This window comes from Phyllostomus hastatus, unplaced genomic scaffold (genome assembly GCF_019186645.2).
Source record: "Phyllostomus hastatus isolate PE091 unplaced genomic scaffold, TTU_PhHast_1.1 phas_scaffold_46, whole genome shotgun sequence".
Lineage (NCBI taxonomy): Eukaryota > Metazoa > Chordata > Mammalia > Chiroptera > Phyllostomidae > Phyllostomus > Phyllostomus hastatus.
In genome coordinates, this window is record NW_025334032.1 from 26,548,517 (window position 1) to 26,692,695 (window position 144,179).

The following is a 144,179-nucleotide window of genomic DNA, read 5'->3' on the forward strand; positions in this document are numbered from 1 at the left end:
GGTTCCCCTTTCTCAACATCCTCACCAGCACTTGTTGTTTGTTGATTTATTGATGACAGCCATTCTGACAGGCGTGAGGTGACATCTCTTTGTGGTTTTAACTTACATTTCTCTTATGAATAGTGATGTTAGGCATCTTTTCATATGTCTATTGGCTATCTGTACGTCCTCTTTGAAGAAGTGTCTATTCAGGTCCTTTGCCCATTTTGTAATTGAATTGTATGGTTTTTTTTTTTTTTGGTGTTGAGTTTTATAAGTTCTTTATGAATTTTGGATAGTAACCCTTTATCAGATGTATTGGCAAGTATGTTCTCCCATTCTGTAGGTTGTCTTTTTATTTTATTGATGGTTTCCTTTGCTGTGCAAAATTTTAGTTTGATGTACTAAATCCCACTTCTGAGAGTATATCTGAAGAAACCCAAAACACTAGTTTGAAAGAACTTAAGCACCCCTATGTTCATTGCAGCTGAAGTGTCCATCAGGAGATGAAAGGATCAAACAACTATGGGACATTTGCACAGTGGAATACTACTCAACAGTGAAAAAAAATAAAATTTTACCCGTTGTGACAGTGTGGATATAGACCTGAAGAACATTAGGCTAAGTAAAATAAGCCAGTCAGAGAAAGGCAGATACCATACGATTTCACTCCTATGTAGAATCTAATGAACAAACCTAACTAACAAGCAAAATAGCGACAGCCGTAGATAGAGAACAGAATGACAGCTCTGGAGAGTAGGGGTTAGAGGAGGTGGGATTGAGCAGAATAGAAGAAGGACTGATGGACGTGGACAATAGCGTGGTGACTGCAGGAGGGTAGAAGGCATAAGGGTCATAAATGGTAATGGAAAAAATAAAATTAAATAATTAAAAATAAACATTAAAAAATGGGCCAAGACCTTCACAGACACTTCACCAAAGAGATATGCAGATGGCAAATAAGCATATGAAATGATGTTCCACATCAGATGTCATCAGGGAAATGCAAATTAAAACAACAATGAGATGCCACTACAAACCTGTTAGATGGCCAAAATATGGATCACTGACAACATAAAATGCTGATGAGAATGCAAAATGAAGACAGTTTGGCACTTCATTACAAAACAAATCATGGCCTTACCATATTCCCTGCAATCACCCTCCCTGGTATTTATCCAAAGGAACTGAAGACTTATGTCCACACAAAAATCCACACGTGTCTCTTTATAGCAGCTTATTCATGATTGCCTAAACTTGGAAGCAATCGTGTTCCTCAACAGGTGAATGGAGAAGTAAACGGTGGCACACCCAGACAGGGGGTCGTAAATCAGTGCGTCACTTTGGGGAGCGACCTTGACAATGGGGGAGGCTATGCATGTGGCAGGCAGGACACCCATCTGTACTTTCCTTTTAAGTTTTCTATGAAATTTAAGCTATTCTAAAAAAAAACCTTAATAAAAAAAAAGAGGAGGAGGGGTTGCACAAGAAAGAATGGAAAAATATTCAATGTTAGCAATAAGCATAAGATAAAAGTGCCAGAATTGCTGTGTTAAATACTAAGCTAGCAGTAGGCATGAGAAAGCTTGATGCATATATTTATGTCAGATAATATATTGATATCAGATAATACAGACTTCAAGATAGAGTATTACAGGGGAAATAGGGCATTTCATAATGATAAGTATGTTAATTTTAGGAAGATATACCAATCATAAATATATATATGGCTAATAATAAAGTTTTAAAATGTATAATGTGAATATTAACTAAAGTAAAAGAAATAATTTAAAAATCTGTACATTTATTTAAAAATTTTAACACCCTTCTCTCAAGTGTACTTCATATATTCACCAATACAGATCATATCCTAGGCTATAAAACAAGTTTCGATGTAACAAGTTTTGAATATTTCAATATAGCTAAAAGACTGAAATTTTACAGACAATATCCTGTAATCGCAATGCAATTAAATTACAGATTAGTAACAATAAAGGCCACAGAATAAATCACAGGAAATAATACAAATTAGTTACCTAATGATAATGAAAAGGTAAAAATGTATAATAAATGGGATTATGAAAAGAGAAAACTTCATATCATTAAATGGATATATTTGAAAATGTAGGTCTGATATCAATGATTCATAAGTACAGCTAGAAGAAAAGCAAAGTAAATATAAAGTAATTAGAAATGAGGAAGTAATAAAGATGGAGCAGATATCTGTGAAATAGAACACAAAATTATAATAGAGAAAATTATAAATTTGAAAGTTGTTTCTTTGAAAGTTCTAACAGAATTAATATATCCTGAGGTAGACAGATAGAGAGACCAATACTGTATTAGCAATGAAATACGATGTATCAGAAAGATGTATAGATATTAAATTTACTACAGGAATATTATAAACAATTTTATGCCACTCAATTTAAAAACTCAGACAAAAATGGATAAATTACTTAAAATTTTAAAATGACACTTCCAGCCAAGATGGAGGTGTAGGTAGATACAATTTGTGTCCTTGCACACTCAAAAGAAGGAAAACAACAAATTTAAAAACAAAAAGTAGCCAGAACTGCCAGAAAATCGAACAGTGTGGGAGTCCGACAACGAAGGAGTTAAAGAAGAAATATTCATCCAGACCAGTAAGGAGTAGCAGAGATGGGCAACCACAGCAGACTTAAACATAAATTTAACAAGCATGGTGCAAGACTCCTACACTAAAAGCCACAAAATACAGCTGAATAAAATTAAATAGACTTATCTAAGTGGAGAAATATACACATTCATACATGGGAAAGGCAATCATTCAAAGATGTCAGTTCTTACCAAATTCATGTATAGGTTCGATGACATCCTGTTTAATATTGTTTAACCAAGCATCTTCCAGAGTTATTAAACACAAAAATCCACTTTACTTGAAGCAAATATTGACACCTCCAAGAAAACTAGTTTGAGAATTGCATTAATATGAAAATCACTGATGTAGTTTCATAAGAAGAGTTTCAAAATAGAGGAAAAATAGAATTAAAGAGACCCAAGATGACTTTGCCAGTTTCAAAAATTCACTTACATTTAGATTTACACTATCACGTTTTGTTTGTTTGCTTTTGCTAGTCCTGTCTAACTTGAGGGAAAATTCAGTATCTTCACTCTAAATACTATATTTTCTATGAAACTATAAATCCCAAAAAGGCGGATGTGTACCTGTTTTATTTGCCTTTACATTAGCCAGTATCAGTCACAGTAACTGTATGGTGGATGCTTAACTAATTTCTTCATCTTTCACCCATTTATTTCTCAAATATTTAATGTGTGCTCACCATGTGTCAGGTGCTGTTTTGGGTCCTGAGGATATAGCACGAAGCAAAACAAATCCCCGGCTTTCATTGACCTTAAAGTCAACATTTGTAAAGAATGAGTGAAAGAGAAAAATACCTCCTAGTAAAGATGCTAATACATATTTATAATTTCACGTTTTCCGTGCATATCATTTCCTTGGAGTTTCCTTGCAAGGATGCAGTGGAAGCAGAGCAAAGTCATAGTTCTATGGATTTTGCAGAGAAGGAAAGTGAAGATCAAAGAGACAGTGGACGGCAATGATAAAGCAAGGACATACCTCTTGGTCTCCAGAGGGGAAATCTCACTTCCATTATTCTTCCTTTAAAATGGGCCAGAGAAAAGATGAAAATAGACAAGCCCCACAACTTAGGATTTATTAAACCTGCCTCCCCCTTTTCCCAAACACAGAATAAATGGGTGTTTTAAGCAGGAGCTTTAGGGTCCCACAGCAGCCGCCGTGGCTGGTCCGGGGATGCTGTCTCGTTAAAAGGAGAAAGAAGCATGGCTGTTTTGACAGAAGTTTTCTCCTGTGGCCTCCAGAGGATCGGACATTCCTCATGCACTGTTATTTATTTATCATGTCTTAGACACTGGCCTCAGTAGCACAAGCAGGAAAACGCAGGGTCCCTTTCCCTAGGGAAGGCCAAAGCTGATGAGACAATAATTAAAAACCACCTCAACAGCTGACACTTGGGCCTCCCAGAAAAGCGGCACGAGGGTAGTGGAAACAAAGGCAAGTTTCTTCTTATGAAATTAAAACAAACGTTGTCAATACAGGAGGAGCGTGTGCAAATGAGAGTAAGGGACTTGAAGGGGGCACGGAGGACAAGTAGCGTAATGCCAGTTAGAAATGCAGAGACTCCACTGAACAGCCGGTCTGACGTGAGCGCTGCATAACCGCAGACGTGCTGGGAGATGAGCCCATCAGAGGAGGGGGCGCTGGAAAAAGACTTCTGCTTTTAAACTCCACCGCTTGAGGGAGAGACAAAATTCTGAGAAGTTTCTAATGGCTCACCTCCACCCTCCCCCACAAAATGACAAAGGTAAAGGGAGCAGGAAGATGCATTATTTAATTTTAAAAACCACAATAAACAATGTTGAAACCAAAAGGACACACTTCCATTTCCCCACGAAGCAAGAAGAGCAGAAAGGGAGGCTGTGCTGTAATAAAGATGCGTTAAGATAAGCCAAAAATAGCTCAAGACTCAATTGTTGGCATCCTTAGACAAAAGTATCGTTTTTCTCCAGAGAAGTATTTGATTCCGATCTGTGAGGACTCGTATGGACACAGTCCTAACTACTGCGTTGGGGCTGGGGGCGCAGAGAATGGCAGGGCTTCGGCTGCTCTTCTCAGCCCTCGAGTCTACCTCCGCCCCTTCAGCGCCCAGGAGGCTAAGCTTCCCTTTTGCTGATGCCCAGTGTGAGGCGCCATCGTCCACGTCGATGTCATCCATGGAGACCTCTGGATGCAGGTGAGTGCTGCTGAGCTAATTTCAAAATATCTTTCTGTGGCTGTTTGTCCTCCTTTGCTAGCTACGAAGAGAAATTCCCAGAATAGAGGAAACCTTCACTAAAATCACGTTTCCTTGGGTTGTATTTCTTTCTAAGGCATTAAATGTGTTGTCTGAAAATTTTTTTAGCATTGTTAGCATCGTTTTAGATAAAGAGAAGAAGAAAAATGGCCAAGTTCATAAAAGGTTTGGATAAAGTAGCAAATGGAAAAAGAATTCCTTGAGCTTACTACTTTCTTCATAGCGCTGGCCTTAAACATCTCCTGTCTACAGTTTGTAGGGGAGAGGAACTGGGGGAGAGGATTTGAAACCCAACTGAGTGTAAAGATGTCCTTCAGCTACACAGGTCAAGCAAGAAGGACTCCTTGGAGAAATTCCCACCTTGGCAGCCCCAGGATTCTATTGCTGATCACAGAAGCGCAAACCAGGGGCATTGAAGACACAGCTGGTGCTGGGGCATGGCCAGCAGACCCACAGGGCCTGACTTCAGGGTCTTGAAAATCACGCTACCTTCCCAAATGCTTCTCTAATCTCTTCTCTTGCCTTAAATTCCATCATGAGAACTTTTACTCTTTGGCTTACGGGTTTTACCATTTTGATGAAGTTTCTGTGGAATGTGAAGTTTCCTGGGGGGTCAGAGTGTAAGGCTTTATATAAGAACAGGGATCAGTTGGTCAGTTCCATTTATAATATCAATAGCTTATTTGACCAAGAAGTGAAAGCGTGGAGAGAGCATATAACATCAGACATTACAGACACAGGTAAAAGCAAAATAGAACTGAGAGCAAATATTGAAATGATTTTTAAATCCATGTTATTACATACAGCTAGATCAGAGTGAAATGCTTATTGATGCTGTGATTTTTATCTAGTTCATACTTTGAGTTAGAAACCTTGGTGAAGTCTGGAGATGAGCAAATGACGCCTCTTATTTTTTTCAGAAAAAGAAGATAAATTTCAGCAAATAATAGACAACCGAACACTGCAGTGAATAAGCTGATTCGTTTTTTACAGCTTTAGGGAGATATAATTCACAAAACACATAATTCACCCATGTAAAGTGCACAATTCAATGACTCTTGGTATACTTATAAAGGCATGCAGCCATCAGCACAGTACATTTGGTAAGATTTTCATTGCCCCCTCCCCCCACAAAAACCCCCATGCCGTATCACCGAGCTTCAGTCACACCACCTCCCCGCAGCCCACAGCCCCAGGCAGCCACTGATCTATCCTCTGTCCCTGTAGCTATTCCTGTTCTGGACGTTTCATAGAAATGGCTTTAAACTGATTATTACTGCTCATCCTTTCATTTTTCAAGGAACAAATCCTGCCTAAACATACTGACTTCTTTGTTCATTAAATTACTATAATCTCCCTTAAAAATGTTTTGTACAAGATAGATGTAAATCTCAATATATCACTTTTCTCAGGGGAAAAAAGAAAACCTTTGTAATACCCCATCAACCAAAAAATGAGTAAGCATAAGGAACTCAAAAAAATGGACAAGTAATAGTATAAAATACGTCAACAAGTTACACATACTTAACAGGCATTAAATTGCTTATAATATACAGGATCCAGAACAAATAATGCCTTTTTTTACTACAAAATCTTTTATGACAACATCATAAGCATATAATTCTGTAACATAACAATATCACACTCAAGCATACCATATGCCATTTTGGGTGAAATGTTCACATTAAAACTATCAATTATTACACCCATATTAATATTACCCTACCTACCACACTCCAGGAGGCCTTACTTCTGCCAGGCCCTGCAAATGCCTAAAACAATATTTAAAAAGATATGTAATGAAAAACACATTATTATTCATAAGTTTGGGTCCAAAAGTCCATTTCATAATATCAACACTGATAAAGAAGGGGTAACAGAGAAGGAAACAAGGAAAATGTCTACTCTCTCATCTTAACAAAAGGAGGGGTAGACACCACAATGGAAAAAAGATAGTTTCAACATGTTTTATAAAACCGTAAAGCCCTTCTGACTTAAACAGTAAATATGTGGTCTAGATTACATAGAGGGGAAAAAGTAAAAAAAAAGTTATTTTTTTAAGATTTTATTTATTTTTAGAGAGGGAAGGAAGGGAGATAGAGAGAGAGAGTTAGAGAGAGAGAGAGAAACATCAATGTGCGGTTGCTGGGGGTTATGGCCTGCAACCCAGGCATGTACCCTGGCTGGGAATCGAACCTGGGACACTTTGGTTCCCAGCCTGCACTCAATCCACTGAGCTACACCAGCCAGGCAAGAAAGTTATCTTAAAAGAAAACTTCTTAAAGTTATAGAAAGATAGAGACATGAAGGAAGTGTAACAGAACATCCCCATCTTCTCTTCCCAGCTCACTTCACATTGTTCAGGCCTCATTTTAGACTTCCCTTCCTTCCCCAGGAGTGCCTAGCCGCAGCCTAGAATTGATCTCAAGATTGAGATAAATCTCCTGAAACTGGACTTCCACATCTCTCGGCTTCCACATTATTAACATTAATCTCATGTATAATTACTTGTTTAACTGCCCTCTCTCCTGCTCATAGATGTATTATATGCAATAGGCATCTTATAAACACACGTTAAATTATTGAATTCCTGGATGCATGTTTGATTATCAGTACAGAACGAGCCAGCAAGATTGCAGAAGTACAAAAATGTCAATGCATCCATTATGTGGAATGTATGAGACTCTTTTAAAGTCATGTTCTTTTGTGAACATTTGTTGCCATGGACAATGCTCCCGGCACCTCATCAGAATTGCCTTCACCACCCAGATTTCTATCAACATTCTGTTTAGGGTGACGTAGGTGTTCTCTAAGATGTTTGAGGCTTTTTGTACAGCTCTCCTCTTTTCTTCCAAAGCTCTCGCTAGAATTGCCCTTAAAGGTCTGTTCACAGCAGTGTAGGCTCTTTCTAACTTGCACTTCAAACCTCTTTCAGCATCCATGCACCTATTACCCAGCTCCAAAGCTGCTTTTATAGTTTTAGGTATTTGTTACAGAAACTCACTGCTCCTGGTACCAGTTCCCATTTCAGTACATTTGGGATGCCATAACAAAGAGATTGGGTGGCTTAAAAACAAACATTTATTTCTCACAATTATGGGGCTGGGAAGTTCAAGATCAAAGTGCCAGTGCATTAGGTGTATGGCGTGAGTCCATTTTCTGGTTCATAGATGGCCATCCTCTTGCTGTGTCCTCACAGGGCTGAAGGGCAAGGGGACTCTCTGGAATCATTTGCATGAAGGAACTAATTCCATTCAGAATGGCTTCATTTTCATGGCCCGATTACCTCTCTAAGACCCCACCTCCTTATTCCACGATAGGGAGGTTTCAACATAGACACTGGCCCGGACGCAGACACAGTGCATGGCACTGCTCCTGTCCTCGTAGCGTGATTCGGAAATGCTGACGACAGCAAGTGCTGGGGAAGAAGCAGAGGAACTGGAACTGATCTGTTGTTGTTAGGCAAGCAAATTCCCTTAGGAAAAGGGAATGCAGGAAGTTAATCAGATATTTAATATGCTCATCAACCCCACTCACAATCCCAAGAAAAATAAGAATTTATGTCCACACAAAACCCCTACATAAAAGTTTATAGTAATTGCCCCAAACTAGAAACAACCAAAATATCTATCAACTTGTGAATGGATACACGATCTGCGGCACATTCATACAATAGGGTATTACAATAGATTAATACCCAGCAATTTCATGTGGAATATTGTAAGTGAAGAAGGTCACACTCAAAAGTTTATATACTGCAGTGATATTGCAATCTGAAAAAGGCAAAATAAAAGGGACAGAAAAAAGATCAGAGATTTTCTGAGACTTAGAATGTTTGAGGAAACTGACTAAAAAGTGGGCTAGAGGAATCATCTGGGATGGTAAAATATTCTATATATGAAATATGGTGGTCGTTACTCTACTATGCATTCATTTAATTCATAGAAGTGTACACCTGAAAAAAATAAATAATTGGCCCTGGCTGGTGTGGTTCAGTGGACTGAGTGCCGGCCTGCCTATGAACCAAAGGGTTGCTGGTTTGATTCTCAGTTAGGGCACATGCCTGGGTTGTGGGCCCTGTCCCCAGTAATGGGTGCATGAGAAGCAACCACACATTGATGTTTGTCTCCCATCCTTTTTCCCTCCCTTCCCCTCTCTAGAAATAAAGAAAGCCTTTTTAAAAACAAAAAAAAATTGTGTTAATAAACTATACAACAATGAACCTGTCTTTTAAAAAAAGAGTGGAGACAAAAATTGCACAGGCAGAATGTGTCTATTGCAACTATACTGAAACTCTATTTAGAAGCTCACTGAGATACATTAATATAAATCCATGAATTGGATGTGTAAACATCCAGTGATACATTAGTATACATTTAAGAAGCTCAATGAACTCCATGCAGATGAAATCAAAAAGAGTGTCACCAAGACACATTATAATCAAGCTTTCAAGGCCAAACATTCAAGTGAAAAAGGAGAGTATCTAAAAGGTTCAGTACAGCAAGAAAATATAAAAAAATTATGCATGTAATAAAAGACTATCACAATATAGGAAGCTGACATACAAGGTCTGTCCAGAAGGTATCCAGCCATAATATGGAAGAGACATTTATTACAGAAGACACAAGATACAAGAAACATTGTGCATAGAACAAGGATGCCTCAGTCCCCTTCAAAGCAGGCACCTTGGGACCTCACACAGTTCTCCCAATCGCCATCAGCTGCCCCATCATATTTTCCTGAATCTCACTGATGATCTGATATCTCTTCCCTTTCAAAGGTGATTTTAGTTTTGGGAAAAGCCATAAGTTGCAGGGCACCAAATCTGGGCTGTAGGAGGGCTGAGTCACGTGGGTGATCTGATGTTGTACCAAAAAAACTGCAGGAAACATGATGCATGAGTGGGCACATTGTTGTGAAGAAGCTGCCAGCCACCAGTTGCCCATAGCTGTGACCTCCTGAATCATACAAATAGTTTCTGTGCAGGAATATTCGAGCTTAATGCAAAATTTGATGCAGATCTATTTCTCTACTCGCTCCATCATTTTGAATGCAATGGCCACACAGTACACATGCTCACTCAACAGGTCTTACCACTCCCACTGACTAGCACAGTGAAGTCATCACTGTTCACACATGTGTATTCCAGTCTACTCTCCTTGGCTGCCAGGTTACACTGAAGTTGCACACACCATTCTCGTCATATTAACGATAGCTGGACTTTTTCTGGACAGATCTTGTACACTGTAACCTTGGATACACCTTGAAGACCTTGGGCTAAGCAATATAGGCCCATCATGAAGGACAAATATTGTATGATTCAGCTTGTATGAGGTAATCAGAGCAGCCAAGATCATGGAAAGAGCAAGCAGAATGAGGGCTGCCAGGGGCTCCAGGGAGTGGTCACTGGGGAGATGGTCAATGCGTATAGGGTCAGTTTGGAGAGGTGAAACGTTCTGGATATGGACAGTGATGATGTTTGCATGCAATATTGATGCATTTAATACCACTGAACTATACAACTAAAAATGATTAAGATGAAAGATATTGTTTTATTTAAATATCACATTTTTAAACAAAAAGAATGGGAAGAGAAAAATTGGCAATAACAAACACGGTGGACTTTTAAGAAAATATTACTGTGACACAAAGCAGAAACAAGAAAGTGACAACTCGGGTGGGAATGGGTTATTTATTTAATGCAGGAGAAATTCTGGCATGTTTGCATACTGATTAGAATGACCCAGCAGAGACGATGATACAGGACAAAGTGGGTGACACACAGCCATTTCTGTAATGACCCCTTGAGTAGGTTAGAGAGAGACTGACTCATTGCCAAGTGAAAGGGTTGGCCTTAGGTGCCAATAAAAATATTTCCCTCTAGTAAAGCCAAATAGTAATAGTAATATCTATAAAATATTAATAGCAGCTGTCACTGATGTAGCACCTAGTGGGTGGCAGGCACTATTCAAAGCACTTCATATATAGATACACATTGCCCTTACAACCACCATCTGAGATAGTTACAATTCCTATGTACCTTTTACAAATAAGAAACTGAGGTGCAGCAAAATGAAGCACCTCGCTCAGTTGTGCAGTTAGACAGCCTGGCCCCAGAGTCTGTTTACCAACAAGAAAACTGTATTGAAAATGTTGGTCAGAAAATTGAGGCTCAGAGGGATCCACAAACTTGCCCCAGGCCACACAGCTATTAAACGTGGAGCTAGGTATACTGGATCTCAGAGACGAAGCTCTTTCCTGCACCTCATGTTCCCTTACCACTGAGAACAGCCCTCGCCCAGGTCAAACCCTAGCACATCACACCTCTCCAGGCCATGGTTCTGACCGTGCAACGCTGACACCAGGGAGCCGGAATGCACACTCTCTCTGCCCCTTTCCACCCATGTGTGCTTAGAGAGGTTCCTCCCTGCGTCTCTGACTTCTTAGATAAAAAATGAAAATGCAAATTCTCACCTCCCATGGTTTGTGAGAAGTAATGACTTCTAGTGGTGTTCTGCACACAATAAGCACACAATGGCTAAGTTCATGACCATTTTTAACTTTTATGCCCCCCATTTCCAATGGCCATGGTTATCTAATCCATCTAATGCATGGTCAACACGAGCTTACTGAATTCTTAATAGCTCCAGAGTCTTGTGCTGGGATACAGAATATACAGAAGTGGATTAAACAGTACTATGTCAACATATGAATATATGTGGATAAACATATTTAAACAGAGACATCATTTCTAATTTGGCAAGGACCGTTTGAATCACAAACTCTAAGCTCTCTGCTTCCTGTTGTCTTAATGAACTTCCAATGTCTGACTGGACAAGTGAATCACAAGAGTTACAGCCAGGGTCGTACTTCCCACACTGCCTGCTACAAGCCCAGTCCATGGTAGGTACTTAATGAATGTTTGCTCATTAAAGAGACTTGAAAGTAGCATAATTAACAGTCATGAGAGATGGAACGATTTTCATGCTTCAGCTCCGAGCTGAGCATTACGAAGTACGCCATCCCTAAATCTACAGGTAATGCTAAGTCTACCTGGACGTTGGAGGTGCTGATGCCATAAGGAAATGGCAGACAGGGAGGGAGCCACTCATTCCTTCCAGAAATCTGCATGGCTGTGGGCTGTGAAAGATGCATCAGGAACCACTAAGAGCCTTTTCTTATTGACTGTTCACAGGCAACTGCTTGTCATCTGGCTTCTGACAAGAGAAGATAGTTTTCCAAAGTGGAATCATTTTCCTAGGTAAATGTATCTTGTCATCTACTGCACTTTGATGGAGCTGACATATTTAGTGTTGGATGCCTTCCATGTGAAGATTTATCATTTAATTATAACCATGAACACGGACTAAATCCCAGCTGCTTGGGGAAATTACCTACCTGAAATGCAGGATTCTCAATAAAAGACCAGGCACTTATTTCTGATCCACAGACTCAAGATTTTGATTCCCTCAAAGTGATAAATGATTCAGACTCCGAGAAAAGGAGAGGCCCTAACTGTGAGGTCTATACTATTTTCCAAATCAGAGAAGCACAGACACGAGCCACTCTGAAGGGCATTTGAGTGGTTGGCACAGAGAAGTGTTAACTCCTCCCTCCAAGTGGCTAGTGCAAGCCCCTCCACCTCTGGCAGCTGTGACCTAGAGCATCCCGGACCGTGTGTCTCTCAATGACGTGCGAGGAACCACGCTGCCTAATCCCTCTGTTAGGTGCAAGGAAACAGAGAATGTTGCTGCTGGGCTTTTCATTTTTTGATCTCATAGCCTCAAAACAGCATTAGAAGGATGGAGCTTTCAGGCAACCTATTTCATTAAGGAAATTAATTCAATTTTACAGAGACATCTGAGGCTGACACCATTTGTTGCTATGATGGCTCCCTAAGGTATGGATTCAAGCGTTGGAGGCAGCTTTGTGCATGGAAGCACTGAGTTCTGTTTTACAACGCAGAATTCTGAGTGGTGGTTTTCAACCCTGGCTATGCATTAGAATCATTTGGGAACTTTAAAAAAACATTAGAGTTTTGCTCCTTATGTTATAGATTCTGATATAATTGTTTTGGGATATACTCTTGGTACTGGTATGCCTGACAGGGGTGTACAAACTTTTGGCATCTCTGGGCCACTCTGGAAGAAGAAGAGTTGTCTTGGGCCACACATTAAATACACCAACACTAATGAAAACTGATGAGCAAATAAAAAACCAAAAAAGGTTTTAACTAAATTTACAATTTTGCGTTGGGCTGCATTCATAGCCATCCTGGCCCATGGGCTGAACACCCCTTTAAAGGCACCTAAGATGATTCATATGCACAGGCATGGCTGAAGATCACTGTCCAGCGTAAAATTCTCCAAGTCCATGGTGAGCTATCAGAAAGAAGAATCTTAAATAGCAGAATGTCTCTGGTAAAAACTGAGAAACGAAGGAACCAAGTCTTCTCCTTGGTTCCAACTCCATGTGGACATAATTACTGCAGTTCTAGCTTCTTCAGGCGACCCCAGATTTAGGGTGCAGTAACACCTTTCCTTCCTGTATCCTTTTATCCAGAAGGAAGCAGCGGCCTGCAGGCACTAACCTCTGGGCACCACCTGCTCATGTTGGGGCCTTTGTCCTTCCACTTCCTCAGATCACCTTTGTTTTAAGTGCTTGGAGAGACTTATATTTTACTGGTGGACTCTTCCTGCTATATCTCTCTTTAGAAAGTTCCTATTAAACACTATATTCCCCTCAAGTTAGTCACATTTCTCGGGTCCCCTTAAAATGTACCAATACTTGTTTCTATTTTATCTTGTATTTTGCCTTAATTTTTCCTAATCAAGCTTTCATCTCCATGAATCCAACCAATCTATTCTTCAAGTGGAATAAACTGTGAAATATAATCGATAATCTCAGACATCCTCTTACATGACTTCTCAGCTGCATTTGAGTTAATTATTCTCTTTTTGATAAGCATTTATCACTTGATTTATGGGGCTCCCCTCTTTCTACTGGCTTCTGTATCTTAGTCCCTTTTTCTGGATCCTCTTGACCTTCTGGAACTCTAAACAGAGTTGTAGTGGGGATGAGATCAGGTCTTGGTTCCACCAGAGGCACCGCCTGAGGCAGAGGGCTCGGGAGAAACATCCTCTTGTCTGCCAGTCTTTCCCCATTTTTTCTTATTGGCCAAACCCAGCGGCAGGTCACTCACCTGTGATCAGGGGCTAGATCTACTTGGAGCCAGGGAGGTCCAAGGAGTAGGTATGATATGGGGAATAGAACTGTGCATTTGTTTACTCCTAGGAATAATCAGCAGAGAGGGACAAATTGATGCAGAAGAAAGAGGACAAAGAGGAAAGGTTATTTGGTAGCAACTAAAAGTATCCACATCACTCTGAAACCTACTCTCTTCTATCTAGGTAAAGGGCGCCACTGTATACGTCATCACCCAGACATCAAATACACCCCACTTCAACAGCAAGCTCTATTGGTTGTATCTGATAACCTAGCTCCAATCCAAGCCCACCTCACTATCTCCTTGTTAGGCTTTACCCCATCAGCTGTGGCCAGACTACTCCGATGGCTTCTTATAAGGGCTCTGCTTTTGTTGTGTTTTCCTGCAATCACTTGCCTGCAGAGAAGCCAGAGTCTTCTTAACATTTAAACAGATCTTGTTACTCACGCCTTTGCTCAAACACTCAGCCTCAGGGCCATGGACCGTACTCATGCAGATTAGCATGTGTGGACAACGTAGAGACCTTACGATGAGTACAAATTCATTATCGAGGTCTCCAGAGCCAGGCAAGGTGGATGCAGACTGCCTTGGTCCCAGCCCCTGTCAGTCCACCCCTAGATCACCACACTACAGCCACACTGGTCTGGTCTTCCTTTTCTTGGACACGCCAGATTCATTTAAATCTCAGGGAGCTTGCATCTGCTGGTTCTGTAATCCAAATGTTCTTGGCCCACACCTATGCGTGTCTTCTTCTCATATTTTATTCAGGCCTCTGCTCAGAAGCTTTCCCCTCACAGCGGCCTCCCATGCCCACCTGTGGAAAAGATGGCCCTGGGCCCGAAGTTAGGCTCAGTTTAATTTTGTTTAGTGCCCTTGTTATAGCATTTATTTACCTGACAATCTATTGCATATTTAGAGAATATTGTCTTTTTTTCTCTACAGTGTTATAGCAAAATTTTTTTTGCCAAGATCTCTGCAATGACCGTGAGTAACATAAACAACATCAAACCCTCAGTAGCAGGTGGTCAATACATTTTTAAGTAAGTAAAAGAAAACATCAATGAATAAATGGTGAGGATTTGCTTTTGCCAGAGTTGGGAGTGCCCTTTGTGTAAACACCTAAGACTCTGCCAGCGAAGTTGTTTGCAACTACGACATGCATCTCAGAGTGTCAGAGTGCTGCTGAGTTCCATGTGGAAGCTGGAAGAGTGGTTTTCTGCCGAGCCCCATCTCACACATGGGCCTCAAAACAGAATTTATTTTGATCGGCGTCCTCGATGTTCCCCCAAACAGCTCCTCCAGGGCATAGCCCTCACCCCACACCCACACTATCAGTCTCACTGAGAAATTCTTCCATCCACCCCCTGCCCTCATTCAGGTCGCAGAGACCGGGACTCTGGCCAAGGGGCCAGGCAGAAGACAGTCACCATGCCAGCACGGAGTCACTCCTCTTGTTTCTCCCTGCGTTTCCTGAGCCTCCCAGTCAGATGCTTGTAGGCATGTTGCTACCAGTGGAGGGAAGCATTCTGGGCAGAGAGAAGAGGGCAGGCTTTCTAAGAAGGCAGCCTCTGATCCCCAGCATTGCCAGCCACACGATTCTGCACCAATCCAAAACATCTTACGAAATACGTTTACACTCATGCAAGTTACACTGAAGTATTTATGACAAAACGGTAGAACGCCCGAGGCCTGCTGTAAAATACCCCTGTGGAAATAGGGAGAAGAACGGGAGAGAAGAGATGAGATAAGATTGGCAGATAATTGTGATGCAGAAGCTCAGTGATGGCTACTGGAGTATGCCCACATGTCCTCTTTTCTACTATTTATGTTCACATCCTTCCGCACCTGAAAGAAACAGGCAGAAGAAAGACAGTGGAAGTCTAACACGAGCAGACTACCAAACACCTTGCAGCTTGGTTCGCAGTGGCGCTGTCTGGCATTATTTTCCCTCTAACACCCCCATCCCCCAGCAAGTACAGACTCCAGTTCAAAGACTAAGCCTTCTCTTTCCTCTGACAAGTGATGGATTCTCTTTGGCAGACAAGTTCTCATTTCTCAGTGAAACGGCACCAAAGGGTATCTAATCCATCTTTCTTGTTGTCCTCTTCAAAACAGAGCTTCTACGTGTTTCCCCACTCTTTCCAGACTCTTTCCGAGGAGATGTTTTTGGTGCTGAAACAGGGACTCCGAGTGGGAGTGGCGAATCTGGCCCACCCAAGAGTGACTTGTCAAAGGCCTTGCATGGGGGTCGTCTGTTCTGCCACCGCATTCTGATACCACATGCGTCAAGCCGAGGGCCACTGGCAGCAACACTGGCACACTGTGATGCTCACGGAAATTTCCACAGCAGCATGAACAGTTCAGTCTCATCACGCGAGGTCCTTGGTTTTACTGACCGGCTTTTACATGCAATTTGGAGACAAGGGACTTCTTTCTTAGTTGCAGCGCATAAGCCTCCCTGCTCCCTCCTCTTTGATACACTCTTCTAACTAGTGTGCTGTCACCTCTCTGGTCACCAGCCTCTCCCCGCCTCCCCCAGGCACAGCCCTATTAGGCTTAACTTTGGGTTGTCCAGAATTGGCTCTTTTCTACTTTCACCCAGGGTCTACCTCGTGTTCCTAATCAATTTATGGGTAAAAAAATCCAGGCAGCTAGGCTAGGTCATTTTTTGGCTGTCTCTTGCCAGAACACTTGTGCTGTTGCTAAAATTTCTTTTGGTCTTGACAATTAATAAACCAGTCCTTCCTTAAGTATCCTTTCTTCATGCTGATATTTCTGACCCAAAACAAGGAATAGCATTGCAATCAATACTGGAAAAAAAGAACTCAAGACTTCTTTGGACTCCAGGGTGGGCAGTGCTGAAGCAACCCCGTTCATCAGCAGCCAGCTTTGTGCCTTGGGAAATTCTTCACTAGGTCTGGGGCTCACAGACAGAAGGATGAAGGTTGTTAGCCACAGGAAAGCCTTCTGACGGAGGGACCATTACATTAACAAAGTAATTACCCCATGCTGGACCACACCGGGTTGGCCCGCGTCAGAGACGTGAGGTTCTTGGCACCTGTCTGCCTCACTCACATCACCTAGGTTTTCTTTCCTCCCTGCTCCTTATTACCTACGTTTCCACCAGGTGCCCAGGATTTCTACGCCACCCTAATTTTTTCCATACTTAAAAATTAATTTATTCTAAAATGTTATAGATTTTAACATTTGGTACTTCTCACAGGAGAATTTGAAAGAACCCTTAAAGAGTAGATGGTGGGATTTCAGTACTGAGGGTACTCTGGAAAGCTAGAATTTTCATTCTGGAAAACTCTCCCAGACTTTTCACACGTAGAAAAAGCAATAAAGGGGGAATCTTGGAGATCTGACTTGTAGTGTGTACTCTGGCAATCATCAGCTCAGTGACTGAGGGGAACGGACTCACCAGTGGGACCTCTGTGTCCACTCGCACAACGTGAGAAGGTGGGGCTCGAGCTGTAGCATCCCGCGCCTCCCACCACACCTGCACACGGGCACTGCGCCCCCCAGATGTGCCAGTGAACGAAGAGCGACTGCTGCCAGCCCTACCATTCTAGGGTGCTACCTAGCACGTTGAAAGCAATGATCTACTGATGTGTTTGTTTAGTCCCAGTATCAGCCTCTTGACCAATGTGCTAGCAAATTCCATTTGCTTGGTCGGAAATTTATGGAAGATAGGGTCACATTCTCTAGTAGTTCACATTCTTATAAAATACAGAGATATTCCAAGGAAACTTGAAGCAGGAAGAGGTAATCTGTGCTTCCTATAGAGAGTTGGCTCCAGATTTGTGTAGGGGACAGGGCAGGCTCGTAACAAACAGCACAGGTGAATTATAGATCGTAAGGTACCATGTAAAGTATAAAGTGATAGAGAATAGATAATATAAAGCAATAAAGAAGGGCCATGTCTACAGAGTAGCATCCATGGGATGGTTTTGAGGACTTTTTAAAAATCAAGCTGAGGGATTTCCCTTTTATGGGTAGTTTGCTGAGTTTTTATCATCAAAGCGTGTGATGGCAAGTAGGAAAGAGATACCATTTTATAAACTTGAGATTTAATCCCAGTTGCTGAAGGATCTGAGTCTCTGAGTGGTGACCTCACAAGCATTTTACTCTGTAGCTTTGCTCCTCTCCTAGATGAGACAGGGAGGCTAAAGGGCTGCAGAAGCCACAGAGAAGCCCTCAGTGAGCTCTCCTTCCCTGGAGAGCAGGTCTTTGGTACGGAGAACACTCTCGCACTCTCCAGGTGTACTTCGTGATGGCTGCTCCTCCCCTCACACTGATTTCTCTAGCACTACGAGAGGACCTTTCTTGGATCTCCACTTTAAGAAACGACTAGGTTTTTGGAGGTAAAACCCACAAATGTCTGGGGGCTCCCTTAAGACTGCAGTTCCCAGATTTTCTTGCTTTAAGAGTTCCTGTGAGATTTTGATTCCAGGAACTTCTGCTCTAGGTGAGCAGGTGCTACTTAGCTTGCCTCTCTCCTCAGATTTCACACTGGACATTTGTCCCTCAAATTCAGTTATCTGATGGCTCCAAGAAAATTCGATGATTTCTAGTGTGTTCAGTTTTTTTTTAATTGTTGTGAAAATGGGAGTGACACTTTCCAAAGCTCTTTACACATGGGGCCGGAAATCAGAGTCAGTACGTTACTGTTCATCTCTAACTTGGGAGGATGTGAACTTTAGAATCTGGTCTGTGGTGTATTTAGTTTGTCCTGCAAGCTTCTGTTACTCCTGGAATCAGAGACGCATGTACCCCTGGAGCAAATAAGGTGATTTCAGTTTAATTGAGAATAGGTTGAATGAAAGCATGACAAATAATATAAATGAATTGTTAACATTCACTAAGCAAAAAACCTTTTTCATGAACAAAGAGTTTTAATATAATATTTTTCTGGATAGAGCTGTTGAGAACATGGAATCATTTATCCCAGGTATTAAGTATCCATTATACACCAGGCTCGATGGGAGGTGCTGAGGGTACGGGGATGTGTAACATGGATGGACACGTTGCACACATGACTAGGAAAAGATGTACAATTATAGTATATTTAAAGGGTGATTGCAGGATAATCTTGCAGGCAAGGGAAAAAGCCTGAGGTAACCCTGGAGATAAGAGAAAATAAGAACAGAAAAGAAAGAATTCCAGGATGGATGGAACATAGAATTTGTTCAAGTCAGTCGCAGCAGGAAATAAATAGCACATATAAAAGGTATAACTGAAGATAATTTAAGGAAGGAGCCATTTGCAATGGTGTCAACAAGGTTAATAGAAACTATCAGGACTTAATAAAGCAGTTACTACCTTAAGTACTAGTAGTGGGATGGGGAGGAGGGGAGAGAGATGATTGTTGAAGAGGGTTGTTGGATGTGTCTGACCCTCAGCTGGGGAACGTAGCTTCTACCAGTTCTGGCTTGGCTTGAAGGTGAAGATGCAAAGCTGTAAACCTTTTGCCCTGTGATGTCCCATAGTTGCCTATCATTGGCTGGACCCAAACAGAGGTGAGAGATTTCAGGCAGTCCATAGCCTTTCTGAGCAAAAAACAAAAACCAAAGCAAACATACAAACAAAACCGTAGGAAAGAGAGAGTGAAACTGGTGGGGGCGAATGTGGTGGCAAGTTGAGATGGTGCAGGGTGGTGAGCTAATTGCGTCCCTCAGCATCCGTTCTTGCTCTTTGTCCAGAGAGTGACCCGTGTTCCTCAGGCAGCGGATCAAATCCCATCAGCCGTCTCATCCCTGAGTGACAGATATAATGTCAGTCAGCTTGCCATGGGAAGCCAAAAATATTAGCCCTCACTAATATGCTCTGGACTGTGTAAAAATGGGAAAAGTGGAGTTATTAAAATAGCAATAGCAATTCATTAAAGTAATATACGGGTACAGCAGCCTCTACTTCTATAGCTGCTTATAAGGACAAAATTGAAAATCTAAGTTTCCTTTTTCTGTCACTAATTTCATGATGAAATTTTTCACAAGGTGAAGTGAACCAAACCGTAATTTTCACAGCAGCTGGGTCCTCAGAGCTCCTAATTTTATTGGATTGTCGCAGTTTCTTATCGATTAGTATAATCGGTTAAGAGGCATCCAGGAGAATATGTAGCATTTCAGTCAAGTTTGTGATTTATCTAATTTTCTCTTAGTAATCTAGATGAATCGCCCTGCCAGTAAAGTGATTACCTTCCTATCTGTTGGTTAAACAGCATGAGGAGGCTCCAAAGGCCAGGAAGCAGCCCTGGTCTTCCAATTTAATCTGTACCCCCCCGTAGAAGCACTTCTTTCTTGGGCACTGGGGCCTCCCAGCCCACGGTACTCAAGCTACTGCAGAAGGGAATTGGAAACCCCTTATGTGTGGGTATAATAATGGGAGCAACCTCTTCTGCTGGCACCCCTTGTTTTTAGGGCCAGTTCACTCGGCCAATGAGTAGCATAACTACCTACACTGCATCTTAACAGAACACAACTCCAACCCTGGATCCTAATAGAAGTGAATAACTGCTTATGCCATGACAAAAACAGATCCAATGTCATCAATCTGCCACCATGTAGGTGGCTGCTTTTTCTAAGTGATAATGCCCTTTGGGGGCTTAGCGTTGGCTTCTGCTGTCAGCAGTTTGGTCACTCAGTCACGGTGCTAACTGGCCGTTGTGGGAACAACCTTAGGAAAGCAAAGTTTATGTTGTGGTGCTAAGGTTCGTCTCCGCCACTATCACCAGGGCCACTTTCAAAGTAGGTGCTTTGAACCAAAACTTGGGTGCTTAAGGGAAGAGGCTGACTGACATTTGTGTATCTCCACTGAGCGCTTTGGCGGGCATTCACAGGTATCTTCCTCTTCCGTTTCCGCTCTAAGAAACCCGACTACACACCTCTCCCCAGGTCTCCCAGATCATCAGTCCTTCATCCTTGCACTGAATCCCTGACCCCTGACGCTGTTAGCAACTGCTCGTCCGTCAGCACACATCTGCACTTCGGATAATATCTTCTTCAAAGAAAGGAGACAAACAGATTCTTCGGCTTGAAGTTCTTTATATTGGATTTCCTCTCGGCACTGTTTTTCAGAGCCAGCTGTCAGTAGGGCCTGAATGTACCAGCTACTAACTTCTAGCTGATACTAGTGTACTATCCGCCCCTGCCCGTAAGCCAGGCCCATGTACTTACTTCCTCTGTTCATTGATCACATGTGTGGGTTGAGGGAGAGGTGCCCACAGAAGGTATTAAGAAAATCTGATCCACCTGCTCATGCACTTTATTTGTAACTTTTGGACCCTCTTTGACTTGGTCTTGTACCTACTATTTCTATTTTCCACTTGAAACAGCTTTACCATTTGATTTTAGGATTCAGTATATTAGATAACGCCCAGTTTCTGAACAGCAGTTTCGGCTGCAAAGTTAGTAGGCATCTCACAGTGACATGTTTAGTCTTTACCAGGGTCTGGGAGTCATCTAGCATTTTCTAAGAAAAAGTATGTCTATAAGAACAAGAACTGTCTGACTCCAGAACCCTAGGAAGATTAACCAGAGACTCTTGAGTCAGCGCTGTATTCCACAGATGATGTTCAAGTCCACTGGGTCCACTGGATCATTAGACTTGAGTAGCAGGGGGCCTTGCAGAGCCTGCTCCTAATTCAGAGGCTCCTCTTTTTCCAAATATTGTGCAAAACAGGTAGACTTTCAGATTACCCAGGAAACTGGACAGCACAGTGCATCTAAATGTGGCATTTGTTGTCTCCCAGCATCCAGAGAGATCTCCCAAAATGTGTGCCTCATTGTACTGAATGGGAGGTCCAGAGGCAGACTTGTCTCCCACTTTAAAGGAAAGAGAAGGTTTTTTATATGTCTCCATCAGTGGGTCGTTAGAGAAATCACCAGTGTGGTGGGCCCTGCACTTTCTTTGAGTTTATCCCTCATATTCTGATATGAATGTGTCTTACTTAAGCATGTACAATAATGGCAAGAAATCACTAGGGCAATTTAGGAAAATCATCCTTACTATAATAAACCAGTGTGGCCTCCCAGGGGACATCAAGGATTTCAACCCCCTCTAGCCAACTGGCTGGAAGGCTGGTTCATCTCCGACCCTCAATATCGAAGCTGAATCGCAATCTTTGCCTCCTGAAGGCAAACGGCTTTTGATTATTCTCATTGATGTGGATGGGCATGAAAGCATTTGTTCCATCAATATCTGTCTTATCAAGTACTAGGAAGTGGGTTGATTTTCCATAGTCAATTCTATCTTCAGAATCACAATAGGCCTCACCTTGTGACTAACATTATAACAATTTATAGTCACTCTCAAAGGTACATCTAGGTCTTGTAAATGAGACAGAAAACACCTGCTCCTACATCTTGGGAGCCTTTGGTGGTGTCAGAAATCACTGCGTTACTCCCAGGAAAGGGATGGCATTTGGGGTTACTATTCTGGAGGGTGAAGATGCAGCACTTTCTAGGTTCCTGGGTTTCTATGCTTTGGCTTTATTCATCCAAAAGTACTGGGTGGCAAGGACTGCGTGTACTATGACTCAGAAGCCTGTTAGGGCGTACGTGTTAAGCTTGAACACTTTCCAGTGCCATTAGCTTACTTACATGTTAAAAGTTTTTTTAAAGGCACAAAGGAAAAGATTTTTCTGAGGTCAAGGTCCAAAAGAATGTTACATAACCATTGGAGTATTGTTGGACAAATAGATCAGATCGTCTGGAGAAATTCTCAGTGTTTCAGTTGGGAGGGAAAAGAATGAGGCATGAAATGTGAACACAAGCCGTTCACCAGCCATGGAGGTTTCCAAGGGTGCCTTTAAGCTTGTCTGGATTTTCAGCATAGTTAGAATTATTGTTCTTTTCCCAGACACTGACTCTTTCTGAAATTAGTAGTACAACAGATATTGTATTTGTCTTCGTACAGAATAAAATGGATCATCCCCCAGACGGTTGGAAGTATGAGAGTCTTGTCTGAGACCACGAACATGCATGCTTGTTTCAAAAAACATTAGAGACATGTGTGCGCCTGGAGAGTATTTGGAGGGGGCACATTTCTGCATCAGACGCTTCTACGCTGCTGCCCAAGACAAGTCTGGGCCATGCTTCCAACATTGTTTCATCAGAACTTGTCTGTAAGTGGTGTCCTCTGGAAGTCTACAGTAAATGTCAATCCAGGCTACTAATTGTATCTCTCTCTTTTTAAACTTTGTTTTTATGGACATAAAGCTTTTCTTTTAAATAAGATTGATTTAAGTGATCTAGATATACAAACATGCTTTACTCCTCTTACGACTTTTCCACTCTAACTGACATGATCTGGGCTCTTGAGAAGCCAGTAGGTTATTGTGTTTTCTAGGAAAATATAGAAAGGTGAAGTTTGAACATTCTCTCCAATGTTAAAGATGATGAGCTGTTACTAACTTACTCTTGGAACCCAACAGCAGGTCGCCTCTGAAAACGATGTTGAATGCTCGTTCTCTGTTAATAGTGACTGAGTACGCCCTAGACGACATCCATCAGAGGCTGCAGACACTATGTACCTTAAACACCATGGAGCTGTACACATTGGTGCCCCCTTTTCTTGTTTGCAGGGATAGAACAGTCACTGCAATCATCATTTTGCAATAAAGAAATTAAAAATGCTTTAGTGGAGACACAAAGAAAATGTGTAATTAAGGAAATTTTCCTGGAGGGAAAAATCATGTCCATTTTGGGGGCTGGAAAAGGCTCAATGGAGAAGATATAAGGTGGAGGAGTTATCCTGGGTATGGAAATGAGCCAAGGCAACACGTAGCAATTTCAGGAACCCGGAAAGCACTCTGGCTCGGCTGAAGATAAAACAAGCGTAAGTGGCAGAAGGGGAAGGAAGTTTGAAAAGGGGATGGCTATGATGGGTATGAGAGCTTCCCAGGAACTGAAATGTCAGCCTAATGAGTTCTTACTGCCATGGGAAGAAATAGGTTTTCCTTTTTCTTTGTTTGCTTTCTTTCAGAAAAAAAAATGTTGCAAAATATTGCAGCAGAAGAAAGGTCAGAGCTTAAACCCTGCTTGGTTGTATGATCTTGGAGAAGTACTTAATCTCTCTGAGCTTCACAGTCAGTAAATGGGGATGATAACACATCCAAGGGCGGTAGTACATTCATAAGGTTAAGAGGAGGAAATACCTGCTATAGCATCTAGTCTTTTATACACCTGTGCCTTGAGCCACGTGCTGAGGTAGGCTGAGGATCATGCTGACAAAGACTGATAACCAGGCTAAGGGGGTGTCATGCACAGTTACAAGCTACAACTCTCCTGGTAGAGTTTGTGGCCAGCAGTGCCACGCTCTGAGACCACTGGGCCTGGGGAGGGAAGCCACGGGACCCTTCAAAACACATTCTATTGGGCCATGGCCTATTTCGTCTACTTCCTATTTCATCTGTTCATTCTTTGGGGTGAAAATTATTTTATTACAGTTCATTGCAATCATTAAAATTATATACAAGTGTACAATTTCACAACTTTAAATAATATATGAAAATGTCCATTGCTTAAACCCATTTGGACTGTTAACAGGCTTTTACACCATATTCCCTACTCTCAACTCTCCCCCCCTACTCAAGGCCTGTGCATCTTCTGCGTCTTGGAAAAACACCTCGATCATAATGAATCATAACCATTATAATAATAGCTTGTTCTTGTGAGACACAGGCACACACACAGTTGTTTAATGAGCAAAACAACTCTATGTGGTATGTGTTATTTTTACCCTGATTTTACTGATGAGCAAACTTGGATAGAAGGGAATCAAGTAAGTTGCCAAAGCCTTACTGAGAGGCAGAACAGCAATGCACAGCTTCCATGCCAATCACATGCTTTACCTGCCCCCTTTAGCCCATGCTGCAGGGCATCAGATTTCGGGGGTCCCACCCTGACCCAGGGTCCTGCACACATCTCTGCTAGGGGTCTGTGCTCTAGGTTTTACATTTCCATCACAATGACACACCGACAGTCTCCTTACTTCAAATGTGTTGCAGTGAATTTGCCTCTCATAAGTTGAAATACTCTTTCTCTGAGCTATACCTTGCTTTGAAATTTTAAAAATTTGGAGTAAAAGTCTATATTTTCTCAGCAGCAGAATCCATCCTCTTCAGTTTCCTGCTCTTTCCCTCTGTCTGCACTGAGCCCCGGACAGGGTCTCTTTGCTTTGTGTCTGGATGCTGGGATGCGCCCCTTGGTGTGGAAGGCAAATTTGTTTAAATGCAGCCAACTTTTTTACTCCCTCAGCGAAGTGCGAATCTGGAGTCAGTCTAAATTGGTGAGGCTATTAGAAGGGTCTTTAAAGCCTGTGTGGGGAAATCGGAAGAAACTTGCAGCAGAGAAATCTGAGGAAAGATCAGAAGTGCCTAGTAAAAATTTTATTAAATTTTGATATAGATGTAAATAATTTTTGCCTTACCGTAAAAGTTTGTTCTTTCTTTCTGTCTGTCTATCTATCTATCTATCTATCTATCTATCTATCTATCTATCTATCTATCTGACTAATGTATTGTGAAGCTGGAAATTTTTCAGGTGAGGGAACACCCCAAGTTCAGGTTCAGTATAATATCAAGGTGGGCAAGGTCAAGAGCCAAGGCTACAGTACCAGTAGCCACCCACATCTGGGTACTTCTCCAACATCTTAATACTAGCTAACACTTATCTAAGGCTTACTATGAGCCAGGTACTATCTAAATATCAACTTACTCAATCTTTACAAGAGTGCTGTAAGTTAGATATTATTCCTGGCTTCCCTTCACAGAGGGAGAAGCTGAGGCACACAGAGGTTAAACCCTCGCTCACAGTCACACCGTTAGGCTGTGGCAGAGCTGGAATCTGAACCCTGCCTGACTCGTTTCAGACTATGCCACGATGCTGTAGTCCCACGACTTCTGAATTCTTACTTCTCCCTATATAACTTTATCTTTTCTCTACCTCAAAAATACAGTCTTGTGGAGTGCCTGCTTAGACTATTTATCAACAAGTGCCTTCTCTCTGAGCAAGACATAAGCCCCTCATAGCCATGTTCCTACCACAGGATTCTGACTCTGAGACAAACCTGATTTCACCAGGGACTGGAACCGGAGCTGAGAATGCAGGGTGAATGCTGCGAGCAGCAAAATTCCAGGAAAAGTTTGTCAGCTCCTGCTGTAAGATGCCCATGCTGCTCTGGCTCCCATCTTTCTGACTCCTTGTTTCAATAATGTCCTTGGATTTTGTGCAGCACCTGAGAGTCCTTCTAATCAATTTCCTTTATGATGAAGCCAGTTTGAGATGGTGATTTGGAAGCACGGGTCTTAACTAAGCCACTGGGCTTCCCAATAACACTCTTTTGTACACAGGCTGCCTGTCGAACAACCCTCTAATAACGAATACGGTTTTGCCAAATCACACACATACTATTATTCTTCCCTTAGGAAAGGGCAGGTGTACTCAAAAGTGGCTTTTGACACACAAAGTGGCTTTAGCTGTATTTCGCTTTTTTTGTATCAATTTTTTTCTTCCTATTTTATAGCTAGAAATTGTCTTTAGGCATTTCAACAGATATTTTGTAGGAAATAGAAATAAACTATTGAATCTAAACCTTATCCGGAAGCCACTTACTCTCCGCTCATACTGAAATTGCACTTACTGCCTTAACACATCACTGAGCAGACCCCTCTGAAAGCCCAGTGCTCCGGCTCCTCGGCGACAGTGCTGAGTGGGGGCACTTAGCAACAGCGGCAGTACCAGGGAAGCAAAGCAGAGCAGAGAAGAACATCATTTTCTTCTTCTTTTTTTTTGTTTTGATAGCAGAAAAACATGTTTACCCCATAATGTAAAATTTTCAGATGCATGTTTTAGTTCTATTTAAATATCAAACCAATCAGCTTATCAATCAATGCATATGTTTTAAAAACCAATTAGGTGCCTAGTGCTTGGCTAGGCTATTTTAGTATTTCCAGCTCTTTCGGTTTTATTTACTTTCCAACTCACCTTTGCCCATGCCTCACAATGACCATCAGTGTGGTGGTTGTCTTCACTTTGCATTATACCATGAGTGGTCAACAGAGAGAAATGCACAATGAGAATGGATTGACCACCACTAGTGCCCACACTTCTCACCCTGACTTGTGCTGCATTTTTTTTGCCTCTATGCCACATGTTGGTGCTATATCTAAAATTTATATGTATAATTGGTATTTTAATTTTTAACTTCAAAATTTGCTACATTATTTCCCTTATTTCTATCCCTGGGTTTCTAGATCTCCTTATAGGTGAACTTTATGAAGCCAGGAAACATTTATTGAACACAAACTGTGTGTGGTGTTTTTCTAGATCTAGGAATATAAAGACAAATTTTTTTTATCTAGGATTATCTTGTCACATAGTAGGTGTTCAGCAAATATTTGATTTATTAAATAAACAGATACATTTATGTGTGGAACCACTTGATTATTCACTGGATTTATTTCTTTTGAACAATATTTACCATTTTGTTGGTGTATTTTAGTCCACTCTCACAAATCTTAGTGGTGATGATAGCCACAGTGACTCTGATGTACAAAGTATGACAATATATGTGATGTTTTATTTGTATTATCACTATCCAGTCAGGAATCTTTAGGTGGGTAGGAATAAAGACTGATTCAAACTAACTTAAATAAAAGGGACTTGTATACAGCAAAAAAAAATGCTGTCAACTTTTTTTCTGGCCCTCTGAGCCTTCAAACTAGCTTGACCAAGAACAGACAAGCAAAGCTTCTTGTCCCATTACAAAATGGTTCTCAAGGGTGTCTTTTGCTCCCCAGGGGACATGTGGATATGTCTGGAGAAGTTTTTGTTTGTCCCATGATGCCCCTGATGATGGGGCAGGGGGGAGATCGTTACCGTCATCTGATGAGAAGACGTGAAGGATACTCTTCAATGCCCTACAATGCAGCGAACAGCACCTCCACCTCCAATGCCACTAAGTGCCAAGGCTGTGAGACGACTGGCGTGTCACCATGAAGGCAGTGCCGAGAGACGGTTAAGAGCACAGACTTTATAGCCACACAGACCTGGTCTTAAATTCTGGCTCTGCTGTTCACTAGCTCTATGCTAGTATAAAGTATTTTTGCTATTTGTGCCTCAATTTCCCTATCTACTAAATAGAACAGTAATGATCATTTTTGTATGAGTTTGTGGGGGGGAGATTAAATGATCTAATCAGTAAGTGCAAAACCCTTAACATTGTTTGAAGCACACAGTACTTGACAAGAAATCATGGATGTAATGCACTTTACCTGAGATACAGAGTTCTTTTCAAAGAAACTTTTCTAGGAAATGAACTCAAAAACAGAAAAAAAAAACTGAATGCAAAGGCACAGAAGTAGACACATTTACCAAGATTTCTTTTCCTAAGGCCACTGAAGCCCAACCACCAAGAGGCCTGCCAGACCCAGCTAAACGGATTCCCTCGTCTTTCTCTGTTTGTGTAGATCCCAGGGATGGCAAATTCAAGAGATTACAGGGGCCAGACAGGTAACTTACATGGCACAGGTGGCCCATTGTTGGCATTTTAAACATATAGGAATGTCTTCATTTCTATAAAGAAATATACTTCTCCCCTTTCTCTTGAATCATGTTGTTCTCTTTCTTATTTTATTTTATATTGTATTTTTTCCATCGCCATTTAGTCCCCTTCTATGTCCCTCCTCCCCACAATCACCACACTGTTACCCATGTCCATGAATCCTTTTTCCTTTTTGCTCAATTCTTCCACCCCCTAAACTACCACCTCCAGCTGTCAGCTGGCTCTCTACCTATGAGTCTGTCTCTATTTTGCTTGTTAATTCAGTTTATTCAGTAGATTCCACATATGAGTGAAATCAAATGGTATTTGTCTTTCTCCTACTGGCTTATTTCACTTAGCAGAATGTTCTCCAGGTCCATCCATACTGCTGCAAAGGATAAAATTTTCTTTTTTATGGCTGAGTAGAATTCTATCATGTAAATGTTCTATAGTTGTTTTATCCATTCATTAATTGATGGACATTTGGGCTGCTTCCATATCTTGGCAATTGTAAATAATGCTGCAATGAACATGAGGGTGTTTATGTTCTTTCCAATTAACATTTTCGGTTCATTCAGCTATGTTCCCAGAAGTGGGATCACTGGGTCAAAAGACAGATCCGTTTTTCATTTTTTGAGGTATCTTCATACTACTTTCCACAGTGGCTGCACCAGTCTGCACTCCCACCAAAAGTGCAAAAGGCCACCCCCTTTCTCCATATCCTCACCAGCACTTGTTTATTTGATTTGTTGGTGAGAGTATCATATTGTGGTTTTAGTTTGCATTTCTCTGATGATTAGTGATGTTGAGCATCTTTTCATGTATCAATTGGCCATCTCTATGTCCTCTTTGAAGAAGTGTCTATTCAGGTTTTTTGCCCATTTTTTAATTGGATTGTATGTTTTCTTGGTGTCGAGTTTTATAAGTTCTTTATAAAATTTTTTTTGGATATTAACTCCTTATCAAATGTATTGGTGAATATGTTCTCCCATTCACTGGGTTATTTTTTTAATTTTGTTATGGCTTCATTTGCCATGCAAAAACTTTCATGTTGTTCTCTTAATCTATTTTTTTCCTGCTGTTGACACAGACATGTATAGAGAAATAATTTATTACATTTATCCAGACAACAGCACAATAACAATGATATATGGCAGCTGACACTTGGCCTCGATGTTGTAAGGTAATTGCAGGGGTGTGCAAGCTGGAGAAGGCAGGCCTGGCCTTAAAATGGCAGGTACTACTCAAGTTCAGATGATTGTTGAAATGTGGGAAAAGAGGTCCAGTGGATGCCAAGTCTTTTTCACTTTTTGAAAAGAAGCCAGAATTCTAGATTTTTTATGTGAACTCTCTTGATATTTAAATATTGGTTTATATCATTGAAAAATTGCTTTGTGAATAAAACAAAACATGGTTGAGGACTGAGTTCAACCTAAGGGCAGTATGTCTACTGCCTCTAGACTAATAAAACAAGGCTTCTTTTTGTACCTTTTAATCTCATTACCATTACTCAAAATGCTCAGCAATGTCTAATGCATTATTCTCATTCAAAAATTCTTATTGAATATCTACTGTACACCTACTGCTGTTTTAAGTGCAATTAGTATAGAGGGTGCAAAGGCCCTGACTTAGCAGAACTGAAGAATAGAAGCAGGCCAGAGCACGGTGACTGAGGACCTTCAGTGGGGAAGAGCCTGGGGGTTTAGGTAAAAGTTTGGATTTTCCTTTCAGTAGATGGGAAGCCATTGGAGGGGTTTGAGCAGAGGAGTCACACGTGTTTATTAATATTTAAATAGGATTACTCTGACTTTTATTGAACATAGACAGTAGAGAGACAATAAATTTAGGGTTTTCTGACAGCAGTCAAGGCTGAATCTTGGTAGCAGTCAATTGTGGACACAGCTGAAACTGACTTTTCAACTCGACACCACCTTTCCCTAGCCCTCTCAGTTCTCTGTGGAAGATGGCCACCCTCGCACTTACAGATGCATCTTAAATATCCCCTGGCATTGTGTTCGTTCTTCTTCCTCTCCAGATGCTTCCAGATCCCATAGCTTTGCACCTGCTCTTCTAACGCTCTGCTTACACATCTGACTTTCAACTGTAACAAACTCTTCTTCCTAAGCTTATCTCCAGCATAGGAAGCTATCTCGCTTTACTCTTCTCTCCATTCCCTTGCTTATCCCTGGATTGGGGCACTGTCATCTTAAACACTGGCTCTCTCCTCCATGCTGCACTTGGTCTGGAAGAGGTTTCAGGGAAGTTCCTGTGTCCTGGATGATGTCTGTCTCTGGCTATCTCTTTTCCAGGGATCAAAAATCAAGCAGTCGTGTATCCCTTACTCTTTCAATCACTGCACCACCTCTGAAAGGAGCTCCTGCTCTCCCTTTAAAAGTTGTTCTTACTTCCTCTTTTTCTTCGTTTCATTAAGAGCACAGGTTCTGGAGACTGTCTATTGGGGTTCAAATGTTGGCTTTGCCACTTCCAGTTTGTGGGTCCCTAGGCAAATAACTCAACCTCTCTCAGTTCCCTTCTGTGTTAAATGGGGATGATATGACTCAACTCATAATGTTGTGAATAGTAAATGAGTTAATACATGCCAAGTACTTAGAACAGTGCCTGACACATACCAGTCTTTTAATAAATATGAGTCACTATTACTACTGTAACTTTCCCCTTACATTATTTACTTTTAAAAGTACATGTATATATACATATATAAAATGAATATACATAATGATCAATAAATCAGTTTGTAAAACTGAAAAGAATAGTATCAGTGGCTTGTGTGTATGTCACATGCCATTGAATCAGCTCCGACATCCAGCGACCCTATGCATGAGCAATGTCCACAATGTCCTGTCCTCAATAGGACAGGACAGAGACACTCATGTCTCTGGCTTCTTTTATGGAGCCAGACCATCTCAGATAGGCTCTTCCTCCTTTCCTGCTGCCTTCTCTTGCCCCAGCCATATCGTCTTTTTCAGAGAACCCTGTCTTCTCGTGATGTATCTGACAGAATGGCTGCCATTTTGTCATTTTTGCCTCCAGTGATGTTTTGGGCTTAATTTACTTTAGGACCCACTTGGTTGCCTTTCTGTTGGTCCAGGATGTCCACAGAGCTCTCCCCCAAACTCCATATTTCTAATGAATCATTTTTTCCCCTACCAACCTTCACTATCCAACTTTTGCATCTGTACATAGTAATTGGGAATACAAGGGTATGGATGATCTTAGTCTTGATCTCCAATGACACATTGCTCTTAATGATCTTTTCTTGTTCTTCCTTTACTGCCCCCCGCCAAGTTTCAGCCATCTCTCATTTTCTTGGCTAAAGTCTCCATTTGAATTGATGACTGGACAAAGTTAAGCAACATCTGGAACAATTTTAATGTCTTCATTGTTTGTATCAAAGTTGTATATTTCTTCTGTAGTCATGATTTTAATCTTCTTGAAGTTCAAATGTACTCCTGCTTTGACATTCTCTTCCTCCATTGTCATCGAAAGTCATTTCAAATCATTGCTCCTTTCTGCCAGTAAAGGTGGTATAATCAATCTGTGAGTCACAAGTTATTGATATTTCTTGTAACACTATTCCCTCCTTTCTCTCATCGGAGCCCAGTTATTTGTATATGTCCTATGTACAGATCAAATGAATAGGGAGATAAAATGCACCCCTGTCTGACACCTTAGCCTAAAGGACACCATTCTGTCTCTCCACATCCTGTCCTGATAGTGGCTTCCCGTCCACAATACAGGCCGTTCAAAATCAAGTACCTTACAGAGGTTAAAATTCACTGAATAAAATCACCATTAGCAAAATGTTACTTGGATAGCTTTTTTAAAACAGGCGGAAAAGCAAAGGATTCTAATTTAAATGAATGGAAGTTCTATTTCACAAGACTGGCAGAATATGTGCGTATCTCAGGAATTTTAAGCAGGAAGAGGCAACCTCCCATAAATTTTTCCTTACTATATTCAAACCTGACCCATTTTAGACAATGAGGTCCCTCGTGGGGCATGAACAGAAAGGAGGTGGGAAGCAGAGTGGAAAGGAGGTTGGGTACTGCTGTCTTTTTCCTTTGTCTTGAGAAAAAATAATGGCCTCAAGAAATCAGGCTTAGTTTCCTTTTAACGAGAAAGGTGTGGAGGGAAGGAGCAAAGGCATGAAAGAAAGACAGCTAGAAGGACAAGGAATAGGCTGGATCATTTAAAAACCTTAGAGTGGGTTTTGTCATTGGCATTTATTTATGATTTCCTTCCTTTAGGAAATTCAGTGGGTGGAAATCTAACATAACAGATACAAGGCAATCCTTACTTTTGTATAGAAATCAAGACAAAGTTGCTTTAAAGACAAAAGTTTCTTAAAAGAGGACTCAACTGCAGTAAAATCAGTTTGCAAACAGCTTATTAGAACCATCCTTTAGAGTGCCCATAACACTATCAGCTGATTTCTCAAAAGAAATCTTGCAGGCAAGAAGGGGCTGGAAAGAAGTATTCCAAGTCATGAAAAGCAAGGACCTACATCCAAGACTACTCAATCCAGCAAAGCTATCATTTAGAATGGAAGGGCAGATAAAGTGCTTCCCAGATAAGGTCAAGTTAAAGGAGTTCATCATCACCAAGCCCTTATTATACACAATGTTAAAGGGACTTATCTAAGAAAAAGAAGATAAAAAACTATGAACAGTAAAATGACAACAAACTCACAACTATCAACAAATAAACCTAAAAAACAGAAAAACAATGAAAACAAAAAACAAAAACTAAGCAAACAGTTACAACAGGAACAGAATCAGAGAAATGGACATCACATGGAGGGTTTCCAGTGGGGAGGGGGAGGTATAAGGGAGAAAAGGTCCAGGGAAGAAGAATAGTGGGTAGGCATAAAGTTGATGGGGAGAGGTCAAAAATGGTATAGGAAACAGAATTCAAAGAACTTACAGATAAAACCCATGGGCATGAACTAAGGGGAGGTAATGCTGGAGGGTTGGGGGCTGCAGGGCAGAGGAGGAATAAAGGGGGGAAATTGGGAAAACTGTAGTAGCATAATCAGTAAAATATACTTAAAAAAGAACCATCCTTTAGTTATATGTTAATTTATTTACATTGTCATTTTATTAATGATAAGTAGAACCTTTGAGATCCCTGTTAAAGTCTTGAATCTTTATCTTTAATTTCTGAAGGAACAATGATAAAGAGATTGAGGAAAACAGATGATGGCAGCATTAGAAGAGACTTTGGAAAAATAAATAGGAGGCTCACCAAGAGCTTGTTAGTCCCCAATGAAGGGTTCTTTCTATTTGATTGACAATGTAGGTCAGACTCGATCATCACTTTGATCACTTTTTTTTACCTGTGGCAAGGAGTGACAGATACAGGTCTTTTTCTAAAGATCATCTTTCTCTAATTCCTATTACCTGGACTTATAAGTTTCCTCCTTTATATTATGTATCTGTTTAAATGCACTGTTTATGCCTGTTCAAAGAAATACATACATTTAAATGAAAACACATTATACGTATCTAAAGGAAAATAACTGAGGCTGGAAGGTGGATTAACATCTAGAATCAGTGCTCTTTAGGAGATGGTTCAGTTTTCCCATTAGTTCATTTATAAATTAGTTTGCAAACTGTAGCAATTTGGTTTAACCATTGGCCTGGTGTGCTACATCTTCCTGTGAGTTGAATACCTTCCATCTCTGCATGGCTCCCTGTTAAATATTTATCATTGAACAAGATGGGAAATCAAGTGAGATTTTGCATCCAACAAAGACACAAATGTTCCATGCTGAGCCCCTCCCTTAATTAAAACCCTTGGAATGAGCACTTGAGTAAAGAACACGAAAGAACAACCAAAGTCTCCTGATTAGGCCAGACTGTATTTCCAATGCCATTGCAGTTAAAAAAAAAAAAGTAAGAGAAAACAGTACTACAAACCCATCTCTTCCTTTTTCAATTTTTAGGTGATATGTCAATTATCTTTGCTCCAAAGCAGGGCATCAAAAAGTGATATATTTATTAGAACAAATTTATTTATTTGGTTCATTCTTTAGTTTTATTTTGGTTTGCTGAGATTAGCAGTAGAAGACAAAAGTATATTTGAGTAAGGAAGAGCTTGATCAAATAGTCTTTCTTTTTGGTTACACTGGGAGAAAAATCCTCTTTTTTCTACCATTGGCTTTTGTTTCCACATGTTCAGCGGTGTGAGCCCAGGTTCCCACCAAGAAGGCACAGATGAGAGCATCTTCTAAAGGATAAAATTAGCTCCGTTCTGAAGGTTGCATTACTCATCGGCCTGTTTTCTTCCCTGGCATTCTCTTAACAGATCAGCAGACACTGGAGCTACATTTTGGAACTCTTCCAAAAAAAGAGTTCCAGTTCCGGCCAGGTAGAACAACGCACAGCAGAGTTGTAAGAAACACAATGACTCACACGTCCAAAACATTGTAACATTCTCTGTATTTGACATGATCTCTTCTTGTTTTTGAGAAAAATTGTCAATCTTGTTAAATCACTGTAACAAAAGCTCCTTTTAGGAAGCTCAGAATGCAGATTCTCTGTGAAGGTCATTCCTCCCCACCTCCCTCCCCCTGATGGAAACTGAGTACCAGGGAGGCTATGGGCCTTCTGCAGCACAGACATCCCCCCTGACATTTCTGGAGGTGTCCTCGTTTTGCTGGGTTTCTGCTTCCCTGAGTGCTCTTCGCTGATGTCTCCTGAGATGCGGCGGTTCCACCTGGTTCTGGTGGGAATCTCCTTACATCTGCTGCTTAGTCCAGGATCCCGCATTCCTGACACATTTTCTGGGGCCAAAGACTCACAATCTAAGGACTTACAATTGGAATCACAAGCCTTTGTAATGAATGAGGTCCAATAGCAGAAGGTGTTTTATTTTAAAAAGTTAAGATTTTTAAAAATTATTTTTGTTCATAGATCTTAGTTACATATAAATTCAGACCTGCTTCATGAGGTAACCCCTTCCCCCATTTAGCAGTCTCTCCTTGCTACACCTGGGGCTGAGAGATATTCCAAGACCCCCAGCGGATCCCTGAAACCTTGGATATGCCAAACCGTACATATACTAATTTCTTTTCCTATGATAAAGTTTAATTTATAAATTAGGCACATTCATAGATTAACAATGATAATAATGAAACAGAACAAATATCACAATATACAGTATTCAAATTGTATGTATGTGGTCTCTCTCTTTCTCTTAAAATGGGTTATGGTACCATACCCAGCCTCTTTCTTTTGTGAGGAAGTGAGACGACAAGTTGACTATGTCATGTGACAAAGTGAGGTGAATGGCGTAGCCACTGTGTTGTAGTATCAGGCTACTACTGACCTTCCGACACACTTGAGACACAACAGTGAGTCTAGCAGGAATTTGTTTATCCTTCTTCACAATTTCATGGACAGAAGATTCATTCATCCCATAGATCTTACCAACCTCAGGATATGATTTTTTTTCCTTTCCTGATTAAGTCGTGAACTTCCACCTTTTCACTCACGGGAATCACTTCACAGCTTCTCTCCGGCATATCCGAGTTGCAGCATCACCACTCCTGTGCTTGAGGCGCCACTGGGAAGTAAAATGAAGGGGATTCGAACACCGGCACAGTGATACCGCGACAGTTGATATGATGCCCTAGGTTACTTAGTGAATAAGGGGACAGAGGGTGAGTCACATCCCAGGCAAGATGAAGCGGGACTGCATAAGACTGCATCATGTTACTCAGGACAGCGTGCAGTTTCAAACGTATGCATTGCTTCTTTCTGGAATGTTCCATGGAATACTTTCAGACGGTGGCTGACCATGGGCAGCCGAAACCGCAGAAAGAGAGACCGCAGATAAGGGAGGGCTGCCGCAGCGTCTTCTGCTCTGAATGGAGGCGTCATTAATATTCTGATGTTAGAGGCAGTGTAGAGGCCAGTTATAACTTTTCTGCCAACAGAGCTGTTATTTGGGTGAAAAAGAAATTGACACAAATTGATAAACAACTATCCAGCTGCATTTCCCCCCTGCAAATGAAAAACATGAATCAAGGGAAGGAGAATGGTATTTGAAGTGACTTTCAGTTAACTTCTTAGTGAAGCAAATTTGGTCAGCATTTCTTTCCGAAGGCTTCAGGCTAGTTTTGTATACGATTTGTATATATTATTGCATATAGAGGATATCCAACATAAGCATTTATTGTAATTAGCACTCAAAGTGCCTAGTACATTTCCTGACGCATCGCAGGTACACAATAACATTTGTAAATTAATGAATGGATAGTCATATCATGACTTGGCTGCCTGGAGGTGGAGATGCTAGAAAGAAGCTATGAGATCTGCTTCTTAAAGGTTGGGAAAATAAAAGAGAAGAAAGAGAAGAAAAGAGGAGTGAAAGTCAGAGCAGAAAGGAAATGGGAATCTGCAACAGAGAAGCCAAAGGAGAAAGTTCTCAGATTTTTCTATGACATTCATTGTTCACATTTTTTTAATTTCTAAAAATTTTTTTTAGAGAGAGGGAGAAAGAAAGGGAAAAAAACATTGATGTGAGAGAGAAACATCAATCAGGTGCCTTTTGCATGCACTCCAACCGGGGTTTGAACCCACAACCCAGGTATGTGCCCTGACCAGGAACTGAACTGGAGACCTTTTGCTTTTCTGGACAACACCCAACCAACTGAACCACAGTGGTCAGGTCTTACATATTATTCTTAAAAAGGTTGGCCTCTTTGTAAAAATGCCTTCTGAGTATTTCCCAATTACCTACAATGTCTTGCTATGGTTATTTTGTTGCCCTTGTTAACTTTTCCCTTTCATACCGAGTTGTTTCTGTGTGTTCAAGCACATGGAAAGTCAAGTCAGCACATTAACGAAATTCTCAATTGCAGGAAGCAGAGGCTGGAGAGTAAACGGTTGTTCTTGCCTATTCTTTCCAGAAGCTTTCTAACATCAAACATCGGGTTTTTCAACAAAAAACATGACGCATCTTTCAAACCCAATGAGATTTCCAATGCATATTAATTTTTTGGCTTTGAAGTACTTCCTTTCAAAGGTCAGAAATAAGACAAAGAAACAGGACCAAAAAAATCACAAAACAATAGCAACGACAAAATACTCATATTTTTACGGTGAGGTCTGGAAAAGCTCAAAAGAAGTGGGAATTCTCTCCTGATGCACAGCAAGCAATAATTCTTCCTCTGCTGGCCTTGGTATTTACGGACTGCCACGGCCTCTGAAGCCGGGGCAGCCCCTCATGGGCAAAAAGGTGTTTTGAGGCTCACAGCACTCGGCAACCCTTCCTCACCAGTTCGCTGCTCAGAAAGCACCTACACTAAATATTTTTATGCCAAGGCCACGAAAATCCAGGGAGTGCAGCTGTCCTCAAAATTTCTCATTTCTTACCTGCCGTCGCAAGGTCACTGGGTGGCTGCACAAACGATCGCGGGATAGATTGCATGTGGCAGGGCAAGCCGAAACTGGGAAAGGGATAGTAGTGACACGGCACTGAGGCCCTTACAGGGAGAAGCTGCCTTCTTGCTCAGGCAGTTCACAGCCCGGGTGGAGCAAATGGGGTTTCTTCATACATTCTGAAAGGCTCCCTTCATCCACCCGAGTTCTTCCTACTGTTCCAGGAGTGTGTTAACACATGGGATCACCTCTTTTAGCTTTAGAAGAACTGTTTATTCTCCTGTGTAGTATTCTTTATTCATATTAAGATTCTGAGTCCATGTTCCTTGGCTCTGCAAGCCTCCAATATCTGCAAACCTGTTTCTTCTTGAGGGCGCAAAATTATCTCTGCCTACCTCGTGAACCTCGTAAAGGTCCAAAGGAAATAATAAATGGGAAAATGCTTTCCAAACTAACATACTGGGTGAATGTATGTGATGATGAGTATTGACTCTATATGTTGTATATACATGTTTTTTCCTACAGTTTTCCAGAGGACAAACTGGGTGTCTGCGAAACCTGGAGCTCAGTCCTCCTGCTAATTTATACAGCTGAGACCCAGGCCCTGCCATGACATCTACTTCACTGGAGAGCCCTCTGTGCGTGGGGCCCCTGAGGGGACGGCTACTTCGGGGGACAAACTCCGCTGGAGGAAGGGGAACGGCACAAGGACCCCTGAGAAGTATGTTGCAGCAGATTCTCGCTCCTGGTAAACGGCTGGAAGATTTTCCCATGCTTTAAAAAGTGCTGTTTATTTCCAGTTCCCTTTAAAATCGTTTTTCTTCTAACGTTCTTTACTTTTTTAGTTGCACATTTTTCAACTTTACATTTTAAGTTCCTCATTCTATTCTTGATCTTTAATCCATTTTTCTTTTAGATAGTTAAATTTTTATCTCAAGGCCTGTAGTCCTTTATCTTAATTTTTCATTATCTCTACTTTCACGTGTTTGACCTTTATCTCACCGGCTCCTTGCTCTCTCCCTTCTATTTTACATCTCATCTATTTTATCTTATTATTTTTGACTTTTAACCTTTTAATTTTATTGGAATTTTAATTTTTTATTTTTAACTTTTTCTGGATTCCTTTTATTTTCTCTCATGTTTCATTCTCAGCATTTTAGTTTTAATTTACAATTAATGGTAGGCTATGCAGTCATTATTGTAAAGAAGAAGAAAGTGGAAGTCTTTCTCCTCTAACGTTTATCCGTATTTAAAATTTGCCTTTATAATGACTAGCACAGGGGTGGCCACAGGTGTTCTCGTGTAAATGAGAACCCCAGCCCTGGAGCCCCGAGGAGGTGCCTCCTCATTAGGCTGCGTTGCTCCAACAGCTCACAGCAGAATATCGAGAGATCTGGAAGCTGAGCCTTTTCTTTTCACTTTGGTACATTTGACTTGCTGAGTCATGTTGTTTCCTACCATTTACCCCACCAATGCTTACACGAGTTTTCGTGTGCTTGTAATCCTTGAGCAGAAAACTTTATTTGGCGGCCTTATCACTAAGGCCCCACCCAGTCTGCATACCCTGTAAAGTCCTCCGTTCCCAGCGGGAAACTCCACTTCCGGTCAGATGAACACAGAGGGTCAGATATGGCGCAATGTACTCTGCTGGGAATAGCCGGTTTCTTGGATCTAAGGTGCACGGCAAGTGAAAAAAGAGCTCTAGTTCTTTAAATTTAGGAGACTTTTAAATTTAAATGGAGGCTTCTGAAGTCACCCAAAATGATCACGTGGCTAGTGTTCCAGGCAGCACAAATGAGCCATAAACCGAAACAATGAGGGCATGAGAGTCCCTCTAGGTAACTGCAGTGATGGGGGGTGACGCCAGTAGTGTTAGCACCGGCTTCCAAGTTACAGGCCTTTACAGCACACGGGGGACTGTGGTCTGCGAAGAGCATGAGGAGCGAGGACCCAGCTGCACCCCCAAGCTCGGGAGTATGAAGTGGGAGAGACCAAGGAGGCAGAGCAGAGAGAGCTGCAGGGGGAAGCAGTGCCCTCCTCTCGGAACTCAACAGCGCAGCTTGAAAGCAAAGCGTGCAGAGAAGCACCTGAAAATAAAAGAGGCAGGGCTGATGAGGCATCATTTCAGAGGGCATCGGGAAAGGTGTCAGGGGCTGAGAGAGGGCAGGAGATGGATTTAGGTGAGGGGGAGACTGGAGAAGGAGGGGAAACCCCGGGGGAGTGTGGAGTGTTGCGTGGTGACCACGGTGGAGAGGGTTAGGGGCGCTGAAGGGGTTCATCTTGATGGCCTGTCTCTGAGATGGTGGCGGGAAGCTGAGAGAGTTCCAGAAGAGGGAGTGCGTTCTCATCAGGAACACCCAGAACTTTACGGCTTGGCCCTCCCTATGACTTATGTTCAAGGAAAGGACATTGACAATGGGTGTTCATTCCTTTCCGTCATCTCTCACCCTGAGGAGGAACCTTCTGGACTGGGGAACGCTCTTAAACTGTAACCTTATTATAGCTGCCTGGCAACTACTTATGAGTTAGATTTGAGAGGTTAGGGAAAGGATAATATTTAGATGTGCTAAGTGGATTTCAAAATGTCTTGGTGACCTGTGGTTATCTGAGGACCTTTAACTCTGTCTTGGAAAAGGATCTGAACAAACAATTCACCGAAGGAAAAATACCAAGAGCCCATAAATACAGAAAAAAATGTTTGGCCTTTATATCCTCAAATGCATGCAAAGAATGCAAGGAAATAACCGTTTTCAGCTGTCAAATTAGCAATGATAAAAAGAATTATAACTTTTAAAACTCGTAGAGTGGCATCCCAGGGCAATAGTATAGCTACTAGTATAAATTATAACTTTCCTGGAAAAAAATTCAGCAACATGCTTTAAAGACTTAAAAATGCACATTTTTATTCCATAATATTACTACTATAAATCTGTGAAAATTTACCAGAAGATTTGAAATGTTTATATATACAAACGTTAATCACTACATAATTGTAAGAGCAAAATTAAAATAAACTTACAAGTTAAAAATAGAAAAGTATTTTAAACTTTATGATCCATTTTTATGATGGGAAACTATGAGACCATTGAATATCATGCTTTTACAGTGTTTTTAATGAAATGAAAATATTCTCATAAAACACTTTGTTACAATATAGGATATTACATGTGTATGTGTGTGTGTATATATATATATATACATACATACATAAGATATAATAAAAACAAAACAGCATGTGTAATTCAAAATTGGTCCTCAAAATTAGTGTGGCTCAGAATTGCTTGGAGAATTTATTAAAGTCACAGATGTACTGGGCCCATGCCATACCTACTGAATTAGAATCTCAAGTGACTTATGAAGTAGGAATATGGATAATTACAATTAAAAATAAATCATGTTCAAAAAAGCATGGTACTGGCATAAAAGACACATAGATCAAAGGAACAGAATAGAGAGTCCAGAAATAAACCCACACCTTTATATTCAATTAATATTCGACAGAGAAAGCAAGCACATTCAATGGGCTAAAGATAGTTTATTCAATAGATGGTGTTGGGAAAACTGCACAGACATTTGCAGAAAAATGAAACTAGACCACCTTCTTATACCACACACAAGAATAAATTCAAAATGGATCAAAGACTTAAATGTTAGTCCTGAAACCCAAAAATCCTAGAAGAAAACAAAGGTAGTAAAATCTCCAATATTGCTCATACCAGTATTTTTTCTGATATATCTCCTCAGGCAAGAGAAACAAAAGAAGAAAAATAAATGGGACTACATCAAATTAAAAAACATTTTGCACAGCAAAGAAAACCATCAACAAAATAAAGAGACAACCCAGTGAATGGAAGAACATATTCACAGATACATCTAGTAAGGAGTTAATATCCAAAATTTATAAAGAATTTACAAAATTCAACACCAGAAAACCCCACACAATCCAATTAAAAAATGGACAAAGGACATGAAAAAACACTTCTCCAAAGAGGACATGAAGATGACCAGTAGACATGAAAAGATGCTCAACATTACTAATCATCAGAGAAATGCACATTAAAACCACAATGTGATACCATCTCACACCTGTCAGAATGGCTATAATCAATAAATCATTGCAGCGTTATTTAAAAATAGCCAAGATTTGGAAGCAGCCCAAGTGTCCATCAGTAGGTGAGTGGATAAAACAACTATGTGACATTTACACAATGGAACACTACTTGGCCATGAAAAAGGCAATTTTCCTGTTTGTGACAGCGTGGGTGGACCTGGAAACATTATGCCAAGTGAAACAAGCCAGTCAGAGAAAGACAAATACCATATGTTTCAGTGGAACAAACTAAACTAACGAGGGAAGTAGAGACATTATAGAGAGCAGGCTGACAGCTCTGGGTGGGGGCTGTCTAGCAGAAAAGACAAAGAGCTCATGAACACAGACAACAGTGTGGTGATTGTCAGGGGAAGCAGGTGGGTGGAGATCGATGAGGGTATAAGGGGGATAAATGGTAGTGGAAAAAATGCATAAAAATAACTTACAATTAATTAAATTAAAAAAACCCTTCAATGGTCAGGATTCTGAACTCTGACTATCCCAATCCACTGTCCTGTTACACCTCCTTCCAATTCCCCCTAACCCAGCCTCAGCTGCACTTTAGAATTACCTGAGGTGGTTTCCAAATAAATAATCAAATCACGTTTTTTTTTTCAAAGGAACATTTATTACTTTTAATCAGGAAAATGCAATAAATATCATTAAAAGGTAGGATATCCTTCCGGTCACTGAAAACAAATCATTATCAACAGGGTGTTGATATTCTAAAATCAACTCTACCCTCAGGGCACATCAGTAAACAAGAGACTCTTAGTCTAGACAGTGTTGGGTTGAGCACAGGTTAGCAGGCAACAAAGTAAGAAAAAATGTATTAATACTGCAAAATATTAGAACCTTCTCCAGGATTTTCATTCTATTTAAAATTTATTTTAAATCCCAACACAAAGACGCAGGTGCAATAACAACGTGTAGTAAAACCCAAAGACCTTGGTGACGAACCGATGGGGGACACAAACGATATCACAAGGGCCCGTCCCAAAGATCACAGAGGCGCTGGCTTTCCCGAGCTTCAGGAATCAGGCCAACTGCCCTGAACTTCATAAATCCACAGCCATTCTCTGATGAGGTGCTGACAGTATTTGTTTATTGCCTATATTATTTCATAATTGGAAGAAAACAAAGTAAAAAAAAATGGAGCTGATTTCCTGCTTTTAAACCCGTCCAAAGCCTTTCTTCATGGTTTATGGATGCACATCCTCACTAATTTATTTGTTTTATCAACTCCATGAATATCATTTGGTTTGCCAGAATCCATCATAGAATGTAACGGTTTTTTAAAGAGATCAAACCATTATACCTCTTATTTAGCTTCCATTAGCTCATTAGACATTCCATATAAAACATTTGCCTAGTTCCAGCCAAGATGGAGGTGTAGGTAGAAATGCTTTGCTTCCTCCCATAACCAAAAGAAGGATAACAACCAATTTAAAAACAATAAACAACCAGAGCTGCCAGAATATCAAACTGCATGGAACTCCAACAACCAAGCAGTTCAAGAAACATTCACCCAGAGAGGTAGGAGGGGTGGAGGGGACCAGCAAGCAGTGGACCATGCAGGTGAAGAGGGACTGGCTAAAGGGGAGACTAAAGATTCAAAACCTCTACCTGTGAAATCTGTGGGGGTTGCAAAGGCAGGAGAAACTCTCAGTCTCACAGGAGAGTTCGTTGGAAAGTGGGGATAAAATGGAGCAAGCAAGCAGTGTTGTTCCCTCTCTGACCACTCCCTCACAGACAGCGCCACAAGGCAGCAAAGAGGGTTTCCCCACCCTGGTGAATACCTAAGGCTCCGCCCCCTGACAACATAACAGGTGCACCGAGACAAAGAAAAATGTTCCAAAAGAAAGAACAGATCAAAACTCCAGAAAAAGTTGAGGAGATAGACAACCTATCTGATGTTCAACCTATCTTGATTACCAGTTCAAAACACTGGTAATCAAGATGCTCACAGAACTGATTGAGCTCGGTCACAAAATGAAGGAAGAAACGAAGGCTACGCGAAGTGAAATAAAGCAAAATATTCAGGGAACCAACAGTGAAGACAAGGAAACCAGGACTCAAATTAATGATTTGGAACAAAAAGAAGAAATAAGCATCCAAATGGAACAGAATGAAGAAACGAGAATTCAAAAAATGGGGAGAGGCTTAGGAGCCTCTGGGACAACTTTAAGCATTTCAACTTCTGAATCACAGGGGTGCCAGAAGAAGAGAAAGAGCAAAAAATTGAAAACTTATTTGAACAAATAATGAAAGAAAATTTCCCCAATCTGGCAATAAACTTCCAGGAAGTCCAGAAAGCTCAGAGAGTCCCAAAGAAATTGGACCCAAGGAGGAATACACCAAGACACATCATAATTAAGTTACCCAAGATTAAAGATAAGGAGAGAATCTTAAAAGCAGGAAGAGGAAAGGAGACAGTTACCTACAAAGGAATTCCCATATGACTATCAGCTGATTTCTCAAAAGAAACCTAACAGGCAAGAAGTATTCCAAGTCATCAAAGGCAAGGACGTACACCAAGATTATTTTACCCAGCAAAGCTATCATTTATAATAGAAGGTCAGATAAAGTACTTCCCAGATAAGGTCAAGTTAAAGGAGTTCATCATCACCAAGCCCTTATTATATGAAATGTTAAAGGGACTTATCTAAGAAATTGAATAAGATAAAAACTATGAACAGTAAAATGACAACAAACTCACAACTACCAACAACTGAACCTAAAAAACAAAATAAAAAAACTAAGCAAACAACTAGAACAGGAATGGAATCAGAGAAATGGAGATCACATGGAGGGTTATCAGTGCAGAAAGGGAGGGGGAGTATGGGGGGAGAAGGTACAGGGAATAAGAAGCATAAATAGTAGGCATAAAATAGACATGGGGACATTAACAATAGTATAGGAAATAGAGAAGTCAAAGAACTTATATGTACAACCCATGGACATGAACTAAGGCAGGAGGGGGAATGTTGGAGGGTGGAGGGCACAGGGTGGAGCGGGGGTAAAGGGGAAAATTAGGACAACTGTAATAACATAATCAATAAAATATACTTAAAAATTAAAAAAAATGCCAATTCTATTATTGATCACTGTGATGTTCATCCTACAGCTAGTATTCTGCACAAAGAGAAAACAGGCTTGATGTAAGTTATACTGCTGCTGACCCCAATTAATGTAACTATTTATCGCCTTATGTACAAATCAGCTGGAAGAATACAAGGTTATGGCTGTGACTGACCTTTTCACTCTCTCTGTCTCTGTAGACATGAATTGTTGCCAGGTAAACTGCTGGAGCTCTGGTTACTGTATTATTATTGTTCGTATAAAACATTTATCATAATGCTAGAGGAGCTATTTTCAGATAACTCAATTTTTAGCAATTCAAAATTAAGATGTGTGCTGCTCCTCCATTCTTCAACTTGTTCCTTACTAACTTGAAATTACTTGGATAAAATGAATGTTTGTCTCTTACCACAGGGTGGGCGGGGGGACTGCCTCTTACAGGCAGATGACATAGATTTTTGTCCACAGAAGGATTGGCCTTAATAGAGAACTGGCATTTTTGTCAACTGCTAACATGAATGGCTGTAAAATAAATACTACAAAATCAATTTAGTGATTGGTATATGACCCCTGATATTTAAGTGACTTGAAATCAACACAGTAGTCTATGGGGGATACTATCCAAGACCCCCCAGTAGAGGTCTGAAACTACAGGTAGTACCTCCATACACTATATATTTTTTAAAGATTTTATTTATTTATTTTTTAGAGAAGGAAGGGAGAGAGAGAGAAACAGAGAGACAGAGAGAGAGAAACATAAATGTGCAGTTGCTGGGGGCTGTGGCCTGCAACCCAGGCATGTGCTCTGACTGGGAATCAAACCTGCGACACTTTGGTTTGCAGCCCGCGCTCAATCTACTGAGCTATGCCAGCCAGGACACTATGTTTTTTTCCCTATGTTACATACCTAAGATAAAGTTAAATTTATAAATTAGGCACAGGAAGAGACTGACTACAATAACTAGAAATAAAATAGAACAATATCTTATTTCACAAGTAGAGGATTCCTTCTCACCAAAGATCTTAGCCACTTCAGCATATGCTTTTTTTCTTTCTTCAGTAAGTCTGGAACTTTCACTTTTTCATGTAAGGGAAGCGCTTTCTGGCTTCTCTTTAGCATACCTAAATTGCCAGCATCATCACTTTTGTGATCTAGAGCTGTCATTGAGTAAAGTAAGGGTCTGGTTTGCTTGACCACAAGCAGACACCGCAATACCCAGAGGGCTGCGATGTGACTGACGTGCGGGAGCGGCCGGAGCCAGGGGAGGGGCGCTGGACAAGGACGATTCACATCTCTGGTGGAGGGAGTGGGTCAGTGTGAGGTTTCATTGTGCTGCTCTGAACCGCAAGCAATGTAAAACTTACGAATTGTTTATTCCTGGAATTTTTCATTTCATATTTTTGGACCATGGTTGACCAAGACAAACTGTGGACAGGGGGCAACTATTGTGACTGATTTAAGGAGTTAAATTCATGTAGTTAGCTAGACTTATATATTCAACCAATTTACCTTGGTGGGCACACCAGGAAGTTAAATGGCCCAAGGCAGAGGAATCATCTAGGGGCAGCTTATAATATTTAGGGAGGTCCTCTTTATAAGGTAAAATAAAAAAAAATCATTGTTCTGGTTTACTTAGACAAAAAAATCATAACAAATTACAACTCAAAACAAACAAATGAAAAACCAACAAATACTACAGAGTTCACATGTTTTTAAGATCTTTCCAGAGCTTTCCAGGGCCCTGTAAAGCAGGGCTTTGTGACTCAACCCTCACTATCCCCATGTAAAGAAATGCTGATGAAGATGCGTTGAGAGTTTGAGTCTGTCTCCTTTAAATATTTTCAGACCTAACTGATGTAGTCATAAGATTTGGAGACAAGCAGGCAGTTTGTTTGGTGCTTGACTATGGCCACTAAAAGTTTACTTTTTAGAGAGAATTTGGGTCTTTTCGCCAGGTATATTTAGGAGGCCTCTGTGCGCCGAGAGAGCAGGAGTGAGTGGGTTTAAGAGCACAGATGTGTCTTTTCCAGAGTTTCAACTTTTATAGAAGGATGGCAGCCTGCAGCTTACCTTAGCTAGCACTAAAAGATAAGGATCCACACTCTACTGCTCTCCAGACACTTGTCAGCAAGTTCACAGCCCTTAACGCTTATCCAAAGCTCGGTTGGTGGAAGCAATGTTTATTGCTCTCCTCTGGAGGAGATGCATTCAGTTCGTTCCCCTAAAAACAACTATCATCATTTTTAGCACAAGGCATGAGTTCTCAGACGTGGAGAGGCTAATTGAATGGGTGCTCTCTGGGGTTATTACCTATTAGTACTCAGTGTTGGGCACACTGGCGCGTCTTTCAGCAACTCTTTTCAAACCTCAGTGCTTTCAGACAGACATCTTTTCCAGACATTTTTATTTTTATTTCTTTCAGACTCTGTGGGCTCCCCCATAGTCTAAAGATTTTTAAGTTCTATCTTTTGCTTACTGGGACCAGGTTATATTCACAGTCTATAAAACAGGCACACCCCTTTCATCTCTAGAAGAATTCAAATACCCCTTTCGTATGCAGGATAAAATCTAAATTTCTTCACTTGGAGTTGGAAGTCTGCTTTAACTTTTATGTTCTTGTTGTTCTAGCTACATCATGAAACTTCCAGACCGCCCCAAACTTCTGCTGAGAGCTTCTCCTCACTCTTCTACACTAGCTCGAATGTTCTCATCGCTCTGTCTATCTGCACGGTTGTCCTTCAGGGCGTAATTTAAACCGTTTTTACGAGTGTTCTTAATTATCCAAAGCAGAGTTAATCTGCTTCTCTGTTCCTCCAGTCACCCCCCGCACCCACCCCAAAGTGTGTGTGGATATACCCAAAGTACACTCATTACCAGTTCCTGGTGCTGCGTCTGTTTCTTTCCCTTCCCTGAAAGTGTGTTTGCAGGCTCTCTTACACTAAGTCTGCACATACGCCCTGGGGTGAGAGCTGTTGCGCAAATGTGTGTTCGGGACACAAAGAGCTCCCTCCCCTCAAACTTAACTCATGGGCGCCTTCGTGAAGTAATGGCAAAATGTAGGATCAGCTAGAGATCTGCGACCAAATCCGGACTCTGCTTGTTGTTCACAAGCTGGGTGACCCGGAGAAAGTAACTTCACCCCTCTAAGTCCCACTTTGGTCATTTGCAAAATGGGTAGAATCGTTGTCTGTGAAGATTATTATGTGGATTTAAATAAGGCCAGGAAAACACACAGCGTGTGTTTGAGGAACGTGGTTGTTTTATCACCATCTAACTCTCTGATTTCTTGTCTCTGGTGAGAACCGGGAACCTCTCCAGAGTCAAGGCCAAGGTACCTGCGTCTACTCCAGTGCTGAGCCCTGGGGACATGCGGGGGATTTACTTGCTCTCATTCTCTATGACTGAGCCAAGACTGTCCTCTTTAATACTGATCCCCTAAAAGAAGCTTAAACACTTTTCATGGTAACTGAGGCTGGGTTACGCTGACAAGCTATGAATTGATTTCTAACAGGCAAAACTGGAAGGGAATTTAACAAAGACAAGGCTCTAAAGCTGGAGGAGCATTTCATTCTGCCATCGCGAGGTGCCATGGGTAGAATTCCTTAGTTTCACCTACAGGCGTCCAGTGTCTTTAGTAACTATCATTTCCTTACTTGACTTTTGAAAAGTTTATTTCCTTACAGGTAGCATTTGAGTAATGCCTTGTGGGCTGAGGACTAGCGGAGGGGCGAGTGATTACAAACTGAGATTTATAGTGTTTCCTTACATCATGTAAAGGTCAGTTACTATATTCTCTTACACACAGATAAATTTCATTCACGCACACAGAAATAAACAAGTGAGCCAACCCTCCTAGGAATGATTTGGCTGCTGAAAAGAAGCACTACAAAACAATAGTGTGTGGACGTGTCTGTGTGTGAATATACTTTTTTTCCCACAGATTGAAAGCATCTCAAAGTACCTCATAACAATGAATATTGCCAGCCCGGGGACTCTGCATGTGAATAAAGCGCACTATTTGTACTGGGTCCTGCATCTTCTTCAGTCAAAAATATGAAATATTTTTTGTTTTTTATCCTTTTTGAGGCTGTGGAACTGTGTAAAATCCTAAAATATATTATATGATGTCCCCTAGTACTTTTTTTAATGCTAGTAATATGCTCTCCCTAGCTCCCCTAGGGAATAGGCTTTTGTGACATGACTTACTGAAAACAGTGTGCTCCTGACACTTGCATCCTCAAGTGCCACCCTTGTGGCCCAGCTGTGACGCTCTGAGGGTCATGGCTCCTCAAACTCTGGGTGCCCTGCCGTATAGTCATCTGTATGCCTTTAATATCTAACCAAACCATTATTCCCTCTCCCCCGACCTCTCTCTACCTCTCCCACCACCCCCACCCCTCCGGTCCGGCCTCCCTCTCTCATGCACACACACAAATACGTACAGGCCATTCTTTCTTCTCCCTGCACGATGGATCCTTACAACTTCTACCATTACATATGAAGAAAATTATAATGGAAAGTGAGGGAAAAAATTCAACATGTTACGACGTGTCCAGGCATTTCCTTAAAATTGTTTGTCTTATGTGTAGGAACAAATATTCATCCGTGTGATGTATTTTGGCCTAGAGTGTTGTATTTATTTCTGGCAAGAAATTTAATACTTAAAACTTCTATTTGTTTAAGCAGGGGTGACTCTTCTGAATATATCCTTTCATTCTCTTGATGCTTAATTATGGCCGTTTCAAAATAGAGTTTATTAATAAAATATATTACAGATGCCCCTATGAAAATGTCAAGCTGATCCAATACATAATTAATACTTAGAAACCCACACTTAAATATCTTCAGATTCCATCACTCTATCCCCTTTTAAACCTGCATGCCAAATCCACGCCTTTCTCTCCACACGTGGAGTGCCTCTATTCAGACTGCTGATACAGTTCCGAGGAACGTGACCCAGGCCCACCCTCACATCAAGTTTCCTCACCAATCAGGCGGACCCTGAGAAAGGACCAATACCTTTCTTTACTTCTAATCCTAGATATAAAGTAACATCTCTATGTAGCTAGCTCATCCCTACACAGTCTCAATGAAAAGATCCGTTTTCGTCACTTTCACACACAGATAAGACTTGTATCAAGGTTGTTGGGGAAGGCATCGCAATTTTTCAATTCAAGCAACTGCTCGTATCAGTGAAGTGTTGGTCATATAAATTCCCAGTGAAACACAAGATAAGGCAAATCTATTAGTATATTAAATTGAAAATTTGTTGCTGTATTAGGTGTACCAGCAGGGAAAAAATGAAGAGAGTATCTGGGTGTGATCTGATAATTACTCATTAAGCAGTGCAATTAATATATTCTCCAGACAATTACCTTGACCCAAATATTTGCTCAAGTCGACAATCATTACGTTAATGGCAGATGACAAAGAGATCTCAGACGTAATCATGCCCTGCTTTACCTGCGCCTGCTTGCGCCCGGTGGCGGTGACGTGGTCCCGCTCAAGTCCAGAGGTTCGATTTGCTTGTGCTTGGTTATAGAGATTGGATTCAGGGAACAAGGAGAGACAAAGATGTGAAAGCAACCCAATTGTCTTGCTCAGTTTGGGCTACTGTAATAAAAGTCCACAAACTGGGTAGCTTCAATGGCAGACATTTAATTCTCATAGTTCTGGGGGCTGGGAAATCCAACATTGAGGTGCCAGCAGATTCGGTGTCTGGTGAGAGCCCACTTCCTGGCTTAGGGACAGCAGCTTCTTGCTCACACACGCTCACTCACGTGATGAGCTGTGGTCCTGTCAGCTCCGCATTAGGGCACTAATTCCACTATGGGGGCTCCACATTCAGGACCTCACCTCAACCAACTACCTTCTACAGACCCTACCTATAAGTATCACCCCATTAGAGATTAAACATACGAATTTTGGGAGGACTCATTCAATCTATAGCAGTATTTCCTTAATTTACAAAAAAAACCCTTTTAATATCAATCTGGAAAAAAATTCAGTTAAAAAAAGTCTCAGATTCACTGCTGGACACAGAGGAAGAGCAGTGTGATTTTGTCACGATGCAGGTGAGAATAAGACCAGGGTCCTTTTGGGGAAGCCTCTGTCCTAACATTTCTCCTTCGCCGGGTATCTCAGGGGACCACAACCCTGTCGTTTGTCTTCCCTGGAATCTCTCCAGTTTTACTATCTCCTTCTTGAAGTAGTTTAACAAGAATTATTACACACACTAGTCCATGTGTGACCTAACCAGCACTTGTATAAACATTTTTTCCTGCTTTATGTCCTATATTCTTGGCTGGTCTAAAAACTGTATTGGCCTTTTAGCCACAGAAATATATCCAACAAGAGTCATCAAGAAACAGTCAAATGACAGCCAGGATCATGTTCTTCTGCCCACTTTTATTGAATTTATTGGGGTGACACTAGTTAACAAAATTATACAGATTTCAGGTGCAGAATTCCACAACACATCATCTGTGCACTGTATAGTGTGTTCACCACAAGTCAAGTCTCCTTCCATCATAATATACCCCCCCTTTACCCTTCTCCACTAACCCCCAACCACCACCACCACCCCCAGCAATCACTACACTCCTGTCCTGGTCAGTTCCATTTATAAAAAGGATTTTTATATCTAGGAATGATATTCATTAATGTTGCATAGGGCAGTGTTTCTCAAACTAAGAAGCGGAACCCATTAGTTGGTCATGCCATATTTTTTACAAATTGAAAGAAGAAGGGGACAGAGAGAGAGAGGAGAAGAAGGAGGGGGAGAAGAGAGGAAAAAGCAATAGAAAAATACTATATGAGTTCCTGTCTTTGTGGAATCTAATGAACAAAATAGCTTAACAAACAAAATGGAAACAGAATCATAGACAGAGTACAGACTGACCACTGTTAGAGGTTAGGGGTTGGGGAACTGGGTGAAAAAAGTGAAGAGACTGAGGAAAAAAAATTCATAGACACAGACAGACAACAGCACGCACGACGAGTACCAGAGGGCAAAGGAGTGAGGACAGGGAGAAGAGGGTGAAGGGGGAATAAATGGTGTCAGAAGGACACTTGACTTTGAGTGGTGCATACACAATATAATATACAGACGACTTTATAGAATTGTACACCTGAAACCTATATAATTATACTAACCAATGCCACCCCAATAAATTCAATAAAAATTGAAAAGTAAAAATAAAAGTAAGAAAAGTAATGGAAATGATCTCACCAGATAGTTAGGTATTGTTTTATGAAACATAAATGCAGAAAAATATATTGTACATACTTACAGGGTTATGCAAAATGTATTTTCTACTTTAGATTATGTTTAAAAAGTTTTGAAAGCTACTGTAAAAGGAAGAGAGAAATAATACTAAAGGAATAGAAAATATTAACGTTAGAAGTCAACAGGACACCCCTTTTACATGGCAGACATGTGCAGGTAGAAAAACAATTGGCAGTATCTACATCCAGCACGAAACAATAGCGGTACCTCATCACAGTGGGAGCACCAGGAGGCTGGGCCACCCCAGTGTCTGGTCATGTCTGTCCCGAAGACAGGCACTGTGTAGCCAGCAGGGGGAAACTGCCGATGGCCCTCTGTGTACAGAAGCATGAATGCATTCAATTTCACACTCGTGAAATGAAACACTGAAGTGGGCCAGCCCAGAGCTGTTATCTACTATCAGAAATTACAGTTAAATGTTTTCACTGGGTTGTTTTCTCCTTTCTACCTCTCCAACTTTTTTAAAAAAGAAATAACTGAATATAAAGTAAAAGCAACTCTGAAATAATAGTGATACCTTGATTGATGCATTTGAGCAACTTCTGGGAATGAACTGGCCGTATAGGACAGAAAGTGCACTGTGCATTTCCCATGGGGAAGGCAGTGAGAGCAGGGAGTGGGGATGATCCCAAGCATAGCTTTTACTGACTCTTTTTGTCAATAATGATTGACAGGTTGCTTCAGCTACAATGATGAGAACATCTTCCCCTTACCATCTCTGCAAAGGCAACTGAGTCTTTCAGGCATTCATATTTTTAAATTACTCATTCTGAGGGGATTTTGATTTTACTGGAGATGTGGTGGGGTAAAGAGAAGATCTTGAAAGATAGCCCCTGAGAGAATGAAGTTGAACTTTTAACCTTCACTGAACTAGAGAGACAGATTTTGCTTGAACTTTAGAAAGAAAATCTCAGAGGTGGAAGTGAAGAATTTTGCTGTTTTGCCTTATGACCTTATAGCAAATAAATGAAATCCAATTAACTATCTGTAACACTTGGTAGAACAGGGGTTCTGATCAAATAATTTCAATTTAATACACATTACCTTAAAATTAACCATGTTAAGGGTTCTGAGCAAAGTATTAGGGGCATAAAGAAGAATACCTTATCATCTCGTGAATTCAACATGAAGTAACAAACCTTAACACAAGGCATTACAGGGTATATTACGAGCATCAGAGAGAGTGGGAGAACTAAGGTATGTGGAACGAGGCTGTGAGGATCCAGACCAACCCACGAGCCATCCTCAACCCCTCACGCGGGCTCCACCACAGCTAACAGTGCCCATTGTGGCTTCTCAGTTTCCGCCAAACCCATCCAGGCCACCGTCACCTCTCCAGGGGATTTCAGCTATAACCTCCAAATTATTTTTTCCTCTTAATTCTTTAAGCACACCGGCATATTTGGCTCCAGGAAATGCATACTCTTTATTCAGACTTATTTTGACTAACTTCTGCTGATTCTTTAGGTCTCAGTTTAAATATCCTCTCCGAGGGAAGACATTTCTTGACCCAAGAGCTAATTGGATCCTATGGGCTGTGTTCTCATAGCTCTGTGCATCGCAAACCCCATAACAGCACTCAATACACTTGAACTATGATGTCTGGCTTAATGTCTCTCTTTCCTGTTACATTGCAAGTCATGTTCAGCACTAAATTAGCACAGTGCTTGGCATGTATATATAGTCTTCATCTGCTCCAATTTTCTACCTAGAAAGGTGAAAGTATTATCAAACAGACAAACAAACCACATAAAGAGAAGCATTACTAATCACCACTCAAAAGCCAACCTCACCATATTTCCCCCTTTGTCATGGTATGACTTGATATTATTATGAACAGGAAATGATACACACATATGTGTATGTATATATCAATATCTATCTATCTATCTATTTATCTATCAATCTATCTATCATCTATTTCAATAGACAACAAACTCTGTCTAGAAAAAGTCCAGCCATTGTTAATATAATGAGAACGGTTTGTGTGATATTGATGTTACCTGGCCGTCAAGAAGAGTGGACTGGAATGTGCATGAGTGAACTGTTCTAGTCAGTGAGGGTAATAGACGCTGTTGAGTGAACATGTGTACTGTGTGGCCGTGGCATTCAAAATGACTGAGTGAGTAGAGCAACAAATCTACATCAAATTGTGCATTAATCTTGAACATTCCTCCTCAGAAAATATTTGGGTGATTCAGAAGGGTGCAGCTATGGGCAACTGGTGATTGGCAGCTTCATCACACCAATGCATCTGCTCATGTATCACGTCTCATGCAGAGTTTTTTGGTGAAACATCAAATCCCCCAGGTGACTCAGCCCCCCTCTAGCACAGAGTTATTGCCTTGAAACTTCTGGCGTTTCCCCAAACTAAAATCACCTTTGAAAGGGAAGAGATTTCAGACCATTGATGAGATTTAAGAAAACATGATGGGGCAGCTGATGGTGATTGGGAGAACTGTATGAGGTCCCAAGGTGCCTACTTTGAAGGGGACTGAGGCATCATTGTCCTATGTACAGTGTTTCTTGTATCTTGAATCTTCTTCAATAAATGTTTCTATTTTTCATATTTCATGGCTGGATACCTTCTGGACTGATCATATATATATACTGTTTGAAGCAGTCCGCAAGCAGAAGTGGAGATAGAGAATAGATGATCAGTTATTTTGAATGCAGGGAGATCATGGCGATACATTCCTCAGCTATGGGGTGTCTTTACTATGTTAGAGAAGACACTGAGATTGTGACACCCAATCCAGAGCTTATTGGCTGTCCCTTTTGGGGCAAGTTAAATTAAAGTTGAGGATGGAATAAAAACAGTCCTTCTGATTAATCTTCAGACACATTGATGCTCTTAATGCCACATCTACTTTCCTCTGAAGAGGAAAGCAACGAACAAGAAAGGGACTCATCAGCCGACGTCTTCCCTCACCTAAAACCAGGGAGCGGTGCTTCAGCAACTCTAGGTTCCCTCAGCCATGCCCTGCTATAATTTCATTTTTGGAACATATTTTCTGGTTGTCTTTGTTATATTTTACAATTTCTTTTTATGAGAAACATTGGTCCATCAGACAGAAGGTCTGGTAGATGCAGGGAACATCAGACAATGTCTCCAATCTTTTCTGCTTAGATTTCCTCACTCTTTCATTCTTAAGAACTAAGGAACCACTTGTGTTTGTAGAGCCTGCCCCTAGGGGCCTGGAGAAGTGTCCCAGCACTCACATCTTGATACATATTAGATTCAAATATTAATGTTTTCCATTGTTACCATGACAACAGGGCTTTTCATTTCTCAGGGATGCATAGTTCAGAGCGGGGATTTCTGAGACACCTCCCCTTCCTACTTCTTGGTAACTCAGTAAGCGTGGTTCTTTGAGAGTTACATTTTCAGGGGGAGTGGTGTGATGCCGGGGTCCTTCAGAGCAGAATCTGGAATCCGTGTCATTTGGATTAGTCCAGAGAGACCTACAATGGATTTTTACCTCTCTAAAGGCATCCCATTTGAAATACTGTTTGTATAAACTTTTTTTTAAGAAAGTGAGTTGTTGAGATTAGATTAGTGAGTTGTTGAGATTGACACCATATGATGTTGCAAAATGTGATTGGATCTTTGAATCAGAAGGTCTGGGCGTTGGCCTGCAATGGGAAATGAGGGGAAGTTGGGAGGAGAGGTCTGTCCTGCTAGGAGAGTACTTTGCCATTGAAACTGCCACTGAATGATGATAATGAAGAGCAGACTGACTTTTAATTGGCTTTATAATTGTTTTTAACTTCTCTTTAAACAATATCTACCCCTTTGCTGACTGCGCCAGGGGGAGGGAGACGACCATCCCTGTTGCTCCCTGCCCTTCTGCTTTCCTCATTTACAAAATTTAGAAGCTTGCAGTTCTAATATTCTTTGGTTTATAATGCTAAGTACACATAAGTTAAGTTATAACCTTGCCATCATCTGAATTTTTGTAACAAGAGCAAGCATGTTCTCTATACCCTGTCATAATTCTCTTTGACCTCCGAGGTCTGTATGTTATAACACTTTAATAGTAAACATTTACTGAAAATACTCCCTGGCTGGCATAGCTCAGTGGATTGAGCGCGGGCTGCGAACAACAGTGTCGCAGGTTCGATTCCCAGTCAGGGTACATGCTGGGTTGCAGGCCATGACCCCCAGCAACCGCACATTGATGTTTCTCTCTCTCTCTCCCCCTCCCTTCCCTCTCTAAAAATAAATAAATAAAATCTTAAAAAAAAGAATAAAAAGAAAATACTCAATAGAGAGAAACACACAGTTTTCCTTCTAATCGCCTGCCAATTCTTTAAATTCTCAGGCTCTTGAAATAGGGTCAACAGGGGGTTATGTTCAAATAAGACATTTCTACTAACCAAGAAAACTCTTTATTTTCTTTAAATAAACTGTGAATGCCTGAAGCTTCCAAGAGTCATTCCGTGCCTATGAGGTGAAAAATAATCTTTCCTAAATTGGATTAAGTAATGTGTGGATAAATATGTATATAATATTTTAATAAGGGGAGTAGACTGTTTTCTTTCATTCCGTCTTCCATTCATGTTGCCCTGAATTTAGACTACAGAGGAAGTTGTTAAATTACATTTAATAATAGAGCAGGGTGTTTAATGTATATTAATTAAATATCAGCAGATGGTAAAGGGAGTTCTTGCTGAGTATGAATAAGGAGAGAGAGAGCATTCTAACTGCCGTGTAATTAAGCTGAACCTGCAGAAACAATGGAGGTGCGATTACTTTTTTATTAACACATTATACTTTCATGTGATGTGGAAGAATTTAATTACTCTGTTAACTCCTATTATGTTAATCCAAGTTGCTCTCACACTGAGTTGGTCTCTGTTCCCAATAAACACGATGGAGCAGCCAGAGTCACGTTGTTTCCAAGTGTCTTGCTTGTCATGTTTGGCAAGTTGAGAGATGGTCCCTATGTGTCTTCGTGCCTGGTGTGGCTCAGGACTGCAAGGCAGCTGGTGTATCACCTCTGTTTCCTGCTAAATGTTAGTGGGCGACTCCAAAACCTCATAGAAGAGCAGAAACAGGGCAGTGACACACTCACATTTCTTGCTGCAACATGCCTTGTACATACCGCATTTGATAATGAGGTTTTACCCAAGGTAGAGAACAAGTTAGGAAAGGAAAAAACAAAACAGTTTCCGTTGGTAAGCAAGTTAGTTGCCTAGAGTTGGAAGCAAATCCACTCTCTGAGGGTGTATTCACCTTTCACGATCACTTGTCTGTTTGAATGAAGTTGTATTTATTGAACTGCAGTTGTCACTTGTTGGTCATTGATCTATACTTCAGAATTTCAAAACAAGGAGAGAACTTAGACTTTTCTGGTGGTGCTCGTCTAGCTTCCACCAATGTTTTCATGGGATTCTCAGCAAGCTGATGATCTTAATTAAAGGAACACATGCTAGATCTTGTTATTACTGTGAGCTGGGTCCTTGATTAATATTCTGTGATTGACCTAGACCTTCCCGAGTCTGAGTATGGGTTTATGAGACCTCATGGCAGGGAGGTGAGGTATGAGTAGCCAGTTGTTCGTAGTTCTCAGTATGATGAATGCTCAGGAGAAAGAATTTAGGAGACAATGCCAAGCTTTAGTGATTATTTTCTTTTGAGAGGACAAAGTAGGCAGTTCTTCACGTAACCCAATTTTCTAACTAGAAAGTTAAAGGTTTTATCGAACAGACAAGCAAACTATAACTACAAGCATTACTAATCAGCACTGAAAAGCCAACCCCACCACATTTTCCGCTTTGTTATGGTAGGACCCGACATCTAACTGGTCGTCCGTGTCTCTCAATGTTGGAGCTACAAATACTGACACCAAGTATCACCAACTGGGAGCTATCTATTCAAATGTGCCCCAAACCAGGGATGATTTTAAGGACCTGTTGTGAAAACTGAGGTGACTCAGTTCAGAATTAAGCCAACCTTAGTTCTAATCTCTTCTTTCTCTTTTCACTTATGTGAAGTACCAGGTTTTACAATATGGATTTCAGACCAAACCCTCATCTTAAACTCTAATTTCTATAACAGGATCTCTATTTTCCGAGATTCTGAATTGCTAAGTCACTCAGTATTACACTCAGTAGAGTGTAACAACTCCCCACAGTTCCATACTCATATGTGATGGAGCTGAATTCACCAAGAGCTGTTGGGCTTCAGGGCCTGGACTATTAGTTACAAAGCTCTGATGGCTTTAAGGTGTTTTTGGTCTTGGCCATATCTCTAATTCTCAGAACTTTATGACTTTCATTGTCAAAAAATGATCTAAAATGTTGATAGCCTCTTGAAGGGCAATAACATTGAAAAATTCTCTTCCACTTTAAATTTGGAAGTTGCTTTAAAACTTACATACTCCAACTCATACACACGCATTCATTTTTTTTTCAGATGAGGAGAGTGTGGCTCAGAAGTCTGATGTGCTTGCCATTTGTTGCACCATGTAATTTATGTTACCTCACTCTAACTCTTGGACTCTTTCCAATGCTGTCACCTGACACATCACTGGATTCAACTGTGCTGAATCTGCTTAATTATGCCTGGAAAGCAGGAGGGGATGTGGTCCCTTATGAATCCAACCCCAAAGCCTTGTGGGAGCACTGCTTACCTGCATGTAGCTTTTAATGAGCAATTACAGTCCATGTGTAAATAAGTACAGTCGTTTCCATTAGAGCCTGACACACTCGTTGGGTTTACACCCGTTACATCCATTGCCAGAACCCACAGGAATAAAGTTCAGGGATGCTGTCTGATCCTTGTAACAGAGTTCAGGTGTTGCATTACATGCACAGACCATCTCCTTTGAATCTACTGTTTCTTCCTTTCATCCTGCAACAAGATTTGCAACTAGAGCTGCCTTCTCCAAAACCAGGGTTTGGAACATAGGTCAGTATATGTACCTGTGCAATATGCTCACTATAGTTCTAAATGGAGCCTCTTTCTAAAGATAAACTTAAGAAATCAGCCCTCAACTATTAAATTATAAGACACAATTAATAATTTATTTTTATTAATGCAGATGATTCCTCGGGGTCATTTAAAATGCTTATGAGTGCAGTAGAGACCCAGCCAACAAAACTTCATTTTCTCATGTCAGTCTTGCTATTTTTCTAAGAACCTGGACAGATGTAGGCAGCCTGACACACCACGGAGAGAAAAGAAAAACAAAGTCTCAGACATTACAAAAATGATGGTTTCCAACAATAAATAAGGCTACCACGGCCTTCAAAAATGGAAAAAATACAGGAAACTTTCACATCTAAAAATAAGATAGAACATTATCTGTCGGGTGTTTCGCCACCGTTGGCAAAGGAACATCTGATTTTTCTAAAGCGTGAGAAGATATCTGGGCAGAAAAGCTCTATTTTCTTTCTATCCTATGTTTAAAGAAAGCGCTCTGATTGCATGGACAGTGGACCCCAGTTCATTTTGGGGCAATTGTTTAGCAATTTCAGAATGATGCTTCCTAAGCCACAAATAAATCCCAAGATAAGTAGTCTAATAAAGTGAACTTTGAAAAGTGGTTATAGGGTAAAATATGTTTTGGACCCTGTGGAGGACACAGGAAATGTATCAGCTTACAGTGTAGGGATGTAAACCTCACTGACTGAGGTTCCAGCTGAGCTTCCTAGGGCTGGGTTAACCGGATTAACCTGAGCCTCCCCCCAGTTCCGATGATCAGAAAATGTCCCTGCAGATCCGGATGTCTCTATTCTCTGCAAGTGGCTGTCATCACAACATTTCTCAGTGTTCCCAGACAAGGTGATATGCAAACTACAGCAGGTGCTGGACCTCCATCCACTTGAAATGTACATTTCCCTGTGTTTTAATTTTGGTTCATTTCCTGTTCTTCGTTGTCTCTGTAAATGAAATAAAGCTTTCCCACAAAGAATGAAGAAATGGCTTCTATATTGGGACCCTTAATACATAAGGTATTCACACTTGGTCTGAACTTCGGATTTGTTCTTCTTTCACACACCCCACATACTTTTTCTGTATGTTCTACATTCAGAATTCACTAAGTAAGCCACCCCCTCCACATTCTGCTTCTCCCACGCTTGTCTGAGAATCCACCATCTCTGCCCCATGTCAGTTGCCAGGATTTCTTCCCCAACTGATTTCCCTGCTTGTACCACATTTTCAGAACAGTGTCCGAAGGGATCCTTCTAACTCTGAGCCAGAACACGCCCTTCACCTGCTTACCATCCTCCAACAGCTTCACAGGCAGGAAACTCGGCCTTCGCTACCATACTGACATGATTTCTTTTTACTCTCTCCCTCGTCTTCTCTGTTCCTACTGACTGTCTTGCTCATCCTGAGATATGTCGAGCATAGTTTCAGTTTTAAACCTCTGAGTTTGCTGCGGTGAACCCTCCGCAGCTGTGAAGAACTTATTGCAGGGAAATTGCCACGTAGCACACTCTCTACATTTCTTAAACATCTATGTTCAGATATTCTTTCATTAGAGAGGCCTTCCTAAGTCAATCTTACAAAATATCAAACTTATCCCTTCTCCACGGGTTTCATCAGTTCTGTCCATAGTGTTTATTATCACCTGAGTGATCTGGATCGGCTGATTCATTGACTGCCTTGTCCCTCCAGAATGGGAGCCTTCTGTATGAGGGCTTTCCTGGGGCAGGTTTGCATGGGAACTGCCTGTGCCCGCTAATGTTTACTCAATACATATTGTACAATGAATGAGTATTTAAAAGATTGTTCTAATTGATTATAACTAGGTAAACTCATTTTAAATGTCTCCAATTAATTCTGAATGATCCAGACAGATGCTGGCTGGTCAAAGATGATCCAGAATGTGAAATCCGGTTTTCACACAGTTTCCTGCCACTCAAACAACGTCTGCGGGCCAATGAGACAGTAGGATGGATTTGTGAAGGAAGGACTGTCTCTTTTTTTGTTGTTTTTATCTCCAGCACCTAACATAGGCCTGACCCATACATAACAAACCACTTAATACTATTGATTAACTACAAGTTTGCCAGTACAGGGTGCATCAAACCAAGTCTGATTAGTTTAAACACAATCCACCCCCTTAAATGTATATTTAAATGTTATTAAAATGATATCCACAGCATATCTGCAACTCATGAATAAACAATTCACCATTAGCTTTTTTTAATCCAAAAAATTATATGAGCCACCAAGATCTTATCATTTATAAGTTCAGTTGTCACAAATAGTGTGTGAAGTTGGTGCAGAGAGAGGCTTTATGACTTTTATAGCACAAAGTAAAAGCAGGACACTTCAACTTTGAAAACATACACAACTACTGTTTCAGTGTGGCTGATCTGAGGACTTTCCTCCAAATTATTAAGATTATAGAAATCTTATAGAAATCCTTTTATAGAAATCTCTGCCTTTTATAGAAATCTCTGGGGAAAATTTTATTTGTGTGCAAAGTTACTGATGGTCTTCACTTAAAGAAAGCAATTATGACAGGCAACTGCAACAGGCGACAGGCAGTTATCTAATTGCAGAGTCGTGGTTACTGCACTAATACGTCGAATATCACTAATACTTTGACATTTCACGAGCACTTTGCCAAATGTCAAGCATTTTGTCAAGAGCTTTAGATGGGATGCTTAGTTAATCCCTAAGCAGACTTATGATATAGATACAATTATCTCCATTTTTTTGACAAAGAAACTAAGATTTAGATATGTTAGTTTTCTCAAGATTACAAATTAGTGCTTGATCGAACCTTGGGTCAAACCCAGGTTCTTCTGGCCCCAAAGTTCAGGCTATTGGTCTCCAGTTTTATAAGCTGTGGCCAGTTGTATGAGTGGAGAATATACCCTATTTTCTCATCAAAGTATCCGCACATTAATTACAAAAGATTCTGTAGAACATACCCATATTTTGCTGTGTACAATACGCACACTTTTTGCCCAAAATTTTGAGGGGAAAATAAAGATGTGCATTATACATGGGTGTAGTGATTAAATACCATGGGCATAATAATAGATATAATAATCCCATGTATATATAATGTGCACAAAAATGTGGGCACACATTATACATGGCAAAATATGGTACTATAATTTGCACAGGGATAAAATCAGTGTAAAGAAATATTCATGTATCTGTTCATATACAAAAGAAATAAAAGAAGGATAAACCAGAAAATAGTGAGATCGGTTACCTAAGAGAAGAGGATGAGGAAGAACTGGGTAACAGCAATAGATTAGAAGGGATGAGGAATAAAACTTTAAACATGCCTTTTTGTTTAGCTCCGGTACAGTTTTCCATGCTCAGTGTGATATTGTGATTTTCACCCCAGTTTTTAGCACAGAGCTCCTAAAACCCTTGGAATTTTCTAAGCAGGACGAGCAATGAGGCTGTCTTTTGTTATGTTAATGAGTGACTTTTGGAAACCACCTAAGGATGGGGGCTGAGTGCCAGGGGAATCAACCCTGTAATTTAGGGCAGCGGTTCCCAACCTTTGTGGCACCAGGGACCAGTTTCACGGAAGACAATTTTTCCCTGGACGAAGGTGGGGGGATGGATGGTTTCAGGATGATTCAAGCGCACCTTACGTTCCAGCTCACCTCCTGCTGTGTGGCCTGGTTCCTAACAGGGCTGGACTGGTACTGTCTGCCGCCCTGAGGTTGAGGACCCTTGATTTAGGGAATTGGGACTTTCACCCCCTGGATTTCAGGGATGGGAGAGGGGCTGGGGGGTCAAATTCACAGCCAGTCGTCAATGATTTCATTAAATGTGCTTATATAATGACTCCCATAAAAAAGTTAAAAGGGCAGGGTTCAGGGAGCTTCTGGATTGGCGAGCACGTGGCAATTTGAGGAAAGCTACACTCTCAGAGAGGGCATGGAAGCCCTCTCCCTTCTCCATACTTGTTCTACTCATCCCTTCCATTTGGCTGTCACAAGTTACATACCTTTATAAGAAACCAGTAACCCAGTAAGTGAAATCTTTCTCTGAGTTCTGTGAGCCACTCCAGCAAATTGTTGAGGGTGAGGGTGAGGGTGTTGTAAGAACCTCTGATCTGCATGCAGTAGGTGAGAAGGACAGGTGGCAACCTGGACTTGCAATTGGTGCCTGAAGTGGGGAGGGTGACACTCGGTAGGACTGTGACCTTAGCCTAAGAGATCTGCCATGATGTCCAGGTAGATAGTGTCAGAATTGAGTAGAACTGTAGGATATGCAGCTGGTGTCCTAAAATCACTTGTTAGATGTCAGGAGAAATCCCTACTACCAGCTCCATACTGGAATTTGGTGATTAGAATCCCCTACTCAACACATAAATAATCAACGTGAACCAGGATGTTGTGGTGGCCAAGGGGGGTGGGGGTGGATCCCAAATGGAATTCAAACAGTAACAGATGACCATTAAAACTTGAATAAAATAGTCACTTTGAAGGAATGGGAAAGTAAAGGACTGGTCTAAATAACTTTTGAAATTAAGGCTTTGATTACATGCTGCAGGGATAAAAGCAAAAAGAATTGCATGCTGATGCGGCATCCTCATCAGCACATGTGGGTTTTATGGGGATATGGCTAGAAACACGGAAACTAAGTATGTATATAGTAGGATTGAGGAAATAAGTAAAAATACAGTATATAATGACAGCTAGGGCTCTCGCTGTTGGAAAAAGAAGTTACAGATAAGAAAATAGACAAAGCTGTATCTGTGTATATATGAATATACATACATTTCACTATCTTTGTCTAAGGAGAGGACCTATAAGTAAGTAGAAATGAACATATCTAGTATCCAGATCTTGGTTTCTAAATATCACTTTCGGTAAGGGAAAGTAGGTGTCCTTGGAGAAATTATTGATTATAGGACGGTGGCAGGAGAAATACAAAGTCACCTTGTAATAGTTTATGGTGCTAAAAAGTAAGGAAGTGCTCAAAACAGGAGGCAGGTATGCCCAAAGAACACAGGAACCACTGAAGATTACTCATGGGCCACATGTGTGACACCTTGAACAACAAAATATGACATGAATAGATTATAACAGAAAGAATAAAATATCCACGAGGTCATACCGATATGAATAGATAATTGACTAAATAAATAAATCAGGGTCCAGGGAAAGCACCTTCTTACAGAAGAATTGCAACTTAACAGTGTGGAAGGAATGATGGAAATGAAAGAATTCGTTTGGAAAAACACTGCGGTAATAAAAGCTGCATATTCGGTGCAGTGATGAGTGCTAGAATTAGTGGACAAAAACACAATGAGAAAAGGACATTTGCATAATCTCAAAGTATCTTTTCACAAGAGACTTACGAATTGCACAGGGAAAAGAGTAAGTATAAATTGGAGATCCTTGACAGACGCCACCTTACCAAAGTGATCAAAATTAACCTCACCAGTAATAAGGCATGTCAAAATCAGGTGCTCCCTGTTTGAAGCACTGAGAAGGGCAGAGCATCATTTCTGCGGTATCCTTGTCAAAACTGCATAACCTCCATTTAATCCTGAGAAAGCATCAGAGGTTTCTAAATTTTAAAAAATATGGCATGAAACACCTAACCAGTATTCTTCAAAATTATCAAGTACGTGAGAGAGAAACAAAGACTGGAACTTTCACAAATTGAAGAAAAAGGAAGCATAACAGTTACATACAAGAAGGATTCTTGAATTGGATCCAGCACTGTAAATAAAAATATCAAGGACTGGGTGGCTTTGACAATGGGAATATACTTCCTCACAGTTCCAGAGGCTCAAAGTCCAAGATCAAGGTACTGGCAGAGTTTGTTTTCAGTGAGGCCTCTTCCTGGCTTACAGGGAGTCAGTTTTTGCTGTGTTCTTCAATGGCCTTTCTTTTGTGCATTCACAGAGAGTGAGTGAGAATTCTCTATTGTCTCTTCCTCTTCTAATTAGGATATTAGTCCTACTGCATTAGGGCCCCAGCTTACAAGCTTATTTAACCTTAATCACCTCCCTAAAGGCCCTATCTCCAAATATAGGCTTGGGTTTCAACATATGCACATTTGGGGAACAAAATTCAATTCATGACAGCAACCAACTAGACTCATTATCTTCATATGTAAAAAAAAACCAATGCATACATTACTGGAGATTTTCTATAGAGAAAGGGAGACAGCGAGGAGGAAGATGAGAAGACGGAGGAGGCAGAGACTAATTCTGTGTAAGATGATGTAATGAAAGAATGCATGTCTTATGCTTGACTGCTTATGGAATAACTTTGCTGGGACAATTTGATACCACATAATCATAAGTTAGTGACACAAAAGACTACATGGAGTGTGTGTGTGTGTAAGAGGAATAAAAAACAGTTTGATTTCTCATCAGATTGCCCAGATTTTTATGTAACCTCTGAAAACAAGGGGAAAAATATTTACTAGCAGAAGTAGCTCCATTAACTCATACTAGCTGAATCTCAATTATATTCAGTCTGATATGAAACAGACAAGAATGACATTTAATGCAAAGAATTGACAGAACTTCCTTTCCCCCACCCTCTGCACTCTAAATAATAATGTACAATAGCACTTGCTAAGTACGTTGTTTGGCATTTTTCTGCAATAAATGGAACCCATACTAGCATCCTAGCTTTGCAGGATTTTCTCCAGGGAATGGGCAAAGCAGCTGCCCGTTTTAACCAGCTGGGATAGAGTGGGAGAAAGGTAGGATGAAACAGAGTAAATCCCTGCAGTAAATTTGAGCTGTTTTGTTTGCAAAACTAAAAGATGAAACAAATATTACAGCTTTTGAATACATTAGTGAACGGAAACCAAACAGTTAGGTATGAATGACTGCAGTCCAAACCAACCAAATTAGAGACCACAGTAAATCAAGGGTAGGGGGATAACACCGATTTCCACGGCATGCATCTGGGTGTGTAGAGTTTTATCTGTATGTTTGCTCAGCTCTTCCTCATTTGAGGAAGGACTATTGGTTGCACATTTTCCAGCACTTTTGCTCATCACAGTTATCATTGTAGCTTCCCTTCAAGCCCTGGCTCTGGCTGCCCACACCTCCACCAGGGAGTGAGGCAGAGGGCTCTTACATGAATAAAGTCTATAGCACTGGTCAGAAGCACAAGTAACAACCTGGACTTGTGATTGGCATCTGAAGTGGCTTGGGGGGTTCAGTCCTGTGGCACTGAGCCCTTAGCCTGTTATAGTCAACACTATATCCAGGCAAATGGTGTCTGTAGGACACCTAGCTGGTGTCACAGAATTGCTTGATGTGGAGGAAAAGCCACACCTCTGGTGTCAGAAGTGTTCTGAGCATTATAGTAGTGTGAGAGTAAAGCAGAAACACAGGAATAGTGTTAAGTTTTTCCTACTCGACTAGGAAATATCTCTTTGGGAGGAGGTGGAGATGGGTTCCTGGTAAAGAACCAATGGAGTCATAATGAAGGCATTTGATTTATTCCTGCTGTCCTTCTCCACAGAGCCAAGCAAAATCAATAGCTGCCTATAGTATTTTGGATTGAGGCAAATACCTAAAGTCACTCACAGTGGTAGCTGTGCACTGTCCCTGAATTATCAACAACCGATCTTTGTATGCCTGCTGCCAGTGGCACCAAAGTAGTAGGGAAGAATTAGGCAAAAACAAGAACATTGTGACACTTCATGAAATTCTCTACCTATGAGTTATCATGGCAAAAGGTTAGTAGATACGTGGTTATAATAAACTGAACAAACTCTTTAAGCTCAATGGGAGACTCTTCTGTAAGTTAACAGTAAGGGGAAAGGAGAAGGAAGGATCAAACTTTAGCCAATTATCACCACACATTAGGATTCAGTCTCAAGGGGTGTCAGGTGGTATTCTGTCAGCCTGCAAATTCAAACAAGATCCATAAACAATGCTTTAGACTCAGAATTGTCATTGTCTTGCTTTTCAAGTTCTCACAGATCTTTGAATGTTCATCTCCAGGGGCTGTTAAGTGGTAAAGAGGAGAGGAGAGGATAAGACAGAACAGGTAAGTATAAATGACAAAGAGTGAAGGGGTTTCACACATAGAAAGAAAAGGAAGGTACGGGGAGGGTCACATCAAAGTGTTTTCATGGTCTTGGATGGTCATCCAGTCCGAGAAATTGTACCAGCACTGTACCAAGTGAAGTCTACAGCAAGCACCCACAATGTAAGAGATTGGTCTCTTACCAGTGTTTGACACAACTGTACAGTGCTTTATGATGTTCTGCCTGCTCCACATCTACCCTTGTCTGACGTGGCTAACCTGCCATGTACGCAACTCTTCCTGTATAATCACCTGGACAAACTCCTACCTCCCCACTCCTGTGTTTGATCCACTGCATGACTCCTCCCCTGTGAAATGGCATTTGCTTTTAGTAACAGACCCACTGGTTAAGTTCTATTTTTGCCTTTTACCTTCTTTCACAGGAAACCTGGATTAAGAAATCTTGACCGAAATGTTGGCTTGGTCTCACCCCTAGCTCAGACCCTAAGGCCTAATTGCAACAGCTTGGGACAGTGACAATCATAAGGAAAGTCTTCCTGTCCTCATGCCAAGACACCCCAGCTACACATGTTACATATCCACGTGGCCATAAGCAAGCCACTTAAGCTTCAGAATTCATTAAGCTTCATTTCAATGTTTTCATCTATAGACTGATTATGAACATGTCACTCATTACAAGGATGTCCATATAATGAATGTGGAGTGTTTTGTAAACTATAAAGCCTATGAAATCCAATTTACTAGAGAAATAGTGAAATTCTCCAGGCTACCAACCATGTCCTCTTCTTTTCCAAGGGGAGAACTTGCTTGTAGGGTTTGATACAATATGCCAGGCACCAAAATTCACCCCATAGCACCATCTGAACTACAAATATTCCTGGAAGCATGAGATATACAAGGGCAGCACCTGGGCTCATAAGAGCAGATGGCTGATTACCAGGCTTGAAGTATGGTTTCATGAAGCTTAGAAGAACTATCTACCCCACCCCCACCTTCACAACTGCCAGGGGCAACACAGGATCAGAAGGGAATGAGGTACATATCAGTCAGAGAGCCTAGGAGGAAGTCAAAGGCCAGGCCCTGGACAGACCGACCAGAGGACCCAACTTGAGGAATACGGATGCACAAGAACAATGCAGACCGTCCGTGGGTGGGACCTTTGAAACGGGCTTTCCAGGACAATTGCTGTGACTCCTAATAAATGTTTTCAAATTGCCGTCAAGTGTTGGGGATATGATATTAAGGGCCTAAGGACCACAGTCAAGACAGACAGCAGGTGAAGAGAAACCCACGGCTGAGAGATGCCTGTCTTGAGGGGTGAGAGAGGAATCCCCCAAATTTATCAAGGATAAAGGCAGATGCCACAGAACGTTTGGTTAACACAAAGATAAAAATTTGGCCATTGCCATAGTAATTCTATGTACCTCCCTATAATGTATCCAACAATGTAGTAATAACATTTCTTTATGCAATGAAATCTTGTTAAATTGATATAGTTTTATTCAAAACAGCATGAATTTGAAATAGTTCTTTCTCCCTAGTTGACTTAAATGCCTTATTGCTCTTAAATAAAATATCAGATAATATATAAAGTTCTTTTTTTATAGTTTCCTTAGAATAAAATTAACAAGGTGTTACTCAATTATTTAGAGTTTTCTGGTAAAGTGCCTATAAAACTTTCACAAAAATAACAGGAAATATGTTCATGATTTTCATCTGGCATGTGAGAAAACTCCAGTTCTGGAAGTCGGAGTCACTTCTCCGGCCAGCAGGGCTGCTCTTTATGTCGTGGACGTAACTGTGGGATGTGGCTGAGATCTGGACCTGGTCGTGGTAAATGTGTGAGCCTGAGTGTGGGCAACGGCGGAGGGCAACCATGCTACTGGGATCAGGCACTCAGGACATTTGGTATCAAGCACACTGTGCCCTGTGTTCTTCAGGTCATTAGCACTGGGGTGCATTACCTGCCCCAGGTGTGCCCAGGTGTTTTTTGGGCTGTACATACAATCATTATGCCCCTGTGCTCTATCATTGTATAACAAACAGGTACAAAACTTGGTATACAAAAGCAATAAGTGTTTGTGTTTCTTCTGGATCAGAAATTTGGGCAGGAGGTGTGGTGCTGACTCGCCGCTGCTGTGTGGTGTCTGGAGCCACAAGCTGACTGGCTCAGTGGCTGGAAGAGCTGAGTGTGAGCATCTCGCTCCTCTCTGCATGGGCTTCCTGTGGCCTCCCCTGTGATCTCTTCAGCATGGCGGCCAGGAGTTCGAGTTCTTGCACAGCAGCTCAGGCGTCCAAGAGGCAGTGTGCACAGAGGCCTGGCATAGTGTCTGTATAATGTATTCATGTAGGCTGAAACTGAAAGAATTTTTGTTATTGATTTAATCCTATCAAGTAAAACCTATATGTGGAAGTTATTTATACCTCTGTCCAAATTGCTGCTGAATATCAATGATGTTGTGGCAGGTGATGAACAAAATAAACTCAATGAAATAATGATGGATTTCATGAAAGCCAGAAATGGAGAAGCATATTGCTTACAGTTTACAAAACAAGCAGTGGAAGAATAAAAAAATTAGGAAAACCATGAATTAGTCTCAGTAATATCTCCATAGAGGACAAATAAAGTGAATAATCATTTTACAGGATGGTAATTTCACCACACCAGGTCAGCTTCATTTATCACCACATGTTGCCCATATAGATATAACTCACAGACCTTCCTTGGGTTTCTGAATCAAAAGCATCTTCACTGTTAAGATCCCTAAAGCCCATGATTTCATCCAGTTTCTGGTACTCAAGCCCCTAAGACCCTTCTGTCCGAGAGGTAGGAGTAGAGAATATGCTTGTTTTATCGTGGTTGGAAGTGGACATAGTTCGGGAACACGCCCTCGCTGACTATGTTGACAGCCATACTCATTTTTGATTCTACTTTTTGGAGAATGCCTACAACCCATGTTATCCAAAGGGTCCTAACTCCTCCAACAATAGTACATCCTGACATCATTCAGAGACTTCCGACTTAGTCCATCAGAAACTCATTCCTTAAGGCTCTGAAGTACCGAAGAAGAAAGGCTGTGTAGTTCTACCTGTGGAGACGCTACAACTTAAGTGGTATCCACTGTACCACATTTAACGTTCTAAGCACTTTACATATGATTACATCTTCTATTCTTACAACAACCCCATGAGGTAGTTACCATTAATGACATCCATAGAACAAATGAGAAAATGGAGACACTAGACCATTAAATTAATTTGCTCTGGACATTACTCAAATAGTGGGTGGCTGAGAGATGGTCTCGGTGGCCATTCCAGTAGATGGAACAGGGTTTCTAGAGACCATATGCATTGACTCTGAGGAAGTGTGGTTGTGTATGAGTAACGAATAGAGGGTCCTGGGCTTGGCAATTTAGAATCTGGTGATACATGGAGTTCCTAAGAGACAAACAGTTGTCATTGGAGAAGTCAGTTTTTGAGGGTCCAAAGCACAGCTCAGCCATGGAAACTGGTAAATAGAATCATTACAGAAACAAGGGTGCCTTATTTTTGTGTCTTAGACATCTGAAATTTCAATGAGCAAATAGAATAAAGTAAAAACAATGCTATTAATTTTTCATAAGAACCTATTGTTAAGTCATGAAAAATACAGAAAACAATGAAGGGAAAATAATAGTCAACTTAAATCTCCATATTTATAAGTGGTTGCTTTTTAACATTTGATGTATTTTTCTAATAATTTTCAGTGTGTCTTTGTTTACATTATAGAATTGGGATAATATTTATACTCAAGTTTGTATTTTGCTAAATGTACACTGTAAACATCATTCCATTATCATATTGTGAAAAATATTATTTGGTAGCATGAGTTTTAATAGTTGTATAATATCTCATCTTATGTGTATATTTAATTAATTTCACCATCTCCAAATCTTTCAACACTTAAATTATCTTCTAATGTATTACTATTTTCAATAAATACAAATTAATAATTTATATGTAAGTCTTTATGTACATTTTTGGTTATTTTCAAATAGTAACTTTATAGACTAATAGTTGAGTGAAGAGTTAAACTTCTTAAACATTTTTAGTATATTTTGCTGAATTGTTTTCCAGAAAGGTTGTACCTATTTATCCTCCCCCTACAAACCTGAAATAATACCTATGATTATTTATTCAATCTCTGTTCATTGCATGGTTGAGAGTGGTATTATATCATTCATTCATTCAATAAAATGAATATTCCCTAATGAAATAGTTATTGTATAAATATTGTATGCCCTGATAGAGTCTCATATTTGCTATTTTTAAAGAACATTTTGGTAGTAACTAGCTGGGGTTTTATTTGTGCATTTATTATTTGTGTTTCCTTCTTTATGAACTTTATGTCCTTTGACCATTTTTGTTGAAACATTAGTATTTTACTTATTGATATGTAAGGTCAAATCAAATGCTGATTTGGTTCAGATTCAGATACAAGAATAGTTTGAGAACTTTACAAAATGATGCAAGCATAGGTTCTGGCTTGAAGTGATTCACTAACTGTTTTCATTTATCCATCTACCCATGAAACAGTCTTTGTGTTTCATTTTGTGTCCAAATTTAAACATGCTTGTAGGCACTGGGAGATACAACAATAAGATACAGTTTCTACTGTTAAGTTGATCATAGGCTAGTAACAAAGAAAAATGAGACAAGCAATTATAGTATAGGATCATTTTACTATTAAATAGATGCATTTTTTTTTGTTTCACATTAATTTGCCCTTCCTGGTTGGGAATGCTGTTTCACTTTGTGGTTTTGTTTTTGGTGGCAGGCAATGCTGATCTGTGTGTGAGTATCTTAGGAGCAGGGTATTTCCCTCTCTTTTCACTCCAGCAGCCAAGACTTGGCCATTTCATGCTGAAAAGATGCTCTGATCCAGACTTTGACTCTTAAGCAAGTGACACAAACATCAATGGTTGTGGTACTGGTGGTGTACAATAACACCTTACTTTAGTAGTGCTGTATTGTGGAGGCAGCCAAAGTGTCCTATACGGTGCACTTGCTAAAAGGCTGTGGTTATACTTCCTAATTTCTAAGACCTAGAAACTGTCTTCACTGTTGTTGATTTCCAAGTCAGTCCTTACGCTTGGGAAGTCTTCTCTGAGCCATTCAGGTTCTCCTGAGAAATTCATTTCCTTTCTCTAAAGCAGTAAGAGCTGGTTTCTCCTATATGAAACCAGAGCATACTAACTGAATTGAAGTTAAGCATAGGAATATAAGAGAAGCACAATTCGGACCTTGTTAAGCACTGAGAAGTTGAAGTTGGTTTCACTTATAATTTTAATAAAACATATTTTTAAATTTTGTTTTTGTATTGGAACATTGTTTGGATCCAGAAAATTACTTTAAAATAATTACTAGCAAATTAGTAACTGAGGCCCTCTAATGATGGGAAATATCTTCATAGAATCCAGAAGAGCTCAATTCAATTCACAGAAAACACTGATCTTTTTGCCTTGACAGTGTTTTACCAGTCATCTCAGTGCTGGGCACCCTGTCTTTGGAACTTAGACTTTTTCCCACCTTATATACACTCATTCATGCACTGCTTGTGGAATCTTTCTTGATTTACATTGATGTTTATCACATGTGCATATTTTTCCTATCATGTTAACTCTGAAAGAAAAATATATAGTGCCCATCCTTGTATTATCACAGTGCTAAGAATAAAATAGTTATTCACAAATCATTGAATAAATTAATTACTGGCATTGAAAAGTTAAAAAGATAGAGGCAAACATGATGCTTATAGTATTGACCAAAACAGAAGATGCCAGGCATCATTTGTATCATGAAATCAAAGCATATAGAAGCTATGTAATGTACTAAATTGTTTATTGAGTGGCTGACAGAGCCAGGCGGATTTGATGCAGGACACAGATCTCAAATGAATGTAGTTCAGGGAAGTTAATTGTATTTAAGATAAAAGTGGTTGAGACTACTGAAATGTCCAGGTAGTTAATAGCCAATTCTATCCTTCCATGTTTTTTAAATCTAAATTCATCAGCTTGAAATATTCTTAAAGTAGTTATTGACAAAATCTAATTATAAAGAGCACAATTAAATTTACATTTTTTTTGTCTTCCTCATTTTGACTATCTTTCATGTGGATGCAAAGTAAATGACCCAAAGTCCAAGACTGTGAACCAATGAATACGATAAAATAAGCACCCTGCACTAGTCACTAATTAGTTTATCAATATAACCATATTTAAGAAAGAATAAGATATTTCTTAATGGTGATCCATATAGCTTTTGAAGAATAAAATTATATTTAAAAATAGGTCCTTGTTATATGGGAATAACTACTTTGTAACATTCTGTTAAACTTCATGTATATTATCTATGCAATTTTGTGTTCTACATTCATAAAATTTTATTAAAATATTATATAAAACAAACTTCCATATTATTTGTCCATTAGAAAAATAATAAAAATGTAAAATCAGCTTCTTTTAGTCTTTCCTTAGTAAAAAAATTAAAATATAACACAAGACTTTCACTACATTTTTATTGAAAATAATATCAAACAGTATAGGGCACAAGTTGTTAGGTATACAGCTCAGTGAACTTTTCTAAACTAAACATACCCCTGTAAGTCTGGGTCAAAAACAAACTATTCCCAGGGCCCAGAACTTGAAAGAATTCCTTGTGTCCCCTTCTATTATCCTGATGACTTGTTCTAATGCCTACTTATTTTTTAGAGATATGTATAATCATAAATACATGTTATTTTCTACTTGTTCCTTTTGTCAACCACATGTTAGTGATAGAGAAATAGTTATCCATCTTGTGAGCCACCATACTTATTTTTAACTTCTGTGTAGAACTTCATTCTATTAATCTACCACAACATATTTATCCATTCTACTATTGGTAGATTTGGGGGCCATTTCTAAATGGTGCTTCCACAGACATTCTTGTACATGTCTTTTGGGGGGTACACACACACACACACAGAAGATACTGCAGTCTGTCCATAAAATATCCAGCCACACAATGTGAAAAATAGAGACATTTCTTGAAAAAGATATAAGAAACACTGTACATAGGACAATAATGCTTCAGTCCCTTCAAAGCTGTGACTTTCTTGAGGAAATCTGGTTCACTGGTAGGAGTTTGAATCAAGTCATTGGCAACTGCAGCATGATGTTCCTTCTGCTCTGGTAGCAGAAACCATGGAATGAATTTTGCCATAACACTTTTCATGCCAAGATCCTGTGTCAAAATCTCAGACATGGTAGTTTTTGGAATCCCCAGATCAGCTTCTAGTTCTCACACTGTCAGCCACCAATCTTTGTTGATTGCAGTCCATACATGCTCAACATTCTCAGGTCTTCTGCTTGCTGCAGGCTTTTCAGAATGTGGATCACTTTCAACGGATTGTTGACCATCTTTGAAGCATTTGTGCCACACTTTTATTTGAACTGCACTCATTGCATCTTCCCTGAAAGTCTTCTGAATCCTCTGAATAGTTTCTGGGGAGGAATGTTCAAGCTTAACACAAAATTTGATGCAGATTCATTGCTCTACTTACTCAGTCATTTTGAATGTGATGGCCACACAGTACACACATGCTCACTCAATGGAGTCTACCGCCCTCACTGAGTAGTACAGTGAAGTCATCATTGTTCGCACATGAACATGCCAGTCCTCTCTCCTTGGCTGCCAGTTTACAGACATGGTGCAAATCATTCTCGTTATATTAACAATGGCTGAACTTTTTTCCAGACAGACCTCTTATATCTTGAAATGGAATTGCTTAGTTACATTCTCCACAATTATAAAAATTTAAAAATAGAAAAACTGAGAGCATATTTAGGAATGAGGAAAAATAATTAGGCAATTATAAGATTCAAAATGATCTCCCCAGAGAGCATACTTTCCAAAGTGTGTAGCACAAACCAGTTAGCAAACAACCACAGCAGCTTATTTTAGCCACACAACTTAGCCTCCGAGGGATATTTACTCTTCTACCGGTGCAACACTGTCTCTATTTGAATAGACTCTGAAGTGGGTCCTGCGCTCCAGAGGCAAATTAAAAATGAAACCCAGGAAGAATTGACATGCTGTTCCCCAGAACCCCAAACAGCTCTAATTATTTTACAATACATTCAGATGGCTTAGCACAAAAGAGTCTACTTGCCTTTTGAGAACTGAAACCTGAGTAGAATTTCCCCCAAGTGCTTCTCCTGTTGTGCTCAGGGAAGCTTCAGCATTACACAGTAACGTAGGGGATAATTGTCGGGTTTTGTACTATTTAATGCATTGCTGTGTTTGCCTTATGTTTTTACATTCAGTAATAATAGGCAGTTTCTGATTCCATATCTGAATTTCCTAGGGCTACAGCTCAAGTCATCCCCACCACAAGTGTCTTGACTTCTGTACTCCGTGCATAAGTGGCAGGTTTTGATTCGTCAGCCACAAGCTGGGCAAAACTTCAGCCCTTAGAAGGGCGTGGAGGTGAGCCAAGCAGGAGAGTCATTTGTTCAGCTCCAACGAATCCTGCTAACAGGAGCTTCTCCGAGTGACACGACAAACTGCAGTGTCAGCTGTCCCCAGCCGGTTTGCAGGAGGTCCACCACAGTGCCTCCTTTGTGTTAAGAGTCTTAACAGCGGGACCAGAAAAGTTGTCCAGCTTATCTTGCCCTGCCTTTTTTTTCTATAAACATCCTGTGTGACATATCCTGGAAGGAGAGGAATATAAGGTGGTAATAAATGAGCAGAACTGTCTCGGATGGTAATTTGTTTCCAAAGGTGTCCGTGGGGAGTTGGTGAGGATGTCCTAGTTACTGCCTAAATTGTGAGGCTTTCTATAATCATCCATTTATTTGCAATCTACTTAAAAGCTACTAGCTAATTTATCCATTTCTGCATGGGGATCCATTATAAGAAAGCACTTTTCTTTTCAAAGGAAGACCCATTCTTCCCTGTTCCCCAGAGCGAATTACCAAAGGTTAAATTCTTTCCAAGACAGGTGCTCCACGCCACTGAACAACTCAATCTGTGTTCTTTCATCTTCACGATGCTCACACTCTGCAATTCCTGTGCTAGTTCATTAGTTTTTTACAGGCAGATGGTCCCCTTTTCTGGAAGGTTCATCAGCACCAGAATGATCTTAGTTTGGGCTCCTTTCTCTTTAAGACGTGCTTTCCTGTTTACATTGTAAATAGCCAGTGGGAAAAAAGATAGAGGTCTCAGTTTTCATTTGCAACCTAAACTGCAATTGCCATTCTTGGGTGTGTGTGTGTGTGTGTGTAAGGGGGCACTAATGATAGGTTTAGGGGCCAATAATATATACTAAGCTACTTAAAGTAAAATTAATTAAATTTAAATGAAATTAGAAATTTTATTCCTTAGTTGCACAGGTGCTCACTCACCACATGTGATACATTGCTACCTGATTAGGTGGCACGGATTTTAAAACATTCCCTTCATCACAGGAAGTTCTATTGGATGGCATTGCTATTTTGGAGAATCAAGTCCTTCTGAAGAAGGGCTTTTTTTTCAGCAGCCTTATAGCCTAGGATGCTAGAAACTTTATGAAAATTAGACCTACTTTAACAAAAGTTCATCTCAGACATGAACGGCAGAGGAATAAATAGAACTGATGACCTAGCAGTGCTGAATTACAACTCCCTGAGATTTTTCAGTTAGGATACATTCCACCTGTAGAAGTCTTGGAAAATTACACATAATTAACAAAGCAATATAAGGAAGAAAATATCTAAATATATTACTTGGTTACTGAGAAAGATGAAAACATTGACAGATACACACCAATGACTGAATAATACTTCAAGTCAGTGAAATAAGAAATGCTATCACAAAATGCTATACATGATGAATTTCTGGGTGAGTTACATTTGTTTGACAAGAAGCCTCAAGAACGAGAGAGTGGATGGGCAGGTGAAAGGTGAGAGACTTCACAGGGGAACCGACGCCCTGCACAACCTTTTGATGTGATTGTGGTGGTGACCTGCGTACAAATCATCAGTGTCCCTTTCATCACTAAGCACAATTTCAGAGATCTGGAGGGCCAGACAGACCGCTTTCCTTGCTTTCTGTATAATTCTCAGAACTGAATTCTCTGTCAGAAAGTACCCTCTTTCCTGATGGAGAAATCCCCTGTCTTCCAAAGACACGGTAGCTCTGCCCTCCCGTTGGGGTCAGTGAGGGGAACCTGCCCCTGGGTACTCTGACCGTCGTCCCCACCACGGAAGCCTTGGCCTGCTTTCTGAGAGTCCAGTCCTGCAGACCTCACGGAGGCCACCCACTCCGTATAAGACTTAATTAGCTCTGGCAAAGGAAGGAGGAAGGATTAGGGCTAATTAAAGAGCTCAGGGAAAGCAGATATGATTAAGAGCATAATCCATGGAAACCCAGGGCCTCCTGAGACAAATCCTGCCAGGCAGATGTCCTCTGCCAGTCCTCACGCTCCCCCGGGACGTACAGCAGGAGGTCACCCTGGAAAGTCAGGCCCAAGAAGAGGGACTCTGTGTGGAGACCATGTAAGGGATGGACAGAAACACACACAATATATCCTTTTTCCAAAAAGAAAAACAGAAGGAGTTACTCTCCACTATTTCATGAAGGAAGGAAGGAGAAAGTGTTCATGAAACATGATTTATGCAATGTTTTTTTTCCCCTAGGTAATATTTACGACTTATTTACCAATAAGGTAAGCATTACTCTGGCAAGCATCTTATTCAAATTTTAATGTTAGAAGCAGAATTAGCAGGAGCTACACAGAAGAGGTGGCGTGGTCTCCTCCCCATCTTTAGCATTTCCATAAATATTTCAGTTGGCTTCAGAGGGCAAGTGAGCATACTAATGCTTGGTAGGGAGAAACTTGCCGTGCAAGAAACTTCTCCCTTTCTCCGACCTGGTCACAACCCCAAACACATTAACTTCACAGGAACTTTCCTCGCCACATGGAGTTATCAAAAGTGGACAGAAACAGAGGGCAAAGGAGGGCAGAACAGCAATCAGCTTTGTGAGACCCTGGCAGCCTGGTTTGTGCTTTAAGTTCAAACCCAATCAGCTTTTGTTACACAGGGCAGGATCTTGATGAGCTTGTAACCTTATAAACAGTCCTCTGGAGAGACGTGCTGAAGTTATTTGAATATAATTCAGCCAGGCAACAAATTGGCCCATCACTCTGCTCACAAATTTCTGTGAGGACCAGCCTGCCACAATAGGGATGATGGTCCTCTCGGAGGAAATCTTTCTCTAAATTATGCTAATTGTGCAGAAAACCCAGAGTTCTTTCAGAGTAAAAATAATTTTAAAAAAATAAAAATAGACGTGTGATTTTCTGAGAAGCAGGAGTTTTTCTTACAATAATTCTGTAAATTAGGAGTTATTTACCTTCTATATACGGAGGGGATTGAAATTCTGAGACGATAATATACTTTCCGAGTTACACAACAGATAAATTAAGAAAGGCATTTTTGTATTTATTATTACTGTTTGCAAGGGAGGCTTCTCCTAAAAGTCAACAAAAACGTGATTCCCTTATCTCCTGATGTGAAAACAAAGCTGTAAATAATATGAAGTCCCCAAATGAGCCTTCTAGTTTTTATGACGGGAGAAATTTGATGTAATGGTTTTATTTATTTATTTTTTTGAACATGTTTTAATGGACCGTTTCCTACCTGCTTGACACTATGTACCTTAGGAAGAAAGTATCCAAATTTCTGATCTTGAAGAAACAACAAATTCTTCTCTGCCATAAATTTCAACTGCAGTTCTTGGACTACTGTGACATTCTGAGGGCCTGTCGCGGCAGCAGTGGGAATAGCATGTGGGTACCACCCTCCAGAGCAAAGTGAGGCAGTGACACGGGCAACAACAAAGTAAAAAGCCAGACGGGGAGCCTGCCTGTATTCACCTGAGGGACAGGTAGAAGGAGAATTCTGTTCTAGGCAGCACCAAGGGCTTCCTTGGAAATTTTGTAGCATTATCTGTAATACGGTTCTTATATTTTTCCTACTAATTTCTCATTTTCTTTGGAGATCAGGTATAAACACGATGAAGTCGTAGTGCGTTAGGATTTGAATTAGTGGGGAAGAATCTAGACGGCTACTAAACTTAGTCAACAGGCAGGGAGACTTCATTTCTAGTGGAAGACTGAAAATACTGAGGTTTCTGCCTGAGTATAGAATGAAGGAATGAAATGATTGTAACAAATAGTAATTATCATCAAAATCATCACCATTTTTGTCATTCTTCAGAACTTGGACAATATTGACTTATTGTACTCTTGCAAGCATACGGCATTTGACAGTTCTGAGGACAGTTTATTCCTTACTGACTAACTAAACTAAAATGTTATTTCCTAAGCCCTTGCCATATGTTTCCTTTTTAGTTCTTTCTGTCTTTGACTCCAGGGTCTTCTACTAAAGCTAGGCTAATTATCAGCTAGTTATGAGTATAGTGTACTGGGGGATTTACACTTTGATTGCCCAGGTACCTGTTGCAATTGTCTGGCACCTTTGCTGTATGGTTTGCCAAATATTGTGAACACCTCTGTTTAGTGGGATATTGAATTTTCAACATGGATACTCCATACCTGTTAAATTGGCTTTCCTTTTAATTCTTGTCTTGGTCCTCTAAAAGAATGCTTTGGCTTATCTTTCTGCTAACTTAAATTTATATATTTAAATGTATGTAAATTGTGAACCTTCTACTCATCACTCCTTCTATTCATTCTATTGTTGCAACCATATTTCCAAAGTTTAATTTTCAATCACTTTGATTATTGCTCTTTCTTGGCAATCTATCCTTCCTTTCTCCTCTCTTTTCTTTTTCTTCCTCCTTCCCTCCCTTTCTTCCTCCCTCTTTTGTTTTTCTTATTATATTATCTTATATCTATGAATGAAAGTTGTACTGTTTCACATGAAGAATATTTTTCTTTTCTTTTCATTGTATCTATGAGATAATGTACCAACTACACCTATTGTGGAATCATTTCACAATACATGTACATCAAATCATCAAACTGTGTTCCTTAAACTTTTACAGTGATGCATGCCAATTATTTCTTAATAAAACTGAGAAAAAATGTACTTCATTTATATTTCTTGTATTAACTCTGTTTCCTTAATGAATAATTTTGGTTTATTGATTTTTGAGCTTCATTTTCATAATAATTTTTCTCTCAACTGTTTTGTGTGTGAGGTTCTATATTTGTTCAAGTTTTGTAGCTAGAAAGTATTTCCTCAGCTTTGGGGAGCAGGTCTGTTTTCGTGGCAGACAACAAGAATCCCAATTGTGTCCTTTGCCCCGGCAGGGTCGGGGCAGGGTGAGGAGTAGGTCTGTGACCAGACAGGCTGCCCTCACAGAACATGCAAAAATGCATTGCCTTCCAGGCCAAGCAGGTACAGTGATATCCAACCCTAATGGGGGTTTAACATAGTAAGAATTGGTGGCTACTGTGGTGAACTGGACAGTGTATCTTGTCTACAGTCTTTCAAAAAAAAGTTAAATATTTTTTTCTCTGCGAAATGGAAAGAAGTCTTTTGTCTGGATAAGAACCGACCTCGCATTAAGGAATCCTGTTTTGTGTTATGTGTAGAGCTTGTCTTCTGGGGGTAGGGTTTTCCTGTCCCTTTTGGCAGAAACAATTTATGTAGGACACTGTCCTACTTCTATAGCACTAGCACCTGCTTTGAGAATCTCTTGTGTCACAATGCCTAATTATTTTGTGAGAAGTAAACTTGACTTGTTTTACCCTGAGGGCAAATACGGGTGCCTACTTATATGAAAAGACATACTTGACACATTTTTTCAACAGCAGTTATTAATTATGCCTGGCTACGGCAACCCGCATTAGTTCGAACATCCTCGTTCCTGTCTTAGCCCCATCTGGGGGAGCACTGTATTCACTTGCCCGATAATGTTGGGTTTGGCCATATCTCACTTTGGGCATTGCAAAGCCATATGGTATTTGTTTGTCCTCTTTTAATCCTGCATTCAGGCATGAAAATAGCATGCCCTGGGTCGCTGCTGCTCCTGTGACCTGGCTGCCTGCAAACCAAGAGGATGTGACAGCCCCAAACACCGCCCACAGCCTAGAACAGAGCCTCTGAGGATCTGTGAGCATGGATTAAATGCTTGCCATTGTAAGGGTTTGATCTGGGGACTATTTGTTACCGCAACTAAGTTAACTAATATCGAATGTGACGCCAGAAATGGGGTGACACTGTTAAAAGGAAAAAAAAAAGCAAAAGCAACAAAACTAAACAAAAACATATGTTATTGACTTTTGGGCAGGACCGTGAATGGTGAGGAAACTGATACAGAAGGTTGGAAAAAAGATAATCCATGCTATTATGGAGGCAAACAGTTGATTATATTGCCTCTCATGAAATCTTGAAAGTTGTCAAAATATCTGATAAACCCATGTGTTTGATGTAGTAGGAAAAGAGAATGTTGGTAGTTGAGCTGATTGTTACTGGTAGGGTTTGAGAAGGTCCTAAAGAAAATGATATCAGCTTAAAAAATTTTTAAAAGTGATTAATCAGTTTGGAATTAGGAATGAGGGGAAAGAAACAAAAATCCATAAATGTTGTCACTTGCTGGAGTGAAATGATTCAGTTCCTTCTTCTTGTCAACCAGTCAAAGATAAAATTGTGAACAGCTTTGAATGAGAAAGGCCCAGTAAGATCAAGATCAAGATCAAGATCAAGATCTGGCCTCAGATCAAAGACTTAACAAGGGCATGACAATTTCACCTTTTGTTACATCCACTAATTGAATTATTCTGACCCAAGATTATCTTTTCAGCTGGTCAAAATGACTCCTACAATAGGGCATGGTCCCACAGACACCCAAAAAACTCAAAATCACCAGAAACTCAGAGTTACATTTTGCAGAGTTGTGAATGAGAATATTCACATAAAGAGCTGATAGAATAAAATATATAAGAATAAACCAAACCAAAACAGAAACACAAAGATTTTGGCAAGTGCATTTCCAGTCTGGAGTAAAAGACACTTAAAATATTTAATACATAAAGTGACACTTGAGTGCCTGAATTTTTGATAGGCAGAAAGCAGGCTGGGATGCTACTCAGCCACCTTAGACAGAATATTTTTTCTAAAATGCTTTTCCGATGCATTCAAGGAGAAAAATGAAAGAGGAAGACATTCCCAAGGGCAGAGTTAAAAGCTAATGAAACAAAATGCAATCAGGGGTTACCCCCAGGGAGTAAGACTGGTGCCTAATCAGTTCTCTATCACTTGAACTAGGGAGCCTGGCAAAGTTGTCCTGTGAGATTTCAGAATTGCTGCAGACCAATGACTGCCGTATGTCTCTCATCCTTACCTCTTCTGAATATGAGTGTTGATGGAATTATCCTATTTCTGGTCCAGGCTTATATGTTTTGTGTTGTGGGAGCACATAAATTGGCATTTTAGGGTAGAGGTCTCTGGGTAAAGAGGACCTATACATTTGGAACCCATAAAGGCACTATACTGAAGTCCTACATTTCAAGCCTGATATCATGTCTGAATGGGACTTTGGGCTTCTTTATTGAGAATAAGGTAAGTGTATTTTATAGTTTGAATCAAGTGAATATTTGTGAGTAAGAGGCAAGTCCGTTGATGATTTTATGATTGCATACTTACAGTGTTTACCCCCTAGCCTCTGTAGTTTTGACTATATTCCTCGTCCCACAGATTTTGGGCTTGGTCATGTGATTTACTCGGCAAATGAAATGCACCCCAGTTCCAAGTACAGGCTTTACAGGCATCACAGGCTTCCACTCACTTTATTGTGCTCCAGTCTTCGGCCATGAAAGCAGGACACCCCAGAGAGGATGCACTATATCTGTATACAGGATGTGCTTTAGTTTGGGTTCTGGAATGAGAAAAGAACTGGAGAAGAGCTGAATCTAAGCCACACCCTAAGTGGAACTTACAGAGCCCACCTTCAAACACAAGAGCAAAACATTGATATCTATCATTATAAGACAATGAGATTTTGGATGCATTTGCTCTCACAACAAAAGGTGATTACTACCTCAGCCTACTAGCCCATGGCCCATTCTTTGAATTGAATCCCAGTAACTGAGTCCTAATTGCAAGTTTCTGCCAAGAAGACTCCTCTTATTTTGGAGAATCTTTTCATTTTTATATGTTTGTAAGTTCTGCCTTTCTGTTGGATTTCAATCAATAGAATATATTTATATCTTTAAGAAATCAGTACTTCAATCTGGGAGTAGCATTATTTTATTCTTCCAGTATTACCATGTATTTACTTTTATATTTTCAATTATGCCTTTTGATGGAATTCTAAGAGGAAGAAATACCTTGCAAATTTGGTCAGTCACTTTGACCAGGCCTATCTAGTTAGATTGTCTTTAATCACGTTGAAAAATGCGTCCCCATAACGAGGTTGTCTAGATAAGGAGGACATCTCTGCCTTGTGCGAAGGTTTTCAGTCTTTGGTACAGTCAGATTTCAGTTGGGGAGAAGCAGTGGGTGGAAATATCAGAGAAAATGCACAGAGATTTAGGAGGCTTCCCGGACCCACTGTACTTTTCTAATAACCTCCTAATAGTCTGCTGACCCAAAACAAAAACGTTCTGATATAGGTGCTCTAAAATCCAAATAATTTGATAGTTGATAAAACCAAGGAATTCTATTTAAATATAAATGCTACTCTGCAGTAGTTAAAGCACAGGAATCCTTCTGTATTCACTGTGAACTGATGAAATAATTCATGATATTTAAAAAATCCTTAAAAAATTGATCCTGAATTAAATAAATAAATAAATAAATAAATAAATAAATAAATAAATAAATAAATAAATTCAGGAGAGGTAGGAGCCAGAGAGACATTCTCAAAGGAGCCTAATGATAAGCTAGAATTGTTTGTTTTCTATTTTAAAACTCTATGTCATTAAGAATCCCTGGAAGTACACTGCTGTTTTTAGCAGATATTGCTACTGGAACCTTTTACTCTAAGTTGCGTAGATTTTCACGTTATTCTAAAAGTTTTTTTTCACAAATTATATAATTGTTCACCAGCATTTTTGTCTAAGTTTGAAGCTAATAAAATCACAGGCTAGAAATGGACTTTCCAAGTTCATTCATGCCAATAGCTAGATCCTCTGTATTTACCTCACCCTCTGCTCCACACTGCTAGTTTAGGGACAATTAGTAAGCATGATGCTTTCATCTTAACGTTCTGGGGAAGGATTTGTCTGATCTCCCCCCAGTTTGTAGGTACATGGACATCCGCGTGGCTTGAATGATGTCATTCTTTCAGAAAGCTCCCGGTGAATGCCATCTAGTTATTAGCTCTATTGTTATCAAAACAAAAAGAAAGAAGCAAACCAGATGATGCCAGACTTTTAGCCTTCTAGGATATAAAGCAGTTATTTAGTTTCTGAATGGAATTCTTTGCTTTTTGAATCTTAGAATAGAACTAACAGCACTGGCACCCGCTGTGTCACCAGTCCTGACACACTAACCGCTGTGACAACCCTCCGGCACAGCCCCAGTGATCCTGCCTCTTGGTAGTCATGCACTTGTACAGTCCCCTCCTCCATTCTACCAAGTGTGCTCTGTGTGATAAACGTAATATGGAAAAAGTGATGGTCTGGCATTTCTGAGACTATAAAAGACACCACAACTTCCGTTTCTCACTCTCTCCCATCACTAGCTCTGGACACCATATTGCGTACAGTCTAATGGACAAGTCCATGTGGGAAAGAGCGAGGCCTTTTGCTAACAGCCAGGTGACTGGATGAGTGACCTTGGAAGTGAATTGTACAGCCGTGGTCTGGTCTTCAGAGACAGCATCCTTGTCCCACAGCTGAGCTACAGCTTCTGAGAGGCTGAGCCAGAATGACCCAGCTAAGAAACTCTTGTATTCCTGGCCCTCAGAAACTCTTGACATAATAAATGCTTCTTGTTTTATGGCAATCTGTCATATAATAGATAATATAAGAAAAGAGCCATGGAACATCTCTGTATCTACTTCCCTACTTGTAAAATAATATGAAATATTCTTACCTCCCTCATCAAAATAGTTTCTAAATAAAATACAATAATAATTTGCTTTAGGAATACTTGACAAAGAAAAATATGAGTTAAATCTAAATTTTTATTGTTCCTAATAGAAATCATGTATGCTATTTTTATATTACCACATTGACAGTATCATAACCACTTCAGTTTGTGTAAGGGAAATAACCTGAGGTCCTTTTTTAAAATCAACCAACAAAAATAGTATGATTTTATCCACACAATTATAATTTACTTTCTTCCAGAGGGGTACAACAAGGTTTTTGGACTCAGCTCTCTTTGTCTTCAGAGTTTACTTTTTAATCGCACTAGGTCCTCTGCAGGAAGGTTTAGTATCAACAGAGAACTTTACTTATATAGGTCTTCACTTCCAGACAACCTTTAGTACTGATGGGATTCTTTAAGAGATACTGGCAAATGAGTTTGGTTTTTAACTTGATTGAATTAAATACCTATAGAATTTAAACAGGCTCTTGAAAGCCAGTTGGGAAATTTGGAGGTAGACATCCAGCACTTGTGTGATAATTTCGCACAAGTCATCCCTTGTTCACATAGATTTTCCTGACTTTGGAAATTCTCTGATCTATTTGAGGATATCTGGCAATATCTGTAGTTTCTAATTGTTGTGCCTGACATGCGATAAGCAATTGTTTTGCATTCATCTCAATGACAAGGACACACAGCTTTGCATACTTGGTGTGTCTTCTCTTTTTATGTCCTGTCTAACACATTTTTATGTCACAAATTTATACCATCAAAATCTGTTTCTCTGCTCCTCTAAATAAACAGTGGAAGGCTTTTTCTTCCAATGCAGCCCCACACTGCAATTTTTCCAAAAACATTTCAAACTAACTGTAGAAATCCAAATGTAAACTTCAATAACCCTTTGGTACTATGGTATAATTCAAATATTACAATAAGATGAGAAGTACATACATTATAGCCTTCAAAAGTCTATAAATGCAAACAACAATTTTATCAGATGTATATCTTTTAAGAGTGTTAGAATTGGAATGAAATATGTTACAAGTATGTTGCTGAGGTAATACTGTAGTGACTGCCTATATCCTGGGTAGCCCTTTCTATGTTTTGCTTTATGTAAGCTTACCTACAGCCTTTCTGGACTCCAGATGGAGGAGTGATGCCATGAAGGTTAAGTAACCTGTTCAGGAACATAAAAGGTAAGAGACCAAGGTGGAATTCAATTCTCATTATTCCTTTCCAAATATTGTGCTCATTCTAGCATATACTCCCGCTTCTCAAATGATATTATTGATTTTACTGTAGTCTTTAGTCTGTTCCTACTAAAGCAATATCCATGAGAGAAAATTGTTTGTTTTTACCTTGGGAAATGGAAAAGGATCGAGTAGTTGTGCTTGTTGTCTCGATAATCATTCTGTAACTGAGCTCACACTATTATGTACAAGCATTTCCTGATAAAAGCTCACACCTTTTCATTGAAAAGCGGTGCTAGCTTTGGTTTCAGAGAGCAAAGCAAAAAGAAATAAGCCAAGGTGATTGCCAGCAGGGAGATTTTAGAGTTTTCTAGGAAATAATTAGTTTTACCCATTATAACTCAAAAAAGGCAAGTGACCAAAATGCGGAGGTTGCTGGTGCCCGATATTTGCCTTGAACACCTTACGGAAGAGCTGCTGTTGACTTAAAAGAAGCCTGCCCGTGTGAGTGAGGAAGTGCTAGGTGCACACGTGTTTGCCCACAGAAATACATGTGTAATAAAAAAAGACTTTCAATTTTATTGCTTTCATCCCCAGGATCTCTCTCCAGTTACTTAAATAAAATAGTTTTAATTAAGGGGACTCTCTACAGAGGGACTGCATGATTCAAATAAGGACAAAATTCCACAGAGACACCTCAGTAATTCAGGGTGACATGCTGGCTATAAGCTACGGAAACCATTCTTCCAACCTGCTAGCTGCTGCTTTATTTAACATTCTGGTCAACCCACACCTATTGAAAAAAATCTTATATATCTCAATCTGCCCATAGAAAATAAGATAAAGCAGAAACAACTTTTCTGGAAGATGATTAAGGTTATCATATGCCTTCCAGATGCAAGAGGGGGACTTATGTAATTTTGGTTTTTAATTTGAAATTTTATTGGGGTCTCATCTTGTTTCAGACTAAAACCTTATTTTTTGTGCTGACATAAAAAATAGTTATTGATGTATAATTTTCCACAAGGCAGAAAAATGCCATAAAACAAAACAATTTTGTGAACTTTGACAGCAGGTTGCCAATACTTAATGTAAAAATCAGACCTATAACATGTTAGTACTCGTAGAGATCATGTTGACCAGCTTCTGTTCCATTGAAGAAACTGAATTCACACAGTCTAAGTCACTGTGTCCTTCAAGCATACGTATTTTCTAATGTTTACACTTACTCCCCTGGTGATTTCATCAAGCCTCATGGCTTCAAATATCCGATGTATGCTCCTGGCATCCATGTTTCTATCTCCAGGCCGTATCTCGTCCCTGAGCTCCAGTCTCACCCGCCCATCTCCCCAGTTGGCATCTTCTCTGGTGTACAGCAGGCATCTCAAATTGGTTACATCCACACAGAAGCCCTGACCTCCACCCCACCAAAGACTACTCTGCGTTCAGTCTTCCTCATTTTATTGAATGGTAATTGATTCTTCTAGTTCCTCGGACAAAAATGTGGAGTCATTCCTGATATTTCCCTCTCTCTCTCCCTCTTTCCCTCTTTCTCACCAGCAAATACTGTTAACCCTACTTTCAGAATGGATACGAACAGTTAGAACTCCTTTTACCACCTCCACAGCTCCTAGCCTCGTCCTTGTCAACATTATCTGACTAGTGTCAGTCGTCTCCTACTTCTACCTCTGTTCTTCCAAACTCTATTTTTGACACAAAATCTTGAGTAATTATGTTAAATCCTAAGTCATCTCATATCCCAGCTCTAAGCAAAACCCTCCCAAACCTCCCTTTCCACCCACAGGAAAAGCCCAAGTGCTACTCAGGCTATAGGACCCATGCCCACCCCTTGGTAGCTCCTCCCCTTGCCGTCACACTAGTCTTTTTTCCAACCTTTTCTACTGATTACTGCTATTTATACTTTTACTTACTCTGCTGTGATCTCACTGGGTACTTGCAGTGAGTTCAAATGTGCCAGGCAGGCTCCCTTGTCCTACGTATTTGTCTCATCCTGGAACATTGTTCTCTTAAATGGTCATGTGGCTAACTCCCTCACTGTCTTCACATCCGCGCCTGGATGGCCCTTCCTCCACGATGCTTTCTCTGACCATTCTCTTTGAAACTGCAAGCCCAGTCCCAGCATGCCCTGTGCCCTTTCCTGCTTTATTTGCTTCTCTTAATAAAGTAAAAATTCCAGAAAGGAAAAGTTTGTGTCTGTTTTCTTCAATAGTACAAAGGACATTTCATGGCATATACAAGGGGGGAAGCCCCGGAAAACAGAATTTATTTATAAAAAAGTGTGTATTTATTCTTTCATGTTTTAACTTCAGAAACCTTCAAAGTACCCTCCATTTGATGCAATACACCTATCGAGACTTTTTTCTACTGCTCAAAACAACTTTTAAACTCATCTATTTTGATGCCTTTTAGTGCTTCTGCCGTTTCTGTTTCACCTCTTCCACATGGGCAAAATGTTTCCCTTTGAGGACTTGTGTCATCTGTGGAAACAACAACAACAAAAAAGTCACTCGGGGTGAGATCGGGTGAATAGGGAGGGTGGGGCATGGGGGTGATGCCCTTATTGGTCAAAAACTGCTGAACACTCAGCACAGTGGGGGCAGGTGTGCTTGTAAATCACCCATCATGAAACAAGCAAACACCTTGAAAGAATCTTCAAAAAAATTCACTGAGCAGAACACAGCCTCTCACAACAACGCCAGTTGATGCGCTGATATAATGGGTTCCTAGAATGCTCACCTAATGGGGCAAGCCTGTGCTACAAGGGGCCTGCCCTCCAGATAATAATTCTGGATTTTTTGGGTCCCCCTTCATTGTATGTGTTCAATAAATAACTGGATGAGTGAATGAATGAATGCCTTGGAAATTAATCAATCAATACATTAAAGGCTTAGAAAAATCTTTGCACGCGATATCCTCACTTCTCATATGTCTGTACAATCATAACCCACTAGGAAATGAGTTTTAGACCTGAATCATTGTAGTTTACTAGTGACTTTTTGTAAAGGTTTTTTCCATTCATAAAGTGCCCAGGTCAGCTAAGGAGGTAACGTCACTCGGGGCCATGTGATTTGTATGACTTTGTACTTTCTGTCTTTAAAAGAAGACTGTCAGGGTTACCTTATTTGATAGCTAGAATTTAACATGATGTTGTAGGCAGTGGGTGAGGGTGAGGTGGCAAGTACCTGCTTGACATTCTCAGTTACAGGTTAGAGTGCTATCACGTTCACTGTTCTAAAAATATGTTTACCTCTAGTAAAGGACAGGTTGCAGAAATCTGTTCAACATTTGCCTAAGCCCACTCAAACCCAAGCCCCACCTAAACCATTTATTCGTGCAACTTTTAATGCACCATTTATGCAAGCAGTGAACTTACTTATAAATATAGGAATTTGAGTAAACACAAATAGGTTTTGAGGTCTCTTATGCAAGGAGTGTGTGCTATATTTTTTTGAACTTGTCACAGGACTAGAGACTCAGCACTCAGTGGATGACTGATTTGACAGAAAGCCAACAAAAATAAGAGTGTGACTATTAACGTAAGAAAACTATGTAAAATCTTTGTGTTTGAACACAATATGAAGTTTTCTTAATGTTATGAGTTTAGTGCAGTGATTTTCAACCAGGGTGACACACAGATTTTTAAAACATGCAATACCTGACTATTTAGTCAGGGGCAAAGACTTCTTTTCCCTTAGATTAAAAAAATGACAACAGCCAACACAATGATAGCCATCTGGTGGGAATGAAATGAAATTATACCTTCTTGTCTTCGTCAGATTGGCAAAACAAGTATTTTGTTGGTGGGCCACAGAGTGGTGGCAATGACTTTGCGTGGGCCGCGAGAGGAGCTAGGCTGAAGACGGCCGCTCCGGCGCCGGGCTGCATTAGGGCTGTCCGTTCTCCAGCACGCATTCCCAGCAGGCAGGACTCTGAGTGTGGAACTTCCCTTCAAACGGCAGTATGCGCAAGGGCATGTTTAATAAATACCATTGGACAATGGTTGCCTGTGTTTGATATTTATTGAGAACCTATAGGGACCCTGAGACCCTGGCCCAGGATGAAAAGCTTATAAAAGGCTGTACCTCATTAAGAAAAACATGGTCCCAGCTCCCAAGAAGCTTATCTGCTAAAGCAGACAACACTGAGGTGGGTGCACGGAGGAAAATTATTGTTATATTTTTTAGCTAAGTGCAGAAAACGGCAACCCACCCCCTTTATGAAAACGCAGGACTTATCTTCTTCTCTCTTAAACTCGTTTTCTCGGCGAGGGCCTCCTGTTAAACGTCTGGCAAGGAATGGAGGTAGGAGCTGGAGAAAGGACAAGGGGATGCGGCGGCGGCGAAGGAAAGGAATGCGAACAGATGGTGAGGCGGCAGGCTCTGCGGCACAGAGTAAGGAGCAGTTGGGGAAGAAATGGAATTTGTGGGTGGTTGCTGTGTCTTTCATATTTTTAAATAATTATAATAAGCCCTCCTCATCATGATTAATTAACATTTAACTTCAGGTTACAAAGGAAAGCAAATAGGAATGAATCAGACATTGATTTCCTCCCTTTCAGACATGCTAAGAGGCACAGCTGTGGTAGAGGGCAGGGTTGGCATGGGCTTAAACGCAGCACGGTTTATTAGGATTGGTTTCACACTGCATCTATATTTATACTGCCAGAGATGAGAGAGCTGAGAACAACCTGGGAAATAATTACATACTATGGTTTTGTTTACACTTCCACTGAAAAACACAATTATTTTTTTAGTGTATTTTCATTCCTATCTTGAATATAATAAGGTCAGCCCAGGAAAGTTTTCATTACGTGTGGAAAATAACATCTACTTGTAGAATAAAAATATTTGTTTTATAAAGAAATTTGTTTCATAGGGAAATGTGTTTTATTAAATCAAGAGAGGAAGTTTAGTACCCAATTTACATAACCCCAAAGTTACCTTGGGGTAACTTTGATATTAAGTTACCTTGGGGTTACCTTGATATTAATTGCCATTTGATTTTTAACTCTGTGATCACTCCAGTCCTGGTTCCCCAGTTTGGGATGATGGTGAATTGGGGAGACAAGACCAAGGGTCAAAATCCAAAGGCAAAGCTTGAAGTGCTAAGTTTGGGAGCAAATCAACATGTTAATCTCAAAATCCCAGAAATATCCAAGGCAGGATGACAATGATTATTCAAATCAAAGAAAAATATCAAGATAGAGATGCCGAGAAATGTCCGCTGAGGCAAAACCTCAAGACATGCTCTTGAAACCAATCATTCCTGGGTGAGGCCGGTCTTGGATGAAACCACAGAAGGCATGGCAGTACAGGCTGTGCAAACCTCACGAGGTCTCAGTTACACTGAGTTAATTAGAGAAAATGATATCTGAATAAGGCTGAAGAGAAAGACTGCAGATTCAAGTATAGGAAATGAAAAAACAAGATTCTTTTGTCTTTTTGTCCACAGAAATTCTTTGGAATGGCAGAAACCCTTTCACTGTGTGGTTGGCTTCTGTGTTGCTGGTCCCTTGGCTACGCTGCCAGTTCCCTCCTTGCAATCACCTCCCCTTGCGGTGAGATTCTACTCGGTGCCAGGGTCTCCGAGAACCCACCGACAGTGTCTGTTTCAATCAGATTGACCCAAACATGTGTGATTTCACCTTTCTCTGAACCCTCTTAACATTTCATTTAGATACTTAATACAAAATTTATATACCCCATTGTGCACTTTATTTTTATATTTATCTAATGAATATTAAATAGAATAGAAGCTTCTTTGGGGCAGGACTTATTGGTTATTGCATATATTGAAATGCTTATCATTTGATACCTACATTTAGTCAGAAGTCAGTAAAATTTTGTTGTGACATCTGTAAGTGTGGAGGGAAAGGCCTGGCTTTAAACACACACTTGGGAGGCCGTGTACACCTACCTCCTACCTCAGACCTGACTCTGACTTTTATCCACTTGATCATCCTCAACTACCTTGGTAGTTAAGATCCTCAGCTACCGCTAATAATCTATAGAATAAGACGAATTGGATGTTTTGGATAAATTATGGGCAGGAAGACAAAAATAAACACTTCTCTACACATTTGATCCTTATCAAATATTTTACTGTAGAAATTTATAACTTCAATCTTTTGGAAAAAATGCATTCACATAATGAAGATCATGATATAATTCTATTTGAATTTTATGTGCATACTGGAATTTTTCTCCAAATTTGCCTTTTATCTTGTGGTAAGTCTACGTCCTGGATCATATTGTTCACGTTCACTACAGGCAATATTGCTGACATGAATGTCTCAAAAATATTAAGCTTCAATGTAATCTTTTAAAAATAATCTAAAAAAACTGAGCTTTTAATTTGTGCTTATCATTATGAGGTATACAGGAAGGAACCAGATACAAATCTTATTCCTGAAACTTCCTAATGTGGCAGGGGGCTCAGGTCTATTTGAGGACAGAGGTGCCACGAAAGTTGAGAGAAGGGTGGGGGAAGAAGATGGAAGCGGCATTAGCCCTGGGTCCTGAGGACAGGTGAAATTCTAATTGCAGATGAGGGGGAAGAACTTTCCACCGATGGAATTGCAGCTGGCATCGGAAATGGACCATCACATTTATCTCCCGGGCAGAAAAACTCCTGCAAATGTCCAGGAGGATGTCTGCTTTCTAAAAATGTGTTCAGTATCTTTTCTCTTTCTTTTTTTAAAAAAGATTTTATTTATTTACTTTCAGAGAGATGGAAAGGGAGGAAGAAAGAGAGTGAGAGAAACATCGATGTGTTTCCTCTTGCATACCCCCAGTCGGGGACCTGGACTGCAACCCAGGCATGTGCTCTGACTGGGAATTGCACCAGCAACCCTTTGACTCACAGGCCCGTGCTCAATCCACTGAACCACATAAGCCAGGGCCAGTGTCCTTTCTTTATGGAAGGTGGGTTATAAACTACTTCTCCATAGTCTTTATTCTCCTGTCAAAAGGGGACACTTTTGACAAGGGACACTTTAAGTGTTAACTAACTCCACGGTTACAGAATAACTGGAACTCTTAGAGAAAAAAACAAAAACAAAACAAGCCAACAAATCAATGAAAGAGAAATCCAGTAAAGTGAAATAATCTTCCTGTCTCTAAACTTTCCAGTTTTTTCAGGCTTTGAGCAGTAAAGGTATAGATTTTTTATTTCATTTTTATTTTTATTTTTGGTCTTCTTGGGGAAGGGGTGGGGGTTGTTGAGATCAGCAGGCAATGCCAATCTGTTCCGTGTCGCCCGGGGAGGTCCCTGCTCAGTAGTTAGCAGCACATGGCTGGCACTTGATTGAGGGTTTGGGGAGTTCACCAGAGTGCACTAAAGCTCGGAAAAAAGGTTCTCTTGGGGAATTAGATATTTTAGTAGGACGGTGAAATTTCATTGACTGAAAATGGCTAAACAAAAACTCTTACCAAAGGTCCTGGGGAGGAGAAAGAGCACTGAGGGAACTAGGGTGTGGGGGGAGGTTCCCATGAGCACCATTTATTCCGGTTTGCCTGTGAGGCTTTCTCCCTTCTGCCCCGGGCTGCACAAGCCCACACCAAGAGCCTGCGCCCAGCACCTGGTCTGGAGGGCCCTACTCTCTATCTGATGTCCCAGGTCATGACATCTGCTGCTGAGGCTCTGGGCTGGGGCCTGTGTTGTCACAGCAACTCCAGGCTTCCAGCTGCCACAGCACCTCCTCTAGTGAGAGGAGACCCTTCTCTGAGAGACAGGTTCATTCTGCATTCTGAGTGGAGAATAAGATAAACTGGTAAACAATTCCGGGACCATGGCCATGAACTAGCTGAGGAGGGCTAGGTGGTACCTTTAGGAACTTCTCTGTTTTCTCAAGGATCAAAGACTTCTGAAGAGCATTTCTAATAGCGCATTGTGCAAGTCATAAAATAATGGTAGTAATAACACTGCTGATGATGATCATAACAATAATAAAAACTATAACAGAAAACTCTTCTAGCATTTACTATGTTCCAGTATAATGTTAAGTACATTATGTAAATTATGTCAGATGGTCTGCCAGGAGAAATTGATCTGTAAGATAAAGACTTACAATGCTACCTGCCTATGTTGCTCCTATGACAGAGAATGGCTATATGTAGGAAAAAAATAAACCTATTTTCCTTTTCCTGGGCACACAGGAAGAGTCTATTTCCTGAACTTGTTGCAAACAGGCAGGAGTTTTCTGGCCAATTGAAAGTGGGTTAAAGGGTTTCGCATCACTCCCTGGCTAGGCCATAACATCTCTTAAACAATTCTCAGCTCTGGCTGGCATAGCTCAGTGGATTGAGCTCGGGCTGTGAACCAAAGTGTCTCAGGTTTGATTCCCAGTCAGGGTACATGCCTGGGTTGCAGGCCATGACTCCCAGCAACCGCACATTGATATTTCTCTCTCTCTCTCTCTTTCTCCCTCCCTTCCCTCTCTAAAAATAAATAAATAAAATCTTTTAAAAAAAATAATCCTCGACACTCTTCTCTTTGGGATGGTAGGATACAGAAGATCTAGTATAGTAATAACTCCAAGGAGACCCTACTGTCGTCTTTCAGAGCTGATGTTCTGTGGGCAAGTTAGGGCTCAGAGAAAATTATTTGTGTGATTCTTTCCTCAGTTCTTCCCAGGTTGGTACGTACATAGTAGGTACATTCTAGCTGTGTAAGAAAGAAGTTATGTTATTATATTTATGGTACCCATGAATATAATGACCTTAGGTTATCAAGTCTTAAGTTTTTCCTGGACTCCAAGAAAGTCTGCCCTGGGCTAAAAGGGTTCCATACAGTGAAAAGAACCTGGTTCCTTGAGTCACTTTTGGGCAGAGAAGTGCCAGGGACTTTTACACTTAACTTCACAAAAGGAAAAAGTAAAACAAGTTTTGTACACAATCACTAGAATTCGGGAGTTTACGTATTACCACAGCATAGCCCAGCCTGCTCTGGAAAATCCCTCCCCCAACCTGTTTTAGCAGGAGCAATTTCTCTCCTATCTTCTTTAAAGGATAGCTGCGTGAATGTGTCTGTTGTAAGAAAAATATTTATGTAACTGTTGCATTCTGTTTAGTCAGCACCATAAAACACGCTTTCTTTGTCCCTGCTCTTCTTCAGGGACTTCACCGTATCAGTCCATCTTGAAGTAAGAGGTACCTATATTGACGATAAAAGGAAATGTTCCAAATGATGGAAGCTAGGTGGAAAGGACAAAGCTAAATACCTCAGAAAGAAAAAAAAAGCTGAGAGGAATAATGACATTACTTCATAGAAGGGAAAGTTGAGAAATGTGCCTGCTTTTCCCAAAGACTGCAAATTTTTTCAACTATTTCCATGGTTATGAGAAATACAGTGAGATTCTTGTGACTGCTACACAGACAAGGGTAAAGTCTAACTGGAAAAGGTGAATTTATGGTTTGAACCCAGTGTGGGCAGGGAAGGGCAGTGTAGATTGTAGATTTATAGGCCCAAAGGCACCCTGAACCCTGCCTGGGACCTTATATGTGTTAGCAGAAAAAGCAAGTAAAAGGAAGGGGGGGAAGGTCAACGTACATTGCTTTCCAGCAGCTAATTCAAAACCCACTCTTCTGTAGGAGGGATGTTAGGCCAAACACCTTTAAGTGTGTGACAAGTTTAAAATTCAGACAGTAAGCATCAGAAAAGATACTGACAGTGGTTGTACAGCATTCACCTGTGCTCTGACCCCCTTAGTGCTTGTGGAGCGACCGAACAATGTGACAGCTAATGGGAGCCCAGGCATTCTTCTTTCATTGTGGGCTTTCATTAGGCCCGGGGGGTGGGTGGGTCAGTGGGTGGGTGCAGGGGTGCTGTACAAAGGGAAGCTCACCACTGCCTCGTTTCATTTCCTGTGTTCCCAACCAACCTACACGTGCCTGGAGCAGAACCCAGTTTTATATTCCATTTTTACCCCCGCCCATCAGTCCCCAGTGAAGTTCTCAGTATTTAATAGGTGCTGAGATTGATTTTTTGATCTCCTCGTGTGACAAACTTCATGCTTTCATTATGTATGACTCATATTTATGAACTGTTAGAAAAACAATGACTAATTATATTTTTGAAGACTAACATGGAACTTGGCACTCTTAATTTAAAGACTTTTACATGAAATTTTATTATGAAGACAGTTTTTATTGTGTGAGCAATCATGCACTAAGCCTCCAAGTTATAATAATAAGAACATTAAGTTTATAACATGGATATTAAAATATTTGAATTTTTTAATAAAGCAGAGTGGTAAACACTTCCGAGTTTAACTCTTTCCTTCTTAATCACCCTTGCTTCATTTGAACAAATCATCACTTAGGATGTTTGCCTATAATATTTTCTCTTTAGTACTAAACCTCCAGTCAGGGAAAATATGTCATCATTTCAGACTCAGGTAGTACTCATACGGTGTTGTTCAGACCTGGAGGTTTGATATGAATAGTATTTGTTGAAATAAATGTGAATTTTCAACCATAAACTTTCATTGGATAACTATTATTTTTTAGAAAATGTGGCAAATACTTTCTGTCATAAGAAAACAGGAGGAAATAGGAAATTTATAGATACAAGAGCAATTGGGGGAAAGAAAATGGCTAATTCTTAAAAAGAAACTTTGCAATTTTTTTTTTTATAAGTTGATGTACTGGAACATTAGGCTTCCTTTAGTATGACATAGAATGAATCATAATTTCTGTTCTCATGGGTCCCTCAATCTGCTATTGGTGTGCAAGAGATGACTGGTTAACCTAGCTGGTTAGAGGACACAGGTCTAGAAGTTCACATCACCAGAGCAGACTTTGTTGCGGAGCAACCAGCATCACTCATTCCAGCGACACAAAATGTACCGAGCTCCAGTCAGCCACCTGAGCTTGGAGCACTGTGACTCAGCATTGCAGCATAGTTTGGGGGACCCCTAATGGACCATGGTCCATAAAGAAGGTGAGAGTGAGCACTGACAGATTTTTATGGCAATTTACAGAGTAATTTCATCCATGCTATGTCTTATAATAATATAAAATTGGAGTTTTAATATGGACATATATTTAATTTCATTTTTCTACTGATTTTTAGTGTAGTTTATAAAAATAGTTGCTTTTAACATGTTACAAAACAAAGTAAGTCAAGTCTTTGACCACAGATAGTTGAGAAAAATTGGCATTGGGTGTATCGTCTTGGATATAAGACTGTGCTCCAGAGCAACACTGCTTAAGTTCCAATGCCACTGTCATCATTTTCTAGCTGCGTGATAAAAGACAAATTGTCTTCACTTATATGGAATTCATCATTCCTACTAACTTATGGGGGTGACATTAGTATTACCTGCTAGGACTGCCGTGAGGATATAAAGCACTTACAGCCTGGCACACCGTGAGGCCTCTTGCTACCCTTGGACACCAGGGGCGCAGCTGCAGAATGGCAGCGTAGTCGTGATAATGATTCAGGAGGGCAGAGGCTAAAAAATAAGTTGTTAGCCCATAGGATCCCATAGTGATTCTCTTCAGAAATAGCCTCCTTGGTATGCTGGAAGAATCTGGCCCCTCAGAAAGGGTATCATACGAGTTGAAGAGTTTCATGACAGCGTGTCCTCTATCAGCTTGTCAATGGATGGTAACAAGCCTGTGCAAATGCTAACTAGGACTAAAGTACATAAGCAAATGCCTATTTCTTATCCTTTTCTAACTAATTTACCTCCTTCCTCCTACTGATTGAGATAGGAGAACCATATATCATGTCCGTGTCCTCCTCTGTAGATAAATGTGTTTAGTCATTCCTTTTACGTTTTCCCAGTCTAAAAAATATGTCCCTATTCATTTATCTTAAGGTTTTTCTAGGAAGTAAATGAAGTGAATGAAGAATGTACATGATTCCTATGCCCCTCCCAACCTGATTTTTCTTCTCCTGCTACTACTCATGACCAATTACATCATCATTTTTTAACGAACCTCTTTAACAGTAAGTACATTCATTCAAGGGTGAAAATCTCATGTACTTTGGAGAAAGAAGCCAAGGGGAAGAACTGAAGGCTCCTTTTAATTTTTGATCACTTGTCCAGTCTCTGGAATGACAGAACTAATTATTTACCTGTTTGGGTATTAGCTTTATTTTTTTCAGCTTTGTAATCTTGGGCAAGTCACTGAAATCTGAGCCTCACTGTTCTTGCTGCTAAAATGAAAATCAGCCTCAATCACGTGGCTTTTGTAATAAGTAGTAATTAGACACGATTTCATGAGAGAGACTCTATATTCTATGAAGCATGTGTATTATATATAGCACAAATTATATCTAGATTTTAATCCAAACAATGACTTAAGAAGGTAGGCATGATTACCCTCCAGTTTACAGACTGAGAAACTTGAGTTTAATATCACGTCAGTAAATTGTTCTAAGTAACACAACTAGTAAAGAGCAGAGCTGGGATTTAAACTGAGATCTCTGACAGAAAATCCATATTTCTACCTTTACATATTCAAAGAAATTAAGGAAGTGAGTGTAAATCAAATTTTTAATAAATATCTGGCATTCTCATCTTTCATTCTCACTTCTGGAAAACTCCTAACCTACCCACAACAGATCAGTAGTGTGATCTCCAAAGCTCACTAACAATCAGTTCCAATTATTTTACCAAGCAAGAGGAGACAACTTCAAGCTGTTGTCTTCTGAGGCAGCCAGAACAGTTTGCCATTTTTCATCTCGGATGCCGATTGCTTTTCCTACAGGCATCTTCACTGGTGGACCAGTTGCCAAAGCAGATCTGTCTTTTTGAGGCTTGCTTTTGCTCAAACTCTATGGGTTCATTTGATAAAGAGGCTGCCTCCAAGCCATGCGTAATCTTTTCCTCCAATGCCTATGTTTGGGAGTTGGCTCACAAACTGCCCCTCAAGGGGAGGTGGGGTATGACAATAAAGGGAGAGTGATGGACTGTGAAACCTTTCTGGACAGGCTCTCTTTCCTGGAATGAGCTAGGAAAGCGAAATGGATGTTATTAGGGGACAAGTGTCTGGAGTTGCCGCTCTCGTTGGGCTCTGCCATTGGTAAGACTCCCTAATGGCTGAGCTTGGAAGGACTACACGACAGCTGTGCTGGGAGATAGCACACACTGAGTGCTATTAGGGTAATGTTTTCTGCATTGCTTAAGCAATAGAAGAGAGAGTCTGAGCAAATGCACCAGGTTTTCATCTCATGCACAGGGATACAGGTGGATGCCAGGCAGCTACAAAATGGTACAGCCTGCAATCCAGATATAATTGAGTTATTCAGCCCATGCAAAATAGGAAAGGGAACAAATATTTATCACCTACCTTTATAAAACAAAGGTTTTTTTTTAAAGATTTTATTTATTTATTTTTAGAGCGGGAAGGGAGAGAGAGAGAGAGAGAGAAACATCAATGTGTGGTTGCTGGGGGTCATGGCCTGCAACCCAAGCATGTGCCCTGATTGGGAATCGAACCTGTGATGCCTGGTTCACAGCCCGAGCTCAATCCACTGAGCCACACCAGCTAGGGCCAAAGTTTTTTTTTGTTTTGTTTTGTTTTAAAGATCTTCAATGACTAAATGGAAGTAATGGGAAAACTGTGGAGAAATTTATGGCATTGTGGTATAAAAATTAGAGAGTCTAATGCCTTCCCAGATCTGCAAATCACTTTTTGGGTAACATTAAAAAAGTCATTGTTCTGAATTGTGCCTCAGTATTTTCATCTGTAAATTGGAGGAGATACGACACCCATTCTGCCAGCATCAAGGACATTTTGTGAGAATCAAACACATGAATGGATCTAAAAGTGTTTCAAAATGTAACTATGTATTATTGGATCCATGTTAGATATTTGGTAATGAGGTATACTATTCAGTATCTGATTGTATAAAATAGAAAATATGGGGGAAGATATTAGAAAACTCCTATGTGGATTGTGTCAGGGGGTCAAAAATAAGCTCTTGAAAATCACGCTTAGCCAACCATTTGTAAAGCCTTCTTACATTTCTGTTTGTTTTGATTTTTACCTGCTCAGCTTCTTTTAAAAAGTGCTAATTACAGGCAACATTGTTCACAAAATCAGACACATTCTCTGACTTTCAGAATTCAGTGCTTTTCCTCCAAAATGGCAATCGTCAAGACTACTCTAAAGGTAGAGAAATCCTGGATTCCACTTCCCGTTTGCCATATCTGCCAGTGGAGGAAGGTTTTTAAAAATGCAAGAGTCAGTTCTCTCTTTCTCACACACACATACACACAGATACACACACACACACACACACACACACACACACACACACACACCGCATTTCTATGGCAATACAAAGCCTTCCATATTCATGCCCTTTGCCTGAGCAGGGGCGAAGGGATCACCCTGTGTTTCCTTTGATTTTCAGTTCAAGACCACTGGATTACAGGCCCACTTGATCTTTCACGTAACCTAGACTTAGTTTTGGATGTCTTTTCTTGGATGTGCTTGTCCTTTGCTGACACACCTAACTTAAGGGTATTCTAGAGATATTTCCACAAGGAAATAACAAGGAAAGGGCCATATTCACTTGGCTTTATAAATTCTGTGTACTTGTTGTAACATTGGTCTCTTTACTTTTAGCCATTGTTGTGGTTAATTTTATGCATCGGCTTGACTGGGCTACAAAGTATCCAGATATTTGGTAAAAAATTACTCTAGGTGTTTCTGGAGGGTGTTTTGGGTGAGATTAGCATTTAATTTGGTGGGCTGAGTAAAGCAGATTGCCCCCCTAATGTGGGTGAGCCTCGTTCACTCAGTTGAAGGACAGAATAGAATCAAAAGGCTGATTCTCCCCCAAGTACTGAAACTAAACCATCAACTCTCCTGAGTCTCCAGCTGGACAACTCACCTTGCAGATTTTGAAATTTGCCAACCTCGATAGTTGCATGAGCCAGTAAGGCAATTACTTCTAATAATTTCATCTCACATATAGGCACTATTACTTAATGGTGACTACACTTAATAATATTAGATTGCATGTTTCAAAGTTGCTAAGAGAGTAGTAGATCTTAAAAGTTCTCATCACAAGAAAAAAAGTATAACTATGTGATTGATGTTAACTGGATTTATTGTGATGATCATTTTATAATACATATGAATATTGAATTATTATGTTATATACCTGGAAACAGTAATAATGAACATGTTAATCATAGAAAATTTCAAAGATATCTTTATTTTTCTTGATATATATGCAAATATGTATAATGTAGTTATATATACATATGTATACATACTATTAGTTCTGTTTCTCTGGAAAATGCTAATTAATACAGTCAGTCACATTTTATACTTTTGTGAGAGAAGGTTGGCCACCACTCTATCTTCCATTGCTTTTCCTACACTGGTTTTCTAGGTAAATCTCAGCATGTACTAGCTGCATAAAAATTAACAATGTTACTGTGCCTGTACATGTGTGTGTACACATAAGCAATTTATATACGGAGAACTTTTGCCAATGAAAAAGATCTTTATTACACTTAAAATCACACTCCTTTTTTGTGTGCATCTAAACTACTCCTGCCTGATATTTGTTTTCCTTCACTTTTTGGTCCGGAAGCCTTTTTCCGGCTAGTTGGTGGGTGTTTTCCATCTCAAATATGCTATAAGATTGATAGCCTCCAACCTTCAACTTCTGCATTCCTTCTTCTGCAAGTTAGGATTACGTTTGGGTCAACTCTGGGTCAGAAAGGTATTAGGTTAGTCTTTTCAGATTGTGTTTGGATCCATATATCAAAAACACACAAAAATTGAGATGACTTCCTTGGCTGCCCTCCCAAACCAGTTGACCTTTAAGATTTTTTTCCAGTTGTGGTTTTGTCTTTGTAGTCTGTCTACACAGCTTATGTTGAAAGTGCTACAGGAAATCATTTCATAAAACCTCAAAGTGCTACATATATTTCAGTTTCGTTTATTTATTTATTTATTTATTTGTTTGTTTTAGCCCAGAAAACAAAGTATTTCAAATAAGTTCAGGGCAATTAGTACTGTGTTAGAAGGAACGCCATGATGGAACTCAAACTGCTCTCTGGTCCTGGATTCCTAACTGGGGGGCTGGGTCCCTTTGGGCAAATCACTCAACCTCTCTGATGAAGATAGTACTGCCTATCTCATAGGAATCAAGAAACAGATAATATTGGATTTGTAATTAATTTAAAGTTAATTCCTAAAATGTTAATATTAAAATGTATTCAATTTTTCTTCCTTTTCCAAACAAGTGGTACTTGATTTTGTGGTACCACAGCTCTGACTTCCAATTTTTAACATTAAATCCAAATTAGCATCTCCTCTCTTTGGTGCTGGATAGAGAATATACATTCTGAACCCCCTGAGCATTACTGGCTGAGTTATTCTCCCTATTTTGTTCTATGTGAAAAGTATGGTGTAATTTCACTGGACTTTTGATTAAAATATGACCCAGAAGCTTCACGCCAAGGTTTCTCGTGGTCTCGCTGTTTCCTGTCTCTTCTGGGGGGATGGTTTGACCCTGCCATCTCAGGGCCCTCCGTGGTGAGCACCTGATCACCACAGAGAGGCCTTCCATTTTCATGGGGTAGACAAGGCATGTCGACTTTGGAGGGTGAGCCACAGAAAGTAGAGCTGCAAGACTGTGACTAATCAAACGTGGAAATGCTAAACTTAGACAGCAACTTAATAATAGACAAAAATATTTCAAAGGGAAGGATGATTTAGTTGAGAAAATGATGGGGAATCTGGAGATACGGGCTCTCGCCCCATCAATATGTAAACGAGCAATGGGGTTTTGGGTACGTCTTTTATCTTGAGTTCAGATTTCATCTGTTAAAAAATGTTTGTACCAGATCTTTAAGAAACTTTCCCACACTGACCTCTGATTCTGTCCCTCTCCTTGAGCCTCTAGTGCGGCATGCTATCTGTTTGCAGGAGACAGCAGTAACAGCATCTTCCTCTTTGTCTCTCATAGTTCAGCTTCCAAATGAGATTATATGGGAACCGAAGTTCTCTTCTCCAGTGAATATATATTCACTGCCTTCTCCAGCAGTGGATATATATGTTACTATTCACAACAAAAAATATACTGCCTACCCTCACAAAACTTATTCTTTTGACACATTTTAAAGATTTTATACTAATTCTGATCCAGGAAACTGTCTATTTGGACACAAACTGAATCCTCTTGATAAGAAAACTATAGTTATTGTGATTGAGAATAACCTCCATCTATTAAGCACTTACTATACTCAGAGATTAACATACTAATCTCACTAAAACTTGACAACAATGTGAAATGCTGACACTATCTCCACGTTAGAGATGAGGATCCTGAAGTGCAGCAACGAGGTCCAATCACACACGTGATAAGCAAACTGGGAGACAGATCTCATTCTGGATGACTGTCTTGCTGGATTTCCCTGTGATCTAAGAGTTACCCAACCCAACGTTAACATTCACAGGAAAGCGGGTGTGTTTGATGTTTTGTTCTTGACCCACTATCATCTTTAGGAGAGTCACCCAAATTTCCTTCCCTTCAGTTTCTCTTCTTTTGGAATCAGAACACGAAAGTTCATGTGAGCTGCAAATGGTAATGCATGACAAAGCAATCAGACTTCCACCTCAGATATTGCCAAGTTTTCTTTATTGTAACATTTCCTAACTGGAGCTTGATTTTGAATCAATACTCAATCATGTTTAGAAATTATTTAAAATATCTTTGAAGAGCATTTTGCAGAAAAAAGATAATTTTTAATGTATTCAGTACCTGAGTAGAATATGCTCAATAATCTTTAATTCTTGATAACTATAAAATAAATTAATGTAAAAAAGAACAGAAAGTATTATTTAGTCCTACAGAAGGATTCTATGATATATATGTTAGTGGTTTCATTGTTTCCCACCTTACAGGTGAGGCATCTCCTTAAGAGAAATACAGGTTCTAAATAAATAGTAAAGAGAATTACCCTAGAAAAGAGGATATTTTCAAAACCAGAGGAAGTTAAAAACAAACTCTTAAATATTTCCTTTAATTACTCAAACGCTCATTATCCTACATCAGTGCCCCATGTCTAAAACTTTTTATTTCCTTACAAAGTAAATAAAAATTATATACCTTTAAAAATTATTGTGAAATCCTTCTTGCCTATGGGAGTAGTTCAGCTTCATTGCAAAGATATAGGCCATTTCTTGATTAATCTACTAAAAATGTATTAATGCCACTCAATATATGTGTAGGCCCCTTGCGGTACAGGCTTCCCCCCCCCAGGTGAGTGTTCTAGGAACCCATCTGTATCAGTGTACTAGCTGGCATTGTTGTGAGAGGCTGCATTTGGCTTCAGTCAATTTCTTATGAGGGCTCTTTCAACATGTTTGCCCATATTATGATGGGTGATTTACGAGTGTACCTCCCCACACAGTGCTGAGTGTTCAGCAGTTTTTGACCAAAATTGGCATCACACCCATGCCCCACCCTCTCTATTCACCAGATCTCTTCCCATGCAGCTTTTTTTATTTGTTTGTTTTCCTGGATGAAAAGAGCCCTCAAAGGGTCACATTTAGCTGATGCGGAAGTAGTGAAACAAAAAAATGACAGAAGCACTAAAAGGCATCAAAATCAATGAGTTCATGAACTGTTTTGAGCAGTGGAAAAACAAAGTGATCGGTATATTGCATCGAATGGAGAGTACTTTGAAGGTGACTGAAGTTTAAACATGTCAGAATAAATATTTAATTTTTATAAATAAATTCCAGGTTTTGGGGTTCCCCCTCTCATTCATTATATATTAATACGTATTACATATTAGATCATATATCTCCTAAGAGTTGTTTTCACTGATGGTAGTAATCCTTATCTCTGGCTGCACAGTAGAACCTTGAGGATTCTAATCACTGATGACAGGGTTTCATGCTAAAGTTGATTTTGTATCCCTGAGGATAAGGCTCAGGCATCAGTGTTTTATTTTTAAGTTCTCTAGGTGATTCTATTGAGTAGTCAAGGTTGAGAAACTCTCCTTTACAGCAAGAGAGTGGACACACGTTGATCTTGTCAGTAATGATCTCTTTTGAAGCACTCTTTGCCTGGTGGTCTCTACTCTCACTAAATCTGTAATTCCTCTACCAGCCATGGAGTCTGTTGCTTTCAGCTGATCCTGAAACTGACTTTTGGGTTGTTATCATTCTATGGATCATCTCCAATGCTGTTCTAGTTCCTGATGTCGAATAGCATTTGAACAATCACTATACTGGAATGGAGAAGGGCTCTGTCCCCTCTGTATAAGAATTACTTATTAAATCTTGGCTAGAGTGGCTCAGTGGATTGAATGCTGGCCTATGAACCAAAGGGCTGCCAGTTTGATTCCCAGTCAGGGCACATTCTCACATGCCTGGGTTGGGGGCCAGGTCCCCAGTAGGGAATGTGCGAGAGGCTACCCTGCATTGATATTTCTCTCCCTCTCTTTCTCCTTCCTGTCCCCTCTGTCTAAAAATAAATAAATAAAATCTTATTAAACCACAAACAGTGGGGGCTTTGATGTCCATTTTTAAATAACTCAAGGCATTACTTCTGTGTTACTTAACATTGCTTGATTAGTATCTTTAAATAGCAGTTTTGTATGTCTTCCCTGAGGGACTAGGACAAAAATGCTTTAATTAATAACACACTATTTCTCTCAAATCACTCACACACAATGAATGTGTCTGTAATAAGATACACATCAACTTTATTTTCTATTGAAGTGACTTTCTCAACTAATACATTTCCCAAGAGTTTAAATGACTATTCCTATACACATTTTTTTCTTATTCCATAGTTTTGATTTTGGTATTGGCCATTTACCACAATATACCTTAACTGTCTCTTCCTTTAGGATATTAGGTCTTCATTCAATGAGAACCTTCAACATAGCAGAATATCCCTTTTCCTTCTGTCCCTTGGATTGAGATAGATAGATAGATAGATAGATAGATAGATAGATGATAGATAGATAGATAGATAAGGTACACATATCCATGTAAATATGCTCAGTTGCATTTTCATGTTCATTAGATTCAAGGCCTTAAAAGACAGCTGCTAGAACTTTATAAACAATCTCAATAAGTGTGTGATAAACGGATGGAAAAGTCAACATAAGTTCCCAGTATAAGGCAATTGGGATGTGAAAAAAGCCTCAAACATTATTCATCACGATGCTCAGAGAAGCAGTGTTGGACTTTTTGAACAACAGGAGTAGGGTCTCACGTCTTCTTTGCTCTCTTGCCAAGTTCATCCTACCTCCCCACCACAGAAATGAAGAGGCTGGTTCAGGCCCCTTCAGGAAGAAGCAGTCCCTGTGGGCCAAATCAGATGGGACAGGATTGATCATATGCTCACTGACTGGTTACAATAATCAGTGCTGCCGCGACATGTGAGCAACAAGTTAGACCTCAATGCCATGGCTCAGTGAGCTAAAGAGCTAAAGCAGATACTCACGCTCAAATGTGTAAACCCACTTAGCTGTAATATCGGGCTGCCTCAGCTAGAGTTCGGTCCCTGACAGGTTACAAGTGTGCCCGACAGGAATGCTTGTTTCTCCTTGGGAAGATGATGAGATGGAGGCAGGTGGGAGAGATAAGGAACAGCGGGAGGGAAAAAATGAGTCCCTTGGGGTTTCTTTACAAGCTGTTTATTAAAAAAAATCTAACGTCTGAACACATACGTCTGTACCAAGTAGCATTATCTTCCAGCTGTGTTCATTATCTGGCCATTCTCCTTCTCCTTTGCCCACTCCCCCCAACTTTCGCTGCTGTCTGACTTTGAGGGGAAGCCACCGCCTTCCTTCCCAAAGACCGGTCAAAAATCGGGAATGCAAGGGAGCAGTCAGGCTAGCCTGCTGGCTACTCATTTCTTATGAATCATCTGGCAATTTTTTAGTTTGACAATTGCACCTCATATATTTTAATATTGGTTTTGAAAGAAGAGAGCGGAGAACTTCCATTTCTTTACAGCTCCCTGTAATTTCAACTTGCTCTTTACTTATGTATGAAGTCGAGTTGGGTGGAAAGGTTAGAGGCAGATGAATTTCTAGTTTCACAGCCTGGGAAAGGCTAATAAAATGTGCAATAATCTTAATGCTAAGGTTTCACGGAGCTGAAAGTATGTTTTATATTCATAGATGACACTCCTTGAAAATGGTGAGAGGGACAGGGTTTTTTTCCTTTGAATTTTCCCACATGCTCACCTATTTAAAATTTCTGAGGGAACTATAAAAAACAAAACAAAACAAACAAGAGCTGATCATGATTTAAATGGCTTCCTAATACTTTCAGATCCAGTAAACATGAAATATAAATTTGTTTGATTTTAATCGTTTCTGGACCAATTGTAAAAAAGCTGACAACTTTTCTAACCCCAAATACTTATCAACCTTCCTGCCTATGGACTCTGGTTTTCATAATTTTTATACATGAACTAGTTTACTTTTGACTGACTGCTGTGCACAGTTAAAGAATTAGATTAGAAACTCCAGAAGATATAATAGAGGATTAGATATCCCTGGTGCTGTAGGTTTAGATAAAGTATCGTAATAATAGGTGTGTATATACTTAAATTTTTAGATTTATCAGGACAATGAGATGACACTCCGATTGTCCCTTCTTTTTCTCCTGTTGCCCTCAGGTAAAATAAGGAGAGAAGTGAGAAGGAGAGGAAGGAAAAAAATGAAGAAGAGATAGGATGTCTTTTCAAACATGAATTTTGGTGTTTGAACCACTATGTAGTATGTCTATCCTGAAACTTCTATTCCATCCTATTCTAGAAGTGTATAGTCTCTTCAGGGCCCCCAATTTTACTTATCATTGCACTACGAAGCATCAAAATAATAGCATATTTTTATGGAGATTTGTACTTTTTAAAGTACTCTCATTTTCATTACACCATTTCATCTTAACCATAATCCTTGAATCTTAAAATTCTATAGTTAGAAGGACTCTCTGCTACCACTACTTCTGAAATAGTTCCCCAAATTATGATCTAGTCTCTAATTTTGGATAATTCACCACATTATGAGAAAAACAATTCCATTAAAAATACTTTTTTTCTTTATAATGAAAAAGTAACATTGTTTGTTTTTTGAAAGATTAGAAATTACAAAATAAATAAGAAAAGTAAAATCACTTTTAAATCTACCATTAAGAACTAACTGATACCAGTATTTTGGTATACTCCTACACTGTCTTTTATCTATACAAATATACATAATTTGGGGGGGAATGAATTATAGCTATAACAGCCTGCACATATATAGCTGTACTGGTTGAACCTTGAGGTGGAATTTGATGCCTAGGCAGGGGCTGGTTATCAAGTGGCACCAGGATACCAAGAGGGAGAGGATGAGGGTTGGAGAGGAGAGTAGGGGTAGGCAGGGGAGAGTGAGGAGTCAGGGGTATGGAGGCCAAGAGAAGTGATAGCAGTTCAAGCACACTGCAGTATAACTCATCCCTGTCACCCCAGACACACCCCTGACTTTCAGTGACTTTAATGCAAACTCATAAATTGTTTGATATGAATAGGTATTTTATGGAAACTGCTAAGAGGATAGGGCATTTGATGTGGGATGATGATGCCTGAAAATAACGTTGCCTATAAATTCAGGTGCTGACTTAGGAGGGTTTGAGCCTGGGAATGAGTAGAAATTTGGGGGGATGGTTCTGTATTTCCACAAATCATGATTAAAGGGTGGGAATCAAGCTTTAACTAGTTCTCTGAGTTTCAGTGTGCTCCTCAATGACCTCTGAGTTGTATGTGGAATTATAATGTGACTTTATAAACTATTGTTCAAATGATCTCATACTTTGTCTTTTGTCTTTCAGTTTTGCTTAATATTATTTCTCTTATAGTTACATACTGTTTATAATATGATTTTTAAAGTAGGTCATGTCTGACATACTTTATATATATCACTGATTTGTAGTCAATTTGTAATTTTTACTATTGCAAACAATAGAATGAATATTTATGCATATAAAATATAAAATTAAATGGTATGTACAATTGTTTGAAAACATCCCTAAATAGAAAAAGTTTTGTTTAAAAGTTATATTTTTATATTTTTGATATATATATTGCCAAGTTTCAAAAAAAATTGTATCAGTCAATCTACAATTCTATCAGCAATTTTTGAGAGTGCCCAGTACCCATTTCACAAGTTAAATTTTATCTACCTAACCAGCTGTTGACACATTTTGGAATTTTCATCTTGTTATCCATTGTATTAGCAACCCTTGTGGGTTTGGGGACATCTATCTTCTTCAAGATATGACATCTATTTTACTCAGGATAACTACAAAATATTAAGTAAGGCCAAGTATAGTCAGAAACTTTTGGAAAACCATGGAAAATTTTATCCAGAAAAAACAATACTTGTTAATACTTGTTGATTTAACAATACTTTCTGAACATGATCCATCAGTCTAAATTTGTACTGTATTTTGGAATCATCAATAATCTTGATTACCATTTATAGCTACCTTAACGTACTGTAATCTCCTTGGTCACTTGTATATTCTCCACCATCAGTACCCGCAGTGGAATAAACCAGTAGGTCCAACTTTCTAAGGGGAGGGGGCTTACCCTGCCAATAGAAACAAGGACAGGTGCTGTAGAAAATGCCCTGGAGAGAAAGTGACATTTAATGTTGACTTTGGCAAATGAAACAAAGTTATCTGTATATGAAGGGGACTAACAGAAATTCCAAGAATAGAGAACATTGTCTTTAAAAAACACAAAGACATGAAACAGATTTGTATGGAGGGATCACATATGAGATGGTTTGATATAACTGAAGCTTAGTGCTGGGAGGGTTGGAAGGAGGGATCTGGAAAAGAAAAACAATACAATCCCTTGGTGTCAGCAGGACAGAGGCTGACTTACCCTTTGCTAAGTGTCATACACTTCTCAGGTTGACTTTAGTTCAGACTGCATCAGACTCAAAAGCAAGATATTCGGTCTTAACTTTTAATGTCTAACCAACTGAATAAATGGTAATAAGGATGGATGAAAGGAATATTGAGTTTTCCTTGTCTAATCTGCTTATCTGGGCTTTGGTTTACTAGTATAATTCTCTCATTTCTTTCTCCCTGTCTTTCTTTCCTTCCTCCCTTCCTTCCTTCCTTCCTTCCTTCCTCCTCCCTCCCTCCCTCCCTCCCTCCTTCCCTCCTTCTCCAGGTCCTTCCAGGTAATAGAATTATATGAATAAAGCAGAATTATCCCTCCCTTATACTAGCTCTCAATTTGTTTGGAATGTCTCAGAACTTGGTTCTTTATGGGCCCCCTTATTCTCTTGAAAAATGGGTTTTACTTTGGGCAGCTGGAAGGAGCTCTGCTCTTCCAGCCACCTGGGCTGCCAGACAGGGTGTGCTCTGAAAGGACATTTAGGGTGTGCTGAGTTTGCGGGCACTGCATTGTCTCAAAGGGAAGATCTCGTCGTCCAAGGTCAGGCTGATGAATCTGATCCTACCTATGCCAGTGTTACCCAGAGGTGAGGGTGAGGGACAGGGGATGGAAATCAGGACTGAGTCAAAGTGCAGTGACTAGGCAGTCTTAGGGATGGGCATCAGCATTGCAGAGACATTTGAATATATTCAGGTAGGGTTCCATTAAGTAGCGGAGACTTTAGGGCTCAGATCCTGGATATGGGACACTGGAGACTGGCATGAACTAGGCAGAAAGAAATGAGCAGGAAGTTTAGTTCCTCAGTCAACTGACTTATAATTTACTGCAAGGTTCTGGTCTTGGTAGGGAACTAAACTACCTACTGAAACTACTCCCGAGGACAAAATTAGATGAATTGATACCGAGCACAGCAGAATGGTTCCTGTGTGGTTGTCCGAAGGTAGAAGCTCAAGGCTATGGAATTACTCAAGAGAAAGGCTTCCTGATTTCTGTCTGGGCCTCACCACCTTTGGTTCAGGGTAGAGTAGAATCCAGCTGGTTGTGAGGTAACTTGAGATACCTCGGGGCTGAGAGCCCTTTGATCCGGGGCAAGGGTAGGTTGAGCAAGTTGACGAAGCTCTGCTCCCCACTGTTGGGACTTCTTTTGTGACAGCATCTGAGGTGAACATTTGTGCCAAGAAGCCTTTCCATGGGTTGTAAAGATGCTATAAAAACATGAAAATTGCTGCCATAAAAGAAAGTGATATAACAAAAGAGGGAACCTACTAAAGTCAGAAGCTAAGAAATGCTGAGAAATAAATCTGTTCCACATATTCCAAGGAGTTTGGGGGTACAGCACCCTCACAAACATTTACCCAGGCAAGGATTATTTACGTTCATAATATACTTTAGCAAATCTTTCAGCATTCTGCCATTATGTATGTGTGGTCATTTGGCTTTCCCTGGAATGTGTCCTTCACTTGAATTCCTTCTTAGCTTGGTTACCTAAATTGAAGAGTGTGAATTCTTCTACTCTATTTCACAAAAGCCCACTTGATGGGAAAAGGTGTTTTTATTACTTGGATGCCTTGGAGAAATGATGCCATGTTACAAACATAGTTTATGATGAGCCCATCAACTAGCAATTAATAGAAAGCTCATTTGAAATACTCCTTACTAATAAATCTGAGAATCAAACTTCCTGATAACTCCACCTTTGCTTTAATTTCCAGTATTTGTTTTCCCAATAAAATTTCTGGATAGCTATTTACACTGTTAATTTGGGGTAAAGTGTGCAGAGGGAATCCATTTTCCATATGTCTTTTATGCAGATGTGGCTGTAATGAGATACAATAAGTACTATCCATACCTCTGTTACAAAATTCTAAACATGTTTAAGTAATAGTCATAAACGCATTAAATAACACCAACCCAACCACTAAGAACCTGTATCTGCCATCTGGGTGAGCCCCTTCTATATGTCATTTTGATGTAATGCACTCCCATTTCTGCTGTTATTAGATGCAAAGTATTTGAAAAGATGCTAGATCGAATTGAGATTTGATTACATCTGGGTTTGGGTTTTTGAGATATTACCTATTTTCCTAAGATACACTGTTCTGTTTTCTTTTTAATCTCAACTATGTAGACAAATTCACATCCTTTCATTTTAATCTTCTCTATATGCATGGTAGATAATACAGAATTTCTGATTCTTATTTTTAAAATATAATCAAGGTACAGAAGTGATAAAGCATTATATCACAGATTCCCACATAGACAAAGGAAGAAATAAAGAAAGAGAAAAGGAGGAAAAGAAAGGAAAAAGAGAAAAGAGAAATGTTTAACTTTTTATATGGTTGCAGATTTATGGTCTGCTGTACAGTGAGTCCACAGTATGTTCACTTGTACTTCATGTAGTTATAAACCTGTAGGTCATTCAAGAACATCTCTATAATCATATATTGCTTCATATAGTATTTGTTTTCCTTCTATAGTCACCTTTCATAGGGGAACTTACATCAATAGGAACACATCCGACGAGTTCTCACCATTGCTTTATAGTTTGGAAGATAATGTGGTGGTTCAGTATGGGTCACTTAAGACTCTATGAATGAAAGTCATAGGACACTCACACTTATTTTTCTAGATCTTCTCTCTGAAAAGCCACATCTGTTTATGAATAATGTATCACCATCAAAATGTGAGAATATATCAGGATACTATTCTCTATTGTCCCTTCTAAAATGATCCAACCATATCAATTCATTTATGTAAAATTTCAATTCCTCTAATGAGCTTCAAAGGATGAAATAGAGAAATTTCATCTTAGACAGTAGGGATGATGACCGTCTCTCTGCAGGGAATTGAAATTTGTGGGGGGCAGTGCTATGAGGAGTGTACCACACAAGGAGACTACATAGCTAGACTAACTGGCACTGAGACAACTTAATAAGGAGCTCTACCTTGGTTAATTGGGCACAGAGCAGAGCAGGTCTCAGAACCTCTGTCTTGTCCAGGGCCCAGAGTTAATTGGACCCAATGAGACACATTCAGCTAGTCAAATTTACAGGGAACATATTTGTAGACAAGAATGCCAAGGATTTCTTTACAGTGGGATAATACTTTCTTGAGCCTGTCGTATTCACAATTTCCAGCCAGTACTTTCTTAATATATATGTATGAGAAGCCCAACAAACAATTAGGTATTTCCTTGGTGATGCTGAAACTAGAGAAAAGCAAGGTGGATGATTTTTTAGGGAGTCGAGTGTCCCCAAACACACAGGTTCCACATTTACTGACAGTCTCCTGGTTTACTTCCACAGAAAGCTCCTCTCTCCTTCTCTCTCTCTACGTCTCTCTTTTTCCTTCCTTTGAAGTACTTGGACAATGCCATGTGCTGCCTACACATTACCTAGTAAATGTTTTCACCTTTCCTCACACAGTCAGCTAGACTTTAGCTGTCAAGGCCTGTTTTTTCTTTAAAAATAAGTGAATTCCAGTTCTTGCCACCTCACTTCTACCCCTTATCACCTCCTGCTGAAAATTCTAATAATATCCTATAGGATACCCATTTATTATTCTCTCTTCTGGAACTCATACCTTCCAAATAACTGTGCATATTAACAACTAATCAATTTTCCTAAAACAGTAGTTTTCACCCATTATTCATCTCTTTCAAATTTTGGTAATTCTCCATTTTATGAAGTCCAGACTCCTCAACTTGACCTTGACAGTCTACACCCAAGCTTCCTATCAAACATCATTTGCCATAGTTCTCCATCAGAAACAAACAACCCTCTCTTCTCTCAGCCTGCCATCACACCGTTCTGTTTTCACTCGAGCCCTTTCTTGGTAATACAAGTTTCACTTTGTTCTTCTTCGTTTAAAGCACTGTCTATGTAGTCCTACTAACAGCCCAGATTAAATGTCATTTTTAGTTAATCCCCTTTCCCCAACATCCTATGTCATGTTCTGGGCACTTGTGCTTTTTTGGAATTTTTACTTATGAGTGTCTGTTTCCAAAACTAAAATACAATTCGCAGAAGATTTACAATCTAGTTAATTTATACCAAATTAGTGTGGCCACAGCAAACAAACAAACTATACACACACACACACACACACACACACACACACACACATATCTTTTATTGATAACTCATTATAAATGTAACTTTTAAATCATTCTGCCATTCGCCTTGGCTTGTGCTGACTGTTCCATGTGATAGAAGTTTAGGGAACAAGATATGACTGTCATTTTATGTCATGTCACAGACACTTAATAGTTTACTAAGTGATTTGTGATGACCCTTATGAGAAGGACCTCTCTCTGACTTAAAAAAAAAAAACCCAAAACAAGCAAGCAAGCAAACGAACAAACAAACAAATCTCTTCATAATAGAAAGCAGTTTGGGAAATAAAGGTGGCAAGAATTTATTTATATCACTATTTTGTTGAGAGTCAGATAAAGGGTCACAAAGCATTTCCGAAACTACACCCACATTAGCTGCAACCTGTCCTGACACCTCTCTTAATCCAGTGCGTGCTTTTCTGTATCTTCTGACAGTTCTCCTTAGTCGACCTTCAACGACTTGCCCCACAGCACTGTCTTATTGAGCACCGACCACGTGTTTCAGGATTTTCTGCCCCACCCTCTCATCCAGCTACATTCTGAGGATTGAATACCAAGAAAAGAAATGGTGGGGGGAGTTACTGTTTCTGAATTTCAACAAACTGAGCCATGGGTACTCCTTTCATTTCCCATATTTGGACTTTTTTGGTTGAATACCCAACACAGAGTAACTAGGTTTAATAAGTGTCTGTTTGGTGCAGCAGAAAAAAGGTATAGGTTTCGAAACCACTCAGAAGAATTTCAAGTCTCTGCTCCATCACATGCTATATGACAACCTTGAACAAGTTATTCCAATTATCTGATCTTATGTGTACTTAGGGTTAATGGAGAAGCAAAAAAACAAATTTCCCAATGTTTCTGTGAGGCCAGAGTACAGTAGAGGGAAAGTTGTAGCTTTGAAAACAAATAGCTGAGTATGAATCATACTAGAGTTGTACCTAACTTCCTCACCAGTAGAAGGAATAATAATAATAATAATACTCATCTCATAGGGTTGTTGTAAGGATTGAGGGAATTAAGGTATATGAAATGCTAGGAATAGTACCTGTCACATGTAAGTGGGGAAATATCTAATGAGGGTCAGATATTATTATTATTGAGAGGACTCAGTGAATTAGTGTACATAAAGTGTCTACCACAGTGTCTGGATAGTTGCAGTGCTGTATAACATGACCCTCCCTCCCCTCACTGCCACACATACGGTTCTTCCTCCCACTGCTTCTATTGTCAGAGGCTTGGAGTTTACAGAGTCAGTTTCCATTCCCTGTAGTGTACTGCTGGGCACCCTGGTGGGAATTCAGAAGTCGACTGACTGCTAGTCCCCATGCCACAGTGAACCCAGGGTGTGTGTGACCTGAAACTTTTATAATTTCGAGAACCCTCTTTGAGAAAACCACTACAAAATTGCTAAAACAAAAATCAGTGCAAAATGGTTATTTATAAAGACAAATCTATGGCAATAACTTTTATATTTAAAATATGACAAATAGCAAAATTTTCAGAAAATTCAGAAAAATAGTATAATTTTTATCAATTAACTACTTTGACATTTCTAACCATTTTATTCACATGTTTCAGCTGCACACTCTCAGAAAGCACCTTCTTGAATGTTTTTAAATATAATTTTCTATAGAAAAATAGATAATTGTATTGATTGTGATTGACTACACTTGTTATGTTTTAATTATTAATTATATTTAAAAGTATCAGCTTTACAACTCATTGATAAAGCATATTCCATTTCAGAATGTTGTCAATTTGGGAGACTTTTTCAAATTTTTTCATATATAAGCTCCAGAGTTTGCGGAGAATTTTCCCAAAGATTAGCTTCTGGCTTTATGCATTTCACACCTTGTTCCTGCCCCACTGCCCACACACTGCGGTACCACATACGGGCATTTTTATATGGCCAGACAACCTGTGGTCCCGCACACTGATGCCATGGCTCCCAGTGGTATGCAAGTTGGTGGTAGAAATGTCTTCCTGAAAGATATTTCTATGCTGAAATGATGGTCAATAATTTAACTACGCATTAAAGTACTTGTAAACCTCATACATATCCCACTAAAACCAGCCGATTACTAAATTAAATTCCATTTAGATCGATCCCCAAGATGCCCATGGCCATCCTTGGGCTACTTGACCTGAGAAGAAATGGGAATGCAATAAAGCTAGGGTAGAAATATATAGCAGTCTTTACTAATTGCTTGTAAAATACCACGTATTTTTGAAATTTCACAAACATGTATGAACAGACAAACATTATTAGGGTCCTCTAAAGGCCTCGAAAGGAAGGATCCTAAGCAAGTTAGAGTCCCTGACAGCGAGCTACATTAGTTCCACCGCAAACCTCCTTTGCCCAAAGCAACTTCCTTAGTCCGGTGCCATCTAACGAGCCCAAGCCCTGCTTCAGCATTCTGGGTGAACAGAAGCCGCTTACCTAAAGATATTCCCCTTGTGTGACTTAGTTTTTCTCCATTTCACCAGCACTACTCACGCTCTCTCTTTGTTCTTCAATTTTTTCTCTTTGCTGGTCCTTTCCCTTAAAACTAAAAACAGATTCAATAATTTCCCATTACAAAGACCGTGTTAAACCCTACCTCTCCACTATTGCTGTGCCTCATAATCAAAACACAGTTTCATTTTTTTTCTTTCACCACTAAAATTCTTACAAGAGAAGTCACAACTATTATCCATACTCTTTTACTTTTATTATTGCCTCGACCTATTGAAAATTGGCTTCCCCTGAATTTTATTGCAAATACCTGTATCGTGATCATCCATAACCTACTTGATAAATTCCAGTGCCCTTTAATTTCTCAATCTATAAGACATTTGGGCTACTTGTGACATTTGGATTTTTGAAACTTTGTTATTATACTAACCCTTTCTGGCTAAACATACATACATTGGGCATAGGAAGGTTCATCTCTGAGCACGAGACCCACTGAAATGACATACATCTTATATGAAGTTACCGGATTCCAGCTCATCTGGGTCTGGCTTTTTCCACTGCCTCCTGAGATCTAAGTTCTTGTTGTGACACTTCCCTAATCAAGAGGCAGTAAATAGTGTTTTCAGACCACATATGGGGCACTGTGAGAACGGATGCTCATTTGAGTGTTAAGTGAAAGTCACGAGTGGAGTACCAAACATGTGCTATAAATCAAAATTAACAAATGTGACTCAAGTTCTCAGAAGGCAAAACACTTTGGATCTTAAATGATATGGCTGTCAAGAATCAAAATGAGAGATGTAATTCTCCTCAAATATGCGCACAGATAAAATGCAAAGTAGTAAGCTGTCAGGATAGACAAGGCGAAGAAAATCTGCTGGTTGGCTCTGGAAACAAGTTAATTTAGCGTTAGAAACCACTGAAGTTTCCTTTTCAAATAGATCCATGTGGAAAATCCAGATGGCCACACTCGACTCATAAATGTGAAAACTAAGCTTCAAAGCCCGATATAGTCAGGAAGTTTTACTTACTTGTTGCAGAACATTTTTATCATTACATGTAAGAACGAAACATTAAGTTATTCCCGAAGAAAAGAGCATTAGTTCATGTTGTCTTTCTTAAAGGAAATCAGTTTGCTGGATTGCAGGGATAGAGAAAATAGTTGAGGAAGTTGAATGCTTTAGAAATATATTTAAAAATTATCAAGCATTGGCTCTGGGTTAAATACTCTGTTGTTAGATCTTGAGGTTACAAAAACTTAGTTCTTTGGGGGAATTACCTAACTCAGTTTATTGCAAAAGTGAAAAAAATAATAATAATCAAATTCTCACTGACTATTATTAGGTAAAAATCATCCTAAACCACACCACCTCATTCATCCTCTTTCTTGCTTCTAATACATTATTGAGCAGTACTGGTTTTACCTTTTGAAAGTGTCTTCAACATGACCACTTATTTTGTCCACATGGCCACTGACTACTTCTCGCTTTCATAAACTCTTGGCGAGATGACAGCGCTTGCTTCCTATTGCCAACTCACCTTTCTCACCACCTTCCAGGAGCCCTTCCTGTCTAGAAAATCAGTTTAAGTTGGTCTCCTGCTTAAAGTATCCTAACGGCTACCTATAGCCCACATGATAAAGTTTCAACTTAGCATAGTCTAAAGACTCTTCTACTGGTATTCTCTCACTTCTCATCTTTATTCTTCACACAGTCCAGTCTTTCTGAATTACTGGCCATTCTCCCAGATACGTCATGTTCTAGCACGCTTTCATGGCTTTGTACCTCTGTTCCTTCTGCCTGGAAGGACTTGGGTGTCTGCTAGTTACCTTCAAATTTTACTGGCAGTTTCACATTAAGTTTTTACTGGCTACTAGGTCCACATGTGTTAACAATTAAGAGCTCGTCACAAAATCTTTGCCTTTTATTCAGCATAAGAGATTGCTTGATCTTGTAAAAATGTCCCATGAGAGACTATATAAATCACTGAGTCTCCTAATAATCAACCACACCTAAAACAAAAGCAAACTAAGCAAACAAGTAGAACAGGAACAGAACCACAGAAATGGAGATCACATGGAGGGTTAGCAACAGGGGAGTGGGAGGAGGAGAGAGCGGGGAAAGGTACAGAGAAGAAGTAGCATAGATGGTAGGTAGAAAATAGACAGGGGGAGGGCAAGAATAGTATGGGAAATGTAGAAGCTAAAGAACTTATGACACATGGACATGAACTAAAGGGGGGGAATGTGGGTGGGAGGGGGTGGGCAGGGTGGAGGGGAGTGAAAGGGGAAAATGGGACAACTGTAATAGCATAATCAATAAAATATATTTAAAAAAAGAAAGGGAGGAAAAATTCTCTACAGGTTTCCGTGTTGGGGTGCATGTGTGTGGGATTAACAGATTCCCTGGCACCTCACACCTCAGTAAAAACAGGAAAATGTCGGGTGGTAGGTGAGAATTACTTGATTTGAATATATACCAGGCACACTTGAATTTTTTCATGTGAAGTCAGCCACAGAGCAATTGGGGTGAAACAGCAGCCAGAAGCATCAGAAGCAAAGCATAAGAGTGTTTGATGCAGAGAGATTTACATTATACTTGGGAAGATAGATTTGCAAATAAATTATCACGCACAAACACACGCAGCCCCTTCTTTGCGCCATTCCAATATGCATGGAGTTGATTTACTGTGATTCACAGCTTAAGTAATACCAGTTCCTCAACAACACGGTTTAAATTTTAGTTTCCACAGTATATTAACTATAAGTACAGTCACTCCTCCGTATCCAGGGGTTTCACATCCATGGATCTGAATAGCTGTGGATCAAAAATATTGGGGGAAAAATTATAGTTCTGCTACATATACTATGTAGTTAGGCCTGCAGTAGCTGTGTCTGCACCAAACATGTACGGACTTTTTTCCTTGTCATTATTCCCTAAACAATACCATATGGCCACTATCTACACGGCATTTCCATTCTAATAGGTATTCTAAATAATCTATAGATGATGTAAAATACACAGGAGGATGTGTGGAGGTCATATGCAAATACTGAGCCATTTTACATAAGGGACTTGAGCATCAGTAGATTGTGGTATCCATGAGGGGTTCTGGAACCCATCCCCCACGGATCCTGAGGGAAGACGGTAATTATAAAAAGTACACACTCCATTGCTAGCTCTCCCATTCACAAATTGTAATGTAAATAACAGGCATGCCTCATGATCTGTGACAAACGCATCGCTTCTTTTATAGTCTGTCAGTGTTTGTTCACCATGCACCTTCAGGCTCAGACAACAAAGCGTGTACTTTCGTTGCCTCCTCGTCTCCTAGTTATATATCCCTGGGATATTTTACAAGTATTAATAATCAAAAGAAGGAATTGGCTAACAAGGATGAGAACTCATCCAAAAAAAAAAGGGAACAGTGATGACATTGGAAGTGAAATTTGAATTGGACCTCGATAGAATTATAGAAGAGATATGTGACCGTGGGAATGTCAGCACTGCTGCTACTCGAGAGACCCCGGATGAGCAGCCAGGAGGACTCGATGAAAGCCAGCTTGCGGACCTAAAAGAGGAAAGAGCTCATACCCAAGAGGGTGCAGATGTCCTGGAGGAAGGGATGCTGGCAAAAACTTTGCATGAAAGAAATTCTTTGACACATTCCATGACACTGACTGTTCAAGGAATAAAGTGTTGGAAGCTGATCCAAAGTTAGAAATAGGACCACTTTTTAAGAAATAGAAAAGATGCTGGTTCTGTTTTGTAAGTTATACCACGAGAAGGAGGAAAGCACACTACCTTTTTTACAAAGAAATAAAACTCTAATTCTTGATGTTTCTGATCACACAATGTGCTAAATATTCGTTTTATTTTTTATTGCTGTATACATGTATAACTGATACTGAGAGAGAGCGTTTTGACAAAAACAAATCAAAGTTCATGGAATAATTATCCTTTTCCCCACCGATTATCAAGATCATTTTGCTTGGTTTTTAGCTTGCATCATCATTGTGTAGTCCTGTACTATTGTGCAAAATAAGGGCTGTCTCTCTCTGCATATACACTGGCGTACAATGCAAATATACATCTATATAGATATTCCATGAGAAAAGATGGTACTGGAGCTGAGTCTCCAAGGCAAGGTAATTGCTCACCAGTAATAAGAGTCGAGGAGGACTGGAACGGCCATTAGGGACAGGAGGACAGCATGTGCCATGGCCGAATGCTTTTGATGCAGTACAGTGAGTTCAGAGAACTAAGGCAGTTTGGTACAGCGAATGCTCCGTGTGCCCAAGGTGAAGAGCAGCCGAGATAAAAACCAAGAAGGTCATCTGGTGCCAGGTCTAATAGGGATTTCTCTGCTTGACTAAGGATTTTGATTTTTATCCTTTAGGTTATGGGAACCTTTGAAGGTTTTTCAGCAGATGAGTATGCAGTCAGACTTATTTGAGGACACTCCCTCTTGCAGAGTTTGGAGGTGGGATGGGGTGGGGCCTGCAGCTTGGAGGCAGGACGGTCAGACACTGACCAGATGGCTGCTGTAGGCAGGAAATGAGGAGAGACCGAACCAGGATCCACGTGAGTAGGCAGTCACCTCACTTTGTCCTTCATCATCACTAGAAGACTGATGTTTCCTTAAAATCCAATTTCTCTAGCAGGCCTCGGTAATTCTCCATTTAAACAGATTAAATGACACACCCTTATGGACACACCCTTATGGACTGAGCTCTAATCACACTGTAGTCTGCCAAATACACTGAGGACAGAGCTGGACTGGGCCATCCTGCTGGTGAGCCTAAACACCAGCTGCCTTCTCCTTTCTCCAGTCAATGACCCCTCCCTTCTCTCCTGCATGTGCACCTTGTTGAACACAGCTTTGTTTTCCCTAGCCTGATTAGTAAAAACTTGTTCGGGTGAGATGCAAGATGAGATCCTCATTAACATATAGTGTTGTCTTGTTACTTTCAAGCTGTCTCCTATATTTTAATCTACTGGGCAATGCTAATAGACTCAACAGGGGACCTAATAGTTTCCCCTGAGGATAGAGAAAAATAGAAAATTGCCAGGTAAACATAGGATAGTGAAGACAAAGCAATGACAAATTCAAATTTTAATGTCACATGTTGCCCAGGTAGTCAAGGGTAGGAATGTCACCAAGGTTTGCTTTTTCATATATTAATGTTTTAAAGGACTAACAATACTCCAGGAACAACCATGCTAAATCCTTTTACATATTAAAGTATTGAAAAATGAAACAAATGAAAATGTTTTCTTCTTTATATTAGAGATTCCAGTTTCCCATTCATCATATTCTTTTTTTTTTAAAGATTTTATTTACTTATTTTTAGAGAGAGGGGAAGGGAGGGAGAAAGAGAGGGAGAGAAATATCAATGTGTGGTTGCCCCTCATGCGGCCCCCACTGGGGACCTGGCCCACAGCCCAGGCATATGCCCTGATGGGAATCAAACCAGCGACCCTGTGGTTCACAGGCCAGCACTCCATCCACTGAGCCACACCAGCCAGGGCTCAGTCTTCATATTCTTAATTTATTTTCATATTTTTTAAATCAGAGTTTTACTATTTGCATCCAGAAGCCAGTGCCCTTTCGCAAACGTAAAGCTTCTTTTAATGATAGTTTTTAGCCTCATGGATCTGAATTTTATTTCATAAGAAGGAAAAAAAACTATTATAAGTGGGAATTGCCATTTTATAATTCTAAACTGCATCGTTTTCTCCAAGTATGTCCACTAGCCTTCAACCAATGTTTTTGTTTTGTCCATATTGATTCTCTATTATTAGCTCTGCCCTTGTATGAGATTCTGTTCTTTTCCAAAGAACATGTCCTAATTTGGTTTTCTTTGTTAAGCCATTTTCTATTGTAGTAGCGAGCAGTTTGTGATTTTCTCCACACACTTGTCAGATTTCCTCATTCCTCTTGAAGATTGCATCGACAACTGCAGTGAATATCAACGATAACCACGTGCCTCTCCAGGCCCCTTCCCAGGCTGGTGCATCTGGCCTGCCTGAATGGTGTTCATCAAAGCCCGGGGCACCAAGAAAATAACGCACCGAAGCCAAGGATGCCAACTCTCACTCTTCGACCAGTTACCTCCTAGACTGTCCAAACTGAAACCCAAGGCCCTAAATAACTTCGCTCATCCTTAGAAGTTATAAAAACACTTGAGATGTTACAAATGAGATTCAGAGCTTTTTGGATGATAGGAAAAGATATTCATTTTATCTAAATAACAGTGGTATCTTCATATATTAATTCAGAGAATGATAGTTTTCCATGAACATTCAAAGTGATAATGCATAAAATACTAAAAGTGCAGGCCACATATTTATATCCACAACTGTCAGATATGGCACTGAAGTCCTGAACTACAGAAACATGAATTAAGAGAGTTTTCTGAATTACTGTATCAATGAAAGTTGTATTATTTTAATAATGAATGGCTACATTACTCAGGAATTTACCACAATATAATCATGTCATGACTGACATGGAAAATAAAGGAGAGTGGTATGACATTTATATAGGAAAGGTAATTACTACTTTTTCAGACTCAAGAAACACAATATAGCATGGGAACTGGTAAAAAACACAGTAAAGGAACAGAGTTGTCAGAAATACTACAAAACCAGATTGAAGATGAGTCAAAATGGCACAGTGATTATAAGTGTCTGTGGAAAGCTCCTGTAATTCCTCATCAAATCATAAACTATATACTTTGAAAGGCCTTATTTACTATATTGACATGTATACAAATATACCATATGCTTGCCATTATTTGCACTTATGTTGGTGGATAGATAGATACAAGCACAGATATAGATATAAGTCTTTCATATAAGGCTTAGCACCAGCTCTAAATAATTCTGTCAAACCATATAATTTTCATTAACTGACATTCTGCTAATCATTCTTTTAATTGGTATTTTAGAAGATGTATGGTATTAGGATGTTTAAAAATATTGTAAACTAGTATATTAATTAAGAGAATGGCTTTTCAAGTCCTTTCTTGGAAACCACTGAAAGATAATTCTTTGGTAAATACAACATCATTTAACCAGAATCTTCCATTTTTAACAATACTGGATAACAGAAAGTTAATGTGTTCACATTAGTTATACATTTGCTTATGTTCCTTGACATCGATCTGCTTTTCTTCTTAATTAATTTATAAGCTTCTCAAGAGCAGGACTTTAAAAACAGTTAATTCTATAACAGTTCACAGCCTTTAAATATGGGATAAGGTGTTATCTTAGATGGTAAAATGAACATAAGATCTCTTCTTAGGTTGTGTTAATTTAGATACTATTCTGTCTTATTTGTTATAGCTCAATTAAGTTGTTATAATCAAGGTCACAAGCAATAGATGACCAAGAGGTAAGTTTCCTCAGAAGTAGAACATTCAGGAGGGGACTCTTGTATTGAATGAGGAATGATTTTCATCAACCATGAACTTGGCACCTTTGAATCAGTGAGTGACTCTATAGCTTAGCTAAAAATAAGTTTTACTTCGATCAAATGTTTTAAGTGTTTAGGAAAAAAAATCCTTACTTCCTAGAAAAGAAATCAAACAAAGCAAAACAAACATAAAAACAGTTCCAGAACTTTAAAATATACTGAGTACACTTCTGCCATGTGCCCCTACCCTGGAAGTGAGGGATGTTTCCGAAACATCTGTTTCCCAACTGGGTAACGTGTCAGGGAAATTAGAATTAAAGCTTATATAGGTATGTCGAGAGTTATTTTCTTCTGGCCATAATAATATGTAAAGTTGGTGATAAAAAAATTAAAAACAAAAAAAATAAAATACATTTTTATTTTCCTGTTTCAAAAGAAAAATACAGAAGTAATTAGAGAAACAAAACTTTGAAGGGAATTGCAAATAGTAAAACAAATCCTTCTTTACTTTTGAAAGAGAAAGAGCTTTGCTATTTCCTCACCTTATCTAGTCCATCATCTACAATCTACTAGAAAAGCTACAGCAATTAGGGAGAGTTGAAAGCAGTCACTTGGAAACTAAGAATGGACAGTGCTCAAGTGGAAGTTAAAGGTGTCTCTCAAATATAAAAGGGAAAACTTACACCTGGAACGCTAATAAACAGGTAATTCTCAGACACTTAACTGGGCTCACAATCATTGAGGACATCAGAGAAATACTCTGCGCGCTGCTGGAAAACAGTGCCTGGACTTTATGATGCTTGTGTGTCGGGGTTGCGCTCTCCTCCTTGTCTCCTTGTACCGGGGTGAGTTCTGTGTGTGGGCTGAGTAGGTGGGAGGACACCTATTTATGCCCTGTGATTTGAGGGCTGCTGACAGAGCCATTCACCAAAATACATTCATCATATGCCTGTCATGGTGAAAAAGCCAAAACAAAACTCCATCGGGGTCATTCATTAATAATTATGACATGAAGAACCATAGACTGTTAGAGCCAGAAAGACTTTGAATGATCATCTGGTCAAACCCCTCACTGTACAAACCAGGATATAACTCCCCAAAGTAAGGTGATTAGTCGACATTTTTTCCCAGTTAGCTCATAATTACTTTGTGTCAGCAAGTGAAGAGCAGGGATCTTGGGTGGAGGTGTTTCGGAGAGATACTCCTAATGCAAGAGGTTTTGTAAGGGCACAGCTGAAAGGGTGTCTTCAAAGAATAACCCACCTCTTCTCTGACCCATTACACTGCCATTGAAAGGTAACACATACATACATATATAATTCAGTGTACTGTAGCCAACATTAATAACTGTATACCTACATAATCCTTTTAATGACTTCATTAGTAATTCATGGCATACACATACTATGGTTTATTTAGCCAATACTGTTATTTACCACTTAGTTTGTACTCCCCCCTTTTTTACTTCTATATATGACATTAGTCAATTTCTAAGGAGTAATATCTTTACCATCTTTGGCTATCTTCTAAGAATATGGTTTTGTACGTGGTATCTTTTATGTCAAACAATATAATAGCATTTGTTTCTGAAAATACAAACATATTCACTACCAGCCTCACACATGGGAGAAACTGTTCTCAGTGATCGATCACTATTGCCATGCATAGCCACTCCCCGCTAACTCGATGACACGTTTAGGCTCCCTTCTGTCCCTCTGTGTCCTACTTGCATGGATTCTTTCTGAGTTTCTTGTTTTGTAAAGCCTGGGTCATTTGAAGTGGACAGAAACCAGACAGGAGGGAGGAGAGAAAAACGAGTGCAGAATGGAAGAAAGAGATAATGACCAAAGAAACAACCCTTCATTAGATCAATTCTGGAATCAAAGCAACCTCGATTTTGACAGGGAAAAGAAAGAGGCACAGTGGGACACGGGTTTCACTAACAATAGCCAATCACAGCATTCGCAATAATACCCACCATCACTACCAGAGGGTAAATGAGAGGGAGAGGGCTGGGAGGACTGTCAATTGTTCGGGAATTTCCCACTGCCCTTTCTAGATTTCAGCCCCTTCCCTTCGAGAAGGATGAGGCCTCTCTGAAGCTCAACGAAGCCAAGGCTCTCTCAGGTTATGTGTCTACAGCTTTCACTGTGCCTTGAGTCATAGGCAAACGAGAATTTATCCATTTCTCCAACCATGCCATTCTCAGGAAGAGTTTGCCTTTTTAATTGCTGAGTTAGGGTTCATTGGACATAATTGAACAGCTACCCGATTAGAAGGCACAGGCTGAGAATGGCAGGAGCCAGCTGTCAGCAGTCGCTGGCACTTGAGTGGGCTCCCTCCGCCTGCTTTCCTCCCGCTGGGGTGAACGGAGCTGAACCCTTCGCTAATGCTATCCTGACTGGGGAGGAAGACAGGAAGTCCCTTTGACCAAACCAGTCAGCCAGCAGCAGGAAAATAGGCTGCCAAGAGCTTCTCTTTCAATGCCAGATGTTAACTGAAAGCCTCAAATTTCAGGGATTTCATTAAATGTGAGAATCACACCTTCTTCTCATCACCCTATAGAGCTGCAGCCTCCCCGAGGGAGAAAGGCAGCTCACAGGCTGAGTGCTTCTTTCCCGACTCCCTGCTGACATTTTGAATAGGGCTGACACCAGGAAAAGGGATCTTGTTTCTCCTCCTGAAAGGCCTCCAGACAGGGAGCATTCATGTGGAAGGAAAGAGAGCATTTTCCGGGAGGATTCATCTTTGCCACTGCCACAGTTACACTTCTAGCAACTAAAGTTCATCAGCTTCTGGAATACATTTTGCAATGCAAACAGCTGCTCCAGCCTAATTTTGCAGACAGTTTTCAAAACATTACAGTCAGAAACTTCTTAACCCGCCCACAAATTTTCATCTGTGCCTCTCACATCGGTTAAAGCACATTTCTCATAACTATCCATTATTTCTCCCACTTCTGTATTATAAAATGATAGGATTTTAGAGTTGGTAGGAGAGAAGTTTTTGGAATAGTCTTAATTTCACAGAATTTATTTATGATAGCCATAATAAAGGTATAAGCTTATGTGAGTAAAGGTGCAAAGAATAAGGCCAATTGAGCAGATATTATATTTGATTTAGTGGATTATTTGTTTTAACCTGTCTCCAGCAAGTCTTCCCAGCCAACAAGATGGTGGTAGACACTGGTGGCCACGAAGGGCAAGTGACCTGGCGGCCACAATCTCAAGCCCAGGTTGGCAGTGACACTGCTCTTCTACAAGTGGGATAGATATTGGCGTGTAAAGACAGCACAGCATCTGGCTGCTGCAAACATTCAGTGAAACGTGGCCCCCACAGCATCCAGACAGGAAGAAGCATTTGCTTCCTGTTTCCCATGGGAAGCTTTCTTCTTGAAACATCTTGAGAAATTAAATTGGGAAAGGGAAATTTCTCCTCCAGAGACTAGACCAATCTGTTCCTCTGAGATCACATTTACTTTATTACTGTACTCAGGACCAGCAACATAATTTGCAGAATCCAGTGAAAAAGAAAAAATAAAGGTCTGCTTGTTCAAAATTACAGAGAATTTCGACAGTGACAACAGAGTCCTTGGAAGGACACACAGGGTCTTTCCAAGCCTGGGGCCCTGTGTGATCGCCACATGTCTAGCAGCCAGGAGCCTGGCCCAGACCACCCTGGATTCCTTTCCGTCCACCCCCTTGAAGGGCAGTACTCTTGGTCAATTTAAATAGGATTAACTTATTGTCACCAGAACGGTAAGCAGTTTTTAGAGAACAAATTATATAGAATTGATGTGATTTTAAAGTGTCATTTTATGTTACTCTGTTTGTTTGGAATAGGCTTATTCATTAAATGAGCCCCTTTGGTTTTCAAACCCCTTTCTGTTTGCAGGCTTCTCTAACCACAGGTTTGTGGAACTACTACTGGTTTAACTGGCTAGTCTGCCCTACTAACGCCTCTCAACTAAAAATTAGTTGTGTATTTTTATCCTCCTGAAAACATTTTTTTTTTTGCTCTGAAACCAGGTCTACCTCTATCACATTTAATTTGGTTCTTTTAATTTTACATACTCTCTCTTTTTCAGTTTTTTTTAATTTTAATTTTATTTTATTTTAATCATTGTTCCTTTTTCACTTTTTTTTAGGCTTCTATCAAGAACAGTGTTTCTCAAACATTTTTTCTTGATTTTTCCCCACAAAGCATTTTTAGACATTTTTTTCCTAATAGTGCCTTCTAAGAAATTTTAGTAAGACATGTATACTGTCTATCTGTTTTGAGGAAGGAAGAAATTTTACTTTACTCTCCTAGATTCTTTTTCCTGGTCTAATAACTAAGTCAGCATAAAACCGAGTAACAAGAGAAAATAACCATATTTAATTACACATGCATGTATGGTAACCTCACGTGTACGAGAGAGTCTGAGACTCTACTTACGTGAGACGTCCAGAGACAGAAAGGTACAATGAGGTGTATGACATCCTGAGTCAAGGAATGGGGTCAGGTATCTTGGGGCTTCAAGTGGAAGGAGGACAATTCGCAGGATGCTAAAAAGAGCAGATGTTCAGTAATTAGAAGCTTGCCCTTCACTGTAGGTAGGGCATAGAAAGTTATTTCAGGTAATACTTCGTATTATGGGAAAGACCCCAATTTAAATTTGTTAAGAGAGAAGTAAATGTTTCCCTTCAGCCTGCAGGGGCTTGCTTGCCTTCAGCTCAAAATAATTCACATGCCACAGCAGCTCAACTGGTGGAGCTCTGTTCTGGACCTCTGCACAAAAGGTCCAAAACAACAGCTTTCACATCCCAAGCGTCTCCACTAAGCTCAGACTTCCACATCAAGACCTGGGGACCTAGCCACAAACATTTGTATATTGTGACAAAGTGTGTTGTGAATCTATCTGCATTTTAATTGCAACTTTATAGTCTTGATTTCTGAAGCTGATTCTAACATATGAAGAGGATACTTTTAGGGAAAGATACTAACACAGAGAAGTGATGGGGTTCAGGACATGCTATCCCAAAATGTGGTAGCCCAGCATATTGGACATTTTAAGGTGAAGGAGTTTGAGAAAACAGCAAAAGCAGGAAGGTCGCTGACCTCTCCTTTTCCCTTCTCCCCTGAAAGAGGTCACAAACTCTCCTGTGAGAGGTGCCCTCTCTATTGCCAAAGGAAAGGAACATCCTTATCTCCAAAGACAAAGTGACACCAAGGAGCTTCTGAAAAAATAGCCACTTTTCCTGAAGACAAGATAAAACTTTCCCAGATCTTTTTTCAATGATATGGTTCCATTGCTTGATAAATTACCTCTTCTATTGTATGAAGACATGGCAAGAAGATTAAAGTAACTACAAAGTATTTACTTCCATATAGCAACTAGCTAGCCATGGAATGAAGTGGAACTCAGCCTGAAAATAGATAGCATAATTTCAAGCAATTTACTGTCTTGGAATTATTTTGCTTGTACCACCTTGAAATTATATTGCTAAAGCAAGATAGCTAAAAAAATAAAGATTGGTGAAATCATCAACCCCCATATTATCTTGTTTTATCAATCTCTTTTATGTCTATACCTACCAGAACAGCTCCTGAAATACAGAGACATAGAAGTTTTCTTTTTCAGTGTAGGGAGGAGCTAGCTACACAGTAAGGAATGAAACCAACCAGTGGGAAAGGATCTGAAAGCAACCAAAAACAGTCTGTTAAGAACACGTACCATCTGGATGGAAAATCAGGAAACAATAATTCCCAGTGTAGGACTATGTGATATTCATTGCTTATTTTTGCTTTTATATCTTCATGTAACAATGGTCACTAAGCACCTATTATATACAAATGATTGTGCTAGATTGTCCATGAGACTGCGTTTAAACTATAGCAGATTTTTCATCTAACCCTGCCTTCTAAAATATTTCCACTGCAATTAATGGCTCCCTCCATTTCCCCACCTCCTACCCTCCACAGACACCTCTGAAGCTCTTTTCTAATTAGCTGCAAATGGTCGTGAATAAGGCACATCCCAGAACATATATAATGACTAACCTTCACAGGCCTATAAAATATTCAGTGGTGCAGTATTATTTTTCCTAGTTATATTAATCTAAATTTGGAGTGAGAAGGAAAGCAGGAGAGATAAAGCTTGACTTTTTAACTGAAAAGCAATCTTTCTCAAAAAAGAATCCAACCCTGCAGCTCATAATTTTTTTTGTTGGTGTCATATCTGTAATCTGCTTCAATCAACTCACTCTTATTTTACAAGTAAGCTCACTTTTATTTTTTCCCAATTAACTACTTGAACACTACCTCCTGCTATTACTAAGAGAATATTCAGTGCCTGCTTCTTAATGCCTTTTACATCACCAAATAATCCAATCTTGACTAGGCTTCCTCAGAGTACAGTACAATATTCCAGATTCTCTGGGTCAGCTGGAGAGAGAGTGAGAGTCTCGTTAGTCCTAGAAACACAAGGCTAGGGCCTCCCCGGCCACCCTAAAATAGATTCCTTATGGAATCTCCCTTCCCTAAGGGTGAAACTCTCTCCCTTCTCACACTTTCCGTTCTACTTAATGGGCTGGCAAAATATGGCTTGTCGGCCAAGTCCAGCCTGTGGCCCACTATATGAATAAACCATTTAAAAATAATTATTATTTTAAAACAGTGATAAACAAAGTAAAAACAAGAACAAAGAAGAATATGTGACAGATTCCTTATTGGAATCTGTTAAATTACATTAACAGTAGTTAACTTATCCTCAGGGTAAAAATTTGTTAATCACTGGTCTATCGTAACAAAACTTTACTCTTCTATTGTCATCATTTAGTATAACTTTACTATTCCAGGAGATTCTTGGCCAAGAAAAGAAGTTGCAAATAACTTCAGTACTTATTACAAGAGCTTCCAGAAAGACCTATTTACTTTTAAATAGAAAAAGCATCAACGGGAAGTTTATATCCCAAGACCCTTGAACCCCTCTCCTCAAACTCGTCCTCTGGCTGTGTGCACGCATCTTGAACTATCATATCATGACCCTTACCAACATTAATCACCACCATCCTTCCCTACTGAATGACCTGTCTTAAACCAGACCTCAATATCTCCGTAGAGTAGATCTTACTCTTCCCCCTCCCAGACCCTGTCAGGCTCTGTTCAGGTGGTGGTTGTTTTTGATGTGATAAACAGCTTTGTCTCGCTCACACGTTATTCAGGGGATCTTTGGAGAGTGTTATAGAAACAAATTACTCTGACACTTATTGAAATGGTAAAGAAGCCTTCATTCAGGATTATTGCAGTAGGACTCAAGTCTACTACAATAGGGGTCAAGTCTGTCACAGTGAGAGAGAGATCAGGCTGCACTCTGACTACAGCAAAGACAGCTGAGGATTGACAGCCAATGAACAGGAAAAACAGGGATCAGTAGACAGAAAGTTGCCAAGAGGAGGGACATCAAGGGTAGGGGGAACTTTTGCTAAACTAACACCAGGATTCTTGCTGAAGACATCAGATATCAAGAGTGGGGGATGAGGAATTTGATCCCACATCAAAAGTGATTCAGTATTAAAGGTGGATGATTCTCCATAAACAGACCTAGCAAGATTCTTGCTAAGACTTCAATGTGCAGCTCTGGCAATGACAGGGGCCAAGGTCAAGGCCTAGTTGAGAAGAGGGCTCAGAGGCACCTCAGGTTTGGTAAAGGAGAAAGCCTTTGTCAGGGGCCAGCCTTCTCCAGGCACTCTCCACACGACTAATTCTGCTTTATTTTCCTCATTGTAGATAAGCCTATCTTAAACAACCTAATTCCTTCAGTTGCTTGTTTATTTTATGTCTCTGCCACTAGAATTTAAGTTCCTTAAAGGCAGAGATTATATCTGTTTTGTTTGCCGCGGTGTCCCCAGTGCCTAGATGAGATCTCATTACACTGTAGTCACTCAATAAATATTTATTAAATAAATATTTGAATTGTCTTGAACAACTCCATAACATGTCACTAGCGAAAATAAGTCTCAGCCACTTCTGAGCATCCTTGCCCACTGCTGCGTGCCTTTATTAGCTCAGCTCTCCCTACATCCGCAACAGTGCCTCATGCCAAAGCTTGCTAAGGGGCCGCTCCTTTTACTTCCTAATCACATTCTCAACTATCGCTCTTGGAAGGGAGGAAACAACAATTTTCTTTCTACTCTTCTAAATTTTGACTGGGTCCCCTATAACCAAAGAGATCAATAAGAGAAAAACACGTACACCCCATCTCGAGTACCACCCTGCAGTCCCCTCAGTTCCTATGAAACGCCCGGGCTACCTGGCCCGTTTCCTATTTCTGTCCTGTTCAGCTCTCCTTCACATTTTGCGGGTCCTTTCCTGCCAGCAGTTCTCAATTAGGAACATCTCAGTGGACAGAAAAGGTCTCCCGATGGCATTAAGTCTCTAAAGGGAAAAATCCCGGGTTTATGCCCTTTCTCTCTAGGATGGCCTTTAACAAAATTGTTCAGTGACCGGTTTTGCATACCCAAGTACATTTAGAAAAAGTCTTCTGGGTGACAAAAGGTCCTCTTGTCCATCCTCAGGGGCAGTGGGTGACTACAGTCAACTTACCTGTCAGCATCTCAAGAAGGGTACCCAAGGAATGCTCTGTAAATCACAATTTGTGCTAAGGAGAACTTATGTTCCTTTATACTGAAGTGGGGTACCCTGGGGAGTATGGCCCATCGAGACCCCCTTCAGGAATGAGGAGCTTGTTCCACAGCTTCTGGAACTGCGGCAGGCCGCCCGTCCTCAGGAGTCGGGGCCCTGGGGCCTGCCTCTGCTGAGCGGAGCCAAGGTCCTATCCCCTCCTGGGCCTGCCCATGTTAATAATTCATCTCTGTGGGAGGAGAAAGCACCGGCCCTCTCCGACCGACTCAGAATACCGCTGAGCCTTCAGAATCCTCTGTCACGCGGGCTGCACTTCCATCAAAACTGCATCGCAGCTCAACTTCTCCCTCTGACCAATCCTGCTTTCTCCCCTTCTCTTCCATGGCTGTTATTCCTAAGAGTCATCCCAAGTCAACCTTCTGTATGGGAACACAACACGAGACAGCCTAGCAATGATTGCTATTTTTATTGTTGAAAAACCACCCCATTAAAATGGAAAATAATCTGTGACAATTCACTTACAATTCATTCCCAGTTTGAGAATAAAGATTCTAAAGTAAAGTTTCAGTAGTGGGGCTAAGCAATGTCTAAGGTTTTATTGGGACAGAAGAAAATTTTTAAAAGATAGGCAACAAAGACAGAAGTGAGAGGCTAGTTCAAGTGAGTAGAGAGTAGATGAAATTAAGATTGAAATGTATCAGCGAAAGAGGCAAAGAGCTTGTCCCCAATTTTGCATGCAGTACTGACTGTCGATCCAAATAGTAATTCACATTTACAATTTGTTTTATCATTTCTAGAAAAATTTTACATACATTGACTTATTTTGACATTTCATTAGACCTGGAGAGGAGACAGTAAAAAAGATTAGATCTGTAAGAAACAGCGAAAGTCCTAGAATACACTCTCTCTCTGCAATGTAAGAACATGCCTTAGCTTTATCGTGGACAGGAATTCTGTGAGAATACAGTAAAATACTATTTGTAAATTATTTAACATAGGGCTCAAATATAGGAGGTGCCTGATCAATGTTAGATATCATTGTCATCCCTCACCAGCTCCCCTATAAGAGAGGATAGAACGTTGTGGTTCACTATTGATTTTCATATCTCACCAATATGAGAACTCTGACTCCAGGAAAGTAAAATCTCTACTCAAGACGAATGGGATAATTAGTGTCATAGGCAAGTCTCAAACCTGGGTCTTCTGAGTCCATGGCCGTGGGCTGTTCCAAGCACCTCCCGCACGTGTTAGAACCCTGCATCATCCCACAGAGAATCTGACTCCTTCCCGTTGGTAGACACCCAAACTGAGAAACTGTGAGAAGTGATATGATCTCAGTTAGAAAATAAGACAAAATCGGTAAGGAATTTCTCTGTTCCCTGGATACTCAATCCAGTCTATTCTATTAGAAACCGAAATATGGTTCTTAATGTGAGTGGATAGGCATTATTGACTCAACACCCTCAAACCCTCCCTGCCCACACCCCTGTACAAAACCTCTCTCCCCTACGTCACTTTGTTCTTATGAAACAAAAATGATATATTGCATTTGTTTTCTTAATGTCCTGGAGAGGCTGTTCAGTTGGTTATTTTTATTTATCTATTTACTTTTTGGGTTTTGAAATGGAGGTTCATTGAGGAGATTTGCAAAGACTTGTAAGGAGCTTCGGGTGTTGGCAAGCTCTTAGCTTCTGAGGTCCTTCAGTCCTGACACTTCAACGCCACAATATCTGGAGTGGAAAGTTTGCAAAGGGACTCTCTTCTATCACTAGAAATATGTATTTCATATTTTAACACCACTTAAGAAAGCCAACTTGCCATTCGGCACGTTCTCTCTGCTTTATTTGCCCTTGCATTTCCTAAATTTTTATTTTCATCTTAATATAAAACTTCTAAGTCTCCACTTCTAAGTAGAGAGTACTCAGGGCTAAGCTGAAGAGCTATTGAGCTGTTTTGTAACTTTGCATCTCTCGAGGAACAAAAGCAACAAAAAGTCTCCTGGCGCCCAGTTCCCTGAATGAGGCAGTGATAAAGCTGAAGTGTTACAGGATTTTTTACTGTGGTCTTGCCTAGTGGTTGCGAGGAAAGCCGGCTTTACTAAAACGGTGGTACATCTGGAATCCACATTTCTCTCCTCAGTTTTGTAGAATGAATGTCAGAGTAAGTAGGATTGAAGGAAAAAAAAGAAGTCTTTACCCAGATATCGTGCTAAGGAAGAGTCACTGAATGTGTGAACCTAAAATATGGAAGATACTTGGAAATCATTCCATTTTCCTTCTCCTTATTTAGTATTTCTAAAAAATTAGACACCACATGCACAGTTTTACTTCTTTGTGGTGAAATGTTTTGCCCAAGGCCCTTCAGCATTAACCGTGAAAATCAGAAATTGAAACCAGAGGGGATATGATGAGGTGAATCTATGCGATGACCTTCACGTTGCTGAATAATGTTATTTCCTTGAAGACACCGCATTGTCTTCATGTTAAAATCTCCCTCTGCCCCTCTACCCCCCAGTCCTGAGGTTCTGAGGGGTCTTGGTAATCGACTCATAAACAGGTCTTAAATTTCAAAGTTTCTCACAAAACAATAACAATAAAGGTCAGATAGGTATGTTCAAATGTTACAGGAAAATTGAGTATTTACTCCCTGAGGCCAAAGAACTGTATGTAGTATTTACACTAAGATTCAATTTTGATGACAAATTATAAGAACCTCTAAGGCCAGTATCTAAAATGGAAATGTTGAAAAGCCCCTGTAATGAACCTCCCTCAGGAAAAGGGAGCCAGCCGGGAAAGACCTTTGTCTTAGATCTTTGCCCAGAACTGGAATTGCTCCTTGGGCAACACTAAGAGGGGTAGTTAAGGAAGCTTTAGTTGAAAAGGGACCCCACGGCTGAAATACATTAAGAATCTGTCAAGAGGAAGGGCAGGGAAACATAACGATTTTATTTTTTATTTTATTTGTATTCAGTTAAAACTTGCTTAACATTTCATTCATGAAAAAACATAAATATACATAGAAATTGATAGGATAATAGGGTGAACAACCAAACACTCTGCCTAGGCTTTATAATGAATCTTCTATCTTACCTTACCTAGTGCTATCCACCGACCCGCCCTCTGACCATTCCTCAGTCCACCTTGTCGTGTTGACACATTTCATACGAAGTTATAGATTCGAGAACTTTACACCGCTGTGCGTGCTAGTGTGTTTGGCATTGGTTTGCATGTTTTTGCTCATTTCTATTTCAAGAAAGCTTTGTAAAGAAACTTGGGCAAACCATTTCACCAAGAATAAGGAAAACGTTCCTGTATGTTGTGGCTGCTTTTCCAGTATGCTGGATTTTGTGACGTTGTCCTGTGAAAGTGGTTTCCATACTCAGCTTTTACGACGATCCACTTCCTGTCTCCTGCTACTATATTGTAATATTTATACAATAATAGTTTAAATTATATCACGCCATTCCATAAAACCCAAGAATCATACCATACATATTAGAAAAGCATAACCTCTTTAATTTAAAGTGAGTAATTTAGAATAGGATTAAATTAATAACTGAACTTTTCTGCTTCTTCCTTAATTATGAGTCCCACTCCCTAGGAATAAATGATTTATGCTGCTTCTGTTGAAACCTAAGTAGGTAATTTGGGAGATGAAAGGTTATTTCAGAATATCAGACTAATATAAAAACCCCAATGATTATGGTAAAAAAATTCAAAAACCAATTTTTCTCAATTATAAAAAATAAGAGATGAAAAAGTCACTAACAGCTTTTGCTTGATTGAAATATAAGAAACATGAGAAATAAAAAACAGAAAATATTGTCTTGTAGTTTATTGAACATATTTTGAACATGCTATTGTGCCCTTTACATTTTCCTATCTATCTATATGTTCAATAAAAAAATATGTCTTGAGTTCTTACTAAAGGCTAGTCCCCCAACAGACTGCCCAAGGCTCAGGGCGCGTGGAGCCTGGTTCGGCAGTAGACATTAGGCAGGCTGCAGACGAAAGAACCTAAAGCTCCTGTGTGCATGTGAACAAGATGTCGGTGTTTGGAAGAAAAGGAATCTGGCCTAGCCTGTGGATGGGGAAAGCTCAGCTCAGAAAGTGATCAGGGGGAGTATGAATGTATTCAGTAATGAGGAGATGATAGGTGAGCAGACACAGAAAACAACTACGCGTATCGAGTTCCTGTCACGAGAGACAACATGGCACGTTGGAGGACTTTTAGGAGAGCTAGTGTGGCAAGGTTCCAGAGAGGGAGACAAAGAATATGTAGAAAGGTTTCAGAGGTCAGGAGCTTGACCGATAGCCCCATATGGACTTTCTGTTTCTCTTAGAGCAAGGAAACACTAAAAGCTCCAGACAGAGTGGGATTGGGGGAACAGAATCATATTTGTATGTTGAGATAATGAATTTAGCTTTATTTTGAAAAATAAATTACAGTTTTCAAGGATTAGTAATATTCTATTATAGGAGTCCAGCTGAGAAAGGATGGCAGCTTGAGCTAGCTAGTGCCCATGAAGATGGAATGATGGGATGGAACTGGAAAAATATTCACAGTAAAAAGGCTTTGAATGGACCTTGGCAATGAATGAGAAATGTAGGCTGATGAAGAGAGAGAGCCAGGGTGCCCCAAGGTTTCTGGATCATGTAACTCGTCGAACGGCGATACAAGGCACTGGAAAAGAACCAGGTATTTCCCGAGTCCATGGTCAGTGGATCATGAAATCTGTTTTGGTTGTGTGGTATTTAAAGTGTATTTGAGGTATCAGATGAAGTTTCTGACTGGGAAGGCAGTTATATACATGGGTCTGGAGCTCAGAAGGGAGACTAAGGCTAAAGGTCATTGGCATGTTAATACTATTTTTTAAGATTTTATTGTTTATTTTTTGGGGAGGGGAGAAAGAGAGGGAGAGAAACATCAATGTGCAGTTGCCTCTCATGAGCCCCCCACCAGGGGATCTGACCCACAACCCAGGCATGTGCCCAGACTGGGAATTGAACCAGCGATCCTTTGGTTGGAAGGCAGGTGCTCAATCCACTGAGCCAGACCAGCCAGGGCAATATGTTAATACTATTTAGAAGCATGGGATTGAGTAAAATCTCTAAGTGGTGTTATAGAGTGAAAGGTAGGTGAGATTCTGAATTTTAAGACAACAAATTACTTAATGCCTGGTTAGAGGAGAAATAACTTTCTAAGAAGCTTAGAGAGAGTGGCCAGAGAGGCAGGAAGACAACTAGGAAACAGAGTTCCAGAGGCCAATGGAAAAGCATTTCAAGGATGAGTGGCTAACCGTCAAATGCTGCTGAGATGTCAAATAACGTGGACTTCATTGGGAATTCCAGACTTAACATCTGCAATGCAGTGGTCCTCAACGAAACAGAGGGCACTGACTATGTGGAAGGTGTGCCCAGAGGGGATCTCCAATGACATAAAAGTTTAGCTGTCAGTACTAAATTGAACCTTCGCTGTTGATATCTTAATTATGATTCAAATGCCAATTTCTGTATCAAGAAGTATATTCCTTGTAATATTTACATGTAATTCCTGTAGCAAGAAGGCTTTCTCATCTCCAGATACTTGTCCTCTCTTTTGCCTTAAACTATGTCTTAAATAAACAATATTCTCAATCAGATCGCACCATTTCCAATGGTTTCAAAGTCTTAAGATTTCCACGGTCAGTGCCTTGTTTCCAATGCTGTCAAGAAAGATGACATATTCTTCAGAATACTCAAAGCCCTTTATGGAGTTGCTTAGGAATCAGCTGAGGTCACTGACCAAGGCATGCCTGTCAGAGGAGGAACTCTGTCTTTATAATTACACAGCTCTCACATGCCCGTTCTTTTCACTGTCTTGTCTGTATTGGATGCACATGGATAATGAGGAAATGCTTTGTTTGCTGCATTATTCCTGCCATACTTATGGTTTCTGGTAAGTAATTTATTTAGTCACTGTGTTGTATTATAGTCTTCTTTACTCACTCTTAATGTCTAAAGTGCTTTAAAAACCTTGCAACCATCAGAGTAAAAGATGCAGCACAGTGCCTCATTCTCCAGCATTGCTGCAGGGCTCAATAATCTATAGATCATGTAATAATTTCATTTAGCAGCACAATAAAAGTCAAATTAGTTTCCATGAGACAGTTATGTATGATAATCTGGATTACTGTGGCCTCCTACTGAATGCATTAGCATTGTAATGTTATTTCCGCTGCTGGGATTCTGGTGGAGTTTTTTCTTTCCACTTATATTTATTGAATAATTATGAAAACTGAGTTCTTAAAGTCTTGAAGAAATGGATTTATACCAAAAAAATTAATGTGCAGTGATAACGATCTTTACTTCCAATGTATCACTTCTCTCCTTTAAAGAAGTTATTTTAACTGCCACAGCTCCAAAGTAGTTGAAAATATGCCTTAATGAGCCTGCAGTTGAAAACTAACAGCTAAAGCGTGTGTCTCTACCTGGTAGGGTCAGCACTCACTAGAGGTTTTCAAAGCAGGATGTCAACACAAGTTGTAGAAATTTATGGCTGCTAAAAGGCCAGGACTTTTCAATGCAAATCCCAAACAAATGCTACTTGGTACTTCTGTAGAAACGGACAAGCTTAATATTTAAATGAAAATGCAAAAAAACTAAACTACTAAAGGGATCTTTATAAAGAATAATGAAGTTGAAGCTCTTATCCTATTTGACATCAATAATTACTAAATAGTTACAATAAATAACCAAAATGGGTTGGCTTTAGTAAAAAGATGGACATATAGATCCATAGAATGATAGCTCAGAAATATACCCAAACACATGTGGTTAACATATGTCAACATAATTTTTAATAAATTGTAAACACAATTCAATGGGGAAAAGGAAAGTCTTAGCAACAAGTGGTGCTGGATCAATCAAATATTCATACCAAAAAAACAATCCTTATACCACATCATACACAAAGATTAATTTGAAATGGATCATAGGCATAAAAGAGAAAGCTAAAACGAATAGAAGAAAACAGAAGCAAAAATATTTATGACCTTGTGGTAGAAGAGGTTTCTTAAAATACAAAAAAAATTGAATCATAAAAAGAAAAACTTGACATTTTGGATCATGATTGGATCAAAATCAAAACTAAAAATGCTTGCTGTTTAAAAAACACCATTTAAAAAAATCAAACGAAGAGACATAAACTGGGAGAAAACATTTGATATACACATGTCAGATAAAGGAGAAAAGTATGCACATGTATATATGTTATAATTAAAAGCCTTTTTAATTCAATAGGACAAGTAACTCAGTTTTAAAAATAGGCAAAAGATTTGAATAGGTATTAAGCAAATAAGATATACAAATAACTAATAAACACATAAAAAGATGCTCAACATCTTTAGTCATTAAGAAAATGTAAACTGAACACATGATATTACGCTATACACCCATTAGAATGGCTAAAATTAAAAAGACTGAGAACATCAAGTGATGGCAAGGATAGGACACAACTGGAACTCAAACATTACTGGTGAGAAAGTTAAATGGTTAACCACTTTTGGGACACAGTTTGACTTCTTCTTTAAAAGTTATACCTATGCCTAGCATACGATCCACATATTTCACTCTTACGTATTTACTGAAGAGAAATGAAAGCGTTTATTCAAGCACACAGAGAAAAACATATACAAATGCTTTTAGCGGCTTTATTTGTAGGCAAAAACCTGAATAGACCAACTGTGGTCTATTCATACAGTGGGATACTAATCAGCAATAAAAAGGAACAAATTATGGAGTAATAAAGAAAATGGATGGCTCTCAATATTTATGTTGAATTTAAAAAACAGTAAAAAAGAGTATTTACTATATTGTCCATTTATATAATATTCTTTAAAATTAAAATGGCTTCATAATGACAAAAAGGTCAGTGATTACCTGGAGCCAGTGGTGGGAATGGGCGGAGTGATAAAATGGAAGGACAAAACTTCTGATGTCATAAAAATGTTTGTTTATTTTGTTTGTGGTGATGGTTTCACAGATGTATACATGTTAAAACTCTTCCTGTGGTACACTTTTTATATTATTGTGTTTCCATTAACAGCATTAAAATAGTCAAAACAAGAAGGAGAAGTAGGAAAAGGAGGAGGAAGAGGGAGAACAAGAGAGACTAGACCTTGGGAACAACTTAAAATTTCTAAAAAAAATTCATTCAAAATGACCACAGTAATGAGTAGGTGCACAGTAAAATACACGAACCAGGGGCACTCCTATTTTTAATTATAAACAACTTTCCAAATTACCTTACCTGTGCCATACTTTTCTCAGGTAAAAATGGGGACAATAATGATTCCACCCATAGTGTTGTTGGGAGGATACAAAATGTTATTTATGTAATGTTATGGATATGAAATGATGCTAAATAAATTCGACTTCCTGTTTTCCCTATATTGATAATCACTGAGCAAAGACTTTCCCCTTCCTGAGAACGGTCTTTTTAGTAACACAGACTAAAGAATGAACCTGAGTTGAAAGATTATACAATTCACAAACAATGGATGAATTAAAGGTATTTCATATGAGACAAAGCAGTAGGACTCTAGTATTTTCAATCCTTTTTTTTTTTTTTTGCCCCCTTATGGTCTCCCTAAAGAAGCTTTGTAAATTTTTTTCTAATTTCCTCCTCTAGTCCCACATTCTCTATTAAGGATCACACACCATTGTGATACCTATAGTTTTTTCACCCTAGCCCAAAACTCTTTACATACCCTAAACTAAATCTAAAGGGCTGTACTTTACATAAGTGATTTAGTTGGCAAAAATGTATGTGAACACTTGGTGGCAATATAATGTATAATCCAACCAAGGACCTCTTCAGAGATTAAACGGTGGTGTTATTAATAATTATTCATGAGCACCGTGGATAAACTCAGACTATCTCAGGCAAGCTAGGACTTACGATCGCTATATATACATTTATTTAAAGCATGTATTCTATAGTTATTGGCATGTATTGACTTCTTTTTCTGCTTAGGTATCTTGTATTTGTAATCTGAAAACTGAAATATAGTTTTCAGTGTGAGACTGAATAATTATCTGAATTTTGCATTCCGTACCTATACTGTTTCTATATCTCAACCTCACTGTGATCTCTGGCCAGAACTTTAAAATCCTCCTTACAAAAGTCATGATTTTTGGTAATCAACAATTACATGTGTCCAGAGTTCGATTCCTAGGCAACAATGGATCAACATTTGGAGTAATACACAGAGGCATTAAATCAACTATTTACCTTAAAATTGGAAATTAAAGGGCAATAATTAGATATTTATCCTGTATTTTTACCGGCACTATATTTCACAGAACTAAACCTCAGCTGTGGCGGGGGGGAAATTCTACTTTAAAAAAAGAAGTATGGCTAGTCATGCGGAAAGCATGGCAGAAACCTGAGCCCCGCCCATCACAGTCGGTATCACCAACGCGGCACGTTACCAGCTTCTCCATGTGGCTCCCAGCCACCCCTCCTGCCCCCAAACCCTCCTCCCTCTTCTCCGTGTTTGTCACCCGATCCTGCAGTGTTGAATGTGGTCTCCAGTCTCAAAATAGTGTTTCCAGCAAGCAGTGAAATTCCTTGCTAATGAAATCCTTTAGCAATGATGATCTGTATCTATCTTTGTGTTTGTAAAGATAATAAACTAACTCCCAAACTAAATATAGTTGATCTTAAAACAATGCTGAGATTAGGGGTGCCAAGTGCCAACTCTGTAGAAAATCCATGCATAACTTTTGACATCCCCCAAAACTTAATTACTAATAGCCTACTATTGAACAAGGAGTCTTATGATACCATAAATAATCAATTAATACATATTTTGTATGTTATATATATTATATACTGTATTCTTACAACAAACTAAGGTAGAGAAAAAAATGTCACCTAAATCATAAAGAACACTGACTACTCTGGCTTAGCTGGTTGGGTCTTGTCCTGCAAATCTAAAGGTCACCAGTTTGATTCCCAGTCAGGGCACACACTTAGGTTGCAGGTTAGGTCCCTGGTCAGGGTGTGTGTGAGAGGCAACAGGTGAATGTTTCTCATATCGATGTTTCCCTCTCTTTCTCTCTCCCTTCCCTCTCTCTAAAAATAAATAAATAAAACCTTCAAAATAAGAAAGTTGTAAGGAAAATACATTTATAGCATTTATTGTAAAAAAATTGTGCGTGAGTGCATTAGTGCAGTTCAAGATGGCGTTGTTCAATGGTCAGCTGAAAGCAGTTTCTAAAATGCAGAAATTATATGTATTATACACATGCATGTATCCTTAGTGACTCATATATTATATATAAATATTTTGTTAAAAATAAAAAGTATATTCATGTCCAAAAAAGGACAGTAGAAACAGAAAATCATTCTCAACTATTAATACAATTTTGATTTGGGCAAGGATTATCATTTGGTATTAAAATCATTAGGTGTGTTTTTTTTTTTAAATCCTCACCAAAGATATATTTTCATTGATTTCAGTGAGAGAGGAAGGGAGAAAGAGAAAGAAACATTTATGTGAAAGGGAAATATCAGTTTGTTGCCTCTGTAAGCACCCTGACTGGGGATCAAACCCACAACCTAGGTATGGGCCCTGGCTAGGATACAAACCCTCAACCTTTTGGTGCATGGTACAACACTCCATCCTACTGAGTCACCCAGCCAGGGCCACTAGATGACTTTTTGATGTAGAATTGCACAGTTGTATGGAAGAGGGGTGGATAAAATAATACCAAACCAATTGCTCTCTGGTTATAGGGGGGAAATTATAAGACTGATAAAGGAATACAGTGGTCAAAATTAACATTACTAATGATGAGACAGTTAGTTACCCTGTATCTTCTGATATGATTGATGCGATATGTGGTATATATAATATCACCTCTAACACACTCT